The sequence below is a fragment of the Engystomops pustulosus genome, chromosome 1 (assembly GCF_040894005.1).
Source record: "Engystomops pustulosus chromosome 1, aEngPut4.maternal, whole genome shotgun sequence".
NCBI lineage: Eukaryota > Metazoa > Chordata > Amphibia > Anura > Leptodactylidae > Engystomops > Engystomops pustulosus.
In genome coordinates this window covers 20,724,773-20,842,565 of record NC_092411.1, presented here as the reverse complement: position 1 = coordinate 20,842,565, position 117,793 = coordinate 20,724,773, and the positions used below count along the sequence as shown (strand labels likewise).

Below are 117,793 nucleotides of genomic sequence, written 5' to 3'. Positions count from 1 at the left end.
CCTCTGGCCCAGTCTAAGGCCAGGTAAATTAAAGGAGTTGGCCACTGTTTTATATCAGTTGCCCATGTGACTTTACTGCCATGTGGAAAATCCCTGATCATTCATCAAGTGCTTCTGCTTACTTTTGTTCTGTGTGCAGACTCTTTCTATATCTTTCTTTGTATTTCTGAGCTCTGATGAATAGGAGATTATGGCTCATCCTGCTCCCTCCTCATCTCTGTCAGTGAGGACAGACAATAATGAGACACACAATGGATGACACCATGAGGACAGGTTGTAGCAGTCATAGAGGAAGCTGTGTATGTATGGTCTAATGGAAGAGATTTATTGAAAATTGGCCAACCCCTTCAAGATTGCTCATCATCTCCAAACATGCTCTAATAAAAATGTCAAAAACAGATAAACAATTTTAAAAAAATTTATAAAATCCTACTGACAAAAGTATAGCTGGAAAGCAAAGAGAAAAATTAAAACAAATATAAAAATCAAAAATATCTAAAAATTGATCAAGTTATATTTGCCCTCCCCTCTACTACATCTGTTCATTCTGATGCCATCCCAGTGTAGCACCAGCCACCAGGGGGACACATGGACCCCATCTTTCCATTGCAAGGAGATAAGACAAGAAGACCCCTTTAAGGGGCTGAGGTGAAGCCCCTCTGAGATTCAACTACAGGAGACACAACCACAAGGGTTTTATCAAATCTTTCCAAGACAAAGCCCATACTTGTCCACAGAAACCAATCAGATCTCACTTTTCATTTCATAACCCATCTGCAAATGATTTCTTAAAACTAATTGCTAACAACAAAAAACAAAAATCACACTGCTGTGCTCTGTGTCCCCTGCAGCCAGTGTTAGGTATTTCCATGGTGGGATGTGTAATCGGACCTTTATGTAGATTGTTAGTAGCAACAGGATTGTGAAAATCCTGCCATATAAATCCATACATCACAGTCCTGCTGCTAATAACAGCTTTCTACCATCAGGTGGGAGGTCCTTAGCTGCCTGCTCCCACCTACTTGACAGAATAGCCTAATTAGGTTTCTGCACCCAATATTCTAACAGCAATGATTGCTCAAAAATGATGGGGGCTTGCCCAGCCCATAGGCTCAATAATCAACCACCTACTTCTCTATATTTATCCTCAAACACAATAGTTATTTACACATTTTTTAACATGCTTGCCCCCCCCCCCCCCTCCAATACAAAAAAAAAAAAAATAGTAGTCTTAAAAGTAGTAGGCAGAGGTGTCTTACTTGTCTATGTCGAGCAGTTTCTTTGTTATCCTCCAGCGTTCAGCCTGTCCCTGTAGGTTTTCACTGCACTGGTTGCCCGTCTCTTTTGAATACAGTATCAAATAATCACCCTCATTCACAAAGCTCTGCACAGTGCCGCACATTCCCTTCCTCGCAATTTATGGGCCCAACCCGAGCTCTTCAATCAACCAGTGATCTTATTCTCATAATTAACAGGACCCTCACACTAAAAACTACAGGACTTCTCCCGAGCTGCACCAATTCTCTGGAATGACCTTCCCCGGACTATAATATCCAACCCCCAAAGCTTTAAACATGCTCTGAAACCCATCTCTTCAGGCAGGTCCATCACACTCACTGTCTTCTCACTAACCTCCCCTGTGCCCTCCCATCTGCAATCACTGGCTACTAATACACAGGTTACTCAGCACCTCAGACTCTATATAAAGATTAAAAGTTCCAGTTTGTGTCTTATAAAGAATGATTGTCCATAGTACAAGGACTTGCGCCTCTTCACAGACTGAAAGCTCCTGTAAGCAGGACCATCACTCCCATCATGTCATCTGATCAGGTTATTGCATGTTCCCCATGATCTGTAAAATGCTGCAGAATATAACGACGATATATTATTAGTTTGTCTCCTCCAAGACAATTTTACCCAAGACTAATTTATTTACACAGGAAATTTTACAGATTCTAACTGCTGGAAGTGAGGGACTACTGCTCCCTCCGTAGGGATGGGGAGACCATGTGATGCAGACACACAGCTTTCCTGTTAGATCTGTGGTTGCACATGTATCCCGAAGATAGTGAGGTAGAAGGGCTGCCCCTGTTCTCAATTATAACCTCAAAATCCTAGTCTCATTTTGCAGAACTTTCTATGCTTTCTGCCCTTGAAACTAATCAGACTCCTCTGCAGCAAACTTCCCACCCAGACACTATCTTCACAGCAGGAAAACACTTCATGTAACTGTTTCACTTCCGTATGTACACAGTATACAGAGGTCAATAGATTTACTGGTCAGAAACTCATTGGATTTGCAGCTAAATTACTTCTTGAGAAAACTCAAAGTATCATGGGAATGATGAGCAGCATGTAATTAACTCTGTTCAGGGCAATGGCAGGAAAATAGTCTCAGCCCACTTCATTGTTGAGGAAGACTTCTGTATAAATGGCTCCCAAACACAAAAATGTCACAACTCTGGAAAGAAAAAGTCAGGCAGCAGAATATGGACTTGTTCTGTTTATTGTGAGGGGGAATTGCGCAAGTCCACTTAATAATTATAGAGACCCTATCGCCACAGCAGGAAAGCAGACTACACGCTTCATATATCTGTTTCACTTCTGTATACACACAGAATACAGAGTAGTACTGGTCAGAAACTTATTGGATTTGCTGCTAAATTATTTCTTGAGAGAACTCAAATTATTATGGGAACTATGGGAAACATGTAATTGACTGAGTCTCTGCCCATATCAATGCTGCTGAGGAAGATTTCTGATAAGTGGCTCTGGTACTCAAAAGTGTCATAACTTTGGGGGTGGGGAATCAGGCAGCAGAATATGGACTCGTTCTGTTTGTTGTGAAAGGGGGAATCGCATATGGCAAATAATCACACATATATTGTCAATAAAAATAGTTATATTTTTAACTAACAAATGAAATAAAATTAGAAAAGGGTGTGAACATTGGGGGGGAGGGGTTTGTAGGTTGGGAATGTGAATTTAGGAAAAGTTTTAATTTTTCCACCTTAAAAAAAACGATATCAAACTGCAAAAAAACTAAAAAAAAAAATTATAAAGAAAGAGAAGCATACAAGGAACAATTTTTTTTTTTACATCATTTGTGAAAATGTGTTTGGCACAGTGCTAGTACATGGAGACAATAAAAACCCCACTAAATATTTTTAGATACAATAAAATCGGGAGTTAAAATAGTGTCTACACCCCATTATGGAAAAAAGGGGAAGAAAATAAAGATAGCAATATTTTCAGCATATACAAACCGTATTCACAATATTTATGTCTGGTGTAAGAAAATTTATACCTGGATTTTTTTTTTTTTTTTTTTAAAGGGAAAAAAAAAACCACCCAGATTTTTCATTACATTAAGAAATTCAAATGGAAACAGACAAGTAACAAAGAAGTAAAAAAATTTATTGCAGTATTTTCTCCAGCAGGTTGTTTTCTCGGGATCCCTTTTTAACTTATAATTTCAGGGTGACTTAATACATCAAAAAAAAAAAAAAAAAAAAAAAAAATCTACATTTACAAACAAAAATTTTTTTTTTCATCAAAAATAAAATAAAACTAATAAAAAATAATCTCCTGCATATAAAGGTCATAGATACTGCATGCTCCCCTGTACCCTTCCCCCAAAACAGAATAAATTATATGTGTTCAGAACATTCTGCCATTGTACAGCCTGGAAAAATTTTTTTTTTTTTTTTAAAGAACACAAAGTTAAAAAAAAAAAAATGCTGCTCTGTAAAACGGGCTAAGCTAAAGAAAGCCATGGCTGCTAGGGTTAAACTCCAAGAACACTTTATTAAGAACATTAACAGACTAATTTTCAACATTCACTTGTTTATTTTTGTGATTTTTTTTTTCCGCTCGGTTTTTTTTTTTTTTTTTATTTAAACAGAAAGTATTCTTCAAGATATAAACAAAATTTTTATTTTTCGTTTTTGTTTTTTTTTTCTCTCCTTTTTGTTAAACTATAATACAGTGGGAGTAAAAATGAACTGAGAAGTTTTCTGCTGTACAACAGCGAAGGAAGCTCCCACGCGACAAATGTTTTTCCCAAACATTTCCTTCAGGCGGCCGAGTTCCACTCCGTTTTTAAAAATGTTTTTTTTTTTCCTAACGCTTTTCAGAAAAAAAAAATTTCATCTTTTACATTTTTATTTTTGTGTTTGTTGTGTGTTATCTTTTTATTTCATTTTTAGTTTTTTTTTTTTTTTTTTTTGCCAGAACGCTGAGGATTTCAAGTTTATGACTCTGTGGAATTTGTTTGTTTGTTTTCGTATTTTTTTTTTTTTATTATTTCATATTTTTCCTGTAAATTTTGGCTGCAAATATACAAATGTAATCATCATCATGAGCTGGAAGTCCCCTCCTTGGCTGCATACAGCGATCGTAAAGTCTGAACAACTTTATTAGTCAGCTTGTTCGCGCTCGTGAGCGCAATTTTTTTGTAAATGATGTCCGACTCTTTAATTGTATCGACCCAAGGCACAAGCTTTCGTCCGTCGCGGCGTTTGGCCTCCACCCAGGTGCCACTGTAGGATCCCGCCATCCACTGGATGCTGAACCCGTGGCTGGTTTTCTGAACTACTTTTGCAATCTGCGGCCGGTCCTTGTACTTGGGACAACAAATTGCAATGACATCCTGGACGTCGACCGTCTCGTTCATGTGGCCTGATAGATCGGAAGAGTCTGATAACCTTTTGGATTTTCTTAACTGTAAAAAAAACAAAAGCAAAAAAAAAACCATATAGGAAAAAACACCACAATTTTTTTAAAAAAAAAAAAGAAAAAGAAATTTGTAACGCCACGACGACACCACAGAAGTCTACACCCCAGGCACCGTGGAGAGTTTTCCAATCCAATCCGTTGTTTTTCCAATTTAACCACCAAGTGCCTAGGGGGTGGGGGTGGGGGGAGGAGAGTGTCAGGTCTTTAACGTGTACCACCAAGATTTTTTTTTTCTTTTAAAATTTCTACCGCATTCAAAAATTAAAAAAAAAAAAAAAAAAAAAAAGGATAAAATTTTTTCTATAAAATGTGTTACAAAATCATAAGCAAAAGAAAATAGGGACAGAGTAAGAAAGAGGGGGGGAAAAAATTCTAAAATTAAAATTACCTTTTACTTTGGATAAATCTCAATTTCTACGTTTTTTTTTGCCTTTTCCGCTAAACCTTTTCTACAAAAAAAGATGTATAAAAAGGTTAAGTCTCGCTACAAGACGAGCTTCTTACCCCCACAGCAAAATGACGTCATGAAATAAAAGCCCTGAACTCAAAAAGACCAACAGCACGGGAGGGGGGGAGGGGGGAACAAGCACCCAGAGCCACCTCTCATCCCTCAGAGACACAAGCACAAAGGACAGACGCTGCAGGGGGAGGAGGGCGACAATAAAAAAAAAATATTGAATATTTTTTTTACTATTATGTTTTTAAACATGAGACCTGATGCATCTCACATGAGCGGCTGCTGCAGGGAAGCGCCGCAGTGTTTGCACCGTGTACGCCCCTTCAGCACACGAGAAAAAATTTGCCAAATTTTTGGTTTGTCCAGTAACAATGATTATTTTTATTTTTATTAACCATTGAAACCAAAACACCTTTCCTTCCCCCATCACTGTTAATACGGTCTGATATATTAACGGCACACATTCGCTGCTGCCCATCGCTGGCCTCTATTGGTCAGTAATGAGACCAGTGAGGTGCTCAGCACACGGCTGCTGCATATCACTGGCCTCAGCAGTTGTTATATTGAGGCCAGAGGTTGCTACAGTTGGATGGGACTAATGATAGACTGCAGCAGCCACATGACGATCATTGGCCGCAGCAGCATTTCACTGGCCTCATCCAGTCACATGCCAATCACTGGCCTCAGCAGGACAATAATAGCCTACCAGTGGCGTCATCTGAACACCCCCGACGCCAATAATTGCCATGAGCCGATCACTGGCCTTATCCAGACATGCAGGTCAATGGCCTCAGCTGTGTTTTATGGAGGACAGTGATAGACTGCTACATTACAAGCCGATCACTGGCCTCAGTGGAGTTCAGTTGCTGCAGTCATGTGCCGATCACTGGCCTCAACTAAACAGCTGATGTCAATGATTGGGATCACAGGTCCCAGCGGTGTTCAGTTGAGGCCATTGATCGGATGTAACGTACCAAAACCATCAACCTGCTGCTGCAGCCTTTGTGTGCAAAAATCAGTCCTGAACCAGAGAGGAAGAGGGAAGGATAAAATATTATTATTTTAATTTTTTTTTACTTCCTTTCGAATTGTAATTTAAAGGAACACTCCAGTCAAAGCGAATTAATTGAATACATAGTGCAGGGCCAAAAAGGGAGGAGCATAACTAATCCTTATTGTACTCCTGGAGTCCTGGCTCCTCCCTTCAGGCCCTGCACAAGGTATAATTCATTAAATCCACTGACTGGAGTGTCCCTTTAATCCTGGACAACCCCTTTAATACAAATAGGAATTCTAAGCACGCCCACATGATCACTCTAAAGTAATGGCATGAAACAGGCTCCTCACTTTGTGCTTAAAAAAAAAAAAAAAAAGCTTCTCACAGACCAAAAATAAAAGTAAAATACAAAAAAAAGGCAAGAGGGAGAAATAAGGGCGCGTCCCCAATCTGGATTCTGATCAGTGCTGTGGTAAGTGATTCTCACAACGTCCTGTGTTGTTAGAGGAGCCAGGTGACGAGGCCGGAGAGCCGGAGGGGGGGGGGGGGGGGGCGTTGTGGGGAGAGGTGTCTATGCGTCATCTGGTCCAACAACAAGGGGTTAAAACTGATCACAGAGACCCAGGTAAGAGGTAATTTACATTGTCAGCTGACCATGCATACAACATAAAGTAGTAGGAAGAGGACACGGAGGAGCTCATCAAGCAGCGATAAGGAAAGCGTGGAGGCTTAGGAGGTAAGAAGCTGGCAACAGACCGAGAGGTGAGAAGGACAAAGCGGAAAGAGCAGGGGGTTCATTTTAAAGACCAAAACTCATACACTCAGGAGACAAGAGCCGCACGGAGGCTTGGATTAACCTAAACACGTTGTACATCCCATGCAGAACCCCCTCCCCCCAGCATATTATACACAGGATTAGTCGTGTCCATGCAGCGTGTGCGCTCGGTGCTATACAGGACACATGGGGGCGGCCGGCACAGCAGAAGCGCTCGTACACCCTGCGCCCTGGCGGAGGTCATCACGCTACAAGCCATGATATAGGGACCAGCGATAACCCACGGGTCAGAGGCCTGGAGTGTGACGCCCTCCGCTGGGGACAGGAGACTTCATCACCAGTATAACAATACAGAGGTTAGTCGGGTGTTACTTACCCCGGACGTCGCCCCAGCCTTCTCCTCCCCATCGCTTTCCTCTTCCTCCGTCTCAGCCACATTATTTTTGGGGCTGTTACCTCCCAGCAGATTGGTGATGGCTTTGTTTCGGGCGTCCGTGCTGGCAGACACCTCACCCTCTTCCTCTTCCTCGTCAGGGTCTAAATGTTCCATGAGTAACTTGAACTAAAAGAAGAAGAGAGAAGAAGCGATCAGATGACGACCTGTAAGAAGGTTCCCCCGACAATTCAATCAGCAGCTTTATAGTCTAGACCATCAACAATAAACTGCAATCCATGGAAAAGGCCGGGAGTGAAGGGATCTACATAAACAATAGGATAGGGAATAACCTGTTGATCCATAGGGAAACGACCTCTGGTACCGACATTTACTGAAAGTGAACACCGCAATAAGTAAATAGCTGATGTTGATGCAGTTTTACAATTCCAAAATACTTTCTGTATCAATTCCTCAAGGTTTTCTATATCTCTGCTTGCTGTCACTCCATAGGAAGCTTCATTGTTTACTTCCATGGATAAAAACCAGTGCCTGGCCATGTGATGTCACACAGGTGCATGGCTCCCTATATCCCTAGTTATGCGAGGTCACACAGGTGCACTGCTCATTACATCCCCAGCAAAGTGATGTCACACAGGTGCACAGCTCGTTATCTCACCGGTCATGTAAAGTTACATGAGCTGCGCACCCATGTGAGACATCACATGACCAGGGATATAATTAGCCGTGCACCTGTGCGATGTCACATGAACATGGCTTTAACGAGATGTGCACCTGTATCCAGGGTCCAATTTTATCCACAGGAAGTAAAAGCTTCCGTGAGGAATTGATGAAGAAAGTATTTTGGAAGGTTGAAAATTTACTTTTATTACACAACTTTAATTTTCACTCCATTCTCTCTCGGGCTCTTCCATATGCAATGAATGGATCGGCACTGCACATTTTCAGCAAAAAAAGTGAAGAAAAAAAAAAAAAAAAGGGTGCATGCTTGAGTGGCGGCACCATTAGGATTGAGGGGAGTTCTGGTGATCTTTGGGCCCACATCTGTATTGTCCCAATCCTGTATATCAAGCATACTCTTCAATTTTAATTAACCCCTTTAAGTAATCAAGCAGTGGCCAAGCCGTGTCACGTTCCCCCTCTGCATTGTATGAAATCTGCAGAATCTGCACTGGAAAACAGTTCTACTTCCAGAATTGTTTTTTCTGAACCAAAGTGCAGACCCTTGATAAAGTCTGCCACATCTAAACACCACATTAATGTGGAACAGTATCATCTGCAAGTCAAGACCACAATGAGAGCCCTCCATGAGGCGCAGACCACTCACATCCAGATATTGTTTGGCGATCGTCCTCTTGATGTCATCGTTGATCTTCTTGCTGGTCATGTCCCTCCTGAGGAACTCCAGAGTTTGCTTCGGGTGGAAATGCACTCCTGTCTTGCGATTTATCGTTTTATCATAGACCTTTGCTGACTCAGATGGTGAATACTTCTGAATTTTACTGAAAAGGAAAGAAAAAAATATTTGAGGAACCCATCCCCTAACCAAGCTCCTCTACCTGAAGCCTGTGAGCCAGCACTTACCTATCAGAGAATCCGCAGAGGTTCTTCAGATGTTGCTTCAGCACGAGAAGTAAGAGGATTCCTTGGGAAGCGTTAGCAAACTCAATGAGGGGTGCGGCGTCGTCGGGCAGGCAGTTCAGGACGTGATCGATGTCGTCCTCGCCGTCAGAATCAGATTCTGAAGCGGCGCGCCGTCTCGTTCTCCTGGGCTTCACCACCTCCTCTTCACTTTCACTGTCGCTGTTTTCTTCCGCCGAGTCCGACCTCGTCTTTTTCTTGGGTTTTCCACCTTTTACCATCGACTGAAAAGCGGAGGATCGACAATTAGTGGCCGATTCATCAAGTCACATTCATTATGTAACGCACCCAGTTTTATACAAAGGAAGACCACAAGGAATATACTGCATAGTGCAGAAAACCAGAAACAAATCATCCCACAAAAAACAAGTCCTAATACAACATCACATTATGTGCACTTACCTCTCTAAACGACTGCAAGAGATTACTACCCGAGACAGATAAGGTGATGTCTATGTGATGCATAATGAACAGTGGCTCCTCCTGAGTTTGATATGGAAAACAGGCTAGATTGTCCGCTATATACAAGAGCATAGTCACTTCCGTTTTCTGTAGAACAGGGGGGGAAAAAAAATAAATCTATTATTCCGATTGTTGCAGAAGATTTTCCATCCTAATCAAAGATGTTGGAGAACTCAGCAACTGTGTTGTGTGGACCTTATTCTACATTCATGGTAGAACTCATCAGTGGTGTATAACCTGTCTAGCTCTCAGGTCTTGCTGGGAGTTGTAGTTCTGGAACAGCTAGAGAGCCAGAGGTAGCAGAAATAATAACCCATTATCTATAGTGCACATAGTGTCGTACCGCAGCGTCATCAAATAGGTTGAGCAATGCGATGAGGAAAGCTCGTCTGTGCTGCCGGTTCCCTCGGATCAGAGAATAGAGGTGAGAGCAGAGAGCGCTGCTGGACTCGTCTTGCCGGAAACCACGCACCATGCGCTTGGCGTCTGAGATAATCGCTTGCTGCACCAGGTAGGACATCTTGATGCCGGCTACCGCTTTCATCTGGGGGACACAAGACAAGGAACGCTATTAGAGGTCTGATCTCAGCAGGTACCTGGAGCAGTGGATACTATATGACACTCACATGGATGAATCCAGTGTATTTCTTGTCAATCTCCACCAGCTGCTGATCCGCTTTGTTCCGCATGGATGGCTCAGGGTCTGTCCCCATTGCAATCAGATATGGCACACACTAAAATTGGCATTGAGGGAGTAAATTATGACTATTTTTTCTTTAGCAAGTGCAAACAACAAAATGAAGAATGGTAAATGAAAGAAGTGGTTTTGGATGTGAACGCACCTGCACGGGGTGGATAAGACCCTGGTTTAGTGTCAGGGCGATGACGTTGAGAGCGAAGTGCCGGACGCTGGACTGCTTGTGAAAGAACGACTCCAGAACCTGTTTGAGGTAAAGCTGCATAATGGAGCTGCTCATCCCTGAGGAAATATCTCCCATCTCTTTCAGATCTTCCTGCTTGGAAACCTTTTTCCCTGTGAAACAGGAAATGACAAGTTATGAAAGATCAGCACAACATTCACCCCTTCCCAACGATGCCCTTTATTGTGTTTACGTGTACAGAGCTGCATCAGAACTTGCTTTCTGTGTAAAAAAATGTGTTCTTCCTAGTGTCATTTAATATTCCATGCCTTGTGCTTGGAAGTAGGAAAAAAAAAATCCAAATGCAGTGAAATTAATAAAAACACATTTTTTTTGAGCAGCCTGTTTTTAGACTTTTCACTCTGCGGTCCAAATTACTCCCTCTCCTTTATTTCTTTTGGTTTTGATACATTTTGTGTAAAAAAAAAAAACTTCAATGTATGGAAGTGTAAGGTGTTATTTTTTTGTGGGAAGAGCCGATGTTTCCATTGCTACCATTCAGGGGACTGTAAGGCCTGTTCATCGATTTTAATTCCAATTTTAAGGCGTTGCAAAAATCAAGAGAAAAAAAAATTGGTGATTCAGACAAATGGGTTTAGGATTTATTTTAGTTTTTTTTCATTTCACTTCTAGGGAAAGGGGGGAAATTTGATTTTATTTATTTTAAATTTTTCTATGTATTTGCAGACACCACCCCGTTCAGTCTGATCATTCTTACCATATGCTGCAATACAGCTGTATTGTAGTATATGACTTTTTCTGATGATCTGTTACAGTATGCCATCTCCAGAAATTACAAGCTCTGGAGTCTCACATAGATTCCGGGCCTGACATGGAGACAGATATCACGGGGTCATGGTCACTTCCAAGATGGTGGCTCATGCGCCAATTAAATGCCGCCACACGCATTTAACAGGTTAACATCCGTGGTAGGTGCCAGCACCAATACTGGGTGTTAGTAGTGGATGTTTGCTGCAACATTCAGCAATCACCCGGTCTGTTTTTCTGTATGGAGAGGACTCAGCCTGTGAGCCCTTTTCCACACTCCCTTAACGGCACCAAGATATGCTATTACATCACATGTCATTAAAAGGTAAAGTGTCACTGCTAACGCTATATACACAATACTACTGAAAAGGTGTGTAAATCCCTGTGAAATAAAGGTAGGTGCCTCAGCACCGAATCTCTAGCCAAATGTTCTGCCATGGACACAAGTAGTTCACTACAGATACAAGGCAGAAATTAGACTGCAGATTGTACAATGTGCAGAGTCTTCCTATTCTCTTACAGTCTCTGTCTGCTTGCTGCATCCGTGTGTCTTCCTCTTGTAGGTAAGTCTGGAGGTTCTTCAGAACTTGTATTTTCAGGTTCACTGAGCTGCTTTTGTCCGAGAGAATATTATTATACAAATTTTTCACCTCCACTTCAAACATGAGAATTGGATGTTGAATAAATGAAAACCCTAAAAAAGTTAAGAAAAGTAAATCTTAAAACTTCACAAACCAAAACCGAACCCAGAGTAAAATAAACGTGCAGTTCTGATAGGGGGCGCTCTGTGCTGGGATAGAACTGTGGCGGTTTCCACAATGTGCAAGTAAATCAAGCGAAAAATATTCTCCTTTAAAAATAATGCTCTCACCAAGACCAATGATGGCTTTAGTCTGCACCTCCTCATCCGAATGTTTGGTAAAGTATAACAGCAGTTCCAAGACTTTGTCCTTAATATTCACCTGCAATACAAAGACAAGGCAAGCAGCATTAGAGGCAACATTCTCCTGATCGGAAGCAATAATGCCCGGATTTCACACACTCACTTTACTGCTGCCCTTGAAATCTTCTTGATCGAAATCAAAGTGTCGACAGAGAGCCCCCACAGTGAAGAGCGAGCGCAGGAGAGCCGGCTTGTTGGTGGTCAGGACTGTGCTGTTAGGGTCTTCTTGGTGCTCGGTTTTTAACTTTATAAGTGCACCTGGAAAGTGAGAAAGCAGAGGTTGGTAAGCGATAAGTCATGTACACATTACACAGGGCCATACACATCAACAAATCAGGTCCACGTGCATCAGGTCGTGGCTGCTCCTCGTCTGTGCAGAGATTGAGCCCTAATGTTCTAGTTGCCAGTGACCCTTTCACTTCTTTGAGTGAATTGTTCTGTGAAAATCAGACCCAATGCGTGACCAACCAAAAATAAAGCATGCAGTTTCTTGGTTTTTCTTTGGGAGGAAGGAGGGGGATCACAGACAACACAAGTCCATTTGTATGTAGCCTGGGGAATGCAGAAAAGTAGGTAATGATTTCTACAGCTTGTTTTTCTGATATTCTTTGGTAGCAGGAGTTTACATTATTTGTCATGGTCTTGCCTACAATTCCTTATGCAATTCTGCATAGTAGGAATACACAGGGCCAGGTTCATACTTGTGTATTTACCTGAATTAAAGGGGTTGTACATGTTCAGCAAATAATTGATATTGTTTGTGTAAAGAAAAGTTATACAAATTTCCAATGTACGCTCTGTATTAATTCCACAGTTTTCTAGATTTCCACTTGCTTCTATGTTTACTTGCAGTGGACAGAAATCTGTCCATGGTCTTGTGATGGACACACAGGTGCACAGCTCAATATATCACATGGCTCTAATAACGCTTTGTGATAATGAGCCATGCATCTGTGTGACCACTGTAAATAAACAATGAAGCTTCCTATATAATGACAGCAAGCAGAGATCTTGAAAACTAAGGAATTTATTCAGAAAGCATATTGGAAAATTGTATAACCTGAATTTACACAAACCATATCAATTATTCGCTAAAAGAGGACAACCTGTATGTTATCCATATTTTCTAGACTGAACACTGCCCTGGGATGCAAAGCACAGCACCACAGTTATCCATGATGCCGAGAGTCCTTGCATCCCACCACCTCCTGTCTCAATAAAGGACAGTAGCCCATGAGGCAGCGAGTCGTAGCACCATCCCTATAGATGAGTAGGTTCACAGACTACATTGCTAGGGAAATCCAGCTTCCTGCAGTGATCAGCCCACGAAATATTTCCAACATATAATCTATATTTCATGGACAGAACCCTGCCGCCTGGCTTAACTGCTTCCTAATAGGATGCATCAGAAAAATATACATAGAAACTTACCATAATATCTATTAAAACAGGCCCAAACAAACTTGTAGTTCTGTGTCACTTTATTAACAACAGCCCCGAGACAGCTGACACAATGCTGCACCACCTGGAATACAGATATGAAGAGATCAGTAAATACCCAGGTAACAATACTCACCAATACCCGAGAGAATGCGATATCATCTATTTTCAATGCATGCAGGTGTACACATAAAGCATATATCAAACCATACCGAATTCTTACAAATCGCAGTAAACGTGTGCTCATCACTAAACGTATACATTCGTATTATTTCCAGAAACTTACCGTCATGCCGTATTTGATGATGAGTTTCATGAGATCCTCCTCTATGGTGGCGAGGAAGGTCTCGCTCGGATGCTCCATCAGCGGCACAACCAGCTCCAGGATTTTAGCGACGTTGCATATTACCATGAAATCATTCTGGTTCTGTAAAACAGAGGACGACCAAAGATTAATCTAATGACTTCGGGTGACTCCTGACGACATCAGTCCCGGCTGGAGATACTTACACTACACTTAGTGGTGAGGTACGGCTGCATGGTCATTGCGTGTTTTACCATCAGCTGAGGCCGGATTTTACTGAATAAGAACAAAGTGGTGATGCAAGCGACGAGGCGTCCGGAGTTCACACCCTTATTGTCCGAATCTTGGGGTAAAAAGAAAAACAGAATACTGGATTAGTAAATTAAGAATAATACTATAATTCGCTAGACATGGAAGAGTAATTTTTTTATAAATGATGCAGATTTCTAAACCGAATAAGATTTTCCATTGAAAATCCATGTCACACTCTCCCTTAGTAGCGCAAGTGGAATAGGAGGTGCTTTCTGACGTAGATCTTTCTGGAAGTAATGTGAATTAGGGTTATGTCATTAGGATGAGCATATCCTCTACATACCAGCCATGGACTCCTCATACTTCAGGATGTGCTCCACCAGGTTGTCCACTAGCTGCGTACACGCTTTCTTCACAGGTTTGTACGAGGCATCTTCTTCGGCTTTCAGAAGCTGGGAGAAAAGAAACAATTGTGTCATTGTTTTTTCATTTTAGAACCAATTATACCATCATGATATGAACGGCTTCTAAACTCACATTTTGAAGCAGTTGTTCAAACCAGTCGTATCCTGTGTCCCGGCATGCAGCGACCTAAAGGAAAACCCATTATAGTTGAGGATAGTGACCAAGGTGGATTTATGTATGCTAGTCCTAACCTACTAATCTAAGGGTAGCTTGCAGTTTAAGGGTACATTCAGACGCCATCTGCAGGGAAGTATATGCAGCCGCAAATTTCAGGCCACATATACGTCCCCATATAAACGGTAATGACGTCACGGCGGCAGTAAGGAGCCACAAGTGGCACCGTTCCACAACGTACACTGCGAAAAGATAGAGCGTGTGTGTGCGGCCTGCTTCTCTCCAATGCACAGCGGTATGTGCAGCCGGGTGGGCATACAGATATGTACATGTACCCTTATACTGTATTGAAGTAAATGAAAGCTGAACGATAAAAGTTTTTAATAAGTTTCCAAACTCGTCCCTTGTTTGTTTCTATAGTCGACATTTAAATGCGCTTACCACATCCGTTATGTTGAGGATTTTTCTGGTCATCGCTACTTTATCTTTATCAGGGGTAGGGGAGAACCAGAGCTTCTGGAATGTCTCATTCACCAATTTCTAATGAGAGAAAATGCAAAAACAGTATTCAGAATCCATAAAGGAACACTCCAGCCACAGCTGATTCATTGTATTATTTTGTGTGCAGGGCCTAGAGGGAGGAGCAGGACTCCAGGTTTTAGGAAAACAATAAAAATGAGTCCTGCTCCTGCCTTCAGGCCATGCTCCATGTATTAATTTGAGTGGAGTGTTAAACATAGTAGATGTCTAGATACAGACTTGATTCTTAAATTGGTGGATTTACTTATTGACAATCTCTCCATAGAATATCAGATCACCTATGGTCCAACTTCCAACATCCCACAGATCAGCAAGTAGATCACAAGATGTTACATCAATCTGTCACATGTCATGTTTGTGACTCTGTCAGGCACGTGAATGAGGCCGAGTAGCAGTAACAAGAACATCCACTATAGAATGTATGGAGCTGTGCTCAGTTTATTGGCTCATCTGCTGCAGGGTCTCTCCAAACACTATGCTGAGTGTCAAAACCCCATTGATGTGATACAGATTACCAATCTTAACAATAGATGAACAAATAAATTCCAGAATAACCCTTAAATGGGACCAGTGCCTATGAGCAGCTCTTACCTTAATGCCTTCTTCATCATTGACTCTACGGATCATCTTCACGCACATCTCCGTTATTTTTGGAAAGGTTGGTTGCTCCAAACAGATATCTCGTAGGATCTTGATCACCCTTTTCCTTACACTTATACCAGTGTCCTGCATGAAAATAACACAGATAATCAATATTCTTGGTGTCCAGTTTCCATTTTACTTCTTTTAAAAGGGGCTTTCTGATTAACTACAATCCAAAGGGATACATGTCCAAAATCCACAACATTTACAGGGTAACAAGTTTCAGTTTCTGTGGTGACTTGAGATCCTTGGTTTTCCAAATTGTTACAATATAGAGATTGCTGTTTAGTGGGGGAAGCAGGGATACTGCTCTATGATGCAAGGAAACCTGTCCCTTTAGTGAGGTTGGTCCCATGGGACAGGTCTCTGCACAGTCCCTGATGCCGAGCTGATAATGCTCTGTGTGAAGCAGCCTTGAGGCTGGGTTTATACACACACACTTACCAGTATCCTCTCTACAAGCATCTCATAATACTGCTCAGCGAGCTGAGGTCTGCAGAGCACAAAACGTCCCAGCAGCTCCACGGCGGCTTCTCTTACGCTGGTGGAGTTGTCCATCAGCCTCCCGTGAACTCCTCGCTGCATATCCAACTGGAGGAGGAAGAAACATTAACATTACCAAATGCAGAAAGGCAAAAAAAACAAGTCCCTTCACTGCGATTCAATCTTACCCTAGCAAGGATGCTGGGATCCACAGCTACAACTTCAGACAAACACTTCATGGCTTTCGTTCGGACAGCAATTGCATTCTCCCCTAATACCCGCAGAATCTGGAACAAAACAATGCATTCAGCTTTGGTGTTGGTTCTGGGCTGGTGTAGCTTCAGCCGTACAAGGATTTCACCAATTCATAGTTACCTGGGTCAAATAAATATCAAAACTCTGGGCAAACGGCCTCATAGAGGCCAAGTATCGCACGATCAAACACGCATCATCATAGTCAACTGTGTCAGAACTTGACCTGGAGGAGAAGATTGAGGGAGGTTACATCTCCTTCACCAAATGAAATTTGGGAGATTTAAGTGACTTTGATGTCTTACTTCAAAGTGCTAAACTGTGAGGGTGCTGTTTTAATGATGCTGCGGAGGAACTTTTTGCGTTTCTCTGCTCGCTGCATAATCTCTCCCGTGGACTCAACCTCTTTTGTGTGGTGCGCGCCTTCAGAGTCCTCGTCTTTCTGAGTCTTCATGGCTTTCTCTGTCTCCATTGTAGTGTCACGGAACCATTGAGCTATATAAAACTTCCGAGAAAACTGAGGAAGGGGAGACAGCGAGGGATGGGTTATGGCATGGGAGCTACATTTACTGGTGACTGCACAAGTTATAGACCCGGAGAAGCTGCAAACCATACCACTAGAGATGGATCCGTCTCGGTGTTCTCCTCGAGGTAATCTAGCAGCGCCTTCTGGAGCCGTTGAATCTCATCTTCACCTTCAGGGGCCTGGAGTGAAATGGAGAAAATTATTAGAGATGTTGGCAAGCCAAGGAGCAATTTTTGAAAAGTAGTAATCAATGCTAAAACTTCATTTTGCAGGGACTCTCTGCATCACATTTCACTATATATCAGAGTTTAGTCCTGGACAATGTGGTCGGTCCATGAAACAGGACACTGCACAGTCCGAACAAGGATGTCTAAAAACGGCCTTAATGAAGGCGTCAGCAGACTCAAAGACTAGCAAAATCAATCCTTATGTCAGGGGAAACAAGTAGCAGAAGCTTTAACTTTAAACTTTAGAAGGATATGTATTAGAAGATACCATTACACCTGCCTTACTATCGCATTCTCACCTGCTTCAGTATTCGGTCTATTGAGCCTTGGTCCATCTTGCTGGTAACTGCGTCCTTCCTGAGTCGTGCCGCTACCGTACCCAAGTAGTCCAACGAAGCAACACGTAGCGCCATCTCTGTGGACTTATTACTGAATTGATGGACCTAATAAAAACACAACATTTATTATGTGTCTACTAAACCCAAAATAAGTCACAGACAGTATATGGTATAGATAGCCGTTTGAAAATACAAGAAATTTCACTGGGCAAACGGACAACACAAATATTTGTGTGGTCAGTTTGCCCAGTGAAATGTCTACTAAACCCAGCCAGCACCACATAACACGGACCCCCATCATAATTCCATAACAGTATATATTAGAAATACCTACCAAGAGCCGACCCAGCAAACTCAGCAAGAGTTCAGCCGCCGGCCACTCGGGCTTGTTCACAGTGGACAGAAGATCCTGGACAAAGTTTTCAAACAGCGGCCTGTAGTCCTCCTCTCCCTGCTTACTGCCGCACCTGTCAGAGGGACCAAAACGTCAGCACATGTACAGGAGTGCATCCGGTAGGTGCTACACAAATTGTGGCACCCGCAGCTAATTCTTGTGAACCTGGACATGTGACCTATGGCAAAGCATTAGCCGAGTGCACCCTGGTATATAATAACAAGCTGCCATCATTAACGGTACAGTCCTCCATACTTACTTTTTCAGAAAGATGGATAAAAAGTTCTGTGCCGTGCGCATAGCCGTTTCATACGAGTTGGTGATGAAAACATCTTGGTCAATCTGGAAACATAGAAGCGGATGAGAACAGGGAAAAGTATCTGCATACAGAAGATGTGTGTACAATCAGGGATTCCTTACTTTCTTGTTGGACTCCTCTTCCACATTATCTCTATCTGACGGGAGGTGGACCACACACTGTATAAGCTGTAACACCAGGGCGGTCACCATCTGGATGTACATAGCTTCCCCGTCATCGTCGCTGCTGTTTAACCTGAGTTGGAAGAAAAGCATATTCCTTAATTATCTGCAAATTACAAAACTTTATATGGCCTGGAAGATGGGATTAACCACAAATCCAGTCATACGAGAGGTCAAAAGACACGGTACCTAAAATTCCTTAGGCTTCTTTTACTTGTGGGAAGCCTTGCTAGAGATGTGAACAGCTCTTCCAGGATCAGCTGCCTATGTTTTTCGTACCTGGAAAATACCTGAGAGAAAAGCAGAAGGGAATTAACCATCTCTCAATAGACACAAGGACTTGAGAGTCACCACCACCTGTTAGAAGGGCAGGTGCAAATCTGCAGTGACTGCAGGGCCAAAGCAAACAAAGCACCAGAACAAACAAACCCCAGGATATTCTCATAATTCTACATTGCATTATAAATGGTGCAGCATTCACCTTGTAACTTTAATATAATAAAAGTGTTCTTTGGGCAAGTTATATACTCATAGTAGGTCCTAGCAGCCATCTAACACAATCAGCTTCCTGCCATTGCATTTGCAGAAACCATGCAGAGCTATTGAGCGCAGCATTTTAGGGGATTAAAGGGTAAGGGTTGGTCTGATCTTGGACATTAAGAGACCTGTGTTGGCTGCTCACATAAACCATATTAAAGCTTGTTGGTAACCATAAAGAGTGTATAGGTTGCAGCTATAAAGTAAAAGAGGTTGTCCTGAGTGTGATAGTTCGACTGCTGCAAACCACACTGATCATAGTAGGACCTTGTCAACCTGTTCCGACTATGAAGCGTCAGGATACATGCTAGCTCCGATGCTCCACCCAGAACAAGATCTGTTTCTGTGATTGGTGGAGGTCCCAGCAGTCGTACCCTCTCCGATCACCTATCTTATCCACCAATCCTGGGGACATTTTAATTAATTGGGACAACCCTTTAAGGGAGTAAATAAAGTGAGCAACAAGAATGTAGTAGCTTCTTACCGCAGTGACCAGCTTGATGGCACACAGCTGCAACTCGCTGACATTTTCCACAAAGAAAGGCGTAATCCCCATTGAAGAGACCTGTTGCAACAAAAATGAGAGTAAGTAAACAATCAGACAAGATGTATACTTTGAATCCAAGAACTTTTTGGATACATAAATTCAATAACGTGCGTCTTATAAGTGTCTCCTTACCTGCAGGATGGTGGTGTCTGTAAGGAGCTGGATCTCCAGGAGCTCGGACAAGCTGGCCACAATGTCGCAGATTTTGTTGTACAGCATGACAATGACCCTCTGTTTGTGGGTAGAACATTTTGCTCTCTTTGCTCTGGAGCTCATGAGTCCGCCTGTAGGGAAGGAGCACAGGAGCAATTGTGAGAGACTAAAATAGAATCATATTCTCCAATATACCCAACAGTGAATGGATCTCAATAACTCTCAATGAAAGGGATACGTTAAAAACCCAAACAGTATCATGTGTAACTACCAAATAGCAGCAGGGTAACACCATCAATTAAAAGTTACTCACAAGCTGCATTATAAACAACCAACCATAACATGGGCTCACCTCCATGGGGATCCACCCTATAGACCGGATCATACTGGGGATATAGTGTGTTCTGGAGATGAAACTTAGTGTACTGAAGGATCCGCTCGATGACATCCTCGATGTACACTGCCTTGGGCATACTGGGGGATGTCATGATGTTTATAGCTGTCAAACACGCATCAGCAGATTTGGTAACTCGCTCCATGATCAGATCTCTCCACAGCTTTTCCTCATCTTCTGTATCATTCTGGGGGGGGGGGGGGAATTCAGAAAAATTAATTTGTATTTCAATATATCTGTACATACATTATTCATATTGTTGGCACAATACTGCATTTTGTGCTCCATTCAACATTGGCTGCTGTGGACCCTCAGTATTTCCATGGTCCCAGCAGACAGACATTTATCTGCTATCTTGGAGCACAAAATGCTTTTACAGAAACAGAGCGACAACTTACATGGTTCAGCATAGTGGAAAGCTTTGAGCCATCCTGGATATTCTTCTCAAGAATCCCAAGTAACTTGACCATTTTTTCTGAAGAAATCTTTGGTTTTAAAAAGTAAAATATATATTAGTTACTTCAAAACAAGGATTGCCCGAATAACACCTTGTACACATTATGCAGCTTTTTACCTTATTCATTATACCCATTGCTTTAATTTTTGCCGACTCGCTGCCGAGCTCATTAAGTTGATGTTTTCCTAACAAAAGGTCTGCAGGGATCTCTTCGTCGTCGCCTGGGGGGAGAATTGTAAACTATTAAATGTGCCTCCTGTTTTTTGCTTTATCTTGATTTTTTTTAAGAAAAGTTGCAATATTTGTAAAAAAAAAATAAAAATAAAACAACATCCTATATGTGGCCACTGGTACAAGCATGTATAAGAGATTCCACCACATACAAGTTCTCTGGTTGAACATCATATAGCACCCGGTGAGAACCAAATTAGTGACAATGTTTTATAACATTTGCAATCAATTGTGACATTACCAAAATTGCTGAAGTCCATGTCTTCTAAGTTTTCCAATATGGTTTCCACTGCTGCCGAAAACCTCTTGAATGTGGAGGAGTCCATCAATTCTGCAAAAGGCAAAAACATAGCGACTTGTTAGTTCACCATGGTCTGTCCATTTAAAGGGCAAGTTCACATATTAGATCTAAATCTCCAATTCAAAAGCCGTCCCCTTCTAGGCTTCGCTTCAGCTCTTTCATGGATTATCTGCACAAGATGTCTGGCATTGTATCACCTTATAAAGGCCCCATGCACACGATTGTATATGGCAGCCAGATGCAAGACGAATGAACAACAGCTAGCATACAGCTGCCATAGACGTGCATTGTGATATGGTGATAACACACATCCCTGTACTGTACCGTCACATGCTCCGTCTTTTGCCCTGAGTATACATGGATGCAGGGCTCCGTATGGTTAGGGGACATATGTGTACAACTGGAGAACATAAATCTAGGCTCTTTTGTTTGGTTTCTCTCACCTTCTGGAGTCAGTTTGGGCTCATAGGCTTTCCTTTTCTTCTGACGCTCTTTCTTCTTCATCCTCCGAGCAACTGAAGGAAGAAAAATGGCAACTGATAAATACAAAGGACCCCTAATAATTGGGAATAAGTAAGAGGCTTCTATAAGTCCATTATCTAGTCTTACCCTCGCTCAGGCTTGGCGGCGGGGAGTCCTCCATTTCAGAGTCTTCGGGGCTGCGGTCCCGGTATCGGCTGCTCCGTCTGTTATCATTCCCGCTCCGCCTGTGATCCCCGGAGCTTCGCCTCTCTCGCTCTTCGCATTTCCATTCCCCGTCCGTCTTATCCTTTCTGTTTCGTTTCTTAGAAGCTTTAGAAAGAAAAGCCACAACATTTATTACACAGCCTAAGAAGTTGCAGATGAATCGCACAAAAGCAGATAGCAGGGATGATCGCTTACGCTCAAAGTCTTCTTCGCTCTGGTTGTCATCGTCGGAGCTGATCTCGGCGTATTTGGGCTTCTCGTTGACCGTGCTCCGCTTCCGCTTGTTCATTTTCACACGTTCGCAGATGGGCATGGATGACTCGATTTCTGCCACCAACTCGGGAGGAAGCTCTTTTAGGACAGACTGGTCAATGCCTCCTGCACAGACACGACAATAATGGAACTAGTTATGCATCTGATGCAGATTGCGGTTCTAGTAAATCCTAAACTGCAAACAACTTATAAGATAGAACCTTGTTTATAAAAACAGGATTAAAAGGGATGGTCCAGCCTGATTATATGCATTAAGGCACCAGAGCTGGTGCAGCAAACATCAACGTTCACTTATTTTGGCACTCGAGGGTCCCCAACACCGCAGCATCCTCACTTATGAACCTACCTCTATACTAGCCCTAAGCACACTTTATTCTCAAACTACATTCATTGTGTTACTTGCCACATGCAAAACCCACCACTAGAGGGCACAATCAATGAAGGGTCCTTCAGATGCATCAATTGTAACATTGGATTACCAAATCTTATAACCACCATCCACGCCTGATCCCCAATACATGATCTGCACATGAAGGCTCCTCCACAACTAGCAAAAATATAGTTATTGCAGGCAAAAAACAGTGGCGTAGCGACTGATGGATACACAGAACCTGTAAGATCAGATAATGGAGGTGGCAGCTCTCAGGCCTAGGACTGGGTGGGACATAAATCATTACATTTTCTTTAAATTTGGAACATTTATACTTGTGATTTTCGATGCGTCAGAGACGACGATAAAACACGAGAGAAGTTGCTATGAGCGGAGCACAACATACATGTCAATTCTCCGATAGCATCAGCGCCTGGGCCAGCAGGTGGGTCAGTGTGACACAGCACACACAGGTCCGTTCTCCTGGACCGTTAAAGGAAAGGTGTCTGAATAAAACTGTGATGTAGATGAAGTGCAATCTGGGCACTAATTCCTTTTCTTCATTGGTGACCGATACAGAACAGGCAGTACATATACTTTGTAAGGAAGGACTGCTTTGCATTTCATCTCTGAGTCATAGGCGGTGGATAATAAATTAAAGGGATTTTCTAATTTTACAATATGGCTTCTGATAGATGACGCACCCACTTTAGGGTCCCTAACCGCCCCTAAGTGGAGAGGTAGGAATGAATGTAGATCTCAGCTCACGTCTCCATTGACATTGGCACCGCACAGTATATGCACATGAACCAGGCAGCAGGGTATAATCACCTAAAAATCAACCACTATACAACCTGCGACCGCAGGAGCAGAGACGCAACACGGTGCAGCCTAGAAATGAATCTGGAGAATGAATTATTGATAGAATGAAGAGTCCATTGTTTGCAGCGCCGTCAAATCACCAGACACCAGCCCCATCAATAATGCAGAGCACTGAGGGCGACGTGTAAATACACATTTTATTCTTAACCAGAAAGAAATTACCAAGAAAAATACGGAAACCTCTGTGGATGCCAATGCTATCCCCACCTTGTGCATTTTGGCAGCGGCCGATTTAGTCACCCCCCCTGTGCATCCTGATGGCAACCCCCCTCCGCGCATCCCAACAGAACCGCTGTAACCCCCCCATTAAAGAACCCAGCAGAACGGCTATCACCCCCCATGACATTGCGGCAGAACCCCTATCATCCCCAAACCCTGCTATTGCAGGGGGGGGGGGGGAGCTGTATACAGCGATTGTGGGGGTGGGGGGGGGTGGAGCTGTATACAGCAATTGCTGGGGGGGAGCTGTATACAGCGATTGTGGGGCGGGGGAGCTGTATACAGCGATTGTGGGGGGGGAGCTGTATACAGCGATTGTGGGGGGGGAGCTGTATACAGCGATTGTGGGGGGGGGAGCTGTATACAGCGATTGCGGGGGGTGGGGGGGTGGAGCTGTATACAGCGATTGCGGGGGGTGGGGGGGTGGAGCTGTATACAGCAATTGCGGGGGGTGGGGGGGGTGGAGCTGTATACAGCGATTGCGGGGGGTGGGGGGGGTGGAGCTGTATACAGCGATTGCGGGGGGTGGGGGGTTGGAGCTGTATACAGCGATTGCGGGGGGTGGGGGGGTGGAGCTGTATACAGCGATTGCGGGGGGTGGGGGGGGGTGGAGCTGTATACGGGGGGTGGGGGGGGGTGGAGCTGTATACAGCGATTGCGGGGGGTGGAGCTGTATACAGCGATTGCTGGGGGGGGAGCTGTATACAGCGATTGCTGGGGGGGGGAGCTGTATACAGCGATTGCTGGGGGGGGGGAGCTGTATACAGCGATTGCTGGGGGGGGAGCTGTATACAGGGATTGCTGGGGGGGGGGAGCTGTATACAGGGATTGCTGGGGGGGGGGAGCTGTATACAGGGATTGCTGGGGGGGGGGAGCTGTATACAGCGATTGCTGGGGGGGGAGCTGTATACAGCGATTGCTGGGGGGGGGGAGCTGTATACAGCGATTGCTGGGGGGGGAGCTGTATACAGCGATTGCTGGGGGGGGGGAGCTGTATACAGCGATTGCTGGGGGGGGGAGCTGTATACAGCGATTGCGGGGGGGGGGAGCTGTATACAGCGATTGCGGGGGGGGGAGCTGTATACAGCGATTGCGGGGGGGGGAGCTGTATACAGCGATTGCTGGGGGGGGGAGCTGTATACAGGGATTGCTGGGGGGGGGGGAGCTGTATACAGCGATTGCTGGGGGGGGAGCTGTATACAGCGATTGCTGGGGGGGGGAGCTGTATACAGCGATTGCTGGGGGGGGAGCTGTATACAGCGATTGCTGGGGGGGGGAGCTGTATACAGCGATTGCTGGGGGGGGGAGCTGTATACAGCGATTGCTGGGGGGGGAGCTGTATACAGCGATTGCTGGGGGGGGAGCTGTATACAGCGATTGCTGGGGGGGAGCTGTATACAGCGATTGCTGGGGGGGGGGAGCTGTATACAGCGATTGCTGGGGGGGGGGAGCTGTATACAGCGATTGCTGGGGGGGGGGAGCTGTATACAGCGATTGCTGGGGGGGGGGGAGCTGTATACAGCGATTGCTGGGGGGGGAGCTGTATACAGCGATTGCTGGGGGGGGAGCTGTATACAGCGATTGCTGGGGGGGGGGAGCTGTATACAGCGATTGCTGGGGGGGGAGCTGTATACAGCGATTGCTGGGGGGGGAGCTGTATACAGCGATTGCTGGGGGGAGCTGTATACAGCGATTGCTGGGGGGGAGCTGTATACAGCGATTGCTGGGGGGGAGCTGTATACAGCGATTGCTGGGGGGGAGCTGTATACAGCGATTGCTGGGGGGGAGCTGTATACAGCGATTGCTGGGGGGGGGGAGATGTATACAGCGATTGCTGGGGGGGGGAGATGTATACAGCGATTGCTGGGGGGGGGGGAGCTGTATACAGCGATTGCTGGGGGGGGGGAGCTGTATACAGCGATTGCTGGGGGGGGGGAGCTGTATACAGCGATTGCTGGGGGGGGGAGCTGTATACAGCGATTGCTGGGGGGGGGAGCTGTATACAGCGATTGCTGGGGGGGGGAGCTGTATACAGCGATTGCTGGGGGGGGGAGCTGTATACAGCGATTGCTGGGGGGGGGAGCTGTATACAGCGATTGCTGGGGGGGGGAGCTGTATACAGCGATTGCTGGGGGGGGGAGCTGTATACAGCGATTGCTGGGGGGGGGGGGGCGCTGTATACAGCGATTGCTGGGGGGGGGGAGCTGTATACAGCGATTGCTGGGGGGGGAGCTGTATACAGCGATTGCTGGGGGGGAACTGTATACAGCGATTGCTGGGGGCAGCTGTATACAGTGATTGCTGGGGGGGGGAGCTGTATACAGCGATTGCTGGGGGGGGGGAGCTGTATACAGCGATTGCTGGGGGGGAGCTGTATACAGCGATTGCTGGGGGGGAGCTGTATACAGCGATTGCTGGGGGGGAGCTGTATACAGCGATTGCTGGGTGGGAGCTGTATACAGCGATTGCTGGGGGGGAGCTGTATACAGCGATTGCTGGGGGGGAGCTGTATTAAGCGATTGCTGGGGGGGGAGCTGTATACAGCGATTGCTGGGGGGGGGAGCTGTATACAGCGATTGCTGGGGGGGAGCTGTATACAGCGATTGCTGGGGGGGAGCTGTATACAGCGATTGCTGGGGGGGGGAGCTGTATACAGCGATTGCTGGGGGGGGGGAGCTGTATACAGCGATTGCTGGGGGGGGGGGAGCTGTATACAGCGATTGCTGGGGGGGGAGCTGTATACAGCGATTTCTGGGGGGGGAGCTGTATACAGCGATTGCTGGGGGGAGCTGTATACAGCGATTGCTGGGGGCAGCTGTATACAGTGATTGCTGGGGGGGGCTGTATACAGTGATTGCTGGGGGGGGGAGCTGTATACAGTGATTGCTGGGGGGGGAGCTGTATACAGTGATTGCTGGGGGGGAGCTGTATACAGTGATTGCTGGGGGGGAGCTGTATACAGTGATTGCTGGGGGGGGAGCTGTATACAGTGATTGCTGGGGGGGAGCTGTATACAGTGATTGCTGGGGGGGGGGGGAAGCTGTATACAGTGATTGCTGGGGGGGGAAGCTGTATACAGTGATTGCTGGGGGGGGGAGCTGTATACAGTGATTGCTGGGGGGGGAAGCTGTATACAGCGATTGCTGGGGGGGGAGCTGTATACAGTGATTGCTGGGGGGGGAGCTGTATACAGTGATTGCTGGGGGGGGGGGAAGCTGTATACAGTGATTGCTGGGGGGGGAAGCTGTATATAGTGATTGCTGGGGGGGGGAAGCTGTATACAGTGATTGCTGGGGGGGGGAAGCTGTATACAGTGATTGCTGGGGGGGGAAGCTGTATACAGTGATTGCTGGGGGGGGGGAGCTGTATACAGTGATTGCTGGGGGGGGAACTGTATACAGTGATTGCTGGGGGGGGGGAGCTGTATACAGTGATTGCTGGGGGGGAGCTGTATACAGTGATTGCTGGGGGGGGGAGCTGTATACAGCGATTGCTGGGGGGGAGCTGTATACAGCGATTGCTGGGGGGGGGAGCTGTATACAGTGATTGCTGTTCCCTGTCTGGACTACATTCAATGGGGGCCCCCACCAGATTTTGCGCCCAGGGGCCCTCGCCATGTCTGTGTATATCTGTATGACATGCGGTGTCTGCAGGTTCCTCTGAGTTACTGTGCGCTCAGCTCAATCGGCTATTGGAAAAAAACCCTACTATAAGGTTTTACATGGTCCCTCACATTCTCCTCACAAACCTGGCGCCAATCGTGTCATTTGGCCGATACAAATCCCCGCTGCGCCCTGAGGGGTTAATGATACGCGCAGCCAATCAGCGGCTGAGACCTCACAGTCTGCGAAGCCACGTGACCGCATGTAAATGCGCGTGGCTAGGCCCCGCCCCGCCACTCGCGCTGTTTGTTGTGATGACACGTGCTGCCGCTTTTCCCGCCACGTCGCCCTCTGCTGGTGAAGAGGGGCACACACACACACACTACACGCGCGCTTTCGCTTTTGGTTAACCATGTGACGGCCAGAGCTCAATGTGTGACAGGCTGCGCAGGGAGCGCCATCTAGAGGCCGAGATATGACCGTCATACCGGAGGGGCGCAGAGCGATGCACGCTAGGGAAGGGGAAGTGCACCGGGCATGCTGGGAGCTGTAGTTCTTCGGTGCGCTGCTACGGAGGGACAAGTGTCTGTCTATAGCACAATAGCGTGACAGATGACGTCATGACACCGAGGATACACAACACTGCCTGGTGCGGATAGGTGGCACCAAGAAGAGGAGGGGCATTAAGACCCCCACAATATAATCTGCCCCTGCAGCCAAGGTCACAGATACTGACCCCCAGCGCCTGCAGCCCAGGTCATATATACTGGTCATAGAGAAGATGCAGGACCCCCAGGCACCTGCAGCCCAGGTCATGGAGAAGATACAGGACCACCAGCACCTGCACCACAGGTCACAGAGAAGATGCAGGACCCCCAGCACCTGCACCACAGGTCACAGAGAAGATGCAGGACCCCCAGCACCTGCACCACAGGTCACAGAGAAGATGCAGGACCCCCAGCACCTGCACCACAGGTCACAGAGAAGATGCAGGACCCCCAGCACCTGCACCACAGGTCACAGAGAAGATGCAGGACCCCCAGCACCTGCACCACAGGTCACAGAGAAGATGCAGGACCCCCAGCACCTGCACCCCAGGTCACAGAGAAGATGCAGGACCCCCAGCACCTGCACCCCAGGTCACAGAGAAGATACAGGACCCCCAGGCACCTGCAGCCCAGGTCACAGAGAAGATACAGGACCCCCAGGCACCTGCAGCCCAGGTCACAGAGAAGATACAGGACCCCCAGGCACCTGCAGCCCAGGTCACAGAGAAGATACAGGACCCCCAGGCACCTGCAGCCCAGGTCACAGAGAAGATACAGGACCCCCAGGCACCTGCAGCCCAGGTCACAGAGAAGATACAGGACCCCCTGCACCTGCAGCACAGGTCATAGATACTGGACCTCCAGTACCTGCACCACAGGCCATAGAGAAGATACAGGACCTCAAGCACCTGCACCATAGGTCACAGAGAAGATGCAGGACCACCAGCACCTGCACCACAGGTCACAGAGAAGATGCAGGACCACCAGCACCTGCACCACAGGTCACAGAGAAGATACAGAACCCCCAGCAGCTGCAGCCCTGGTCATGGAGAAGATACAGGACCCCCAGGCACCTGCACCACAGGTCACAGAGAAGATGCAGGACCACCAGCTCCTGCACCACAGGTCACAGAGAAGATGCAGGACCACCAGCGCCTGCCGCTCAGGTCACAGAGAAGATGCAGGACCACCAGCTCCTGCAGCCTAGGTCACAGAGAAGATACAGGACCCCCAGGCACCTGCACCACAGGTCACAGAGAAGATGCAGGACCACTAGCCCCTGCAGCCCAGGTCACAGAGAAGATGCAGGACCACCAGCTCCTGCAGCCCAGGTCACAGAGAAGATGCAGGACCACCAGCGCCTGCCGCCCATGTCATAAAGATACAGGACCCCCAGCTCCTGCAGCCCAGGTCACGGAGAAGATACAGGACCACCAGCACCTGCCGCTCAGGTCATAGACAAGATGCAGGACCACCAGCACCTGCAGCCCAGGTCATAGAGAAGATACAGGACCACCAGCTCCTGCAGCCCAGGTCACAGAGAAGATGCAGGACCCCCAGGCACCTGCACCACAGGTCACAGAGAAGATGCAGCACTGGAGTCCTGGGTTCAAATCCAACCGAGGTCAACATCTGCAAAGAGTTTGCATGTTCTCTCCGTGTTTGCGTGGGTTTCCTCCGGGTACTCCGGTTTCCTCCCACACTCCAAAACATACTGTTAGGTTGTTTAGATTGTGAGCCCCATGGGGACAGGGACCAATTTGACATGCTTTGTGCAGCGCCGCGTAATCTGTGTGCTCCATATAAATAAAATATTTATTATTTATTTATTTTATTTAAGATGCAGGACCACTAGCCCCTGCAGCCCAGGTCACAGAGAAGATGCAGGACCACCAGCTCCTGCAGCCTAGGTCAGAGAGAAGATGCAGGACCACCAGCGCCTGCAGCCTAGGTCAGAGAGAAGATGCAGGACCACCAGCGCCTGCCGCCCATGTCAAAGATACAGGACCCCCAGCTCCTGCAGCCCAGGTCACGGAGAAGATACAGGACCACCAGCACCTGCAGCCAGGAAGTATAACACTGCATGAGGGGGATGGTTTCTTTATCCGATTACAGTTTATATTAACTTTTACTAGAAATCAGGAGGCATAAATCCCCCCCCCCCCCTACCATATGGGGCAGTGGTGCAGCTCTGCCAGTGCTCCATTCATTTCTATAGGACAAGCACTACTGTATATGCAAGTCCTCTAGAGGAGGGTGAAGTTCCATGCCAGGAGGTGCATCAATGCCCCACTCAGTACAGGGCTCTTCCAATGGTCCATGCACCCGCTAGCTGCAGATCAGTGTCCATCATCCACATAAACCCTTTAAAAATGGCTAAAATTACAATTTCTGATGTGTAAGAGAAACTCCTGAGAGTCCTCGGCAGCACTTTCCTTCTCTTCCCGGAGTTTGCTGTCAAGAGTTTTAGGCTGCATTTAGACAGTGTACACCCCGTGCACAGACTGCCCCCATCTATCCACTTGTATTAGACTGCAGGAGAGCCTCAAAATATGTCCCAAATAGGTGAATGGGGCAATGGTTAAGAAAAGACAGGAGGATCTTATATGTGGGTTCCGGTTCCAAAAACATTTAGGGGAATCTGTCTTTATGGCAAATTGAAAGAGGGTAACTGGGACCTCCTGGGAGCCTGTGCAATGCTTACATTACAGATATCTTCTAAAATCAACTTTTACAACTATGCTAACCATCTTAAAGGGGTTTGGGAGTTAGAGGTCCTTTATGCTGTAGTTTCACAGGCCGTTACACTGTGTAGGAGCACTTCCTGCTCCCACTGTGAGAGGTTAAATGAGGCTGAAGGAGGGGCAGACGGCCTTTGAAGCTACAAACGCACATTATAAGCAGCAGAATGTAAACCCATTACCCATCCCAGAGTCACCCAGCCGTCTCAGTCAGTCGCAAAGCACTATACTACGTCTTACAAGCAGTCGTACAGCGCGCCATTGTGAGAAGCTTCTTCAGGGTTGATCCAGCCCTGTATTTATCACACAGCTCCAATATTCCAATGATCTATCAGTGATAGCCATTACTTTTAAAGCTAGAAGCACAAGAGAACACACAATGTACCTGCGTGGCAGGAGGACAAAACATTTCACAGGGAAGGTAAATTCCTATTGTAAAAGAGGATCACAAGCCAAATTATAGGAAGGGGGGGGGGCACACCATGTGACCGCATAGTTTATCCTTTTCACATCACGTGTGTCGATATTCACAACCCACAGTGCAAATCATCTGTACACACATGGATGGGTTTAGTTAAATGATCTATACCAAGAAAGTAAATTGACTTCTTCACAGGGGACAGGAATCCAAGCATCGTCATGTAAGATACAAGGACTCCCTGCTTCCACACAGGACAGCCAGGTGCTGTAGTCCAGAGGCTTTGTGGCGTCTCCTTGAATCTTATATAACGTCCAAGCTTGGAATCCCGTCTCAGGCACATTGTTCGGTCCACAAAATCTGACCACTACACAGGTCCAGTATTCACGGAGCGAGTGCATTCAAGGTTTAGCTATAACCTCCATCAATTCTACCCAGTATATTCCTAGTCTAACAGAGGAACAAAAACTTTTCAGGGGCAAGATTATATATGCATAAAATCAATGCCGTTGCATGGCTTATTCCCCCAAAATATTGAGACTGCACAACTGAGCAGAGAAATATATTTTAGAGGTGATCAGTAACAAAAGCAGCCAGTACAATCCATGCCATCCCCACAACCGTGCACATGTCATATATACAAGATCCTCTCCTGCAGACACAAACTGCTGCAAAACTTCATGTTTATTAATTATACCAAAAATGTAATTTACCTTAATGTCAGAATTCAGTGCATACTTTTACCATTACACACCATAAACCACCAGATCATCAGCTTCCTAAAGTTTACACTGAGAAGAACATCCTGGCCAAGTCCAAAATGGCTCTATAACAACATGCTACATGTGTGCAGAAGCCCGGTCACATCTAGGTGCAATATTTTGGGCACTGACCCCCAGCACCATGATAACCACAAAGCAATCTTGCATCATCTATGCCTCAACACAAGACAATCACTTATCCCAATGTAACCTCTAAACGGTGAAATACATATGCATCAGGAACACACTGCTGAAAAGATTACTCGTCGCACCAATAACACTACTATACAATAAGATGATCACTGCACGAACATTACCTTTGCTGGATTTCGTTGGCTTGCTCTTGTTGGACTTCAATGTCCCCTTGGATTTGTCTTCTCTCTCTTTAATCAGTTTTTGTACATCATCCAAAGACAATTTTTGGAGGACCACTACAGGCTTAGCTCCCTTGTTGAGATCCTCCACAAAGCCCACTTTATCAGCTTTCTGCTCCCCTTTCTGGTCTGCTCTCTTAGGCTCCTGGGTGACGTTGCCATCCTTATCCCTCTTGAGTTTTGGAATGACAAAGTTTTTCAGTGTGCCCTGACTCCCACCCAACAAGTAACTTGGGAACCCGGCCTTGTTGTCCCCATGTGACTTATTCCCATCCACCTTAGATTTATTCCCATCGGTCCTTTTCTCATCTTTACCAGTCGGCGATTTTAATGCAGTTTTATCCGTCTTTGATTTACTCGGATCCGGTTTAGCGTCGGGTTTAATCCGTGGGCTGCCTGGCCGTAACCTCTGTTCCCCAGAAGCAGGCTTGTCCCGCGACTCATCAGAATCGTGTCTGTGCTTCCGCTCAGGATTATCCTTTTTGGAAGAATCAGACTTGTTTCCGTGTTTAGGGTCCGCTTCGTTCTTGTTGAAGGATCTCAGAGACTCTGGCTTCCTGACTCTGGAAGGATCTCCCTTCTGGCGATCTGATTCGCTCTTGTCTTCGGACTTCTGTTTCGGATTATCAGGATCCCGCTTTGAAGATTCATGACCCGGTCGCCCATCGACTCTCTGCTTACTCCCATCGGAGCGACTTTCAGACCGGACTCTCGGAGAGTCGGGTTTAGAATCTGTTTTGTGTTTGGATGAATCTGGTTTCTTGTCGGAGGAGAGTCTGATGGGGTCTTTTCTGTTGTCGTGTTTGTGTTTCGGCGTTTCTGGACGCCCATCACTTTTCTGTCTGGTCAGGATAGGACGATCATCACTTTGTCGCCTCTGACTTTCCTGTCGGCCCTCACTTTTCTGCCTTGGCGTTTCGGGTCGACCTTCACTCTTTTGCTTAGGCGTCTCAGGTCTACCGTCGTTTTTATGCTTCGGCGTCTCGGGGCGCCCGTCACTTTTTTGCTTCGGATTATCAGTCCGCTGTTTGGGAGTCTCGGGTCTCCCGTCACCTTTCTGTTTTGGCTGCTCAGCCTTTTGTTTGGCTTGCTCTTGCTTACAGTCGCCCTTCTGTTTTGGGGTCTCTGGCTTTCCCTCAGGTTTTTGTTTGGGAGTGTCGGCTTTGCTTTCGCTGCGCTGCTTTGGAGTACTTGGCTGCGGTTTCTGCTCCGGTTTACTTTCCTCCTTACTAGAGTCATTGAGACTTTCATTTACAGTAACTCCCTCCTGGATTTCGCATGGTTTCGTGTCATTGGACTCAGTCTTCACATCCTCCATAAGTTCACTTGTCTTATTCTCCACCTTGTTGACCTCGTAATTCTGTTCGCTCAGTTCCGGCTTGGTCTCGCTTTTGCTTTCTTCACAAACCATTGGCTCTTCTACAGTCTCAGGGGGCTCTGCTTTTATGTCACAAGGTTTGCCCTCGCTAGGCGGCTCCTCCTGCAGAAGGTCAGCTGGATTTTTAGCAGGTGTGCTAGGGACAGATTTATCAGGGCACTCAGTTTCTGACTCTGACCTCTTTCTGGGTGTCCCTGGATGGTTTTCAGATATATTTTTATGAACTCCCATAGGATCCTCAGGAGGTGCAGAAACAAATCCATCATTACAATGTTTTGCTTCTTCAGGTTTCCTTGCAGAGTCTGAGTCCTGAGTTGCAGTTGCCTGAGAGTCCGCTCTGCCGGCATGCAGAAGATCAATGCTAACCATTAAAGCTGGCCGTGACCCATTTCCTGTAGCACTGGTCTCCTGGGAAGCTGGTTTGTTCCCTCCAGTAGCACCTCCAGCTTCTAATGGATACGAATCTTGCTTCCTCTTCTTCAAAGGTTTATCTAGGATTTGACATAAAATTGTGTTAAAATCAATTTTTCTAAAAGACAGTACATATCATTTTGCATTGAGTTGTATGTCACAATGTCACAGTCCTTGTATAAAACGGAGGGTCTGGATAATGTTATGCAAACATAATATATTCAGAGTGCCATTTTTTTAATAGAAAATGGGCATGCAAAATAAATCTCAAACTGATAATAGCATTTCAATTCTGATAAAAGAATCACTGTGTTAAACCCTCAGTGAAACGGCCTTAAAAGGCTAATTTTTTTTGTTCTGCGTCCTACCTTTTTTGCACTGTTTTTTCAGGGGCTCAGAGATAGTTAAAATATAATAAAGAACCAATTGCGGGTGTTAACCATTTAAAAGCCTCCAGGAAACCTTCTGGAGGCATTTAAATCCCGGTGGCGGGTGGGAAGACCGGAGGCTATCCGGCTTTAAACCATTGATTACAATGTGCGATTTGCTCACTGTAATGACTGATGAGGAAAATTCACATATACTGCCATACAGTAATATGGTATTATATGGTTAGATCAGACACCCCTGTGTTAAAGTACCCTAAAGGGTTTGAAAAATAGTTTAAAAAAAAAAAAAAAAAAAACTATAACACATACATATACACAGTAAAAATCAGAAACATCTTATCACCTCGTCCAAAAATTTAGTCTTCCACCGATTTAGTCTTCCAAAAAAAGGAAAACCATATTTTACACCAATTAAAATATCCCTGTTGGTCGGAATACCCAACACAGAACTGCTACATCCATACATTTACACACACAGCCCTGCTACATCCATACATCCCCTCCTCTTGACCTGTCCCAGAATGTCCCCATATTCCCTGCACCATGAGTGATACAGGAAGCATGTGATAAGTCACATGACTCTATCATCACTATAGGTCCTGGAGGTAGGTTATACTCATGTCAGGACATCGGGGAGAGGTAGAGAGCAGTGCGAAGGCTTTGCTCTCGGGGAGATAGGGTGCGGCAGTGACATTGCACCTGATCTCCATAGTTTTCATGGAGGGTAAGGAGAGTCTGCATGTGTGTAACTTCTGTTCATCTCTACCAATCCATTCAACATTAAACAACTACGTTTCAATGTTACCTTTATCCTGAACTTCTTTAGAAAGGCGCTCCCTCTCAATAGCAGACTCCCGTTCTATCCTCTCGATTTCTGCCAGAGCGTCCAGTTCCACTTCATCATATGGCGTTATGCTTCCTGTTTGTTGGGTTTGTGACGAAGCCACGGGAGGTTGAGACGGTTTTGCAGTTGCAGACGTGTTGGGCTGCAGGACGGGCACTTGCAGGAATTCGTTCTGCTCTTGGAAACAAGAGGCAGCGCTGAGAGGGCGATTTGCGTCCTGTGGAGTGACTGGCGTTTTTGATGCGTGCCCGGGATACTGCACATTGAAGGAGGAGTCGCCCTCCGAGACGTTGCTATTCTCCATGCTGGAGAGAATGTCTCCTTGCTGGTCCATTTCTGAAGATCTTACACGGGAAAGTCTTAATGTGAGTTTGGTTGAGTCCTTGGAGGGAGAACTTATGATGTCATACATCGCTGACTTCTCAGTGGCCTCCTTCTCATCTTTACTTGTCTTTAACTTTTTCTGTCTTTTTAATTTTCTGTCAGGGGAGTCCAATAAAATATCCGGGGGAGCGTCTCTCGGAGAGGTGTAGGGTGGAGGCTGGGATTGGAGGATTAATGACCTTGATCCTATAAAGAAATGGAGAAATAAAAAGAAATCAGTAAAGGTGATGTACTTTTCTTTGTGTAGAATTTGCATGAAGTTTTCCTTTAGTAACCAAAACATATTACAAATAAATTCTCATTAAAGCCCCATGCACACATCCAGATTATTTTGGCTGTGACCCATATAAAATAAGGTTTCATGCACCCAGCTAATAGGCCACAGGGATTTCACTGCCAAGAGGTCACTTGTGAGGAAGCTGTCACTGAAGAGCACAAGTTAATTGACTATGTTTTTGAACCCCTGGACAACCCCTTTGAAGGTTATTTCTTAAGTGGCGAATTTCGGGGTTAACAATAATAACCAAGTAAAAAGCCAGAACTACTAGGAGACGGCAAGCACTGGCTAAATCAGTTTGTGTGGTTGGGCATAAGAAGATCTCCCCATATATCACGGTGAGTCAGGTTAGCAAAGTTTGAGGTCTTTTTTTTTAAGGAGTCCTGCATGGAATTGCTTTGCCTTTTAGTTACAAATCCTTCTCCAAACTACAAATATAATGCTTTTCAGAAACGGGCAACAGAAATCACACAATGGGTTTTATGCAACAATCTGATAAAACAGTTGAGGGCTTTAAAAAAAAAGAAAAGTTGCCTTTTCATATATTCTGCACATTTCTTCTATTTCTACACAAAAATTGGCACATAAGAGGATTTTTTTACATATAGGTAATTTTACCTTTTGGTGTCCCTTCGCTTCCAGCAGGAGAGCACACGGATTGTGGGGATCGGAGGGGAAATGAGGCTGCGTTCCTTATTGAAGAATCACTATCCTGTAAAATGAGAGCGCAAGTGGTTAAAATAAGTTACACAGTCACAAAATTTATGGGTGGCATGGAGCGCCAGAGACGGCACCTACCTCACTGCCCAGTCTATGTACCATCTGCAGGTAGTCCTCACTAGTGCTGTGTCTGGAGTTATCAGCATGGTGGTTTGCAGAGTTCCCTGACAACTGACCGGAAACCTTGTTTTCGTGCAGGTTCCTCAGACCGCCTGCCACAATCGGACTGGAAACGGACGCTAGAGAGCCATGAAACATGTCAGTAATGATTGCTCTGGACACCAATATTACAGAGAGGTATCTGCAGCAGCCATGGCACATGCAGGAAGTCCTCACTTACCTTGTTGCATTTGTTGATGTTGTGTGTAGCTTCCGGGGTGAGGGTATGGCATATATCCTGCAGGACTTTGGGGAGCATAAGGACTGGGAACGGGACTGTTCTGCTGACCGATAAATCGATTTGTTGAACTGGTTTGAGGTGGCACAAATCGACTGAAATTAAAAAAAAAAGTGGAAATTACTAAATTATAAATATATTTGTAGAGTCATCTCTCTATTTTCTTGGCAATTCTTGTTTAACGCTCCTACACTAATGACTAATCTCGTTATCATTGATCCAAGAGTAAACTGGCATATGGCGACTTCGCCGATGAATAAAAATAAGCACAGCTACAGATCAGTGAACCTTAAATATCTCTACCCTTACCAGGCTCTTCAGGATTTGAAAAACATGACTGCTTTATGCCAGATTAACACCTGTCCATAGGTTGTGTGTGTGGTATTGCAACTCAGCCCCATACACTTCAAAAGAAGCCAAGCTACAAAACCCAGACAGATCTTTGGAAAAAGCAGACATGTTTTCCAATTTTCTGAAACCTGAAAAGGGTTGTTTCCACATTTTTCTCTTGTAAAAAATGTCTAATTTCGTAGTTCACATTTCAATACATAGGTTTGCATCCTTCTTGTGAAGAATTTCTGGTAAGTAATTCAGGCAGCGTTCTACAAAAGGCCTCCGAACCCATGCCCTACCACAATGCCAGCCACTTACTGCAGTTATTAACCATTACACCCCATAATAAATTCTGCAAAACCCATGAAAAAGTTTGCAACCGTCTAACTATTCATCCGAGAGGTCATTTTGTGGATAATGCACTCGGGATTGTGAGCCATAAATAGAACTGCTGGGCTGAGCGTTACCTGGAAGGGCTATGAGAGATAGTGGTTGGTTGATAATTGGAAGATGCTGGGCTGCCATGCATGGAATTCTGGGGAAGCTTATACTGAGGAATCATCATCCCTGAGGAGAAAACACAGAAGACAATCAGCAGGGGAGTTCAAAGAAGGAAAAAAACCTGCAACATTACACACTCACATGTAAAAAATTGCAACCAAAGGCAAAAAAATTTAATTTTTATTTACATCATGGCCACATTGTAGTTATTCTGTAATATATGGAAGTTAAACATTTAAACCCTTTACATTGACCCTCCTAAATGTCCTATTACTTTTACACTGGCTTCAGCCTTTGGCTTGTTATGGTTGTGATCTAGAAGTTCCTACATCATACCTCACTATGATGTAGTGTAACTGTTTGCACATGGATCATGTATCTTGGACCGAACAAGGACATAAATCCACATAGTATATGGACTATACAGCATTTGTACCGATCCAATCCACATGGGGCAGCTACAGCAGCAAATGGATTTCTACTGCGGGTTTATAAGACACAAGCTTAGTAATTATTGCTGCTGAATTCTAATTTTGCCTTGCAAAGTTTGAGCTGTACCCTTCCTGCTGCAGCTACATGCATGCTCAAAGGCGTCGCAGAAACCAGACTCCTAACGGGAACCTTAATTTGATACAAAACAGATAAAACAAATTTCGGTCTTACCACTTTGCACCGCATATCTGTTCTGCATACTTTTTTCCCTGAAAACATTGGGATTTCTGGCCAGGGTGGCCTGCAGCAGAACTGGTATGTCTCCTTCAGGATCATCACTTCCCAGGTTATCTTTCAGTTCTCTGTTGAAAAGAAAGCAGATAAATAGTTGAGGGACTGAAGATTTCTCCTAGTAATAAATTGCTCTGCAAGGCACTTCTTGAAATAAAGGGGAGGCCTTCTGTTACCCTGCCAAAAGAGAGATTCATAATAGTCCAGACATTCACTAAATAGAACCCTCCTGACAAGAAGGGGGTGTGGTGTTCATCTGAATACACCTTTACCTCCAGCACAAATTCAAGTAAACACTAATTTGGAGACGTACAGTATGTAGTAACATGAGACAGCAGCATTTTAGCGTTTGCAATTCCCAGATCTACAGGAGATCAAATGAAGACTGGGCACTGAAACAAGGGAAAATAAAATCTAGATTCAGGCAGAAAAGTAAGAAGTTCTGAACTTCTCTGGACTGCATCACGCACAACAACTTCCAATTACTCTACGGTAATGAAGGAGTCCTGGATGAATACAGCGCTGACTATAACACTACAGAATGAAGAAACACTTATAGTATCATACCTACAGCCAGTACGGACAAGCATCAGTCCTACAGGGTATCAGTTATACTGTTAGGGTGTCTGCAACCAACCCCAATGATTAAAACTTATGACAGCAAACTGCAAAGTGTTCCCTTCATCTGTTGCCAGTCTGTCTTCCATCTATTTGTTGGCTGTGTCAAACTAAAGATCAAACTCGAAAAAGGGCCTACAACGTGAACAGGAGATGACTGGGTGCAGTGCTCAGCTACTCCCTACACAGCATTATAAGCATCTGACATGTCAAAACTTATCCCCTGCATCCTCCTAAAATAACAACTCTTCCTTACATGATCAAAAAATGCAACCCAACAACAAGCATTTCCAGGAGTAGTAACCGGGGAACAGCACAATGCAAACAATCACTAATAATCAATGTAACGGGGGTGATAGGGGCTGGGGGGCGGGGGTTGGGATGGTTACAACTATTCACAAACCGGCTGTAAATAATAACCACCTATCCTTAGGTCACCAGTACAAAATTTTCTGGAGGGTCCTGCACCTCCACAGATAATTAAACAGGAAGCAGACAGCGCCGTTCTCTGTGCAGTGGCTCAACTGCGTCACGGCTGCTATGCTCTCAAGTGAGCGATTGCTGATTTGCAGTGACCTGACCGCTACACACTATTTTGTGTTAAAACCCCTTTAACCACTTTTCACTGAGTTTTTAGGAACAGATTGAAGTAAAAAGAGCCAAATTGTAATGTATACAAAGCCCACAGACAATGGTGTTGACAATGACAGGACAGGACAGGACACTGACCCCCTTGGTACTTACATGTGATCTGTCGACACCTGATTGAGGCTATGGACAAGCTGAGACACCAGAGGTTCATCCCTGCAGGCCAGAAGGCAGTTCACCTCCTCCGCTATCCGTCCATTAAACAGGAGGCTCTTTGTAGTTGTAGCAGGTAAAGGGGATGGAAGAGGCAGCTGGTTCAGTACTGAGAAAGGGAAGGAAAAGAGCGGATGAACCATGACAGCTAAACAGTATAGCATATATTCTGGTAATACACGTTATATGAAAGATAAAAAGGAGATAAAGAAACACTGCAGGCTTTACATGCAGCCTACTGGCACAGACAGCAGAGATGACACAGGTAAAATATAGATCTTGGCAACGTAATCTTATATTACATCACAACAACATCGCCTGCAGCGGGAAATGCTAAAATAAGGTGACAACATTGCATCTCTGTACAGGAAGACGTGTAATATATGGCTATTTTATCACTCATGGCTGTTAGCAATTTGCTGGGGTAGACGTTCTGACACTGCAGTTTTTATGGACTCATGGCTATCCTCGGCTATAATTGATGGGTGTAATAGCTGAATGGGGAGTCTGCAGGTATACACAAATGCCACAGGTTAAATGCCTGGCACTCAACAACTAGATGACTGTCATGGGTCAAAGGGCAGGAATTCCCTGCTCCTGCCCACTCCTACGGGCATCGCACCGTGTCGCTCTAAGATCAAACGGCCTGAAGGTGCCGTAGTGGCTGTAAAAATCTTAGTATAGGCCATCAGTGTAATTTTGTTTCCAGCCCAATGATCAGCTGAGAGGCCAAGATGAACAGTTTTGCCATTACTTAGCCCATACATTGTATAATGGCCATGTTTGGTACTGCAGCTCAGCTTCATTCAGCTCTATGGAACTGAGCTACAACCAGACATGGGAAGAAGCAGCTGACCCCACCAGAGCGACGATCCCGATTCATACACCTGTCGGACCCTCAGCGATCTGATACTAATGGGTTATCACAACCACAGGTCCTTTGTATCATCATTCTGAAATCCCCCTTTTAAAATTGACAAAACTGGTAGATGCACATCTCTCTCAACAGAAAGAGAACTTTCATCACACAAAGCAATTCCTTACGTCATATGGTAGGCACAATGTACTTACAGTCTGTGAGACTAGCAATTCCCGCTAGAGTCGTAATGGGAACATGAGGCATATCCCCATTCATCCTGAAGCTGTAGGATGGTGGAATCTATGCAGGTATTTTAATGGAGGTGCCACCTGTCATTACTTCCCATATTCAACAAACTGAAAGAGAAATGGGGAAAAAAGAAAGTTCTGTTAGTAACTATACGGACATTATGGATTTTAGCATAAAATTTGCAAACGGAAAACCGACTGCGAGACTGTATACGATGCATTTGTGCTGCAGTTTTGCTTTGGTTAAACAAAAAATGCTGCAAAATTAAGGAAATAAAGCAGCTCAACCAACACAAGCTAATAGTTATATACAGCGGTAGTATGCACTATCCTCCCATAGTGTTACTGCAGCTGGTGGAGCCCTACAGATATTAATGCCTATATTTTAGAGAGATGAATACAACACGCACCCGTGCAGATACCTCTCCATAATACAAAAGCACAGAGAAGCCTGTGATTCCTAAAATTCCTAAATCTCTTATAAGTAGTCAGGGCTTATTAACTTTCTCTGAGTTTATCTCTTACATGGAGGCAGAACATCTACATTAAAGGGACCAACGTGCTATTACGACCAAGGATATTCAGATTTAGATGAGGGTTTGCTGATCAGGAGCGCATTTACAATACAAACTTGCTGATTGTTGGGTGACCGGGGCACCAGACTGTAGGCTAACACTATAAAGAGCAGTCACCGAGACCCTAAAGCAGTGGTACAGCTGCCAGAGATGGCACTCGGAGCCCTTTCTGTGGGCACTTAGGCGATCGACCCCAAGGCAGTTCACCAAAACAAGGCCAAATCCACCAAATTTTCCTGCAGTCCCAGGCAACTTAAGAGATGCTGCTCTTAGAGCTTTTTAAAAGCGACCCTTTATTGGCTGTTTGGAACTGCTTAAAAAGTGACACCTGTTGACAGAAGTGCATTATTTTTGTAGGTCCCTCCTGCTGGACCCATCATTCTTACTGTACAGAGAGGCTCTTTAGAGAAGCTACAATGAGAGTCTGAATTTGCTCTCCTTTCAACTGTATTGGCGGCCTCAGGGGGCCGATGCGATTGAAAGATGTGGAATAACAGGTAGCAATAAGTTACTGCTTAAAATGCAATGTTGGCACTTCACGGTAAAGAAGTGGATTTTTGTCATAGTTTGGTCATTCTATCTCTAAAATGTTCGCCATCACTGGCCTAAAGGCTCGACAGGAGGACTTAAAAGGAAATCGACCATCAAAATCCATGATAAACCAAGGACACTCACTCATAGATCCAGGCAGTCGCTCCCCCGAACATCATTGTGGGGCGGCGATCGGTTGCCATGACAGCTTAGGGTCTTCGGTAGACCTGAGGCTGCATGGTTTCTGTAGATTTGTTACAATGAGCCAGTGGCCATATAAAAATGCCATATACTGCAATACAGTAGATTTCAGTATATGGTAGGAACGTTCAGACCATCTAGGGTTAATGTACCCTAGACCGTGTAAAAAAAAAAAAAAAAAGTTTCAAAATTAAAAAGTAAAAAACTTAAAAGTTCAAATCACTCCTTTTCCCTAGAACTAATATAAAATGTAATAAACAGTAAAAATCACAGACACAATCTGTATTGCCACGTCCCAAAATGCCCGATCTAGCAAAATATAAACCGGTTACTGCCCACGATGAAACACCTAACGGAAAATAGCACCCAAAAAATGTCCAAAACGAGACGTTTACACCATTTTACATAACATAAAAAATGGAATAAAAAGTTACCAAAATGTTGCACAGTCCTCAAAATGGTAGCAATGAAAACGTCAGCTGATTTCACAAAAAAATTACATCTCCCGTAGCCCTGTACACCAAAAAGTTATTAGTGTCAGAACATGGCGAAAAATGTTTTTTCTTTTTTGTACACATTCGTTTAATTTATAAAAATGTATTAAAACACAATAAAACCTGTATACATTTGGTATCCACTCGATCGTACCGAACCAAAGAATATAGCAGTGGTGGTATATGGAGCGCAAGGTGAAATGCATAAAAACTGAGCCCAGAAAAATGTGCCACAAATGTGCGTTTTTTTCCAATTTTTCCACATTTGGAATTTTTTTCCAGCTGCCCAGTACACGGCATGGAATAATAAATAATGCGACGGAGAAGTAAAATTAAGCCCTCACTCTGCACACAGAAAAAGGAAAAAAAGTTCTGGATTTTTGGAGGTAGAGAGCGAGAAAAGAGCGAAAAAACCCTGTGTCCTTAAAGAGAACCCGTCATGCAAAATAACCCCCCTAAACTAAATATATTTTCATAAACTGCCATTAGAGAGCATTGCCTCTATCCCTTCATTGTCCCTCTACATGCCTGTAAACCTAAGCAATGAGGTCCTAAAGCTGTATGCAAATGACCTGTGAAATGTCCAATGAAGCATTAGCATATTCAAGCTGTCCACCTTATTCATGAGTGGGAGGCACAGCCACACCCCCAGTGCATGACTGACAGCCTGTATAATGATGTGAGGCTGTATAATGATGTGCTTCCTGGTGCTGGTGGCCACGCCCCCTGCAGCCTGTGTGTGCATGTGTGTGTGTGTATAGGAGAGATACAGCAGCTCCAGGCAGCCATGTTACAGCAGAACATGTCAGATTCATGTGTAGCTGATGTCTGTGTCTGTCACCTGTATATTAGGAGGATGCAGCATGTCAGCAGATGCAGCACAGACACTAGCAATGCTTTACTATACATTACACACAGACATGAGCAGGGGGAGGAGAGGGGAGGGGGAACAGGGGTGACATCACTGCCTCTGACCATGTGACCAGCCTCATTTACATGATAAAGAATAGATGATTTTACAATGAATAATGTATGAAATAACTAGATAAAGGCTGGGATGGGATCCTTGTGAGCTGCTCCAACAGAGACCTGATGGCAGGTGTCCTTTAAGGGGTTAAAATTATGCACTGGGAAGGAAAGGTTACCAGAGCCCCTCCGTGTGGTAGCTTCCGAGGTTTTTACCACTTCGCCCTTGATCTGCCTGATGTAGTATCACACAGTGGGAGAGGGGCTAGTAGGTGTAACATACTCCCGCTGAGTTTAGAAAGTTAGTAGGAAGGAGGCCATGGATTACAAATATAAGATTTCCATTGTCACCGTGTTGTATCTTTGAACAAGTGTCTCTGGTTTATGATGTTGGATTTTGATGGCAAGATTTTCTTAAAACTGCAAGCTGCAGAACCTCAGTTAACTGCAAGAGGAGATTCTTCAATTACCTTTAATATCACACAAGAACTACATTTGTTGGTGCTACAAAACAAAAAATAAGTATGTTTTAAGTGATGCTTCAATCCAGCCTCTACATGTAGCAAGTCAACCAAGGTAAAAAAAAAAAAGTGACCAATCCCCAAAAATACAGCAGGGTCATTAGTCATGATAATGGTAGTAATAATGGTAGTATTCCTAGGAAGGCGCACCTGATTTCATATAACGCACCTTAGAAAGCGAGCACACAGCAGGCATCAACCATCATCAACAAAAACAAGGACACAATAGCACACTGCACATCCAATACAATTATTAATCACTTTGATTAGTTCATAGCCACACAACAAACACATATGTAATTCAAGGTTCAGGCCATGGACCATGATGAGACTCCTCTGCCATACAGGGGATCCCCTGCACACTGTAATATCTCAAGGATCCAATACATCAGATAAATCAGAACATTGCATACACAACAAGATGCAGTTTATCAGAGTTTTAGAGGAGACCAGCACCCCAAGTATCATAGAAAGATATTATGCAGCGACTGTGTTCCATACAAGGTCCAATAGATAAGGGGGAGACTCCCACAAACCAGACCCTACCCAACACGTATCGCAAGTTTGTCTGGATTCTTCAGGGGTCCTAAGAGATTATTTATGGATCTTTAACATGACACCAGAACTAGGTTTATAGGTGCTATAACACCAAAAATAGGGGTGTCAGAAGCGATGCCTTAATCCAGCCTCTAAAAGTTGCAAATCATCCCAGGTAAAAAGTGACCCCTCCCGGGAAAAACATGACTCTTCTCAGCTCATTTGCATAGAACTTTATATGGGACGTCTGAAGTGACATTCACCTTATAGCCTCTAAAAATTGACTCAACTCGGGCAAACTGTTGATTCTCTGCTTATTCGCAAGTAACTTTGGCAGTGCATGGTCATCAAGGATGAGCCTCAAAAAAGGTTATTACTACCGCTATTGTTATTAATACTAAGACGAGGCACCTGCTTTCATATAACAATCCTTAACATAGAATAGTGTGACTGTGGATCCTACACATAGGAGTATATAGCGGCACGGTGGCTCAGTGGTTAGCATTACAGCCTGGCAGCGCTGGAGACCTGGGTTCAAGTCCCACGGTCAACATCTGCAAAGAGTTTGTATGTTCTCTCAGTGTTTGCATGGGTTTCCTCTAGGTCCTCCGGTTTCCTCCCACACTCCAAAACATACTGATAGGATGATTAGATTGTGAGCCCCATTAGGGACAGGGACTGATGTGACAAGTTCTGTGCAGCGCTGCATAATCTGTGTGCGCTATATAAATAAAGGAATTATTATTTCTAGTAGGACATTTGTGAATGTAAAGTTCCCGGGACTGTTGCACAACACTACACCCTGGGTGCACGGCGTATGATACTACTGGCAGCAGTCTCTACTACGTCTATTGCACAACAAGAGTGTCTTATCCTCCTCGCTATAAACGGGTTATCAATCCTAAATGGCGCGGGGACTCTGACTATTTATAGACGCTCTGGCCGCACACACTGTGCTTCCTCTTATATACACCGCACATACATTACACTTTCCATTACCTAAACCTGTCACTCGTCCAAGTTCACCGCTTACGCAACTTCACATTCATTTTATTTCAGAGTACAAATAGTATCAAGAAAAATGTGCTAGAAAAAAAAAAATCAAATAAATAAAAATCAGCCGCCTCCTGAAATGACCCCGACTGGAACAGGAAAATACAGCTGTATTCATGTGGATAGAAACCTCCAAACCGTGACACTAGTTTATGTAATGCCGTCACCCTGAGCCTGCGAGTATCCGGCACTACCAGCTGTACAACACGAGGGGGGAACGGGGGCCGCACGTACACGAATGAGACTAAGAAATGTGCAGCGTTTCCCCAGGACATGGGATATGATGGGACCCTGGTCGCATCGAAAATATAAACCTGATGAGATTTAAGAGGAACAAGTCACAAGATTAAACCAGCACCCCCCTCAGGTAGGGGACGAAATGTCTTTTCCAGAAGTCCATCTTTTAAATCTCATCTGTTTACCTATAAAAATAAAATCTCCACCAAAGTCATGTGAAAATGAGCAGAGACTAGTCGGATTTGCCCGAGACGAGCCAAATCTTCTGTTCTATAGCATCTAGAAACATGCTGCTGTTATAGTAAAGCCAAGACCCTCATCCTTCAGATCACATCAGGTTTGTGGTTCTGTCAGGTACAGACCGTAAAAGACAAAGTTGGAGAATCAAGCCGCAGGTAAAGATCCAATTACTGCATTTAACTGGTTCGCGACGGGCTGAGCCCTCTCCATAGCCGGTAAGTCTTTGCTGCATATTGCATAGTGCTAGGACTGATCGGGGGTGTTATCACAGCGATGGCTGCCGGCAACCTCAAAAAGATGGCGGCGCATGGGCGCCGCCATCTTGCCTGGAATCGTCGCTCCCCGTGACTTCATCGGGGAGCGGCGATCCGTCTCCATGGTAGCCTATTTTGTTTTAACCCCTTCATTACAACGAGCTGACAGCACATTGTAATGAATGAGGAAGAAAATCCCCATATACTGCCATACTGTAGTATGGCAGTATATGATGGGATCGATCAGACAACCTAGGGTTAAAGTACCCTAGGGAGTCTGAAATAGAGTAAAAATAAAAAAAGTTTAAAAAAAAAAATAATAATAAAAATACCTAAAAATTCTAATCACCCCCTTTCCCTAGAACTGACATAAATATAAATAAACAGTAAAAATCATAAACACATTAGGTATCGCCGCATCCGAAAATGCCCGATCAAAATATGATAACGGTTTTTCAATGCGTTTAACCCCGTAATGGAAAATAGCGCCAAAAGTCGAAAATGACACTTTTTTGCCATTCTGAAAAATATAAAAAAAATCTATAAAAAGTGATCAAAAGGTCGTACAGTCCTAAAAATAATATCATTGAAAATTATCAAATTTCGCAAAAAATGACACCACCCACAGCTCTGTACAAGTATAAAAAAAAGGTATAAGCGCCAGAAGTTGGCAAAAAAAACATTTTTGTACAGGAGGTTTTAATTTTTGTAAATGTATGAAAACATAAAACCTATACAAATTTGGTATCCCCTTAATCGTACCGACCCAAAGAATAAAGTAAACATGTCATTTGGGGCGCTTAGTGAAAGACGTAATATCCAAGCCCACAAGAAAATGGCGCAAGTGCGTTTTTTCACCATTTTCACGGCATTTGGAATTTTTTTCCCGCTTCCCAGTACATGGCATGGAATATTTAATACAATCACTATGAAGTGCAATTTGTTACGCAGAAAACAAGCCGTCACACACCTCTTTACGTGTAAAAATAAAAAAGTTAGACTTTTGAAAGTGGGGAGTGAAAAATGGACATGAAAAAACAGGAAAGGGCCCGGTCCTTAACCGGTTAAACTACCTGCATCTCCGGTTTTGCAGCTCATGAGCCTGATGCGATCAGAAAGACGAGATTCCTATCTTTAATATGACATCGGCACTATAGAACTGAAGATAGAAGGTTTCTGAAGAGACTCTCTCTGCAGCCTCTAAACTTGACTCAACTCATGCAAAATATGACTCTTCTCTACTCATTATCATGGAGATTTTTTTTTATAAATAGGTAAATGAGTGAGATTTCACATAAAAGAGGAAATTTTAAAAAGAGGGTTTCATACCTTGTGGTGGCTGGTAATTTAATAGGTAAAATCTGGTGACAGGTTCCCTTTAGAGGGGATGGTATAACTGCAAAGTTATCTCCTCTATCCACAGAATGAGAACCAGATTCCCCTTAAAGGGACACTCCAATCAAAGCTGATCCCTGTTAAGGGCCTGAAGGGAGGAGCAGGACTTCAAGTTCCAGCAAGATTTTAAGGATACAAGAAAAAAAATATTAGTCCTGCACCATGAATTATTCAATGAATTATCTTCGACTGTAGTGTTCCTTTAAAGGACATCTACCACCAGGATGAAGGATTGTATGCATATAAGACTGAGGGGCTCCAGGCTCCATAGGTGCTAATAAAGTCTGGAGCCCCTCAGGCTCATTTGCATAGTCTTTCATCCTGGTAGAAGGAGCAGCAAGGAGAAGCAGGATAATTATGTGCACCAACCATCGCTCCATTCATCGGCTTCCCAGAAACTTCCAAACAATCTACTCAGTCCCATCACAAATAGTGACTCCAAGAGAATGGGACTCCCGGAATTGTGACCAATAGGATCCACTGCACTCAGACCTTCACAATCAGCACATTATTCCCTATGCTCTAAATAGAAGATAACTAAAATTATAATATAGGTTTCCCACAACCACCCACAAAGGATTGATACGGTCACTGCCATCTATTATGTAGCAGTCGTACATTACTGCAGGTGAACCCGCAGAATTAGCATCGGGTGCGTTTTTGAGCTAATAAAGAGGGTTCCCACTGAAAATGTGTCATCAGAAGCGCCAGAGCGATCAGCACCTCATCAGTGTGGGAACGATAGATGGCGATTCCTCGGGTCTCAGTATAAGTGACTAGTAAACAGGGAGAGGTTGCATTTCTACTAAGCCATTTCTGTATCCAAATTCTTGTCACCGATCCAAAAGAGCAAAGACGCTCAAGTCAACGCAGCAAATAATCTTTATATAGCGACATCATATTCCTTAGCGCTTTACAAATCATAGGGGTAGAGGTAACAACGACTCGGCTACAAGCTATAAAAATGCAAGAATTCTTCCGCATCTGACTCGAAATAAATGACTATGGAAAGAAATAAGTAGATGTTAAGGCCTGAAGAGATTTGCTACAAAATTTTTCACCTTGTAACAAGCAGATGGAAATACATTCTACATTTACAGCAAAATCCACAATGGACAAGGAAATCTACCATCAAAATCCATAAACCAGGGACATTACTCATAGATCCAGGTACCATGACTGTGGTAATCATCTTATATTTATTATTCATGGCCTTGTTCCTTCTAAAATCAACTCTTAAACTAGTGAGCCTGATGGAATATGCGTGCTGTAGCTTCACAGGCTGTTACAATGTGCAGGAGCACTTCCCCCACCCCACTGTGTGAGACTGCAGCAGGCAGAGGGAAGGGAGCAGGCTTTGAAGCTACAGCACGGCGGGCTTTGGTATCATCCTGAGAGCCCTTCTGCCTCATTGGCATCATTGAAAAAGTTGATTTATAGTTTTATATGCGATTCCCATAAGACGCACAATAATGATAACCTGCAATACTCATTGTGCAAGCAATACCTGGCCGGAAAATGGTTTAAAATCTGCAGTGCAAAATCCATCTCTAAATGTATGATGAGGGTTGTGCTGCAGTCGCATCATACTGCATGTAATGTGACCAAATTCACAGCCATTACATACGATGCTGATATGAGAATTTAGTTTATTCACATTCATGACCGGTCAACCTCCTATGAATAATCTCAGCTCTGCTACACGAGGATCGGCTTGAGTAACTTTATGTCGTCACTTGCCGGCTCTGGGCTGTAATGGACAAGCAGCAGCTTCTTTGGCTTCACATTACAGGAGGGTGCGCCAGCCAGATCATGTACAAGCCAGCGCACAGGGCTAGAGAGGAGGGAGGAGAAGACCTGACACAGCTGCAGGACATTGTACACAGGTCACCTATACGAACGTCATGGTCCGCCTGTGCCCAACGCCTAACCCTACACCCTGTGCCACGCAGAAACCAGAAAGGAACAGACCGAGGTTGCATCTGCCACCAGTCATGTGAGGACAAGGGATAAGACGACTAATGTAATTGCTGTCACTACTGTCACCATCAGACTATCTGCAGCGTCTTTCCACAATTACTGTGACAATTTGGTCAATGACCGCTTTTTTTGGTTTTTTTAAGGGGTCCTGGTTTAAGAAAAACAGTTTTAGAAATTTCACGAGGAGCAGATTCCTTGTATCAATTCCTTAAGGTTTTCCAGATCTCTGCTTGCTGTCATCTATCGGAAGCTTCATTGTTTACTTCCAGTGGATAAACGACAGTCCTGGATCATGCGATGACACAGGTGCACGGCTCGTTATGGCGCCAGTCATGTCATGTCACACCGGTGCACAGCTCGTTCTATCCCTGGTCATGTCATGTCACACCGGTGCACAGCTCGTTCTATCCCTGGTCATGTCATGTCACACCGGTGCACAGCTCGTTCTATCCCTGGTCATGTCATGTCACACCGGTGCACAGCTCGTTCTATCCCTGGTCATGTCATGTCACACCGGTGCACAGCTCGTTCTATCCCTGGTCATGTCATGTCACACCGGTGCACAGCTCGTTCTATCCCTGGTCATGTGATGTCACACCGGTGCACAGCTCATTCTATCCCTGGTCATGTGATGTCACACCGGTGCACAGCTCGTTCTATCCCTGGTCATGTGATGTAACACCGGTGCACAGCTCGTTATATCCCTGGTCATGTGATGTCACACCGGTGCACAGCTCGTTATATCCCTGGTCATGTGATGTCACACCGGTGCACAGCTCGTTATATCCCTGGTCATGTGATGTCACACCGGTGCACAGCTCATTATATCCCTGGTCATGTGATGTCACACCGGTGCACAGCTCGCACACAACTACATTGACAAAAGTTTCGAAAGTTTAGACTATGCAAAAAATAAATTTTTTCCCCCAAATGTATTTCATCATACAAATGAAAATCTTTTTTTCCCCCTAATAAAAAAAGTACACTGTACAGTTAACAAAAGATCATATTAAACCCAAAATTGTGCTATTAAAAACTACAACCCTTAAAAAAAAAAATAAGACCCCTTACAACTATAGTGAGCAAAAAAATAAAGTTATTGCTTGTAGAAGGCACTGATAAAAAAAAAAAAAAAAAAAAATTAAAAAATGGCCTGGTCATTAATGTGGAAAACCAATGTAGAGGCTAGAAGTTTATCTACAGGAAGTAATCAATGAAGCTTCATGCTGAATGACAGCAAGCAGAGATATAGAAAACCACAAGAAAATGATCACAATCATAATAACAGAAGGTTTGTGTATTGTGCCATATCCAAAAATCAAGCAAAAAGGTATCACAGTACACAAAACCTAAAAAGACAGAAACAATAGTCATATCACAGCGAGCACAGAAGTACCGTGAATGTCACACATCATAGCCCCAAATTATCAGGATTACATTCTGAGCACTGTACTATATCAGCCTGTACACCACAACTACTACTCACTTCTTCCAGGACTGCTCAATCCCAAACCACAGGTCTACAGTAATAATGATTCATTAGGCATCAAATCCACATATGTTTACCGTACTTTTCGGACTATAAGGAGCACAAAAATCCTTTGATTTTCTCAGAAATCAAAGGTGCGCCTTATAGTCCAGTGCGCCTTATATATGAACCTTACTTAGACAACAGCTCCCATGAACTGTGCACAGGTCTGCCACCTGCTGGTCATTCATCCTTATAATCAGGTGCACTTTATAGTCCAGTGCACCTTATATATGAACCTAGACATTTTAGAAGGCATCTATTGATGGTGCGCTGTATACTCCGGTGCGCCTTAGAGTCTGGAAAATACTGTAGATTTAAAGGGGGACTTTGGGGGGTCCATTGTAATAGTAGGCTGTGTAATAAAAAAAAAACAAAAAAAAAAAAGTCAATTGGGGGACTATGGTTGCCCGGTGCCCACCAGCAGGTTATGATAGCAACGCAGGATAGCGAGCTTCCCATTACACAGAGCAATTTCATCAGACAAACTAACCTTCGTATAACTTGCAGCCAAAATGTTCTTTATCACTTCAATGGAAATCTGGGCAGCAGAAAATTAAAAAAAAAAAAGGAACCCTAACCCAATCACATTTTACTAGAAAGCCTATGGGACATTTTGGCTAACTATCGGACACTCCAGTAACAATAGCTATATACACACACACACACACACACACACACACACACACACTATCTCTTGCCTCTAAGCAGAAAAAAAATTTGGAAAATCTTGGCAGGTTCCCTCCATTTGACTAAGTGATGGGATTCCAAATCTAAATGATTGCTCTGTTCTGATGGAGATGCTAATTATCACTAATTTGGAATGTAGTTAGTAAATGAATTGATCTCTTTACAGGATTTCACGGACATAAAAATAAAATGCTAATTCTCCAACATTCACTTTTAGATGGATGATTTACAAATAGAACGTGTGGATTCCGTGCACATCCACAAATTTAACTGGTATACAATGAAACGCCACATGTACTACAAATTCTTATTTTAATTAACAACAATGGATACAGATACGCGAAAATCCACTGTGAGCCAACATATCATGAAACATGAACAGGTGAAGAAACACTGCATTCATATCCGAGACACCATCTGGGAATCTACTACATCCAATTGATTTAAATAGTTGATAATAATAATAATAATTCCTTTACAGGCAGTCCCCGGGTTACGTACAAGATAGGGTCTGGAGGTTTGTTCTTAAGTTGAATTTGTATGTAAGTCGAAACTGTATATTTTATCATTGTAGAACCAGACAAAAAGAATTTTGGCCCCAGTGCCAATTGGGGTTTAAACATTTTTTGCTGTAATGGGACCAAGGATTATCAATAAAGCTTCATTACAGATACATTACAGCTGATTATTGCAGCCTGGGACTATAGTAAAGCATTCAGAAAGCTTCACCAGAGGTCAGAGGGGTCTGTCTGTAACTATGGGTTGTCTGTAAGTCGGGTGTCCTTAAGTAGGGGACCACCTGTATTTATATGGCGCACACAGATTACACAGCGCTGCACATATTAACAGGATAGCCTCCAAATCCTAAAATACAGCACAAAATACTACAAGAGAACACACACAGACAACCCACAACATAAGAGTTCTCCAACTACAACCTTTGAGCTTAGACTTTACTTTCGCTTTGGTTGTGAATGGAGAAGAAAACAACTTGTGCCGGTTCCTCTATCGCTTTATCTACACTGCACAAACATTCAATAACTCAGGAGCTCATTACTGACCCCATGACACATGGTAGAAGAACACCCACAGAACAGAGAGAACATGTCATAAAGAGAAGAATTCACACCAACATCAGTCAATGAGCTACGTATGGTGACAAAGGGGTTAATACGTAGCCACAGGTCTGATGTCATTTTGAGAGGGGGGTACAAAAAAAAAATGCCTGTTCCAAAAGGTTACAGCGCAAAGGGACTGACACCGCAAATACATTGGCCAACATTTCTCAAAAACAGTGCAAACAGTCTTCATGACTCTGGCACCCTCTGCCCTGACAAAGCGTCTCAACTTTATTTTGGTCCACCTTTAACGTAGGGCATGCAAAACAATTCTGACGGACTTTGCATGATAAATCTGGTGCAAGGTCCGACAGAGCACCGGAACCCCGCTTTCAGTGCAGAATTTGTTGCGTCGGTTATAGTACAGCCGTGACGCATTATAAATACATGTGCAAGCAGTTTGCAAGGAAAAGAACATGAAAAGTCAGACAAAAAAAAAAAAAAAACTGGTGCAGGGGCTTTAACCCCTTAACGACCAGGCCCTTTTAAGTTTTTTCATTTCCATTTTTCACTTCCCACCTTCAAAAATCTATAGCTTTTTTATTTTGCCACATAAAGAGCTGTGTGAAGGCTTGTTTTCTGCGTAAAAAAATTGCACGTCATAGTGATGGTATTTAATTTTTCCATGTCGTGTACTGGGAAGCAGGAAAAAAATTCCAAATACAGTGAAAATGGTGAAAACCGCATTTGCGCCGTTTTCTTGTGGGCTCGGATTTTACGGCTTTCACTGTGCGCCACAAATGACAGGTCTACTTTATTCTTTGGGTCGGTGCGATCGCGGGGATAACAAATTTGTACAGGTTTTATAATGTTTTCATACATTAACAAAAATTTAAAAATTTTTCTTTTTTATTTTGCCATCTTCTGCCGCTATTAACTCTTTCATACTTCGGTGTATGGAGCTGTGGTTGGTGTAATTTTTTGAGACTTTTGATGACTCATTGCCATCATTTTTAGGACTGTACGACCTTTTGTTTACTTTTTATAGATTTTCCGTTAAAGGGTTAAACGCAATGAAAAACCATTATTATATTTTGATCGGGGAAAAAAAAAAAAAAAACACGCAATCCGTGCTAGCATGTGATTAAAGGCATATTGCACACAGGCCTATAGGAAGCAGCACACTGTGTAAAATACACAACAAAAAACCTGAAGCCATCAGACCCACACTCAAAGGAAGGAGATTTAACTCAAGTAACAAATACAGATCCACAGACGGCTTATGAGGTCACTACTTCACATCTTTTCGGAATGGACAAAAAAAAAATCTACCTACAGCAGCACAAAAAAAAGGTATTCAAACTTAAAAGGAAATCTACCACCAGGCTGAAGGATTGTAAACCAAGCACACAGACATACTGGTATGTGCCCCCTCTGGCAGGATCACCACAAATATTCCCCTTCCAACTGAAGGGAAAACACGCAATTGAACCCGATTAATATCATGACCCAATGGTGGATGGGGAATTAATTTCAATATTTGAAGCACCAAGAGTCGCTCGCCTTACAATGAAAAATACCTTAACCCTGGTGAAGGAAAGGGTATCATAAACAGTAAGTATAAAAATTATAAAAAGTAGCTTTTATTGGATTTTATTTAAAAAAAAAAAAAACAAAAACATAACATAAGAACGTGTTTTAAAAATATAATTCAATAAAAGTCACTTTTTATAATTCTTTATTATACCTTAGCCCTGGAGGAGAAAGGGTATTTTTGGTCGCAAGCCAGGTGGCTATTGGTCCCTCTGCCAGGACCTGCTCTTCTTTTAGCTTCTTGTGTCCTTTTTACCAAAAAAGCCTTTAACATTATGCTAATGTTAACACAAGATCATTTTAACCCTTAACTTTACAATGTTACTCCGTTTTACCGCTGTATTAGCTCTTCAGTGATGGTCAGTGTAAGCTTCCACAGTGTGGGCAGGGACTCTTTAAGCAGACACTTAATGATCCATCGAGTTCTGTGAGCTGAAAGTGTGGCAAGATCAGGGTTTATAAACACTTTCATTTAGCTTCTGAACATTGTACTAGTATTGGATACATAGAAAGAGATATTACACAGAAAGCTCTCCTACATCTCTGCTATTCCAAAACACACTGTCAGATCTGCCGTGTCTTCCTCTCCAGATAGAGAACTTATCTGTCTGTAGCCATACACTTAGCTGCTGCCGGCAGGAAGTCCCTGTCTGTGAGCTCCGTCCTGGAATGCAGGGGGGAGAGGGCTAGAATGGAGAGATTATCTCAGCTACAAAGCTGTCAGACAGAAAACGAAGATGGCTGCCGACCCTATAGTCAGAAGATACAGGGTCGGGAACCAGGGGCAAGTGAAATTGTGTACAGCAGGACTGATAGAGACAGGTTGGACTTATATACCGTATTTTCGGCCTATAAGGCGCACCAAAAATCCTTTAATTTTCGCAGAAATCAAAGGTGCGCCTTATAGGCCGGTGCGCCTTATATATGAACTTATACAGAAATGTACTACAGACAAGATGTACTGTACATTTACCAGTGTTTAATAGCTCCATCTCCAGAAATTTCCTGCACCTTCCCACACAGTATACAGGGCCCCTAGCTCCTGAAGTGCCCTGGCACCACAACTAACATTGTGCCCATCCTGCCCTCCCCTAGCACGGAGAGCCCGGAGCTGCCATAGTGCCGACCACGAGGCAATCATCATCATCATCAGTAACCAATCCCCCATACCTGACAGCCCTGTAACAGGGGAAAGAGAAGGAGCCACAGGGAACCCCACAGGAATAACACCCTGGCTGAGGAGGGAAGGAGAAGGGGCAGAGGGAGACCGCTTAACCCCTGCTGCAGCCATACCTCTGAGATCAGAGCTCTCTGACACGCTGAAGACAAGTTTCCCGGGAAGTGTAGCTGGCTAGAACTGGGCACATTTTTAGGTACTGCGTTTGATCCTGCGCCTTATACTCCAGTGCGCCTTATATATGAACCTAGATGTCTTAGCAGGCATTTATTAGAGGTGCGCCTTATACTCCAGTGCGCCTTATAGGCCGAAAAATACGGTATGTAAAATGCTCTATTTTTGTTAATAACAGTGAATTAGAGAATGTGATAAATGTACTCAGGATAACAAAATAAGAAACTTTTCTTCATGGTAGGAATACCCCTTAAACAGCTATGGAGACCCTCAAGTTAATTTGCAGGACTTTTGTAAGACAATTGGCCGCTAAAAGGAGAGGATCATGGTAGAGGGGAAAAACACAAGCATGTCAGAGTGCTTGATTTACAATCCTTCACTCAGGTGGTAGATTGCCTTTACAGGTGGGTCCCCTACTTAAGAACACATGACTTACATACAACCCCTAGTTACAAACGGACCTCTGGATGTTGGTAATTTACTGTACTTTAACCTTAGGCTATAATAATCAGCTGTAACAGTTTTGAAAGAAGTTTGATATTAAGATTTATTGTTAATCCGGCTCTTATGACAACCCAAAAGTAGTTAAAATCCATTTGTCACAGAGACCAAATTTTTTTAGCTGTGATTCAAATTATAAAATATACAGTTCCAACTTACATACAAATTTAACTCAAGAACAAACCTATAGCACCTATCTTGTACGTAACGCAGGGACTGTGTCTGTATATATACTTTGCCACTTTACATCTGTGATCGTACAGACCCAGCAAATAAACTTTCTTTGTACAGTAACTTTTTAAATGGCACCCAACTTGGAATTTTTTTTCCCAGCTTCCCAATAAATTGCACCAATTATTAAATGGGGCTAGTAGGAAAAAATGTGTAGCACACAAAACAAGCCCTCCTATGGCTTTGTGAATGGAAAATTAAAATTACGGCTCACGGAAAGCAGGGAGTGAGAAACAACAACTCAAAATGTTCAAGACTGCCTGGCACATGAAGGGTTAATACATTTGGGCACACCACCCACCTTCTAAGCATATTGCGGGAAGTAGTAAAAAGGGTCTGTAGGAAAAACAATGATGGGAAAAAACAAGCCCTCATGGAGCTCTGCAAATAGAAAATATAAAATTATGGCTCATGGAAAGTTGGAGTAAGAAACGACAACTGCAAATAGGTAAAATTGCCAGGTCCTTGCAGGGTTAATATGTTTGGGCACAGTTTTGAAGATCCTTGTGATTCATAATATTTGTACACTATCCCAATAAAAACATATCAACACGTCAATCCATTCCTTATAGTATCTACGGTATTAGTACCATGTGGCTACATCCATTACCAGCGGATTCTCTGCCCTCCCTCGCACCGGACAGTCACATCCACAAAGTCTGTAAATTGCCTTTCACTGTTTGGTACTGTGAGCTGAACAAAACCCCAGCTCTGTAACCATCAAACAGACCCGAAAAGCTGCAAAACAAAAGCCGGCCCCGTTCTCACCTGCTCCATGACACATCACGGAGGATCACAAACACTGCTCTGTATTCTGGCTGGTTTCCGGCTGTAGTATGACTGACGGCAGGAGCGCTTTTGTGAGACCCCTCGGTGAGTAATCCATGCAATCGTTGGGTCATTACTGCACGGGAACATCTCTGAATCGCATGGAAAAAAGTTGATGTGCTGCTTGAATACAAATATATAAGCACATGAAAAACACCTCCTCGTCTCCAAATTAATCTCATATCCATGTCTAGCACAAAGCCATTCGATATATAGCAAACCGACGTACGTCTTTACCAACTCATCTAAGACTAAACTGCACTGACACTTATAGCCACATTATATTTATCTATACAATTAGTATGAGATTCTTCTGCTCCATTCACTTGGAAGAACCCTTCCATGTGACTGTATGGACATACCAGTCCTGTATGGATCAGTAATGATCCATAAGTACCCGGCAGAGTGTCTCACATTCACATATCACCTGGTGCAGATCTTCATTTCGCCAACTGGAGTTTAATACCCTTCTTATAAACATGCAATTCCACAAATCAGGGATGGAGGTGGGCACAGGCACAGCCATGGTGCAGCCTTTTTTTTTTATTATACTAGAACATCAATGTGCACTGCACATATGTCAGCGAGTAAGGGTTCTCCTTCCCGAGACTTTACAGAGATACATCGTGTACAGAATTCTACAACTACTATGATGGACTGCGGTAATTCATGGAAACCAACAAAACAATATTGACCGGCACACACGTGAAACACATTTAGGCTGCATTCAGATGACTGTTGCCAGCCGTACTGTAGCACGGCGGGCACACGGCAGCGTGCGGGGAGAGGAGGAGGGGGAGAGCGCTGCTCACCCTCGCCCCTCTCCATAGGGATATATGGCGCACGGCGCCGTATGCCCTGAAAAAATAGGACATGTCCGGCACCGTACCGCTCCCGTAGGGCGCCGCACGCCCATTGCCGTCTATGGGGGACGTATATCGGCCGTATATACGTCCCCCTTGCGGTCGTGTGAATGCAGCCTTAGGGTGTTGTTTTGTCGCTGGTTTGTTGCAGTCATTGTAGCAGTAGAGCAGATGACAAAAACAAACATCTAGATGGAAAATGTCTGGAGCAGGGAGTGACCCTAGGGGCAGAGCCCAGGGTGACGCTGTATCTATACTACTTTCTGTATCGTAAGTAATTGATTCTTACTAGCGAGAAGCGGCTGAGGTGTAAGTAAACATATTCATACTATAGGCAAACATGTAGTTCTAATCTGTCATGTTACATCATGGCCCAGACACAAAGGAAATCTACCATCACAACCCATCCTGATAAACCAGGGACACTTACTCGTAGATCCAGGCACATTGGGGGACATTTACATTGAGTGTCGGTGTCTGCATTGGCTTTGTTACCGACCTGCTCTCGGAAAGGAGACACACATTTAATATTGTGGAGCTGTGCGGATACATTTCTGGCGCCGAGACCATTTTATGTTCCTGGGACCAAAATCTGTCCCGAGCACCAGAAATGTGTCCAACAGTAGGAGAACAGGCAACAGTACAATAGCGCCGTTTTGTGTCCCTGCTAGACCAAATTTCTTTTGGCCTACTTTCCGCCAGTTTACAGCGCCCAAAAATGGCTGCGACATATTAATTGTGTCTGAGTTTCCACTCCGCCAAAAGCCACGCCCCTTTTCAGAGAAAAGTCGGAGCAGACGGAAAAAAGTCATTGAATAGTTTCAGAGAGCAGAACATGCAGTGAGGGCCACAAAACTGGCAGAAACGCCATAGTAAATGTCCACCAGTGACTGTAGTAATCTGCTTATATTTATTATCCACAGTCTACTTCCTTTTATAACTATGCTAATGAGCATGAAGGGCTCCCATGTGCCACACGTGTGGCACCATACCCATTGCCGTCTATGAGGGATGTATGGTATGTCTGGCCACGTGTGAATTTGGCCTTACACTCACAGCTTAGGAGTGCGAGCCAGAAACTACAATGGAAAGCCATTTATTCACCACCTATAGATTTGAATAGACCCTTCATTGTGTTTTTTGTTAATAAAAGCAGAGACAACAGCGGTTGTACCCCCCCCCCCCCACTATTAATAATGGATCGTGAAACAGCGCTCAAGTGTGACATAACACCAGGTTGAATGCACGAGCCATCTGAATGATCACTGTAAATGATGTACATTGCAGAAAGTTCTAGACATAAATGTGCACAAAAAAATGGAAGCCAAACCATAACAATAGACTAGATACCTCATACCTCCTCTTATGTCATGTCGAAACACAAGAACAAAAGAAACTCACCACACCTTCATGTGTTCATGACATGATTCACCCGCTTCCATCTGAACCATTGTTTGTGTTCTAGACAAGTATTAACCCCTTCCCGCCAGTGGCCTTTTTCACTTTTGCATTTACATTCTGTCGCTCCCCGCGTAACTTTTACATTATTCCGTGTATGCAGCTGTATGAGGGCTTGTTTTCTGTACAACAACTTGTACTTCCTTTTGGCACCATTGCGCCATTTTCTTGTAGGCTCTCACTTTTTTACCATTTGATAGATTAGGACACAACAATACATAACAGGTTACAATTTTTTTTTTAATATATATCAGTTCTAGGGAAAGGGGGATTTGAACTTCATTAATCCCTATTGAGCTGATGGAAATTGCCCAGCAAATTCTCCTCCATTACTCTCTCAGAGCGACGAGGGGTCGAATCCCTCGTTTCCACGATCTGTGAGGGTCTTCGTACTGAGACCACCACTGATCAGCAAGTTAGGGCCTAACTTGTCTTCATGGGAAAACCCCTTTAAGAACAACCGACTTACAGACGACCCCTACTTACAAACGGACCTCTGGATGTTGGTAATTTACTGTACTTTAGTCCTAGGCTACAATAAACATCTATAACAGTTATCACAGGCGTCTAATGAAGCTTTATTGTTAATCCCGGTTCTTATGACAATTCAACATGCTTAAAATACAATTGTCACAGAACAAAAAAATAATTGTAACCCCAGACAAAATTTAAAATATACACTTCTGACTTACATACAAATTCAACTTAAGAACAAACCTACAGACCCTATGTTGTATGTAACCTGGGGTAACCCTGTATATGGCAGTTTTGCTATGCGCGCCACTAACATTACAGATCTGCATAACTACAAATCCTGGAACCTTATATAAACTCCAGGCTGGCATGATAATGGAGTGTTGCTCCCCAATGACATCACAGAAAATATATGATCTGAGCCAATATGTTACGCCGGTGCCAAAATGCCTTTGGCAGCATTGAAACCCAAAGTCGGGCAAACATGACACTTCTCATCTCATTTTTACACGGGAGGAGTCAAGATTGCAGGGGAAGTGTCAATCCAGCAGCACCTGTTCTATAGCACCTACAATCATGCTGCTGGTGTCATTAAAAGGCAAGAATCACATCTTTCAAATGTCATCAAGATTTAGGTTCTGAGCTACAGAATTGAACATACAGGCAGTTAAAAAAAAATAGGCATGAACTGGATCTTTATCTTCAGCTTACATATCCAACTATGTCTTTAGAAGTCTGTATTTCTGGTTCTGTAATTCACAAGTCTACAAACCTGAAAGAGGAGATCCTGACACACAAATCTTGTTTCTAGGTACTATAGAAGAGAAGACAGTGGCTTCTAAAGTGATACTACCCCCGCAACCACTAAATTTGGCTCATGTCGCGTAAAGAGGTTGAGAAGAGTCATATTTGCTTGAAACAGATTTGGAAGAGATTTGTTATAGGTCATGGGCTGAGATTTCACATACAATAGGAGATTTATAAAGGACATTTACATACACTAACTGAGCTGGATAGGAGTCTTAATAGTCCTCTATCTGGGACTGTTTTAACCATAACTGGCATAGATAACTACAACCTATTAAGAAAAACCCCTTGACAAAGGCAGCTTGCTGAAACGTTTGCCGGGGTGTCAGTCATCCGGGTAGACGCACCAAACCTAGTGCCAGGTAATTAATGCTTTATTTTACCTATCCGTTATGTCAAATCTGGGTTAAAACCTAATGACAGATCCCCTTTAAAACTGGCCAAACACATAATAAAGCGGACTCCTTATGAATATGCTTAGTCAGCCAAGGATGCATTTATTGACTCTTGCTAGAAGGGGGAAGCTGTACCCATAACCATCTTACAGTGAAAGGGGGAGGGATGACAAAAAGTTTTATAAAGTATAAAGATGATTAAACACCAACACCTAATGTATATGGGGACGTCAGGGAAGAATGGTAGACACTTGCAATGAAGTGCTAAGAAAAAAACTTTCCCAACCAGTAAGACGGACTCTTGCTTGTAGATGGACAGGTAAACCCTGATGTTTTTAGATGAAATGTAAGAGATTAGTGCAGACGCTCACACCTCGGAGGCGACATGTGAAGGCTTGTCATGAGTAGCACCAAGGAAACAAAGAAAGTCCGAAGGCTGAGCCGTAACCACGTGGAGGTGACAAGGCGCACGGCCACCAGGAACACGCACACCTGAGACACAGGTAACACTGCTATCAAACACTCAAAGAGATCGGGTCACATCACACAAGACTGTCAACAGGTATTACATAGCAGGGAAGAAGAAGTACACACTCAGCGACACCTCCTAAATACAAAATATTGGGGACATTTCTATCCACATTCAGCATTTCCTAGTGAAAAGAACATATTGGGCAAGGCCACAGGGTTAATGTAAGATCTATTACACGGGGGTGAAAAGAAACCCCCTATAGTGTCTGACTGCCAGGCTGACAACTCTCCCCATTCAGTTATCACAAGTTAAATATATGTCCTCTATCGAATATTCCATAGCCTTTCCAGCACATATGAAGAGGAAGAAAAAAATCATTAGACAAAATCTATATTGGAATTTTACAGTGCCATGCGAAAGTATTCGCCCCCTTTAAATTTTTCAACCTTTTGCCACATTTCAGGTTTAAAACAAAGAAGAAAAATTTAATTTTTTTTGGGGGGGGGGGGGGTAGAAATTCAACAATCGTGAAATGGAACAAAATGTATTGGATTTTTAAAAACTTGTTAAAAAAATTATAAAAGTGGGCCGTGCAATATTAATGCTTTGTAGCTCTGCCTTTTGCTGCGGTTACAGCTGCAGTCGCTTGGGGTATCAGGTCTCTATCAGTTTTGCACATTGGAGAACAGCCGGAGCTCAGTGAGGTCGGATAAAGCGTTTGTGAGCAGCAGTTTTCAGCTCTTTCCACAGGTTCTAAATTGGATTCAGGTTTGGACTGTGATTGGCCGTTCTAACACCTGGATATGGTTATTTGTGAACCTTCCATTGTAGATTTTGCTTTATTTTCAGACCTGAATACAATCGAAAATCAAACCATCAAAATCCATCATGGTAAACCAGGGACACTTAGAAACCAGGCACCGTGACCATAGTGATCTTCTTATACTTATCCATAGCATTAATCTAAAATCAACTTTTATAATAATGCTAATGAGCCTAAAGTGTTTTGGAGGGTGTAACCAGTGCCCCCTGTACCGTAGCTGTTGCACTGTGCAGGAAAACATCCTTTTTATACTTTTTGAGATTACATCAGACAGAGGGAGGGGAAGTGCTGAGGGCGAATAGGGCAAAGAGGAACAGTATAACAGCCTGTGAAGCTACAGCACATATGGGGTCATAAGCATCATTTTAAAAGTTACTTTTAGAAGGAAATCGGCCATGGATAAAAAATTAAGATTACCATAGTCATGGTGCATGGATCTATGAGTAAGTGTCCCTGGTTTAAGGGAAGGATGGATTTTTACAGTAGATTTCCTAAAAATTCTAATTCATTGTAGTTCCAACAATCAGGAAGCAATGGACAAGGGAAGAGAAAGGACGCAGTGTCTGTAACCTCAATACAGACTTTATAAGCAGCAGAAATCACAACTAAAGACCCCTTACATTTGAATTACGTTACATCAGACATGACCCAAAAGCTCAGCATCAAAGCTGAATCTCGCACAGATTTACCAACGCAGAAATAACCGTGCACAAATCCCAAACATATTACAGTATGACCCTGCTGCTCATACACTCACCCGAGGTGGGAAATTTTACTTATTACAATTCAAAGGGCTAAATCTATGTGCAATTCCCTAAAAAACCTATTTAAAAAAAAATAATAATTTCCTGCAGACAATCCAGTGCAGCATCTCACTTCAAATTAGATTTTCTGCATGACACTACCACATAGGACCATGAAAGAAACAAAAACTAAAAGGTGTTACACTAGACAATACTCAGTTAGTTAATTAGGCCATTTGCTGATGACAGGTTCCCTTTAAGGTTCACATCCCAAAATTAAAATCCGAAGATTCATTTCCACTGAAGGGCAAAAAATGCAGTGTCCAGTTGTATTATCTTTGTCCACCATTGAGATATGACTTTGTAGGCTCTGTCATCTCCAGGCCTAAACACAAAGTGTTCTAGTATTTTATAATGCAGAGACATAGCAGGACATTAAAGGGGTATTCTCGTCTGGGCACTCACATTCAGTTTGATTAATCTGCCATTAATAAACATTTCTTCAATTAGATGTTATTAAAAAAAATGTTCCTGTGTGAAGATAATTTTCCATAGATGTAGCCATATGGTCCCTTAGAAACGAGATGGCTTCCTCGGATACGGCCACCTCTGCCTGAGAGATTGCACAAATAAACAAAAAGTTTTTGTATATGAAATATCTGAGAATAATACATGTCTTGCAGCCGTCCTGTGGTAATGATCGCTGAATCCTGGTGGTCAGGCAAGGCTCAATAGTGCATGTCTGGCCACTGCTGCCTAAATGTGACGTGGTCGTAACCGAGGAAGCCATCTCGTTTCTAAGGGACAACATGGCTATGTTTATGGGAAATTATCTTCACACAGAAACATTTTTTTTAATAACATCCAATTAAAGAAATGTTTATATATGGATGATTAATGAAACTGAATGTGAATGCCGAGACGAGAATACCCCTTTAAACCTCTAGTAAAATAATGCAGTACCAGGATCAAGGACAGTAAACCAAGCACCAAGCCCTTACATACAGGTGTGTCTCCCCTTTAGCAGGATCCGTTCTCATCTTTGCATCTTTTTTTTTTCTTTACAAAAAAAAAAAAATTTGCAAACTAGCCCAAGGGGCTCCGGGCTCCATAACTGTCAATTAAGCCCAAAGACCCTAAGGCTTATTTTTATCATTTTTTTTTGTTTTTAAACAAGGGTATAAGAAGCTCAAAGAAGAGAGGATCCTGCCAGAGGGGGCACACATCAATGTGCTTGCTTTACAGCCCTTCATCCTAGTGGTAAATGTCCTTTAAAGGGGTTATCCGAGTTTAAAAATTTTTTTATGGCCGGGCTGGGGAGGGCTAGTTAAACATAATAAACATGTACTTACCTCCTCCCGCGCCGCGGTCCCTTCCCTTGTAAACAAACAGGGGCACGGAAGCCGCGCACAGGGAGCTTCCGGTCCGCGATGTGGACGGCTCCTCCCATGCGTCCCTATCTCTCAGCGTTGTAAGCGCTGGAAGATGGTGCGCATGGGAGCATCCGGCCGGCCGGAAGCTCCCTGTGCGCCCTTGTACTTTAACCGGCACACGGAGAAGACGGGCCGCGGCGCGGGACATCGGCAGCACTGGAGGTGGTAAGTACATGTTTATTGTGTTTAAATAGCCCTCCCCAGCCATAAAAAATTTTTTAAACCCAGATAACCCCTTTAAGCCATAGTGACATTGGATTTTACAGCATCATCGTGTCATGGGCGGTATGAGAAATGTGGCTTCCAAATCCTGGACCACTCTTGGTTGCCTAAACCGTCTCCAATATATGATTTAGCTACAGATATAAATTGTGATTGCGCGAGGTGCCGCCAACTGATTCTGTATAACCAGATGAACCCCTTTAATCGATGATTATTACAGTTTTCAGAGACAGAAAACACAAGTCTCCTGCTCTTAAAGGAAATAATCCTAGATTATCTTATATTTGTTATCCACTGCTTCCATTATAAAATAAACTTTAAAAATTATTCTAATGAGCCAGAGGGCGTGTGGGGAGTCCCAAGGGAGCTATGGCAAGGGGAGACAATGTAACAGCCTGCAAAACTGCAGCATGGGGGGGGCGCGCTCTGGTAACACCCCCAGGAGCCATTCAACACAAACAAGATAACTCTACTATAAGACTTTCCAAATGACACATTCTGGCCCTGATGCAAAAAAGTCAAAGGGTTAAAGTGCTAGACTAACCATCTCAGTATCAAAAGGTGCTGCAGAAGTGTCTTGTTGAAGTAAGGAAACCCCCTACAATCTAGATAAGAAGCAAAAAGTTGCCCTGCTCATATAAAGCAGCCAGAACTCAGCAGCAAACACTTTACATCTGTGTTGTGAGTACAAAAGACACCGAAGGGGAAGGAAGGGGGATATGTAGTCACCAGCGAGAAGGATCACGTGATTACAGACAAGGGGACAGAAGGAAGCAAGCTTCTCCCATCACACGAAGCATCGCATCCCTGCGTCGCGGTGTGATGATGAAAACAGTTTCCAGGGGAGGAGGAGGCATCTATACAGTGGGGAGGGGGCAGCCTTCTCCTTTCCCAGGGCTTCCTTTTATACTCTGTTTTCAGTCAACTTGGAGCCGAGCCAGAACCTGATCTGGGAATGCACAGGAGGGTGGGAGGAAGGGAGGGGACAGGCAGATCTAAGGACATGGGTGTGAATAGCGCCCTAACCCCTTAGTTACCGGAACACAATTCAACTTTGCATTACTGCTCCTAGAGATCCAGCAGTGGAGGGGTTAAGAGGGCAGAACCGCAGCTGCTGCCCCCCCACCTATTGCAGTTTAAGGTGCATATGCACGCCCCAGGCCCCAGCGAGCCCCCAGCTGGAGCAGCCAGCACAAAAGACAAGTAGATTAGAGGGAAGAGCGAGGCAGAGCCAGACGGGGAGGCCGGGTTACAAGAGAGGGGAGGTCAGCCTGTGACCACCGCAAATCTAGAGAAAGAGCCAGGCTGCTGCGCGTGTCCTCAGCTGTGTGAGCACAAGACCAGGAGGACATCCCGGAAAAACAAACCAAATAGGCAGAAAGGACACCCAAAGTGCAAACCAAGAAAGGGCTCCTGTGATGGGCTAATAACCCATGTCCCCCTCTGCTACCCATGATTTATTTATTAGCTCCCGATGCACACAATGAGGCCGCCTGCGCCCCCATAGCCTTACTGGTTACTCAACCATTGTCCTAATCCAAGTGACCAGCGGAGAACAAAAGGTCATGCGTGTGTTACATGTATTAACAACAAAGACACTCAAAAAAACTACACTTCAGAGGAGTTTCATAAGCTTAGGACAATATGGTGTGACCGAATACACAGATTACAGTGCCCTGCCCCAAAAGCCTAATAATGGCCAGGTCCAGAATACACAGCTGTGATGTAGTGCAGAGTCTATGAACACTGGAAACTTTGTATCTAGAAAGACCCCTCCTCCGGTAACATCACACACAACAACAAGCTGCAAAGTGCAACAATGAAACATCCGAGACCTGATACGAATTCTACAAAACACCACACAGCACGCAGTAACGTACCCTGGAATTATTTCACCCCCACATCTTTCCTGCTGGAGGACACCTTCACCCTGAGGTCACCCAGAACGCTCCACCAGTTGTTTCATATCTGACCCACAAACTTGGCATGGAGCGACGTCCCGCGGCCCACATCTCTAATGTCTTATACCAAATAATATTTACCAAATGCTAAACAGGTTCTGCCAAAGTTTTCTATTGTAGCACATAAATAATATCAAATAGATGAAGAGATCAAGTACTAAGAGGACTCTGCATGGGAAAGTTTCTGAGCCCTGGTCTACGACACGTCTGTCCGTATTCACAAGATGCATGGGTGCCATAGTTTATTCAAAAACCAAATCAATGATGAAACCCACTCCACAAAACCCATGCACTCTTCTACCCTCAATCGTTGTGCTACATTTGTTGCTGCTATTGGCATTTACTCTTTTCTCCTACATAGATTGTTATGTTTCGTTTCATTTGTTTCAACAACCGAAGCCTTACAGTGTCCATTTGTGTATAAATTTGTGTCTTTGTTGTGTTATACCCGATGAAGAGACCTGAGTAGTCTTAAAGGGGTTTTCCACCAATCGGGCCTTACTTGCCAATTGGTGGGGGTCTCAGCGATGAGACCCCACAGATCACAAGAACAAGGGGACTGATGTACCCAAATGGGAACCCTCGTCTCTCTCCCTGAGATGATCGGAGCAGGCAGTCACACATGGCCGGGGTCACCCTTTCATCGCTATGGAGCCGACAGAGATTACGAGCACCATACTTTGCCATCTCCACCACTTTCATATAGATTAACCGTGCAGCCCGGCCATGTGTGACCGGAGGCTCTGCTCATCAATAAGACCCCCACCAATCAGTAAATTAGACCCTATACGGTTGATGGGGCCTAACTTGTTCCGTGGGAAAACCCCTTTAAAGCTGGCAATCGTCATCCTTTATAGTTAGCCAATAAAAGGTATTAACAACCGAGGACACAACTTATCTAACCACCAATTGTTAAAGATTCACAAGCACCCCTTTAAAACTTCCAGAATTGGGGTAAGTCATGGTAAACGCACATTTCCCCAATACCACAAAGCAGATTTGTTGCAAAACTTCAGAAGGGCTTCAAGAAGTCCACATGTGGCCAGCTAAAACAATCCCATTCAGAAGTACAGCAGGGGACAGGTTTTTAGTTCAAATCAAAGCCACTGTGTGCAAATACATGCCAAACCTCCTGCATTGAATATTTTCCGTGCCAATCCAATTGTTTACTGTGGACGCAGACCGGAAGAAGAAATGCTCATAAAAAAAGTCCTATTCTAGTCCAGATGGCAAATAAAATGATTTTTTCCACCCTTCACCAGGCTGCAACCAATTTACTTATGTACAGTGAGCGAAGCCTCGGGAGCACCATAAAGTGCAGACATGACACACAAATCTGATGCCTTGTATAGATTTAGGACACTTATGCTATGGGACCATATGAGCCATGTACTGCCCCTTCAATCTCCTGTACCAGGTATAACATCAGTGATCAAAGCCACTTAGAAGTAACTTTTTATATAATCTGCTGGAATAACCAATATACACATATTCTTCAGCCCTTCATGTGATCATAAGAAGCTGTGGATTACTATTCTGCAGTATTATAAATGATTTCCTCTTGTCTATATCATAGGATGATAGTAGGATATCAATAGTTACAGGAGCCAGGCAAAGGTTTACAGGTGCACAGAGCATTGATCTCATGTCCATCACCAACAGAGCTAAGAAAATACAAGGCAATGGAGTATATTCACATCTAGTGCTGCCCGTATACAGCATCACAGGTTACACCAGTCCTAAACCTCCACTGGAAGAAACTAGACGGCCCTGTATCCCTCTCCCGTTTTCAACAAATTCCATGATTTCATATACGGAGGTCAACCCATCATTGACACTTCTTCCTTACAATTCAACAGTTCCTACGCAGTAAATGAGCCCCCCAATCTAGTCACATGACATCAGTAGTTGTGATCGCTGGGTGTCCCATCACATTGACCCTTTGCACAGACATTTATCATTTATGGACAATCCATATACTGCCATACACAGATTCCTAGCAATGATCCCACTAGAAATATTCCGCACTTTCCCTGGAGTCCTGTAGTACAATGACGATCCTTACATAGGTTTCTATTGTTATAAAGGTTTCTACTACTATACCAACAAAGGCCCCATAATTATATTATATTGGAAATCGCAAAGGTTATTCTGGACGAGAGAGACTTTACTAAATACATGTCATGTAGTTTATTAATCTATCTTCTCAGAGTATAGACAAACTGATAGGTCATCATCCTATAGAGATGAGCCCATCTCCATACATATACATACACACAATACATGGATAGGTCATCATCCTATAGAGATGAGCCCTTCTCCATACATATACATACACACAATACATGGATAGGTCATCCTGTAGAGATGAGCCCTTCTCCATACATATACACAATACATGGATAGGTCATCATCCTATAGAGATGAGCCCTTCTCCATACATATACATACACACAATACATGGATAGGTCATCATCCTATAGAGATGAGCCCTTCTCCATACATATACATACACACAATACATGGATAGGTCATCATCCTGTAGAGATGAGCCCTTCTCCATAAATATACATACACTGTACTATACATATTCAGGTAGGTCATCATACTACAGCTGTTCCACTCACGTAACACTATTCAAGTCAGACAAAACATATTCTGAGAAAAACAAACCCCACTGAGGTAGAAGCCATTTCCTTTATTATGAGGGTAAAGTTCTTCCCGACACCAAAACTCCTCATAATAAATCCCTGCATCCAACCCCCTACCAACCCCATTTATTTATCCATAGCTATAAGAGGGGTTGTGTTAAGCACATTCCATAAAAAAAAAAAAATTATATTGTTTGTGTAGTGAAAAGTTATTAAATTTTCCAATACACTTTCTGTATCAATTCCTTGCACTTTTGTAATTCTCTGCTTTTTGTCATTTTATAGGAAGCTCCATCCGGTGTATGGCTCGATAGCATCACACAGGTTTGGTTACACTGTTATAATGAGCCATGCATCTGTGTGACAACAGTGTAACCAAAGCTGTGTGATGCCATCGAGCCACACACCGGAGTGACATCACATGACCATGGACCAGTGTTTATCTACAGGAAGTAAACAATGAAGCTTCCTATAAAAATACAAAAAGCTGAGAATTTTAAAAAAGCATGAGAATTTGATACAGAAAGTGTATTGGAAAATGCAATAACTTTTCATTACACAAACAATATTAATTATTTGCTGTAATGTGCTTAAAGTGGACAACAGCTCTAAGTCTCCTTCAGTCAAACTATAAATATTACAGCCGCAGGGTCACTTAGTTGGTGTTTTTTTTTTTTTTTTTTTTAAATCTGCAGACATTTAAAGAAACTAAAAATCTTATACTTGCCTTCACCTCCATCTCTGCTTACCACAGGTCTATGTACCCAGACGCTGCAGCAGTGATGTCATGTGACCTGTGCAGCCAATCACCACTTTAAGGGCTCTTTCAGATGGGCTTTTATTTTTTACATCAGCACACTACCCTTATTTTTTGCATCGATTTCTATGGGTCTGTTCACATGTCTGTTTTGTGCACACTGAGGAGAAAAAAAAAAATTGGAGAGGCCAGCGTTATATTCTGGCAAGCAGACCACGGACCTCCATAGAAGTCAATGTATCCACAGGATAAAAAAAAAAAAAAAAAAAAAAACGACGCACATGGATGACATCCCTAGGCTGTCCGTTTTTTCTCAAATAATGCTAGGCAACCCAGAGGGCAGAAAACACATTGGTGAACCATCCATTTTTGTGGATGTGAAATCAAAAAACGGATGACAAATAGATGTGGAAAAAAAAAAAAAAACTTGTGTATACAATATGGACTGCACACGGATATCACACGTCCGCATTTCTCCGGACACGTCCATCTTAATGAGCCTTAAGCCGGATCAAGCTATGTATGTGATGTCACAGATAAATCCTGTGTACTAACTAGCTGCTGCCAGTTAAAAAAAATAAATTAAAATCCCATACAACCGCACATTCCTCATGTCTTTTCCCCAGACCACACTAGAATATATCATCTAGATCATTACCATTAGTTTATGTCTACAAAAGACCAAAACGCTATTTTCTGAAGCAGAAAATCTCACCACATGTGACACGTAGAAATTTCACAAGCAATATTTTTTTTGCACTGCAAAGGGTCAATTCCGCAGGTCAGCCTGAACAAGATTTATCAATATTTCATTAACTTTTCATGGTGCTTTAAGCTGACAATATAGTGCACGCAAGTAAATCTGCAGTGAGAGAACATAACCCTAGCTGCGCACTTTGTAAATTGTCATGCAGAAAATCTGCATGAAAATCCACATGAGGATTACAAGCGGATTTGTCTATTTTGTGTTGGAAAAACCACACTTGCAAAGATCCGCTAAAACGCACAAGAAAAGTGACACGATCATTTATGTTATTTTCTGCACGGAATAAAACGCATTGTCTAGATTACCTTTTTCCATATCACATTCATTTTAATGCACAAAACACGATTAAAGTTTCCGCTGAATATATGCATGGGAAAAAAAAAATCTCTGCGGAATTTTAGATGGAATTTGGAAGGAACCCGCAGCAGAGAAGTGACCCACTCTGGCTAAAATAATCTACAAAAATCTGTACACGTGATTCACCTTTGGAGTGTGTTCCTGAAGGACTGTGCAGAAAATCTGCAGCATTTTACAGCAGGAGTAAAGCAGAATCCATTTAGAAACTGGATTTGAGGGGTACAAGCACACGTGCAGTCTAGATCTGCAGCACGTCAGGTGTCGTCGCTCAGTCCACGCTTTGGCCTTTTGCAAAGAGCAAGACCGGAAAACTTCAGCATTTGTAGAAAGCAAAATGTAAAGCGCTTGCCCTTGGTCTGTGTTCATACAACCATAATATGACCATCAACATCAAAGGGACCTGGAGGTGCAGGGCAGTACCACAGACCACAAATCCAGACACATTAAAGGCAGCGTGAATCCGGTCGTTAGTGCTCTTTACTCTGCTGCAGCATTTTAGTTGGGCACCTATATTATTATTACTACAGTCCAGCGCTGCACTAGCAGCAATGTAGTAATAGCATAGAGAATAAAAAAAACTACAGTAAATCTATATTATTACACATAACATTTCTTATTATTAGATCTATTATATGTACAAATTATATAAGTAATTACTACTCCACAGGTCTTGAGTATATAAATGTACATGCTGATATCAGTCCAGAAACACTATTATAGAATCCACCTTCATAGAAGGGGTAAATATAAAACAATAGTGTGTACTATGTGTGTATAATATTATATTTCCATTCCCGCATTAATGTATAATATTATTCCAGCCTTGCACTGGTGGATTATATTATTATTATTCCAGCCTTGCACTGGTGAATTATATTATTATTATTCCAGCCTTGCACTGGTGGATTATATTACTATTATTCCAGCCTTGCACTGGTGGATTATATTACTATTATTCCAGCCTTGCACTGGTGGATTATATTATTATTATTACAGCCTTGCACTAGTAGATATTATTATTACTGCCTTGCACTAGTAGATTGTATTATTATTACTGCCTTGCACTAATGGATTATATTATTATTACTGCCTTGCACTAGTAGATTATATTATTATTACTGCCTTGCACTAGTAGATTATACTATTACTGCCTTGCACTAGTAGATTATACTATTATTACTGCCTTGCACTAGTAGATTATACTATTATTACTGCCTTGCACTAGTAGATTATACTATTATTACTGCCTTGCATTAGTAGATTATATTCTTATTAGTGCCTTGCACTGGTAGATTATATTCTTATTACTGCCTTGCACTAGTAGATTATATTCTTATTACTGCCTTGCACTAGTAGATTATATTCTTATTACTGCCTTGCACTAGTGGATTATATTCTTATTACTGCCTTGCACTAGTGGATTATATTATTATTACTGCCTTGCACTAGTGGATTATATTATTATTACTGCCTTGCACTAGTGGATTATACTATTATTACTGCCTTGCACTAGTGGATTATACTATTAATACTGCCTTGCACTGGTAGATTATATTATTATTATTACAGCCTTGCACTAGTAGATTATATTCTTATTACTGCCTTGCACTAGTAGATTATATTCTTATTACTGCCTTGCACTAGTAGATTATATTCTTATTACTGCCTTGCACTAGTGGATTATATTATTATTACTGCCTTGCACTAGTGGATTATACTATTATTACTGCCTTGCACTAGTAGATTATACTATTATTACTGCCTTGCACTAGTAGATTATACTATTATTACTGCCTTGCACTGGTAGATTATATTATTATTATTACAGCCTTGCACTAGTAGATTATATTCTTATTACTGCCTTGCACTAGTAGATTATATTCTTATTACTGCCTTGCACTAGTAGATTATATTCTTATTACTGCCTTGCACTAGTGGATTATATTCTTATTACTGCCTTGCACTAGTGGATTATATTCTTATTACTGCCTTGCACTAGTGGATTATATTATTATTACTGCCTTGCACTAGTGGATTATATTATTATTACTGCCTTGCACTAGTAGATTATACTATTATTACTGCCTTGCACTAGTAGATTATACTATTATTACTGCCTTGCACTGGTAGATTATATTATTACAGCCTTGCACTAGTAGATTATATTATTATTACTGCCTTGCACTAGTAGATTATATTCTTATTACTGCCTTGCACTAATGGATTATATTCTTATTACTGCCTTGCACTAGTGGATTATATTATTATTACTGCCTTGCACTAGTAGATTATACTATTATTACTGCCTTGCACTAGTAGATTATACTATTATTACTGCCTTGCACTGGTAGATTAAATTATTACAGCCTTGCACTAGTAGATTATATTATTATTACTGCCTTGCACTAGTAGATTATATTCTTATTACTGCCTTGCACTAATGGATTATATTCTTATTACTGCCTTGCACTAGTGGATTATATTATTATTACTGCCTTGCACTAGTAGATTATACTATTATTACTGCCTTGCACTAGTGGATTATATTATTATTATTACTGCCTTGCACTAGTAGATTATACTATTATTACTGCCTTGCACTGGTAGATTATACTATTATTACTGCCTTGCACTAGTAGATTATACTATTATTACTGCCTTGCACTAGTAGATTATACTATTATTACTGCCTTGCACTAGTAGATTATACTATTATTACTGCCTTGCACTAGTAGATTATACTATTATTACTGCCTTGCACTAGTAGATTATACTATTATTACTGCCTTGCACTAGTAGATTATACTATTATTGCTGCCTTGCACTAGTAGATTATACTATTATTACTGCCTTGCACTAGTAGATTATACTATTATTACTGCCTTGCACTAGTAGATTATACTATTATTACTGCCTTGCACTAGTAGATTATACTATTATTACTGCCTTGCACTGGTAGATTATATTCTTATTACTGCCTTGCACTAGTAGATTATATTATTACTACTGCCTTGCACTAGTAGATTATATTATTACTACTGCCTTGCACTAGTGGATTATATTATTATTACTGCCTTGCACTAGTGGATTATATTATTATTACTGCCTTGGACTAGTGGATTATATTATTATTACTGCCTTGCACTAGTGGATTATACTATTACATCCTCAAACAGTTGTACTATAATTTTATTACCGCCTTCCACTGGTGTATTATATTATAGTTAATTGTATTAGAAGCCAGTACTGGTGCACAATTACAAGAGTAAGACATATGAGAATATTACAGCCCAGCACTAGAGTGTTATACTAGCTCTGGGCTGTGATACTATTATACCATTACATCCCATGTGAGGAGTATAATAACAACACCGGTGTGTTGTACTAAAGTTTTGCACTAGATTGTTACAGTCTAATAAATAGATGATACTTAGTGATAACAGTAACAGTGTAATAATATTATAGTCAGCTGTGGAGTATAATAATAATAACACCACACACCTCCTACACGTAGTCCTGCACTGGTGTCAGCAGTATAATACACCGGTGCCTATTATAATATGATTACACTACAGCCCGGTGTGTGGGGGCGGCTGGAGGTCACCTCTATCCGCGGGCTCCGGTCTGCGCTGCCCCGGGGCCCCGTGCTGTCAGCAGCCGCCCCCGCAGCACGTCCCGCAGCCGGAGCCCGCAGCGGCCTAGCCGAGGCCCAGGCGCCCCCCCTGTCCGTGCACATCGTCCGCCCTGAGCCCCCCCGCTCCCCGGCGTGCTATTTACCTGAGCGGCAGGCTGTGAGTGCGGCCTCCAGTCCGGGCCGCTGGGGGGAGCCGATCCTCCGTCACTCCGGGCCTGGCGCTGAGGATAATCCGGACATGAAGAGAGAGGGGGAGCGGGGAAGGAGCCGATCCCTTCTCCTCCGCCTCCTCCTTCCCCGGGCCTGCCCCCCTCCCTCCCGCCTGAGCCGGGAACCAACAGAGGGAAGGGGGAACACTGCGGCCTCCCGCCCGCCGCACACGTACACCGCCCGGCCAACTATCCGGACACCTCTCCCGTCAGGCCGCGGCGCTCCGGGCACTGTCCTCACAGCGGGCGTCACGCTCTTCCCCCGCCCCGGGCACACACGGAGCGCGGCTCCGAGGGAGAAGAGGGCGCAGGGGGCTGGCGGAGGGAGGAGTCCGGGCACAGCGCGGCGGCCGCTCCGGGGTAATCGGGATCCGCTTCTCCCTCACACAGAACAAAATGCCGACCGGAAGTGCACAAGCACGAAGGACTCCCTCCACCGGCGCCAAACCGCCGCGCAGCCAGCGCCACTTCCGCTGTGTGAGAGAGCGACCCCGAGCGGCCGACACACGCACTTCCGGGGAGGAGAGAGAGAGCGCCCGCTACCGGCCGGGGAGAGCAGCGGCACCGGGGTATATACATCACAGCACCAGGAAATATACTGTATATATACACTGCAGCCTGGCCACCAGGATATATACTGTATATATACACTGCAGCCTGACCACCAGGATATATACTGTATATATACACTGCAGCCTGACCACCAGGGTATATACTGTATATATACACTGCCGCCTGACCACCAGGGTATATACTGTATATATACACTGCAGCCTGACCACCAGGGTATATACTGTATATATACACTGCAGCCTGACCACCAGGGTATATACTGTATACATACACTGCAGCCTGACCACCAGGGTATGAACTGTATATATACACTGCAGCCTGACCACCAGGATATATATACTGTATATATACTCTGCAGCCTGACCACCAGGATATATACTGTACATATACACTGCCGCCTGACCACCAGGGTATATACTGTATATATACACTGCAGCCTGACCACCAGGGTATATACTGTATATATACACTGCAGCCTGACCACCAGGATATATACTGTATATATACACTGCCGCCTGACCACCAGGGTATATACTGTATATATACACTGCAGCCTGACCACCAGGGTATATACTGTATATATACACTGCAGCCTGACCACCAGGGTATATACTGTATATATACACTGCAGCCTGACCACCAGGATATATATACTGTATATATACACTGCAGCCTGACCACCAGGGTATGAACTGTATATATACACTGCAGCCTGACCACCAGGATATATATACTGTATATATACACTGCAGCCTGACCACCAGGATATGTACTGTATATATACACTGCAGCCTGACCACCAGGATATATACTGTATATATACACTGCAGCCTGACCACCAGGATATATATACTGTATATATACACTGCAGCCCGACCACCAGGGTATATACTGTATATATACACTGCAGCCCGACCACCAGAATATATACTGTATATATACACTGCAGCCTGACCACCAGGATATATACTGTATATATACACTGCAGCCTGACCACCAGGATATATACTGTATATATACACTGCAGCCTGACCACCAGGATATATACTGTATATATACACTGCAGTCTGACCACCAGGATATATACACTGCAGCCTGACCACCAGGATATATACTGTATATATACACTGCAGCCTAACCACCAGGATATATACACTGCAGCCTGACCACCAGGATATATACTGTATATATACACTGCAGCCTGACCACCAGGATATATACACTGCAGCCTGACCACCAGGATATATACTGTATATATACACTGCAGCCTGACCACCAGGATATATATACTGTATATATACACTGCAGCCTGACCACCAGGATATATACTGTATATATACACTGCCGCCTGACCACCAGGGTATATACTGTATATATACACTGCAGCCTGACCACCAGGGTATATACTGTATATATACACTGCAGCCTGACCACCAGGGTATATACTGTATATATACACTGCAGCCTGACCACCAGGATATATATACTGTATATATACACTGCAGCCTGACCACCAGGGTATGAACTGTATATATACACTGCAGCCTGACCACCAGGATATATATACTGTATATATACACTGCAGCCTGACCACCAGGATATGTACTGTATATATACACTGCAGCCTGACCACCAGGATATATACTGTATATATACACTGCAGCCTGACCACCAGGATATATATACTGTATATATACACTGCAGCCCGACCACCAGGGTATATACTGTATATATACACTGCAGCCCGACCACCAGAATATATACTGTATATATACACTGCAGCCTGACCACCAGGATATATACTGTATATATACACTGCAGCCTGACCACCAGGATATATACTGTATATATACACTGCAGCCTGACCACCAGGATATATACTGTATATATACACTGCAGTCTGACCACCAGGATATATACACTGCAGCCTGACCACCAGGATATATACTGTATATATACACTGCAGCCTAACCACCAGGATATATACACTGCAGCCTGACCACCAGGATATATACTGTATATATACACTGCAGCCTGACCACCAGGATATATACACTGCAGCCTGACCACCAGGATATATACTGTATATATACACTGCAGCCTGACCACCAGGATATATATACTGTATATATACACTGCAGCCTGACCACCAGGATATATACTGTATATATACACTGCAGCCTGACCACCAGGATATATACTGTATATATACACTGCAGCCTGACCACCAGGATATATATACTGTATAAATACACTGCAGCCTGACCACCAGGGTATATACTGTATATATACACTGCCGCCTGACCACCAGGGTATATACTGTATATATACACTGCCGCCTGACCACCAGGATATATATACTGTATATATACACTGCCGCCTGACCACCAGGATATATACACTGTATATATACACTGCCGCCTGACCACCAGGATATATACTGTATATATACACTGCCGCCTGACCACCTGGATATGTACTGTATATATACACTGCAGCCTGACCACCAGGATATATACTGTATATATACACTGCACCCTGACCACCAGGATATATACTGTATATATACACTGCACCCTGACCACCAGGATATATACACTGCAGCCTGACCACCAGGATATACACTGTATATATACACTGCCGCCTGACCACCAGGATATATACTGTATATATACACTGCAGCCTGACCACCAGGATATATACTGTATATATACACTGCATACTGACCACCAGGATATATACTGTATATATACACTGCACCCTGACCACCAGGATATATACTGTATATATACACTGCTCCCTGACCACCAGGATATATACTGTAAATATACACTGCCGCCTGACCACCAGGATATATACTGTATATATACACTGCCGCCTGACCACCAGGATATATACTGTATATATACACTGCAGCCTGACCACCAGGATATATACTGTATATATACACTGCACCCTGACCACCAGGATATATACTGTATATATACACTGCACCCTGACCACCAGGATATATACACTGCAGCCTGACCACCAGGATATACACTGTATATATACACTGCCGCCTGACCACCAGGATATATATTGTATATATACACTGCAGCCTGACCACCAGGATATATACTGTATATATACACTGCATACTGACCACCAGGATATATACTGTATATATACACTGCACCCTGACCACCAGGATATATACTGTATATATACACTGCACCCTGACCACCAGGATATATACTGTATATATACACTGCAGCCTGACCACCAGGATATATACTGTATATATACACTGCAGCCTTACCACCAGGGTATATACTGTATATATACACTGCCGCCTGACCAGCAGGGTATATACTGTATATATACACTGCCGCCTCACCACCAGGGTATATACTGTATATATACACTGCCGCCTGACCACCAGGATATATACTGTATATATACACTGCAGCCTGACCACCAGGATATATACTGTATATATACACTGCCGCCTCACCACCAGGGTATATACTGTATATATACACTGCCGCCTCACCACCAGGATATATACACTGCCGCCTGACCACCAGGATATATACTGTATATATACACTGCCGCCTGACCACCAGGATATATACTGTATATATACACTGCAGCCTGACCACCAGGATATATACACTGCCGCCTGACCACCAGGATATATACTGTATATATACACTGCAGCCTGACCACTTGGATATATACCGTATATATACACTGCAGCCTGACCACCAGGGTATATACTGTATATATACACTGCAGCCTGACCACCAGGGTATATACTGTATATATACACTGCAGCCTGACCACCAGGATATATACACTGCCACCTGACCACCAGGATATATACTGTCTATATACACTGCCGCCTGACCACCAGGATGTATACACTGCAGCCTTACCACCAGGGTATATATACACTGCCGCCTGACCACCAGGATATATACTGTATATATACACTGCCGCCTGACCACCAGCATATATACTGTATATATACTCTGCAGCCTGACCACCAGGATATATACTGTCTTTATACACTGCCACCTGATCACCAGGATATATACTGTATATATACACTGCACCCTGACCACCAGGATATATACTGTCTTTATACACTGCAGCCTGACCACCAGGATATATACTGTATATATACTCTGCAGCCTGACCACCAGAATATATACTGTATATATACACTGCCGCCTGACCACCAGGATATATACACTGCAGCCTGAACATCAGGATATATACTGTATATATACACTGCAGCCTGACCACCAGGATATATACACTGCACCCTGACCACAAGGATATATACACTGCCGCCTGACCACCAGGATATATACTGTATATATACTCTGCAGCCGGACCACCAGAATATATACTGTCTATATACACTGCCGCCTGACCACCAGGATATATACTGTTTATATACACTGCCGCTCGACCACCAGGATATATACTGTAGATATACACTGCAGCCTAACCACCAGGATATATACTGTAGATATACACTGAAGCCTAACCACCAGGATATATACTGTATTTATACACTGCAGCCCAACCATCATGATATATTTCAGTGACCAGTCTCTTTCAGTGCCTGTCCTTCACCGGAAGTCCCTTTCAGTGACTGTCTGTCACCGGCAGTCTCTTTCAGTGACTGTTTGTCAACGGAAGTCCCTCTCAGTTACTTTCTGTCGCCGGCAGTCTCATCCCAGTGACTGTCGACCGCAGTCTCTTTCAGTGACTGTCTGTTGCCGGCAATCTCTTTCAGTGACTGTCTGTCGCCGGCAGTCTCTTCCAGTGACTGTCGCCAGCAGACTCTTTCAGCGACTGTCTGTCGCCAGCAGTCTGTTTCATTGACTTTCTGTCGCCCGCAGTCTTATTTCATTGACTGTCTGTTGCCGGCAGTCTCTTTCAGTGACTGTCAGTCACCGGTGTCACGGTTACACCCGCAGTCCTCGGTACGCGCCTACTGCCGCGGTCCTCGCTCCCCTTGCCCTCACTTACCTCTCCTGGCTCCGGCCTGTATGTGTAGGCCGCATGCTTCTTCCCTGCAGTCGCGTGCTCCTGCCACTAGAGGGGGCGCGCGCGGACTTCTCCCAGCCTTAAAGGGCCAGCATCCTCCTTATTGGGTCTGGCATTCCCGGCTCGGCTATATAGCCTGGCGTCTCCCAGCATCCCCTGCCGGATCTTCATGTCCTGTTACTGAAGAGAAAGCCGTCTGTGTTCCTGAGCGTTTCCATATGCCTCCGTGGATTCTGTGATTCCCGTGTTGTTCCCGTGTTCCGTGGTGTTCTCGTGTCCTGTGGCGGTCCTGGTGTCATGTGGCGGTCCTGGTGTCCTGTGGCGGTCCTGGTGTCCTGTGGCAGTCCTGGTATCCTGTGGCGGTCCTGGTATCCTGTGGCAGTCCTGGTGTCCTGTGGCGGTCCTGGTGTCCTGTGGCGGTCCTGGTGTCCTGTGGCGGTCCTGGTGTCCTGTGGTGATCCTGGTATCCTGTGGCGGTTCGGTAATCCAGTAGCCATCTGAGGTCCTGCCAGCCATCTGAGGTCCTGCCTGCCATCCGAGGTCCTGCTTGCCATCCGAGGTCCTGCCTGCCATTCGTGGTCCTGCCTGCCATCCGTGGTCCTGTGGTCCTGCCATCCGAGGTCCTGTGGTCCTGCCATCCGAGGTCCTGTGCGGGCCTAGTCGCACCCGTGGAGCAACCTGGTGGCTCCCCGCTGCAACAAGTCCATCCCGCTTTGCGGCGGGCTCTGGCGAAGACCATGAGTCCACTTAGACTCCGCTCCCGGGTTGCGGCTGGCATCGTTATCTCCTGCGGTGGTCCAGGGAGTCCACAAGACTTTAGTCCTAAGGGACTATTCCCCATAGACTGTGACAGTAAGATCCGGCCATGGACTCCGCCAAGGTCTTGGACAGTGTCAAGGATCCGTACCAGCTTCTGGGTGACCTTCCCAGCACTATCGCCCAGCAGTCCCAAGAGATTGCTGCCCAAAAACCCTGCGGATTATTGCCTCCCAGCAGCAGGCTCCAGTGACTCCTCCTGTTGCTTCTGTCCCCCAGCCATGTTTTTCGGCAGCGAACTCTGGACCAGATTTTTTTATGCCAAACAAATTTGATGGCAACCCCGATTTTTGCAGGAGTTTTGTTGTCCAATGCTCATTGTACATCAAACTGATGTCCTCCCAGTCCACCCCCGAACGCACTAAGTTGGCATGTGTTTTTTCTTTGCTCACTGGAGAGGCGCTGGACTGGGCTACTCCTCTATGGGATAGTTGTGACCCTGACATGGTTACCCATACCAAGTTCCTGGCAAAAATCCATGTTTGAACCACCTCAAGTTCGACCACCTCGCCTGTCCTGCTTGGTTCAGGTGTCCCCAGTGTCTCCACAGCTTCCCAGAGTTGCTCCAGCGGCGCCTCAGCCTCCGCAGCTTCCCAGAGCTGCTCTAGCAGCGCCTCAGCTTCCGCAGCTTCCCAGAGCTGCTCCAGTGACTCCGCAGCTTCCCAGAGCTGCTCCAGCGGCACCCAAGCCTCTGCAGCTTCCCAGAGCTGCTCCAGTAGCGCCCAAGCCTCCGCAGCTTCCCAGAGCTGCTCCAGCGGCGCCCAAGCTTCCGCAGCTTCCCAGAGCTGCTCCAGTGGCGCCCAAGCCTCCGCAGCTTCCCAGAGCTGCTCCAGCGTCTCCGCAGCTTCCCGCAGCTGCTCCAGTTGCTCCGCAGCTTCCCGCAGCTGCTCCAGTGGCTCCGCAGCTTCCGCAGCTGCTCCAGTGGCTCCGCAGATTCCCGCAGCTGCTCCAGTGGCTCCGCAACTTCCCGCAGCTGCCAGCTCTCCAGAAGTCGCCTCACCTCCGCAGCTTGTCAGTGCTGCTCCGGTGACTCCACAGCTTGTCAGTTCTGCTCCGGTGACTCCGCAGCTTGTCAGTGCTGCTCCGGTGACTCCGCAGCTTCCCACGGCTGCACCGGCCTCCCCTGAGGCCGCTCCAGAGTCTCCACCGGCCTCCCCTGAGGCCGCTCCAGAGTCTCCACCGGCCTCCCCTGAGGCCGCTCCAGAGTCTCCACCGGCCTCCCATGAGGTGTACCTAGAGTCGACCCAGCCTGCAACTTCCCAAGTCTTCCCGGTGCCTGTTTTCCTCCTAAGGTGTCTCATCACCAAGTAGAATTGGAGGAGGCGAAGAAAGAAGAACAGCAGGCTGAAGAAGAAGAGAAGAGGGTCCCTAAGGGGGGGGGGGGTACTGTCACGGTTACACCCACGATCCTCAGTACGGATCACGGGTGCACCCGTGCCTGCTGCCGCGGTCCCCGCTCCCCTTGCCCTCACTTACCTCTCCTGGGTACGGTCTGTACTCTGGCTCCCGGCGTGTAGGCCGCATGCTTCTTCCCTGCAGTCGCGTGCTCCTGCCACTAGAGGGGGCGCGCGCGGACTTCTCCCAGCCTTAATGGGCCAGCGTCCTCCTTATTGGCTCTGGCATTCCCGGCTCGGCTATACAGCCTGGCGACTCCCAGCATCCCCTGCCAGATCTTCATGTCCTGTTACTGAAGAGAAAGCCCTCTGTGTTCCTGAGCATTTCCAGATGCCTCCGTGGATTCTGTGATTCCCGTGTTCCGTGTTGTTCCCGTGTTCTGTGGTGTTCCCGTGTTCCTGTGTCCTGTGGCGGTCCTGGTGTCCTGTGGCGGTCCTGGTATCCTGTGGCGGTCCTGATATCCTGTGGCGGTCCTGGTATCCTGTGGCGGTTCGGTAATCCAGTAGCCATCCGAGGTCCTGCCAGCCATCCAAGGTCCTGCCAGCCATCCAAGGTCCTGCCTGCCATCCGAGGTCCTGTCTGCCATCCGAGGTCCTGCCTGCCATCCGAGGTCCTGTCTGCCATCCGAGGTCCTGTCTGCCATCCGAGGTCCTGCCTGCCATCCGTGGTCCTATGGTCCTGCCATCCGAGGTCCTGCCATCCGAGGTCCTGTGGTCCTGCCATCCGAGGTCCTGCCATCCGAGGTTCCGTGGTCCTGCCTTCCCGAGGTCCTGCCTTCCCGAGGTCCTGCCTTCCCGTGGTCCTGCCTGCCCCGTGTCCCTACCTTGGCTGCCACCGCTGGCCTAGTCGCACCCGTGGAGCGACCTGGTGGCTCCCCGCCGTAGCAAGTCCATCCCGCTTTGCGGCGGGCTCTGGCGAAGACCAGGAGTCCACTTAGACTCCGCTCCGGGTTGCGACTGGCATCTTTATCTCCCGCGGTGGTCCAGGGAGTCCACAAGACTTTAGTCCTAAGGGACTATTCCCATACACTGTGACAACCGGAAGTCTCTTTCGGTGACTGTCTGACGCCGGAAGTGCCTTTCAGTGACTGTCTGTCGCCGGCAGTCTCTTTCAGTGACTGTCTGCCACCGGAAGTCTCTTTCAACGACTAGCTATCGCCAGCAGTCTCTTTCAGTGACTTTCCATCGCCAGCAATCCCTTTCAGTGACTGTCTGTCGTCGGCAGTCTTATTTCAGGGACTGTCTGTCGCCGGAAGTCCCTTTCAGGGACTGTCTGTCGTCGGCAGTCTTATTTCAGTGACTTTCTCTCGCCGGAAGTCCCTTTCAGGGACTGTCTTTTGCTGGCAGTCCTTTTCAGTAGCTGTCTGTCGCCTTGCCCTCACTTACCTCTCCTGGGTACGGTCTGTACTCTGGCTCCCGGCGTGTAGGCCGCATGCTTCTTCCCTGCAGTCGCGTGCTCCTGCCACTAGAGGGGGCGCGCGCGGACTTCTCCCAGCCTTAATGGGCCAGTGTCCTCCTTATTGGGTCTGGCATTCCCGGCTCGGCTATACAACCTGGCGACTCCCAGCATCCCCTGCCAGATCTTCATGTCCTGTTACTGAGTAGAAAGCCCTCTGTGTTCCTGAGCATTTCCAGATGCCTCCGTGGATTCTGTGATTCCCGTGTTCCGTGTTGTTCCCGTGTTCTGTGGTGTTCCGTGGTGTTCCCATGTTCCTGTGTCCTGTGGCGGTCCTGGTGTCCTGTGGCGGTCCTGGTGTCCTGTGGCGGTCCTGGTATCCTGTGGCGGTCCTGATATCCTGTGGCGGTCCTGGTATCCTGTGGCGATCCTGGTATCCTGTGGCGGTTCGGTAATCCAGTAGCCATCCGAGGTCCTGCCAGCCATCCAAGGTCCTGCCAGCCATCCAAGGTCCTGCCTGCCATCCGAGGTCCTGCCTGCCATCCGAGGTCCTGCCTGCCATCCGAGGTCCTGCCTGCCATCCGAGGTCCTGTCTGCCATCCGTGGTCCTATGGTCCTGCCATCCGAGGTCCTGCCATCCGAGGTCCTGTGGTCCTGCCATCCGAGGTCCTGCCATCCGAGGTTCCGTGGTCCTGCCTTCCCGAGGTCCTGCCTTCCCGAGGTCCTACTTTCCCGAGGTCCTGCCTTCCCGTGGTCCTGCCTGCCCCGTGTCCCTACCTTGGCTGCCACCGCTGGCCTAGTCGCACCCGTGGAGCGACCTGGTGGCTCCCCGCCGTAGCAAGTCCATCCCGCTTTGCAGCGGGCTCTGGCGAAGACCAGGAGTCCACTTAGACTCCGCTCCGGGTTGCGACTGGCATCTTTATCTCCCGCGGTGGTCCAGGGAGTCCACAAGACTTTAGTCCTAAGGGACTATTCCCATACACTGTGACAACCGGAAGTCTCTTTCGGTGACTGTCTGACGCCGGAAGTGCCTTTCAGTGACTGTCTGTCGCCGGCAGTCTCTCAGTCACTGCCTGTCGCCGGCAGTCTTATTTCAGTGAAAGTCTGTCACCGGAAGTCCTTCTCCGTGACTGTCTGTCACCGGCATTCTCATTCCAGTGACTATTGATGGCAATCTCTTTTAGTGACTGTCTGTCGTCGGTAGTCTCTTTCGTTTACTGTCTGTCGCCGGCAGTCTCTTTCGTTGACTGTCTGTCATCAGCAGTCTCTTTCGGTGACTGTCTGTCGCCGGCAGTCTTTTTCAGTGACTGTCTGTCGTCGGCAGTCTTATTTCAGTGACTTTCTGTCGCCGGAAGTCCCTTTCAGGGACTGTCTGTCGCCGGCAGTCCTTTTCAGTAACTGTCTGTCGCCGGCAGTCCTTTTCAGTAACTGTCTGTCGCCGGCAGTCCTTTTCAGTAACTGTCTGTCGCCGGCAGTCCTTTTCAGTAACTGTCTGTCGCTGGCAGTCTTATTTCAGTGACTTTATGTCGCCGGAAGTCCCTTTCGGGGACTGTCTGTCGCCGGCAGTCCTTTTCAGTAACTGTCTGTCGCTGGCAGTCCCTTTCAGTAAATGTCAGTCGCCGGCAGTATCTTTCAGCGGCTGTCTGTCGCCGGCAGTCTCTTTCAGTCACTGTCTGTCGCCGGCAGTCTTATTTCAGTGACTGTCTGTCACCAGAAGTCCTTCTCCGTGACTGTCTGTCGCCGGCATTCTCATTCCAGTGACTGTCGATGGCAGTCTCTTTTAGTGACTGTCTGTCGTCGGTAGTCTCTTTTGGTGACTGTCTGTCGCCGGCAGTCTCTTTCAGTGAATGTCTGTCACCGCCAGTCTCTTTCAGTGACTGTCTGTCGCCGGCAGTCTCTTTCAGTGACTGTCTGTCGTCGGCAGTCATATTTCAGTGACTTTCTGTCGCCGGAAGTCCTTTTCAGTAACTGTCTGACGCTGGCAGTCTCTTTCAGTGACTGTCGCCGGCAGTTTTCAGTGACTGTCATTCACGGCAGTCTCATTCCAGTGACTGTTGCCGGCAACAGTCTCTTTCAGTGACTGTCTGTCGCCGGCAGTATCTTTCAGCGGCTGTCTGTCGCCGGCAGTCTCTTTCAGTCAGTCTGTCGCCGGCAGTCTTATTTCAGTGACTGTCTGTCACCGGAAGTCCTTCTCCATGACTGTCTGTCGCCGGCATTCTCATTCCAGTGACTGCCAATGGCAGTCTCTTTTAGTGACTGTCTGTCGTCGGTAGTCTCTTTCGTTGACTGTCTGTCGCCGGCAGTTTCTTTCAGTGACTGTCTGTCGTCGGCAGTCTTATTTCAGTGACTTTCTGTCGCCGGAAGTCCCTTTCAGGGACTGTCTGACGCCGGCAGTCCTTTTCAGTAACTGTCTGTCGCTGACAGTCTCTTTCAGTGACTGTCTGTCACCGGTAGTCTCATTCCAGTGACTGTTGCCGGCAAGTCTCTTTCAGTGACTGTCTGTCGCCAGCAGTCTCCTTCAGTGACTGTCTGTCGCCAGCAGTCTCCTTCAGTGACTGTCTGTCGCCTGCAGTCTCCTTCAGTGACTGTCTGTCGCCAGCAATCCCTTTCAGTAACTGTCTGTTGCTGGCAGTCTCTTTCAGTGACTGTCTGTCGCCGGCAGTTTTCAGTGACTGTCTGTCACCGGAAGTCTCATTCCATTGACTTTTGCCGGCAACAGTCTCTTTCAGTGACTGTCTGTTGCCAGCAATCCCTTTCAGTGACTGTCTGTTGCCGGCAGTCTCTTTCAGTGACTGTCTGTCGCCGGCAGTCTCATTCCAGTGACTGTCGCCAGCAGTCACATTTCAGTGACTGTCTATTGCGGCACTCTCACTCTAGTGACTATCTGTCGCCGGCAGTCTCTTTCGGTGACTGTCTGTGGCCGGCAGTCTCTTTCAGTGACTGTCTGTCACCGCCAGTCTCTTTTAGTGACTGTCGCCGGCAGTTTCCTTCAGTGACTGTCGTCGGCAGTCTTATTTCAGTGACTTTCTGTCGCCGGAAGTCCCTTTCAGGGACTGTCTGTCGCCGGCAGTCCTTTTCAGTAACTGTCTGTCGCTGGCAGTCTCTTTCAGTGACTGTCTGTCACCGGCAGTCTCATTCCAGTGACTGTTGCCGGCAACAGTCTCTTTCATTGACTCTCTGTCGCCAGCAGTCTCTTTCAGTGACTGTCTGTCGCCAGCAGTCTCTTTCAGTGACTGTCTGTTGCCAGCAATCCCTTTCAGTGACTGTCTGTTGCCGGCAGTCTCTTTCAGTGACTGTCTGTCGCCGGCAGTCTCATTCCAGTGACTGTCGCCAGCAGTCACATTTCAGTGACTGTCTATTGCAGCACTCTCACTCTAGTGACTATCTGTCGCCGGCAGTCTCTTTCGGTGACTGTCTGTGGCCGGCAGTCTCTTTCAGTGACTGTCACCGCCAGTCTCTTTTAGTGACTGTCGCCGGCAGTTTCCTTCAGTGACTGTCGTCGGCAGTCTTATTTCAGTGACTTTCTGTCGCCGGAAGTCCCTTTCAGGGACTGTCTGTCGCCGGCAGTCCTTTTCAGTAACTGTCGCTGGCAGTCTCTTTCAGTGACTGTCTGTCACCGGCAGTCTCATTCCAGTGACTGTTGCCGGCAACAGTCTCTTTCATTGACTGTCTGTCGCCAGCAGTCTCTTTCAGTGACTGTCTGTCGCCAGCAATCCTTTTCAGTGACTGTCTGTTGCCGGCAGTCTCTTTCAGTGACTGTCTGTCGCCGGCAGTCTCTTTCCAGTGACTGTCGCCAGCAGTCACATTTCAGTGACTGTCTATTGCGGCACTCTCACTCTAGTGACTATCTGTCGCCGGCAGTCTCTTTCAATGATTGTCCATCACTGGCAGTCTCTTTCAGTGACTGTCTGTTGTCGGCAGTCTCTTTCAGTGACTGTCTGTCGCTGGCAGTCTTTTTCAGTGACTGTCTGTCAACGGAAGTCCCTTTCAGTGACTCTGTCGCCGGCAGTCCCTTTCAGTAAATGTCAGTCGCCGGCATTATCTTTCAGCGACTGCCTGTCGCCGGCAGTCTCTTTCAGTCACTGTCTGTCGCCGGCAGTCTCTTTCAGTCACTGTCTGTCGCCGGCAGTTTTATTTCAGTCACTGTCTGTCACCGGAAGTCCTTCTCCGTGACTGTTTGTCGCCGGCATTCTCATTCACAGTGACTTTCCGTCGCCAGCAATCCCTTTCAGTGGCTGTCTGTCGCCGGCAACCTCTTTCAGTGACTGTCTGTCACTGGAAGTCTCATTCCAGTGACTGTCGCCAGCAGTCTCATTCCAGTGACTGTCGCCAGCAGTTTCTTTCTGTGACTGTCAGTCACCGGAAGTCCCTTTCAGTGACTGTCGCCGGAAGTCCCTTTCAGTGACTGTCTGTCACTGGAAGTCCCTTGCAGTGACTGTCTGTTGCCGGAAGTCCCTTTCAGTGACTGTCTGTCGCCGGCAGTCTCATTCCAGTGACTGTCGATGGCAGTCTCTTTTAGTGACTTTCTGTTGCCGGAAGTCCCTTTCAGGTACTGTCTGGCGCCGGCAGTCCTTTTCAGTAACTGTCTGTCGCTGGCTGTCTCTTTCAGTGACTGTCTGTCATCGGCAGTCTTATTTCAGTGACTTTTTGTTGCCTCAAGTCCCTTTCAGGGACTGTCTGTCGCTGGTAGTCCTTTTCAGTAACTGTCTGTTGCTGGCAGTTTCTTTCGGTGACTTTCTTTCGCCGGCAGTTTTTAATGACTGTCTGTCACCGGCAGTCTCATTCCAGTGACTGTTGCCGGCAGTCTCTTTCAGTGACTGTCTGTCGCCAGCAGTCTCTTTCAGTGACTGTCTGTCGCCGGCAGTTTCTTTCAGTGACTGTCTGTCGCTGGCAGTCTCTTTCAGTGACTGTCTGTCGCCGGCAGTCTTTTTCAGTGACCCGCCGAAAATCCCTTTCAGTGACTGTCAACGGAAATCCCTCTCAGTTACTGTCTGTCGCCAGCAGTTCCTTTTAGTGACTGTCTGTCTCCGGCAGTCTCATTTCAGTGACTATCACCAGCAGTCTCTTTCAATCACTGTCTGTCACCGCCAATCTCTTTTAGTGACTGTCTGTTGCTGGCAGACTCTTTCCTGTGACTTTCCGTCGCCAGCAATCCCTTTCAGTGACTGTCTGTTGCCGGCAGTCTCTTGCAGTGACTGTCTGTCGCCGGCAGTCTCATTCCAGTGACTGTCGCCAGCAGTCACATTTCAGTGACTGTCTATTGCGGCACTCTCACTCTAGTGACTATCTGTCGCCGGCAGTCTCTTTCAATGATTGTCCATCACTGGCAGTCTTTTTCATTGACTGTCTGTTGTTGGCAGTCTCTTTCAGTGACTGTCTGTTGTCGGCAGTCTCTTTCATTGACTGTCTGTCACCGGCAGTCTTATTTCAGTGACTGTCTGTCGCCAGCAGTCTCTTTCAGTGACTGTCTGTCGCCAGCAGTCTCTTTCAGTGACTGTCTGTCGCCCGCAGTTTCTTTCAGTGACTGTCTGTCGCCCGCAGTTTCTTTCAGTGACTGTCTGTCGCTGGCAGTCTCTTTCAGTGACTGTCTGTCGCCGGCAGTCTTTATCAGTGACCCGCCGGAAATCCCTTTCAGTGACTGTCTGTCAACGGAAATCCCTCTCAGTTACTGTCTGTCGCCAGCAGTCCCTTTTAGTGACTGTCTGTCTCCGGCAGTCTCATTTCAGTGACTATTACCAGCAGTCTCTTTCAATGACTGTCTGTCACCGCCAATCTCTTTTAGTGACTGTCTGTTGCCGGCAGACTCTTTCAGTGACTTTCCGTCGCCAGCAATCCCTTTCAGTGACTGTTGCCGGCAGTCTCTTTCAGTGACTGTCGCCGGCAGTCTCATTCCAGTGACTGTCTATTGCGGCACTCTCACTCTAGTGACTATCTGTCGCCGGCAGTCTCTTTCAATGATTGTCCATCACTGGCAGTCTTTTTCATTGACTGTCTGTTGTCGGCAGTCTTTTTCAGTGACTGTCTGTCACCGGCAGTCTTATTTCAGTGACTGTCTGTCGCCGGCAGTCTCATTCCAGTGACTGTCGCCGGCAGTCTCATTCCAGTAACTGTCGCCGGCAGTCTCATTCCAGTGACTGTCGCCGGCAGTCTCATTCCAGTGACTGTCGCCGGCACTCTTATTTCAGTGTCTGTCACCAGCAGTCTCTTTCAGTGACTGTCTGTTGCCGGCAGTCTCATTTCAGTGACTGTCTGTCACTGGAAGTCCCTTTCAGTGACTGTCTGTTGCCGGCAGTCTTATTCAAGTGACTGTCGCTGGCAGTATTATTTCAGTGACTGTCTGTCGCTGGCAGTATTATTCTAGTGACTGTGGCCGGCAGTATTTTTCAGAGTCTGCACGTCGCCTGCAGTCTCATTCCAGTGACTGTCGCCGGCAGTCTCTTTCAATCATTGTCCTTCGCCGGCAGTCTTTTTCAGTGACTGTTTGTTGTTGGCAGGTTCTTTCAGTGACTGTCTGTTGCCGGCAGTCTCTTTCAGTGACTGTATGTCACCGGCAGTCTCATTTCAGTGACTGTCTGTCGCGGCACTCTCATTCCAGTGACTGACTGTCGCTGACAGTCTCATTTCAGTGACTGTCTGTCACCAGAGTTCCTTTTCAGTGACTGTCTGTCACTTGAAGTCCCTTTCAGTGACTGTCTGTCGCCGGTAGTCTTATTCAAGTGACTGTCGCTGGCGGTCTATTTCAGTGACTGTCTGTCACCGGCAGTCTCATTTCAGTGACTGTCTGTCGCGGCACTCTCATTCCAGTGACTGACTGTCGCTGACAGTCTCATTTCAGTGACTGTCTGTCACCAGAGTTACTTTTCAGTGACTGTCTGTCACTTGAAGTCCCTTTCAGTGACTGTCTGTCGCCGGTAGTCTTATTCAAGTGACTGTCGCTGGCGGTCTATTTCAGTGACTGTCTGTCACCGGCAGTCTCTTTCAGTGACAACCTGTCACCGGCAGTTTCTTTCAGTGACAACCTGTCGCTGGCAGTCTCTTTCCAGTGACTGTCAGCGGCAGTCTCTTTCAGTGACTGTCTCTCGCCGGCAGTCTCATTTCAGTGACTGTCTGTCGCCGGCAGTCACATTTCAGTGTTTGTAACCGGAAGTCCCTTTCAGTGACTGTTGCTGGGAGTCTCATTTCAGTGACTATCTGTTGCCAGCAGTCTCTTTCAGTGATTGTCCGTCACCGGCAGTCTTTTTCAGTGACTGTCCATCACTGACAGTCTCTTTCAGTGACTGTCTGTCGCTGGCAGTCCCTTTTTTTAGTGACTGTCTTTCGCCTGCAGTCTATTTCAGTGTCTGTCTGTCTCTGCCAGTCTCATTTCAGTGACTGTCTGTCGCTGGCAGTCTCATTTCAGTGACTGTCTATCGCCGGCAGTCTCATTTCAGTGAGATTTAAAGGGCCAGGTCGTTAAAGGGTTAACAACCTGTGGCAGCATAGCAACCAATCATGGCTCAGCTTCCAACTGCCACAGTAACGGCAACAGACAGTCCCGCGGAGTTCACGAAACTGCATTGTCTGATGATAATGCACTGTGCCACGATTCACTAATGCAGTTTCGGTGTACTCCTGCGGCCGGGTAACGAAATGTGCCCCAGTGTCTCAGGCGTTATACACCCGGGATTGGAGATTTCCAGACCCCGAGTGTTAGTGCCGGAGCAACTACAGCATCAGCAGGATATGATGGGGCACATTTACTTATCCGTCGCTGGCGCGATACCCAATCCGGAATGTCTGACAACAATGCCCATTGCCGCGATTCACTATGATCGTGCGCCCGATATCCTGCATGTGTCGCTTCCCCGCTCAGGTCCGCCGGAGTTCACCTTCTTCTTCCTGGTGCATGTAAGTGCATTGTTTTGCGACACAATTTGAAAGTTAAATCCCGCGCTCAGTCCGAATTAGCCGGATCGTCCGATGGCACGCCCCCCCGATTTCTTTCACATTAAAGCTGGCGCGATTGAGACACAATCCCCTTTTAAATACCTCTCCCAGCGACGCGATCCCCGAAAACGTCAGAATATCCAACGAAAGTGTGGTCCGCGGATGTCCTGCAATCTTCTTCTGATGCACAGCCGGATCAGAAATTCTATACAGCAGTTGTAAAAGGGTTAAAAGTTTCAAATTTGTTTACAGTCCCATTCTGACGAAAATTTGATATTTGAAAACTTTTACAAAATTTTATTCAAGCTCCTAAAATCTATGCCTGTTGCTTAAAGGAAACCTACCACATGATATGGTAGGTGTAAGATGGAAATACCGAGCACCAGCTCAGGGTGAGCTGTGCCGGAGCTTACTTTCATTAGTGTCCTAAACCGCTGTTTAAAACACTTTTTAAACTTTATAGCCGAAGCTGCTTCGGCGCATGGTGGTACGCGCTCAGCGCACCATGCGTGCGACCGTGCGCGCGCCTACATAGGAAATGCCGGGGAGCCGCGTGCACGGTCACACTCTTGGTGCGCCGAAGCAGCTTCGGCTATAAAGATTAAAAAGTGTTTTAAACCACGATGCAGCGGCACCAGCTCACCCTGAGCTGGTGCTCGGTATTTCCATCTTACACCTACCGTATCATGTGGTAGGTTTCCTTTTAAGGTGTTGTATTCAGGACAGTCAAGTTTTTTTTGTTTATCTTTCTCATTTTTCGGGAGTAAAGCTGGAGGGGCTGATGTGGAGGATGAGTGCTGAGCCGCCCCTTGTCTGCCCTTACACATGCAGATCGGTTCTGGCAGGGGGGATAGGATCCTCATTACAGCAATAACTAATAGTAAATAGACCCCCAAGGGCAACAAAACGTGCACCTACTTTTAATGCAGTTATACACAACCCCCGCTAAGCCTCTCCCCCAATGTAAAAGTTGCAAAATTGTTTTAAATATTTGAAAAAACGGTCGGGAACCAACCAATACCGTAGAATTTTTCCATAATTTTCTTAGTACTTATGCACTTTTCTTTAACTGCTGAGGCTTTGCTACTGTGTATGCAAGCGATGACTCTAGGCAGGGAGATAACCACACTTATTATTGCCATCTTAAGTGACCCTTTTATTGACAGCAAGCAGGGATCTTGAAAATGTTATAGAATTAAAACAAAGCTTTATTAACACGTAAGATATAACATTTTATCACAGATTTGTTGGGTTATGTTCACATTTGTGTTGGCCGTACTTTACATCTTTCTTGAAAAGTCACTGCAGGAGAGGAAAGTGTTATAGTAACTACATAATAAAGACGTAGGCACAGACGCATAATCCTTCAGTATTGGTCGATAGGAAATTATAGGACATCTACCACCAGGATGAAAGACTGTATGCAAATGAGCCTGAAAGGCTCCAGTCTCCATTAATACCTTTGGAGCCTGTAGCCCCTCAGGTTCATTTGCATACAGTCCTTCATCCTGGTGGTAGATGCCCTTTAAGTGATAATATTACACTGTTGACATCGCAGGCACATCCTGAACCTGTACCATGTATAATCCATAACATGATATTATTAGCCTGGGGATATAAGGCCCCTCCTGACCATGTACCATGTATCAGACATAACATCATCCTGTGGCAGTGAAGTCCATAGTATCAAAGGGAGGAATGGTTCATCCAAATTAACTCCAGAGCAGCTCTTGTCTGGTCCAGCTTGTCTTCCTTTAACATGTATGTACTGTGTGATGTTTGTGATACTCAGTTGGTGAGTGTAAGACAGGGAAGCCACACAGCCACTCAAACTCATTACAGTGTGCCCTGCACTCAGCAGAGTGGCAGCGAGTGGCGCTCATAGCTGGCCAATCCTGATGCTTTCATTGCCAACATCAAAGAGCTTTAAAGGGATGTACAGTTTGATGGTGGTGGTACCAAGCGGGTGCGTGGATGGAAGAGAAGGAAGGTATCTCATCCACACTTACTCCGCTGTGCCCTGCACTCAGCAGTATAGTGGAGAGCGGCTCCTCCTTCACTTACCTTCACTTGTAGCTGATGCGTTTATGACCCACATCAAAGAGATGTGTAGCGTGATATTTCGGTTACCAGGCTCATGGATGGAAGAAAAGCAAGATAACTCATCCGCTGTCTGTATCTCATCAAACGTACTCCGCTGTGCCTTGCACACAGCAATGTAGCAGAGGCCGCCATGGTGTTTGTGGCTGGCCACTCTTCATTCCTTCATAGCCCACATCAAAGAGCTATAAAGGGATGTACATCGTAATGTTACTGGTACCAAGCCAACGGGGAGAAGAGAAGGAAACCATCTGATCCAAACTTACACCACTGTGACCAGCACACAGCAGAGAGCGACTCCTGCTGCACTTACTTGCACTTACTAGTGTTTGGCATCTCTTGATATGTTCCTTGTCCTTATTGAAGAGCAAAAGGATGAACTGTGCGATATTTCGGTTACCAATCTGGCAGGTGGAAGAGAAGAAAGGTATCTCATCCAAACTTACTCCACTGTGACCTGCACTCAGCAGTGTAGCAGAGAGCATGTTCTGCTGCACTTACTGGCCACTTCTGAAGTCTTCGTTGCCCATGTGGAAGAGCTTTAATGGACTAAAATTGTAATGCTGCTGATATCAATCCAGCAGGGTGAAGAGAAGGAAACTACCTCATCCTAACTCATTCCACTGTAACCTGCATTCAGTAGTATCACAGAGCGGCTCCTGCTACTCTCAGTGACTCTTCTCCCACTTCACCGTCTTGTGGCTGCGCTCAGCTCCTACGCTGAAGAGATGGACAACGCGAAGTGGGGCACTAGCCAGCACCACCGGGCTCTTGTTTTAGGATCCTGTTCCCTCTGCCCTTCATTTAAAGCATTTTTTTATTACTGTCTCCATCCTGGGACCATCTATATACAGTACCCAGACATGTATCTCCACCTAGGTATTATCACAGAGGCACAATCTGCATGCAGGGCATCGCCTCGTTTCCCTCTGTTATATTTCTTACTGTGAATTCATTTAAATATAATTTTCTATCACATTTCCTTCCGCTCCTGGAGGGAATGTCCTGAATACAGAGTAAATTCTATATAGACTCTTTTCGCAGGATTCTATCAGCGCTCAATATCCATCCACACATCTGGAGTGGGGATCTAAGGTAGTGATACCAGAGACACTTACAGCTAAAGGATATGTACAACCTGTATCCTACATGCCCAACTGTATCTCACCCCATATCCAGCATGGAATCATATCTCTTGTATTCCGGATTTATTTGTCCGAGTGTGTATCAGGAGAGTAAGCGAAACTGCTACACAATGGGGCACATTTACTTACCCGTCCGCAGAGTTCACAGAAAGTGCATTGTCCGACGATAATGCACTCTGCCGCGATTCACTAAGATCGTGCGCATGTGTCGCTTCCCCGCTCAGGTCCACTGGAGTTCAGCATTGTCTTGTGACACAATTTGAAAGTTCAGTATTGTCTTGTAACACAATTTGAAAGTTAAATCCTGCGCTCAGTCCGAATCAGTCGGATCGTCCGATGGCCAGCCCCCTAATTTGTGTTGCATGGAGGCCAGCACAGCTGCGCCAAAAAACGATCGCGTGCGACACAATCCCAGCACAGACAAATACCTGATTCAGCTGTGCAATCTCTGAAAACAGCGAACAGCCTTGACGAAAGTGTGATCCGTGAACCTTAGTAAATAAGCCCCAATATTTGGCAAAATTTGTCTTCCACTACCGGTGGATAGGTACAGATACAGCACTGCGTGCTTCAAAGATTTGTAGAGTACTAAAGCAGGTTGTATGGCGGCACGATCACACTACACCAAGTTTCATTCGTAGTCTGTTACCATGGTTACCGGTGTGTATAAAAGAAACAAAGTTGTAGTTTTTGTTTTATCAAGACTAACTGCAAAGATACATTGGAGCCATAAAAGCGGCTGCGGTACTTTATTGTATATGAGCCTAGAGGTGATACTAGTTGTATTACGTGCTCCCTGCTGGCACCGCTCCGAAGGTAGTGCCGCTACATTGCACTAGTGATGAATAGGGTAACACACAGATGTACTGGAACAGATGCACGCCCACAACATGTATGATTCACACATGACCTTTAAGGAGTTCACGTCACGCCAAGGCTAGGTAACTGATCCGTGCACTCTAAATACACGTCCATTAAATTCTGAGAACTGAGCGATTGTAATTTATATATGAGATCATGAATGGTTGCTGAGTGATAGTAATGGAGAGCTCATCAATAAGACAATGGTAAGGGTCCAACACACACCCCCCCAGCCATATATAGAGAGTGTAGCCGGTGAGCACCAGGGTATCTGCACTGATCATGAAGAGCCATACACTGAATTAATTTGGTGAAGCAATACTGACACACTGGGGCAGATTTACTTACCCGGTCCGTTCGCGATCCACCGGCACATTCTCTGCGCTGGATTCGGGTCCGGCCGGGATTCATTAAGGTAGTTCCTCCGCTGTCCACCAGGTGGCGCTGGAGTTCACCGAGCCGGGCTGAGTGAAGGTAAGTGTAAGCTCCGCAACAGATTTTTTTTTTTTAAATGCGGCGGCTTTTCTGAATCCGTTGAGTTTTCGTTCGGCCACGCCCCCAGATTTCCGTCGTGTGCATGCCAGCGCCGATGCGCCACAATCCGATCACGTGCGCCAAAATCCCGGGGCAATTCAGGGAAATCGGCGCAAAACGGAAATATTCAGGTAACACGTCGGGAAAACGCGAATCGGCCCCTTAGTAAATGACCCCCACTGACCTCTATAATAGCAATCTTTAGAGCTCCACAGGATGTATATACAATGGGCCACATTTATCAAAAACAGTACAGCGTCGACCATGTGCAGTTTGCCTGTAGAGTGCGCAGGGGGCGCCAGATTCATGAATTGTGATTCACGAATCTTCATGAATTGGCGCCCCCTACTCTAGTGCAAACACTATAATAAATGTGGGCCACTATGTAGTAATCTCCTGAGCTCCTCCTAGTGGTGGCTGTATATACAGTATGTAGTAATCTCCTGAGCTCCCCCTAGTGGTGGCTGTATATACAGTATGTAGTAATCTCCTGAGCTCCTCCTAGTGGTGGCTGTATATACAGTATGTAGTAATCTCCTGAGCTCCTCCTAGTGGTGGCTGTATATACAGTATGTAGTAATCTCCTGAGCTCCTCCTAGTGGTGGCTGTATATACAGTATGTAGTAAACTCCTGAGCTCCCCCTAGTGTTGGCTGTATATACAGTATGTAGTAATCTCCTGAGCTCCTCCTAGTAGCGGTGTATATACAGTATATAGTAATCTCCTGAGCTCCTCCTAGTGGTGGTTGTATATACAGTATGTAGTAATCTCCTGAGCTCCTCCTAATGGTGGCTATATATATATATATATAGTATGTAGTAATCTCCTGAGCTCCCCCTAGTGGTGGTGTATATACAGTATGTAGTAATCTCCTGAGCTCCTCCTAGTGGTGGCTGTATATACAGTATGTAGTAATCTCCTGAGCTCCTCCTAGTGGTGGCTGTATATACAGTATGTAGTAATCTCCTGGTCTCCTCCTAGTGGTGGCTGTATATACAGTATGTAGTAATCTCCTGAGCTCCTCCTAGTGGTGGTGTATATACAGTATGTAGTAATCTCCTGAGCTCCTCCTAGTGATGGTTGTATATACAGTATGTAGTAATTTCCTGAGCTCCCCCTAGTGGTGGCTGTATATACAGTATGTAGTAATCTCCTGAGCTCCCCCTAATGGTGGTGTATATACAGTATGTAGTAATCTCCTGAGCTCCTCCTAGTGGTGGCTATATATACAGTATGTAGTAATCTCCTGAGCTCCTCCTAGTGGTGGCTATATATACAGTATGTAGTAATCTCCTGAGCTCCTCCTAGTGGTGGTGTATATACAGTATGTAGTAATCTCCTGAGCTCCTCCTAGTGGTGGTGTATATACAGTATGTAGTAATCTCCTGAGCTTCTCCTAGTGGTGGTGTATATACAGTATGTAGTAATCTCCTGAGCTCCTCCTAGTGGTGGTTGTATATACAGTGTGTAGTAATCTCCTGAGCTCCTCCTAGTGGTGGTGTATATACAGTATGTAGTAATCTCCTGAGCTCCTCCTAGTGGTGGTGTATATACAGTATGTAGTAATCTCCTGAGCTGCTCCTAGTGGTGGTGTATATACAGTATGTAGTAATCTCCTGAGCTCCTCCTAGTGGTGGTGTATATACAGTATATAGTAATCTCCTGAGCTCCTACTTGTGGTGGCTGTATATACAGTATATAGTAATCTCCTGAGCTCCTCCTAGTGGTGACTGTATATACAGTATATAGTAAACTCCTGAGCTCCTCCTAGTGGTGGTGTATATACAGTATATAGTAATCTCCTGAGCTCCTCCTAGTGGTGGCTGCATATACAGTATGTAGTAATCTCCTGAGCTTCTCCTAGTGCTGGTGTATATACGATGGGGCTCATTTATTAAGGGTAGCGGATCGTACTTTCTTCGGACTGTGCACCGTTTTCGGGATTTGCACAGCTTGGACAGGTATTTAACAAAAGTCTGATTCGGACTAAGCACAGGATTTAACTTTCAAATTGTGTCTCAAGACAATGCACTTACATACACAAGGAAGAAGAAGGTGAACTCTGGCGGACCTGAGCGGGGAAGTGACACATGCAGGATATCGGGCACACGATATTAGTGCATCGTCAGACAATGCACTTTCGGTGAACTCTGCGGAGCAGGTAAGTAAATGTGCCCCAATATGTAGTAATCTCCTGAGCTCCTCCCAGTGGTGGCTGTATATACAGTATGTAGTAATCTCCTGAGCTCCTCCTAGTGGTGGTGTATATACAGTAATGTAGTAATCTCCTGAGCTCCTCCCAGTGGTGGCTGTATATACAGTATGTAGTAATCTCCTGAGCTCCTCCTAGTGGTGGTGTATATACAGTATGTAGTAATCTCATGAGCTCCTCCTAGTGGTGGCTGTATATTCAGTATGTAGTAATGTTCTGAGCTCCTCCTAGTGGTGGTTGCATATACAGTATGAAGTAATCTCCTGAGCGCCCCCTAGTGGTGGCTGTATATACAGTATGTAGTAATCTCCTGAGCTCCTCCTAGTGGTGACTGTATATACAGTATGTAGTAATCTTCTGAGCTCCCCTAGTGGTGTCTGTATAAACAGTGCAAAAGTCTCATGAGTTCCCCCTAGGGGTCACTGTGTATACAGTATGTAGTAATCTCCTGAGCTCCCCCTAGTGGTGGCTGTATATACAGTATGTAGTAATCTCCTGAGCTCCTCCTAGTGGTGGCTGTATATACAGTATGTAGTAATCTCATGAGCTCTTCCTAGTGGTGGTGTATACACAGTATGTAGTAATCTCCTGAGCTCCTCCTAGTGGTGGCTGTATATACAGTATGTAGTAATCTCCTGAGCTCCTCCCAGTGGTGGCTGTATATACAGTATGTAGTAATCTCCTGAGCTCCCCCTAGTGGTGGCTGTATATACAGTATGAAGTAATCTCCTGAGCGCCCCCTAGTGGTGGCTGTATATACAGTATGTAGTAATCTCCTGAGCTCCTCCTAGTGGAGATGTATATACAGTATGTAGTAATCTCCTGAGCTCCTCCTAATGGTGGCTGTGTATACAGTATGTAGTAATCTCCTGAGCTCCTCCTAGTGGTGGCTGTATATACAGTATGTAGTAATCTCCTGAGCTCCTCCTAGTGGTGGCTGTATATAGAGTATGTAGTAATCTCCTGAGCTCCTCCTAGTGGTGACTGTATATACAGTATGTAGTAATCTCCTGAGCTCCCCCTAGTGGTGGGTGTATATACAGTATGTAGTAATCTCCTGATCTCCCCCTAGTGGTGACTGTATATACAGTATGTAGTAATCTCCTGAGCTCCCCCTAGTGGTGGTTGCATATACAGTATGTAGTAATCTCCCAGGCTCCTCCTAGTGGTGGCTGTATATACAGTATGTAGTAATCTCCCAGGCTCCTCCTAGTGGTGGCTGTATATACAGTATGTAGTAATCTCCTGAGCTCCCTCTAGTGGTGGTGTGTATACAGTATGTAGTAATCTCCCAGGCTCCTCCTAGTATTTACTGTATATACAGTATGTATTTATTATCTCACCCTAATAGTGGTGTAGACACAGTTTGTAGTAATCTCATGTGCCCCCCCTAGTGGTGTAAACACAGTTTGTAGTAATCTCATGTGCTCCCCCTAGTGGTGGTGTATATACTATATATTGTAATATCTGGTGGTGGCTATATGAAAACAGAATTTGATAATTTATGTCTATTCTGAAAAAGGAGATTTTGTGCTCTGTAACAGGAAGCTCTTAAATCTACAATGATGTATTAAGAAATTATCCAGCACAGACTGTGGATGTAGCCGGTAGCCCGGACTGTGAGGGTTAAGCCTCTATAGTATTAGGAGCCTCATTTTCTGCACATGATATTGTTTGTACATTATTTGCTGTCGGAGGGAATCCTGTTTTGTATAATCAGCCCCTTGGATTTATTTGGTAATTACCTGCACTTTTCTGTCTTTATTCGCCGCCTCACCCGCCGCCGTCACATCAATATACCAGACGCTACTTTGGGGGAAATGTGTGCCGGCGTTTATTACCCTAACCTGCATTGTGGGTGCAATAACGGAGCGGTAAGTGCACTAATAATGAGGCAATTGTCGATTTGTAAGTGTAAATAAAGCTATAACTGTCGGCGCACTCTCAGGCTATTATCCCCTCCGTCCTGACAAAGCGTGCTAGGAGCATGGCGGCCGCGGTTATGGCTAATAATAGGCGCATTACACACTAAACGCCCCTAATAGTAATGTATATAAACACAGGCTGCACATTACTCCAATCATCCCCGCTAGCAGAATATTCAGCATCGTGTTACCAAGGAGGACGAGGACCTGCTGAGGTCCCTAAAACCGGTGCCTTGCAGTGTGTGCTCAGTACTCGGCATCATTAAGTGTCTCAAGAGCTGAAATCATAAGCTACTTGTCCGTAGCTTGTAGCAGCAGCTCAGCTCTATATATGGTAGATACCGCTATAATGCAGCTTAGATACAGCAGCTCAGCTCTATGTAAGGTAGATACCGCTATAATGGCAGCTTAGATACAGCAGCTCGGCTCTATGTATGGTAGATACCGCTATAATGCAGCTAAGATACAGCAGCTCAGCTCTATGTAAGGTAGATACCGCTATAATGCAGCTTAGATACAGCAGCTCAGCTCTATGTATGGTAGATACCGCTATAATGGCAGCTTAGATACAGCAGCTCAGCTCTATGTATGGTAGATACCGCTATAATGGCAGCTTAGATACAGCAGCTCAGCTCTATGTAAGGTAGATACCGCTATAATGGCAGCTTAGATACAGCAGCTCAGCTCTATGTGTGGTAGATACCACTATAATGCAGCTTAGATACAGCAGCTCAGCTCTATGTAAGGTAGATACCGCTATAATGCAACTTAGATACAGCAGCTCGGCTCTATGTATGGTAGGTACCGCTATAATGGCAGCTTAGATACAGCAGCTCAGCTCTATGTGTGGTAGATACCACTATAATGCAGCTTAGATACAGCAGCTCAGCTCTATGTATGGTAGATACCGCTATAATGCAGCTTAGATACAGCAGCTCAGCTCTATGTAAGGTAGATACCGCTATAATGCAGCTTAGATACAGCAGCTCAGCTCTATGTAAGGTAGATACCGCTATAATGCAGCTTAGATACAGCAGCTCAGCTCTATGTAAGGTAGATACCGCTATAATGGCAGCTTAGATACAGCAGCTCGGCTCTATGTATGGTAGATACCGCTATAATGCAGCTAAGATACAGCAGCTCAGCTCTATGTAAGGTAGATACCGCTATAATGCAGCTTAGATACAGCAGCTCAGCTCTATGTATGGTAGATACCGCTATAATGGCAGCTTAGATACAGCAGCTCAGCTCTATGTAAGGTAGATACCGCTATAATGCAGCTTAGATACAGCAGCTCAGCTCTATGTATGGTAGATACCGCTATAATGGCAGCTTAGATACAGCAGCTCAGCTCTATGTATGGTAGATACCGCTATAATGGCAGCTTAGATACAGCAGCTCAGCTCTATGTAAGGTAGATACCGCTATAATGGCAGCTTAGATACAGCAGCTCAGCTCTATGTGTGGTAGATACCACTATAATGCAGCTTAGATACAGCAGCTCAGCTCTATGTAAGGTAGATACCGCTATAATGCAACTTAGATACAGCAGCTCGGCTCTATGTATGGTAGGTACCGCTATAATGGCAGCTTAGATACAGCAGCTCAGCTCTATGTGTGGTAGATACCACTATAATGCAGCTTAGATACAGCAGCTCAGCTCTATGTATGGTAGATACCGCTATAATGCAGCTTAGATACAGCAGCTCAGCTCTATGTAAGGTAGATACCGCTATAATGCAACTTAGATACAGCAGCTCGGCTCTATGTATGGTAGGTACCGCTATAATGAAGCTTAGATACAGAAGCTCAGCTCTATGTAAGGTAGATACGGCTATAATGGCAGCTTAGATACAACAGCTCGGCTATATGTAAGGTAGATACCACTATAATGGCAACTTAGATACAGCAGCTCGGCTCTATGTATGGTAGATACCTTATAATGGCAACTTAGATACAGCAGCACAGCTCTATGTATGGCAGATACCGCTATAATGGCAGCTTAGATACAGCAGCTCAGCTCTATGTGTGGTAGATACCGCTATAATGGCAGCTTAGATACAGCAGCTCAGCTCTATGTGTGGTAGGTACCGCTATAATGGCAGCTTAGATACAGCAGCTCAGCTCTATGTGTGGTAGATACCACTATAATGCAGCTTAGATACAGCAGCTCAGCTCTATGTATGGTAGATACCACTATAATGCAGCTTAGATACAGCAGCTCAGCTCTATGTATGGTAGATACCGCTATAATGCAGCTTAGATACAGCAGCTCAGCTCTATGTATGGTAGATACCGCTATAATGGCAGCTTAGATACAGCAGCTCAGCTCTATGTATGGTAGATACCGCTATAATGGCAGCTTAGATACAGCAGCTCAGCTCTATGTATGGTAGATACCGCTATAATGGCAGCTTAGATACAGCAGCTCAGCTCTATGTATGGTAGATACCGCTATAATGCAGCTTAGATACAGCAGCTCAGCTCTATGTAAGGTAGATACTGCTATAATGCAACTTAGATACAGCAGCTCGGCTCTATGTATGGTAGGTACCGCTATAATGCAGCTTAGATACAGAAGCTCAGCTCTATGTAAGGTAGATACCGCTATAATGGCAGCTTAGATACAACAGCTCGGCTATATGTAAGGTAGATACCACTATAATGGCAACTTAGATACAGCAGCTCGGCTCTATGTATGGTAGATACCTTATAATGGCACCTTAGATCCACAGCTCAGCTCTATGTGTGGTAGATACCTTTATAATGGCAACTTAGATACAGCAGCACAGCTCTATGTATGGTAGATACCGCTATAATGCAGCTTAGATACAGCAGCTCAGCTCTATGTAAGGTAGATATCTCTACAATAGCAGCTTAGATACAGCGGCTCTATGTAAGGTAGATATCTTTATAATAGCAGCTTAGATACAATGGCTCTATGTAAGGTAGATACCTTTATAATGGCAGCTTTTATACAGCAGCTCAGCTCTATGTATGATGGATGCCTATATAATGGAAGTTTAGATTCAACAGCTCTGCTCTATATACGGTAGATACCTCTATAATGGCAACTTAGCGGCTGAATCTCTATGAATGGTAGATACCTCATACACAATAACAAGTTATTCCCCTCCAGTTCCACCCACTGACAACTTCACTGACAGCAGTGCTGGGAATTTAGTAAATTCTCCTGTATCACTCCTCTTTTTCCTGCATACAGACATGTTTTAGGAGAATAGATTTGCCACCACAGCCCCAGTTTTTGTCACAGCCTCCCTTACTGGACTAAAGAATGACCTACTGCTTCTGCTGCCTGTAAATCATCTCTTGAAATTGAAGGAGGACATAAATGGAATTTAGGTATCATAAATCTCAGTGCAGAGAGCATGAGAGGATTTATGATACTTAGACTGCCAAATGTCAAATCAGATCAAACTGCTGTGATAGGAGTCTGTGGGACCCCCTAGTATATGAGCCTGGTTATACTAAAACTATTGTAACCCCCTATAGCTGTACCACAGTTTAAAAGTGGGTCGTTGTAGGTTGTGTGCAGTATTGCAGCTCAGCTTCAACACAGCAAGTTTTCTCTGTACAGGCCTATAAAAATAAGTAAAAAACAGTTAATGAAATATAAAAAACCCACAAAACAACTTTATTAAAATCAAATATATTATGTATTATTAAACACATGCAGAGTCATACAGATATTAGTTATATTCGGTACCATGGACAGGAGACGAGAGCGCAGCTTTATGGACAGGATTACTGCTCATACATATGTCATGCACTACTACTCCCATCATGCTCTATCACTGTGTTAAAGCAGCGGGAGGGTGACAGGAAAAACATTATAATGTGTAAATTATATTATTATTATTATTATCTTCATATTTGTCTCCCTCTAGTGGTAAGAGCTGGTATGTGTGTGCAGAACTCTACCATACATGTGGCCTAGTTGGACTTGTCAACTGATTTTGGTTGTGACACAATGTAAGGCTCTGTTCACACCAAGATTCAGGATTCAGAGAAAAAAAAAACTACAGAGACTGCTGAAGCTGTTAGGAAGTTTCTATCTCACCACGAGTGCTTTATTCCCATCAGTACAGGTCAGTACTTCTCTATAATGTTCTATATGATCCTGCAGATGCTTCTGAGTGAGAGGGAAAAACACAGGTGCAAACAAGGGCTGCTGGAGATAAAGGTAAGTTTCTATTTCACCCCAACTGCTTTATTAAAATTATTACAGGTAAGTCCTTCTCTATAATTCCCCATATGATGCTGCAGATGCTTCTGCATGAGAGGGAGAAAACAAAGGCATAGTCTTAGACTGCTGGATATAATAGCTAGTTTCTAGCTCACCCCAAGTGCTTTATTCACTTCAATACAGGTCAGTACTTCTTAATAATGTCCCATATGATCCTGCAGATGCTTCTGCCCCAAAAGGGAAGTCTGCTGGAGATAATAGCAAGTTAATAATAATAATCTTTATTTATATAGCGCCATCAAATTTCAAAGCGCTTTACAAATCAGTTTCTATTTCGCCCCAAGTGCTTTATTCACTTCAATACAGGTCACTATTCTCTATAGAGCAAATGGTATTCTGCTGATGCTTCTTGAGCTAACACAGGCACAGACAGAGGCTGCTGGAGATACTAGCAAGTTTCTATCTCACCCCAAGTGTTTCATTTACATTAAAGGTGATTTATTGGGCAGATATAGGTAGATTTTTGTGTCACAAAAGCCTTGAAATAGTCGCGATTCTTGTTGCACGGCCAGCAACTGCAACTATTTCCATCCTTAGGCGGGATGAGGTTCTCTTCCGGCTGCAGAGTAGGGCAGGAACTAGCTAGCTTGCAACAGGAACTGGCGGACCACGGTGTCTCAGTGGTTAGCACTTCAGCCCTGCTGCGCCGGGGTCCTGCAAGTTGCATCCCGGTCAACATCTGCAAAGAGTTTGTATGTTCTTTCCATGTTTGCGTGGGTTTCTTCTGCATCTTCCTGTTTCCTCCCACACTCCAAAAATATACAGGTAGGTTGATTAGATTGTGAGCCCCATGGGGACAGGGACTGATGTGACAAGTTCTGTGCAGCGCAGCGCTTACAGTTTATGAGGATGAGGGGGTGACACAGGAGCTTACAGTCTATGAGGATGAGGGGGCACAAGAGCTTACAGTCTATGAGGATGAGGGGGTGACACAAAAGCTTACAGTCTATGAGGATGAGGGGTGACACAAGAGCTTACAGTCTATGAGGATGAGGGGAGACACAAGAGCTTACAGTCTATGAGGATGAGGGGGTGACACAAGAGCTTACATTCTATGAGGATGAGGGGGTGACACAAGAGCTTACAGTCTATGAGGATGAGGGGTGACACAAGAGCTTACAGTCTATGAGGATGAGGAGGTGACACAAGAGCTTACAGTCTATGAGGGTGAGGAGGTGACACAAGAGCTTACAGTCTATGAGGATGAGGGGGTGACACAAGAGCTTACAGTCTATGAGGAGGAGGGGGTGACACAAGAGCTTACAGTCTATGAGGAGGAGGGGGTGACACAAGAGCTTACAGTCTATGAGGATGAGGGGGTGACACAAGAGCTTACAGTCTATGAGAATGAGGGGGTGACACAAGAGCTTACAGTCTATGAGGATGAGGGGGTGACACAAGAGCTTACAGTCTATGTGGATGAGGAGGTGACACAAGAGCTTACAGTCTATGAGGATGAGGGGGTGACACAAGAGCTTACAGTCTATGGGGATGAGGGGGATGACACAAGAGCTTACAGTCTATGAGGATGAGGGGGGACACAAGAGCTTACAGTCTATGATGATGAGGGGGTGACACAAGAGCTTACAGTCTATGAGGATGAGGAGGTGACACAAGAGCTTACAGTCTATGAGGATGAGGAGGTGACACAAGAGCTTACAGTCTATGAGGATGAGGAGGTGACACAAGCACTTACAGTCTATGATGATGAGGAGGTGACACAAGAGCTTACAGTCTATGAGGATGAGGGGCTGACACAAGAGCTTACAGTCTATGAGGATGAGGGGGTGACACAAGGGCTTACAGTCTATGAGGATGAGGGGGTGACACAAGAGCTTACAGTCTGATGATGAGGAGGTGACACAAGAGCTTACAGTCTATGAGGATGAGGGGGTGACACAAGAGATTACAGTCTATGATGAGGAGGGGGTGACACAAGAGCTTACAGTCTATGAGGATGAGAGGGTGACACAAGAGCTTACAGACTATGATGATGAGGGGGTGACACAAGAGCTTACAGTCTATGATGATGAGGGGGTGACACAAGAGCTTACAGTCTATGATGATGAGGGGGTGACACAAGAGCTTACAGTCTATGATGATGAGGGGGTGACACAAGCGCTTACAGTCTATGATGATGAGGAGGTGACACAAGAGCTTACAGTCTATGAGGATGAGGGGCTGACACAAGAGCTTACAGTCTATGAGGATGAGGGGGTGACACAAGAGCTTACAGTCTGATGATGAGGAGGTGACACAAGAGCTTACAGTCTATGAGGATGAGGGGGTGACACAAGCGCTTACAGTCTATGATGATGAGGAGGTGACACAAGAGCTTACAGTCTATGAGGATGAGGGGCTGACACAAGAGCTTACAGTCTATGAGGATGAGGGGGTGACACAAGAGCTTACAGTCTATGAGGATGAGGGGGTGTCACAAGAGCTTACAGTCTATGAGGATGAGAGGGTGACACAAGAGCTTACAGTCTATGAGGATGAGAGGGTGACACAAGAGCTTATAGTCTATGAGGATGAGGGGGTGTCACAAGAGCTTACAGTCTATGAGGATGAGAGGGTGACACAAGAGCTTGTAGTCTATGAGGATGAGGGGTGACACAAGAGCTTACAGTCTATGATGATGAGGGGGTGACACAAGAGCTTACAGTCTATGAGGATGAGGAGGTGACACAAGCGCTTACAGTCTATGATGATGAGGAGGTGACACAAGAGCTTACAGTCTATGAGGATGAGGGGGTGACACAAGAGCTTACAGTCTATGAGGATGAGAGGGTGACACAAGAGCTTATAGTCTATGAGGATGAGGGGCGACACAAGAGCTTACAGTCTATGATGATGAGGGGGTGACACAAGAGCTTACAGTCTATGATGATGAGGGGGTGACACAAGAGCTTACAGTCTATGAGGATGAGGGGCGACACAAGAGCTTACAGTCTATGATGATGAGGAGGTGACACAAGAGCTTACAGTCTATGAGGATGAGGAGGTGACACAAGCACTTACAGTCTATGATGATGAGGAGGTGACACAAGAGCTTACAGTCTATGAGGATGAGGGGGTGACACAAGAGCTTACAGTCTATGAGGATGAGAAGGTGACACAAGAGCTTATAGTCTATGAGGATGAGGGGCGACACAAGAGCTTACAGTCTATGATGATGAGGGGGTGACACAAGAGCTTACAGTCTATGATGATGAGGGGGTGACACGAGCTTACAGTCTATGAGGATGAGGGGCGACACAAGAGCTTACAGTCTATGATGATGAGGGGGTGACACAAGAGCTTTCAGTCTATGAGGATGAGGAGGTGACACAAGAGCTTACAGTCTATGATGATGAGGGGGTGACACAAGAGCTTACAGTCTATGATGATGAGGGGGGTGACACGAGCTTACAGTCTATGAGGATGAGGGGCGACACAAGAGCTTACAGTCTATGATGATGAGGGGGTGACACAAGAGCTTACAGTCTATGAGGATGAGGAGGTGACACAAGCGCTTACAGTCTATGATGATGAGGGGGTGACACAAGAGCTTACAGACTATGAGGATGAGGAGGTGACACAAGAGCTTACAGTCTATGAGGATGAGGGGGTGACACAAGAGCTTACAGTCTATGAGGATGAGAGGGTGACACAAGAGCTTATAGTCTATGAGGATGAGGGGCGACACAAGAGCTTACAGTCTATGATGATGAGGGGGTGACACAAGAGCTTACAGTCTATGAGGATGAAGAGTGACACAAGAGCTTACAGTCTATGAGGATGAGGAGGTGGCACAAGAGCTTACAGTCTATGAGGATGAGGGGGTGACACAAGAGCTTACAGTCTATGGGGATGAGGAGGTGACACAAGAGCTTACAGTCTATGAGGATGAGGGGCTGACACAAGAGCTTACAGTCTATGATGATGAGGGGGTGACACAAGAGCTTACAGTCTATGAGGATGAGGGGCGACACAAGAGCTTACAGTCTATGATGATGAGGAGGTGACACAAGAGCTTACAGTCTATGAGGGGCTGACACAAGAGCTTACAGTCTATGAGGATGAGGGGCTGACACAAGAGCTTACAGTCTATGAGGATGAGGGGGTGACACAAGGGCTTACAGTCTATGAGGTTGAGGGGGTGACACAAGAGCCAACAGTCTATGATGATGAGGAGGTGACACAAAAGCTTACAGTCTATGAGGATGAGGGGGTGACACAAGAGCTTACAGTCTATGAGGATGAGGGGGGGGGACGGGGGGTGACAGAAGCGCTTACAGACTGATTAGAAGAATTTTTAAAACTTTATATTGTGGAAATCGGGGCATATAGGGTTATAATAAAAGAAGTCCTGAGAAGAATAGTTCCTTCGGGACTGGTTAGTAGGACACCTCACTAAAACTGGTGGTACATCCCCTTTAAGATGCAGCAGTTTTATCAGTCAATTAAGGCGGTGTTTAAAGGGGCTTTGCCAAACTAAAGCACTTCCAGAAACAGCACCACAAATGTCCATGGGTAGTGACCAGTATTACAGCTCAGCTGCCCTGATTTAATGAATAGCAGGTAAGAAATACATGAAAGAAGAAGAAATAAACTGCATTTCTCATCCAGAGCTGATACTGTGCGCCACCATGTGGTCATAAATGAAGCTGCCGCCTATGTAGTTTGCATGTGTGTTATGTGCAGTAACGGGGGTATACCAAGGGCCCCCACACACACCTCCTAACCTTTCCAGATTTTATAGGACAGCCACAAATATTGGGTCCTGTTGCAACCCTCTGCAGCCCCTCAAGTTATGCCCTTGGCCCCTAAAGTGGGACATTATAGGAGGTAGCTCCAAAAAGGGGCATTATGAGGTGCGTTGTAAAAGGAAGAGGAAAAGTATGGGAACTTTATGGAAACCTTCCATCAAAATCAATCCTGATAAACCAGGGACATTACTCATAGATCCAGGCACCGTGACTGTGATAATCTTCTTATATATGTTATGCATGGCCTCCTTCCATCTAGAATCAACTTTTATAATTTTGCTAATAAACCAGAAGAGCTCAGGGGTTCGTTACCAGAGCCCCTCTGTGTTGTAGCTCCACAGGCTGTTACAATGAGAAGAGAAGGTCTCTGCTCCCCCATTGCACTTCTTGCTACTGCTAGATTACACAGGCAGAGGGAGGATGGGAGCGCAGGGAGTTGGGTCACACATGTTCGGCTCATTTTAACAGCATGTGAATTTGCAGCACGGAAGGGCTCTGGTGACACCCCTCCTCCGTGCATCATTTTATGCATAATTTTAAAAGTTGATTTTAGATAACAAATATAAGATGATTACCACAGTCACAGGCCCTGGATCTAGGAGTAATGTCCCTGGGTTACCATAATGGATTTTGAAGGTAGATTTCCTATAAGAAAAGAGGATATTTTAAGTGGGGGTTCTCAGTACGGGGGTATACATAGCACATTATGGTGATAATATAAGTGGGGACTTGGGAGCCAAAATACAAGGGCATTACATTGTGGGGGCTATAGATAAGGGGCATTATATCATGTGATGGCTACTATAGGGTACATTGTACAGTGCAGGAACCACAGGGGGCCACAAAACAGATTTGGGTGTTATACAGTATATAAAGATTTGTTATATTCTGAATAATTACATATACACTCTGGTTTAAGGAAATATAGAAAATATTCGTGACATTGCCCAATCCCTCACCGCACCCCTTCCCCTATTATAGAGAGGTGTCAGTGTCACATAGCCCCTGGTGCCCCTCTCTTAGGCCAGTATCGGTGTCACACGTCCCCCAGTCTCTGACGTGACCCGTTTCTCTCTGCCATCACTTTATTGAGTTACATTTATTAAAGTGATAACTTTCTGCGAATTTTCTCCTCGGTATAACACAATTTTTACTCTCAATTTGCTTTTTAAGCTTTTTATGCTTCATTAATATAAAATTTCATAGAGATGATCAGCAGAGGGCGAGAAATTGAGAAGTGACAATGGGGATTCCTTTCTAGTCATTATCACAAGGCAAATAAAACCTCTATCAATCAGAAGCTTACACATCAATCATAGCCCCCCCCAGAGCCCCCCCCCCCCCCCCCGCTCCTCATACAGAGCCCCACCAAATGTACTGGTGTCCTACATACACAGATACAGGCAGCCCCCGGGTTACGTACAAGATAGGGTCTGTAGGTTTGTTCTTAAGTTGAATTTGTTTGTAAGTCGGAACTGTATATTTTATCATTGTAATCCCAGACAAATGTTTTTTGGTCTCTGTGACAATTGGATTTTAAAAATGTTGGATTGTCATAAGAACCAGGATTAATAATAAAGCTTAATTACAGACACCTGTGATAACTGTTATAGCTGATTATTGTATCTTAGGGCTAAAGTACTGTAAATTACCAATATCCAGAGGTCCGTTTGTAACTAGGGGTCGTCTGTAAGTTGGGTGTTCTTAAGTAGGGGACCGCCTGTACTTGCTTGTGTTCTTAGCTTCGCCCTAAGGGCAGTATGAATTATCACTGTATTGGCCTTAATATGAGCATATACACTGGAGTTTAAAATTAGGGAACAATGTTTGACCATCTGTTTTTTTGTAAGGGGTCACCAGGTCACTAGAACAGATTTTTACAAAATTATCAAAGTATCAACATAGAACCTTTATTTTTCAGAAAATGTGATGATGATAATTACAGAACAGCAATGACTGTAGAGATTATAATGACAATTTCTGAAGGTCCCACCAGTCACCAGGAAGAGCACAGGACCTCAGCCCCGGGCACAGAACCTCAGCCCCGGGCACAGGACCTCACTGGTCTCTCACACGGCTCTGCTCGGATCTTCTCCGCTCTTCTTCAAGTCTCTTCCTCAGTTCTGTGACTGTTGTGGGTTTCTTGGCCATAACTTTGTCACCAAGGATTTTCTATTGGGTTTAGGTTAGAACTTTGGGCATTTAATTGTTTCAATGTTTTCAGTTTCAAGGAAATGATTTACCTGTTTTGCTGTGTGACAGGGGGTATGGTCCTACATGAAAATTGCTGTCAGATTGAGTAAAGAACACAAGGAACCACATGTTGTTAAAGAAGATTCTGACCCACTTCTATTCACTCTGCCATGTAGCTTTATGAAACGTCCAACTCCTACTACAGAAAACATTCCCCAAACCATGACACTTCCTCCACAACCTTTCACTGACTTCTTTACACACATTGGGGGTCATTTACTAAGGGCCCGAATCGCGTTTTTCCATTGCGTTACCCGAATATTTCCGATTTGTGCTGATTTTCCCTGAATTGCCCCGGGATTTTGGTGCACGCGATCGGATTGTGGCGCATCGGCGCCGGCATGCACGGCGGAAATCGAGGGGCGTGGCCGTAAGAAAACCCGCCGGATTAAAAAAAAGTGTCGCTTGACACGCACTTACCTGCACCCACGATTGTTTGGTGAGCTTCAATGAACTCCGATGGAATTCAGCGCAGCAGCGACACCTAGTGGACATCGGGCTCACTATCTTAGTGAATCGCCGGAAGACCCGAATTCTCCACCACCGCTGGATCGCGACAGGACCGGGTAAGTAAATCCGCCCCTTTGGGTTCAAACTTTTCCCAGTTTGACGAACATAATGTTTCCCATCAAATCCAAATAAACTAAACTTGCTTTCATCACTAAAATGAACTGAACACTATTTCTCCTCTGTCCACACAACATACTCCTCAGAAAAGGTGAGTCTGGCCTTTGGGTTCTTTCTGATTATGAGAGGTTTGGTCACTCCAGAGTTGACTTTCAGTAAAAATTGTAAACTTTGAGTCACTGTATGACAAGGCAGATCCTTACCCTGTTCAGTGCTGAACTGAAGAGTAATTCCAGCTGCAGTGATGAAATGATTCCCCATGGAGATTCTCCGCATTATCCTGTCCTCTTTTGTATTTTTCTTTTGAGGGTGACCCGCCTTCTTGGGAGACTTGAATGAGTTTGTGACATTGTAAAGATGCAATATTCTAGAAATGACAGACCTGAAACAACCAACTTCTCTTGCTATTGCTAATAGGGTCACCTCTTTGACCTTCATCTGGGGAACCTACTGAAGGAGGATTTTAGATATTTTGCAACAACAAGTCTGTGAAAACTGGAAAGTTAGGCTGCGGGTGTGACCACATGTGGCGCTTGCGTTGCGTTTACAAAAGCAACACAACACATAGGGCTAGGCCTTGGCCCAAAGGCGTATGGGTTTCCATGAAAACACATAAACAATTGTCTATGGCAGAGAACTGAATTTATTGTTCCCGCGCTCTGCCATAGACTGTATTAGGGGCAGGTCTATTGGTTGTGACCGGGGAGACCGGACCCAAATATACTGTGGGCGCCCCTTTAAGGGCAAAGTGGTAGGGGCCCCGGGGTGTGCGCCCCGGGCTCCCCCCTTTAATCCGGCCCTGTTTTTATCAGATCTGCCCGCCATTGGCTGAGAGATCCACTGACTTTCTTACATGTGATGAATATAGTATTTGGCAGATTGCAGCCACCACATGGTGATGCGGATGATGATGGATGTAGTGAGTAGTATCCGTATCCATAGGCCTGAAACTAAGGGAATACAAGTAACTTGTAGTGATGCTCGGATGGTGAGAGCGGCCGGGGACATCGCAGGTTTCTGCCTCACTGTCCGCTGCTGATAAATAAATGATCGGAAAGGGTCTGACGCTGCGGTTCCTATGGAGATGGAGCGAGGGACTGAGGATTGCCAAAAACACAACCCAGAACTCTCCTGAAATGGTAGATCTGCACCTTATGTTTACCAGGATAAGAGAGAGAAGATGACCTGTCAAACTGCTGAAATATATAAAAAATAATTGGTATTTCTATAGATCCATCATATTCCATAGCTCTACAAATCATAGGGAACATATACAAATATAATATTACATTATAGAGTAAGAACAGTCATATTAAATAATAGGAGTGAGGACCCTGATCACAAGAGCTTACAGTCTATGAGGATAAGGATGTGACACAAGAGCTTACAGTCTATGAGGATGGGAATTTTTCTCATATATTCTGAAAAAGTCCTGTGAGAAACACATACCTTATGGGAAAAAGCATAAGAGGAACAAGAAACAGCCAATGTGGCTAACTAGTCTTGTAAGGAAAGCAATAAGTGAGAAAGATAAGGCGATTAAGGTGCTAAAACGTGAAGGTAGCGATGAGGCATTACAGGATTATAGAGAGAAAAATAAATCCTGTAAAAAGCAGATAAAGGCCGCAAAAATAGAGACTGAGAGAAATATTGCCAGGGAGAGCAAAAATAATCCCAAATTATTTTTCAAGTATATAAATGATAAGAAACTAAAAACAGAGAGTGTGGGTCCCCTTAGAAATAACATGGGGGTCATGGTGGAAGGAGATGAGGAAAGGGCCAGTCTACTGAATGTCGCCTTCTCAACTGTCTTTACCCAGGAAAATCCCCTGGTGGAAGACACAATGAGGAATAATGTAAATTCTTTTTGGAATGTCAACAGTTTAACCCAGGAAGAGGTACGGCGCCGCCTCGCAACCACTAAGATAGATAAATCACCGGGGCCAGATGGCATACACCCCCGGGTTCTGCATGAATTATGTACGGTGATAGACAGACCGTTATTTTTAATATTTGAAAATTCACTGAGGACTGGTTATGTTCCACAGGAATGGCGCATAGCAAATGTGGTACCAATATACAAAAAAGGATCAAATAGCGATCCTGGAAATTACAGACCCGTGAGTCTAACTGTTGTGTGGGGAAAATATTTGAGGGGTTTGTTAGAGATGCTATCCTGGAGTATCTCACTGTGCACAACCTTATAACCCAGCGTCAGCATGGGTTTATGAGAGATCGGTCCTGTCAGACTAATCTGATTGGTTTCTACGAGGAGGTAAGTTCAAGACTGGATCTGGGGGACGCTGTGGATGTTGTATATCTGGACTTTTCAAAGGCATTTGACACCGTGCCACATAAAAGGTTGGTATATAAAATGAGACTGCTGGGAATAGGAGAACTATGTGTATTTGGGTAAGTAATTGGCTTAGTGATAGAAAACAGAGGGTGGTCATTAATGGCACATTCTCAGATTGGGTTGATGTTACCAGTGGAGTGCCACAGGGGTCAGTATTGGGGCCACTTCTTTTTAATATTTTTATTAATGACCTTGTAGTGGGTTTACACAGTCAAGTTTCAATATTTGCAGATGATACTAAGCTGTGTAAAGTAATAAATACTGAGGTCGATAGTTTAGCATTACAGAGGGATTTGTGGAAGCTTGAGGAGTGGGCAGAGAAATGGTTGATGAGATTTAATGTAGATAAATGTAAAGTTATGCACTTGGGCCATGGAAACAAAAAGTATAATTATGTTCTAAACGGTCAATTACTTAGTAAAACTGGAGCTGAAAAGGACTTGGGCGTATTGGTGGATGGTAAACTTAATTTTAGTGACCAGAGCCAGGCGGCTGCTGCTAAAGCAAATAAAATAATGGGATGTATCAAGAGAGGAATAGATTCTCATGATAAAGACATAGTTCTGCCCTTATACAAATCCCTGGTCAGACCACACATGGAATATTGGGCCACATTTATCACTTTTGTGCGCCTAAGTGTAGTAGTTGCGCCTAAATTCGGGCGCACTGTTTTGCTAGAATTATCACAAGCTACAACCATCTGTGATAAGTATATTTTCTGCCTCTTATTAATCACTTTAGTTTAGGCGCAGTTTAGGCGCAGTTTAGGCGCAATGTTAGATTCAGGCACTTACATGTGATCCTCCTACAAGCTCCTCTCTGCTTCTCCCACAGCCCAGAATGAGAATAACACTCACAGCAGCACCCAGGTGTGTAACACCCAGCACCCAGTGACCTCCACAGCAGCACCCAGGTGTGTGACACCCAGCACCCAGTGACCTCCTCAGCAGTGGCTTCTCCTGGAGGGGATCCCCCAATGCTGGTCTCCTGCTGCACCCCTGTAATTCTGCACAGTATCCCCCTCAGAAACACTGGTGATACTGTGCAGAATTACATGGGGGACACTTGTCTGTAGTATCTGCAACATTCTGCAAACTTGTGCAAACTTCTCTTGCTCTTGCTGTGAGCTCAGGTTTTGCAGAATATTTTGTAAATAGAAGGTGATGAACTGTAAATAGTCTGCAGCTCCTGTCTGCAATGTATCTAATTGTATCTATTACATGTTCTAGTGTCTGGCTGAGCTTTGCTGCTAGAAATGAGCTGTTCTGCAAAGGGGCTCAGTGCTTTCTTCTCAGATAACGCCACCTTCGAGCTGGAGTGTTTTTGCGCCCGTTTTTGCGCCTAAATGCAAAAGTCGCCCGTGATGAATATCATTAGGCGCAGCAAAACATCTGGAATTGAACGATAGATGAGGGAAAGGTGGTTATTTTAGCTGCGCGGCTAATTTGACGTTTAATCGCAAAAATGGCGCAAAAACGGTGCGCCTAAAGGAAAAGGCGCAAAAACAACAGAAAAAACAAGTGATAAATGTGGCCCAATGTGTACAGTTTTGGGCACCAGTGTATAAAAAGGATATAGTAGAGCTGGAACGGGTGCAGAGGAGAGCAACCAGGATTATTAGGGGAATGGGGGAACTAGAATACACTGACAGATTACAAAATTTGGTATTATTCAGTTTAGGAAAAAGACGGCTGAGGGGAGACCTCATTACAATGTACAAATACCTGAACGGACAGTACAAGGATCTCTCCAAAGATCTTTTTATACCTCGGCCTGTGACCAGTACAAGGGGGCATCCTCTACGCCTAGAGGAGAGGAGGTTCTACCATCACCATAGACAGGAGGCATCCTCTGCGCCTAGAGGAGAGGCAATTCTACCATCACCATAGACAG

The 117,793-nt window shown here is 45.0% G+C and overlaps 1 protein-coding gene across 2 annotated transcripts; it reads right to left on the bottom strand.

Annotated features, from left to right (window-relative positions):
* Nucleotides 1–3,396: 3,396 nt before the first annotated feature.
* Nucleotides 3,397–76,200, bottom strand: NIPBL (NIPBL cohesin loading factor). 2 transcript variants are annotated; one of them, XM_072135136.1, is made up of 48 exons: nt 75,653–76,200; nt 40,894–41,037; nt 39,766–39,931; nt 38,344–38,474; nt 37,647–37,746; nt 36,790–36,941; nt 36,528–36,688; nt 36,348–36,441; nt 35,030–35,638; nt 31,990–33,915; nt 22,054–22,236; nt 21,781–21,963; nt 21,615–21,686; nt 21,112–21,201; nt 20,757–20,860; nt 20,581–20,667; nt 20,141–20,369; nt 19,768–19,919; nt 19,573–19,653; nt 18,741–18,841; nt 18,492–18,624; nt 18,331–18,413; nt 18,012–18,144; nt 17,639–17,782; nt 17,202–17,291; nt 16,892–17,103; nt 16,710–16,812; nt 16,523–16,621; nt 16,296–16,442; nt 15,801–15,935; nt 15,111–15,209; nt 14,628–14,681; nt 14,434–14,542; nt 14,045–14,181; nt 13,821–13,961; nt 13,526–13,619; nt 12,198–12,352; nt 12,023–12,113; nt 11,672–11,845; nt 10,306–10,496; nt 10,090–10,197; nt 9,807–10,007; nt 9,404–9,550; nt 8,945–9,225; nt 8,688–8,862; nt 7,343–7,528; nt 5,126–5,186; nt 4,677–4,723 (listed from the first exon to the last, which is right to left on the bottom strand). In XM_072135136.1, exons 2-47 carry the CDS (start codon nt 40,955–40,957, stop codon nt 5,145–5,147), a joined length of 8,349 nt encoding a protein of 2,782 aa, XP_071991237.1. In that variant the 5' UTR covers nt 40,958–41,037; nt 75,653–76,200; the 3' UTR covers nt 4,677–4,723; nt 5,126–5,144. The 2 variants fall into 2 exon arrangements, with proteins under 2 accessions (XP_071991229.1, XP_071991237.1); XM_072135128.1 differs by lacking the exon at nt 5,126–5,186 and having other exon boundaries at nt 3,397–4,723.
* Nucleotides 76,201–117,793: the final 41,593 nt, after the last annotated feature.

Bases quoted from the DNA above. Each gene is read 5' to 3' on its own strand.
- NIPBL (XM_072135128.1), bottom strand. From the start codon at position 40,957: ATGAATGGGGATATGCCTCATGTTCCCATTACGACTCTAGCGGGAATT. The intron at 21,964-22,053 runs GTAAGCGATCAT...TTCTTTCTAAAG, and splicing joins GAGCGAAGAAGACTTTGAGC to CTTCTAAGAAACGAAACAGA. The intron at 14,543-14,627 runs GTGAGTTTAGAA...CTTTTCTCCCAG, and splicing joins TTGAACAACTGCTTCAAAAT to CTTCTGAAAGCCGAAGAAGA.